Consider the following 142,493-nt stretch of genomic DNA (forward strand, 5'->3'; position numbering starts at 1 on the left):
AGCTTTAGGAAGGTGAGTTTGGGGATTGGGTGACAAGCTACCGCACTGGCTGGTGTCCTCGGGGCATCGTGAGTCCTCGGTACACACTGGTGAGGGGTGAGCGATGAGCGATGGGGCAGGTGGTGGAGACGATGAATTCGATTTAGGAATCAGGAGGCTTCCACAGGCGACCTGAGGTTACACACATCTCCTGATCCGAAGGACCTCAAGTTAAGGGAAACTTTCGAGAGGAACCGTCTCCAGAAGCAGGAAGGACCAGGGAGCCGTCGGGAGTGGCACCTGGCCAGGGCCTCTGACCAAGAAGGCAGGTGCGCTTGCCCTGAGGCCCCGCGGGAGGCCAGGCGGGTGGAGGGGCAGAGGGCCTGAGGGAGACGGCCTCTGGGGCCACAGAGACCCAGGCGTTCACCCCAAAACTCCCAAGGGACCCGTTCTGTGACGCGTGTGCAAAGGTAGCTGTCGATGCAGACGTGGTAGGGGGCAGACCGTGCTTAAGTTTCACTGGTTTCACTGAGTCGCTGTGGCAGACAGACCCTAGGGTGGCCCCTGTGATCTCTGTCCCCCCACCCCCCGTCCCATATAAACCCCTCCCTTGAACGTGGGGTGACCTATGACATCCTTGCAGCCAGCCCACTGATGCTGCAAAGCGAAGGGGTTTTGCAGCTGTGATTAAGGTGCCAAATCAGTTGGTTCTGAATTCAGTGAATAAGGATTATCCTGGGTGAGCTTCGTGTAATTCGGTCGAAGCCCTTTGAGGAGGGACTTGGCTCTTTCTGAGGTCAGAAACGCCCTCTCCCTCTGGCCTTGCAGAAGCAAACAGCCAGGCTGCGATTGGCCTCTGGGCACCATGGGCAGCCTTTAGCTCCGAGGGCGGCCAACAGCTCGATGGGCCTGGCGGTGGGTTTGTCCCACCTTCACCTCCAGGTGAGAACACTGCCAGGCCCCTAAGGGCAGCCTTGTGAGACCCTGAGCAGAGGGCCAGCTAGGCCGGCCCGTTCTCTTGACCCATGGAGGCCGGGAGATAATGAAAGGGCGTGTGTTCAGCTGCTCAGTCTGTGGCCATCTGCTGTGTCGCACAGAGAACGATACAGCGGGCGATTGCTAACGTGCAGGTCTGCTGTTTTTCCCCCGGTTCCCAAGTGATATTTCGTACGTGTTTCTGTGTTAAGTAGAAACTGGTAAATGCACAGACCAAGGGACAAAGCCAGTGGCCCCAGAAAAAGCAGGAAGTGTCCCCACGGGTGGTCCCTCGTGAGAACCAGAAGGGGTCTGCCCCACTGCTCACACACAGAAGCCAGGCAAAGAGCAGGCTCCACCCAGGGTTCCCCGGTCAGGCACCCCCTAAATGTCCTGAAGAGAAGGCACAGCCATGAAGATCCAACCCTTTGTTTCTGGTCCATGGAATTTTCTAGATGGCTTTGCTAATTTTAATGCAACACCAATAAGACAAACTTTTGTGTGTGATGCTAACCCATCACTAATTCACGATGACAGGCCCAGGTGAGTCAATCACACAAGCCCAAAGAGGGATCATGGCACATCGCCACGTGAGACTTTGCAACTGCATCATTTGAGGGAAGACACAAGCTGACAAGGAACTAAAACCTATGCCAAGGGTTTGAACTTTCAGTGATTTGAGATGCAGGAAATGGCATTTACTTATAAACAGCAGCCTTAATCCAAGGGCCTTGGGAAGAGCAGTCTGGATCCAGCCCCATCCAGGAATCAATCCATTTACACCCAAAGTTCCTTAATCAGCTGAGTAGGATGGCAGTCTTCTTTGGGGCCTTCGGTCCTGGAAAACTATTAAAATCAAGAGAGTTGTAACCTGCAAAACGTACTTTTAAAATTATTTTTTTATTTTTGTCTTTTGAGGGCTGCACCTGCGGCATTTGGAGGTTCCCAGGCGAGGGGTCGAATCGGAGTTACAGCTGCCGGCCTCCACCACAGCCACAGCCATGCGGGATCCAAGCCACATCTGCGACCTACACCACAGCTCACAGCAAAGCCAGATCCTTAACCCACTGGGCGAGGCCAAAGGCCATCCTCCTGGATACTAGTCAGATTTGTTTCTGCTGCGCCACACTGGGAACTCTAAGAATTGGTTTTATAATCGTTACACGAATGCATGCTTTATCTGCTGTCTGAGGGGTTTGCAGTATCCAAAAAAAAAAAAAAAAAAAAAAAAAAAACAACCATGCAGTATTTATAACTGCAGGTTACACTGTTTAGGAGAATTATTTTAATGTATTTGTAATTATCGTTTGGATGTGCAAAGAAAGAAAGAGAGGAGTTCCCGTCGTGGCGCAGTGGTTAACGAATCCGACTAGGACCCATGAGGTTTCAGGTTCGATCCCAGGCCTTGCTCAGTGGGTTAAGGATCGGGCGTTGCCATGAGCTGTGGTGTAGGTCGCAGACGCGGCTCGGATCCCGCGTGGCTGTGTCTGTGGCGTAGGCCGGTGGCTACAGCTCCGATTAGACCCCTAGCCTGGGAACCTCCATATGCTGCGGAAGCGGCCCAAGAAATGGCAAAAAGACAAAAAGAAAAAGAAAGAAAGAGATATAAAATCTGGCTCACTGGACATTAAACAGAGCACAGGGAACCTGCCTCATCAGCAAGGGAGCAGGATCTGTAGCTGGAATCAGGGGAAGGGGGGAGGGGACCTGGCCTGGCAAGGAGCAGGGGCACCGTATTGATGTGGCAGAGGGCAGAGGTCACGGGTGTCTCCAGGGAGGAGCAAAGATCTCCACGTGGAAAAAGCAAATCTCACAACAAAATAGACGGTGATCCTACGAGGGGGAAAAGTCAGCCCTAGTCAGACCCGCGCACAGGTGAGAAGCAGAAGGGGAGAGGAGGTGTGCTCTGAGTCCCGGGCCGGGATTGCTGGGCTCGGGGGGCAGGGGGGCAGGGGCCGGGCAGTGCCTGATGTTCAGGTGCCTCGCCTCCCGCAGGGGCCCTGACCTCGCCCGCAGACCCGACGAGGCAGGGGCTGTTACCTTGGTTTACAGATGGGAAACTGAGGCACAGGTGAGCTCCTCCGCAGCAGGTCAAGGAGACGGAGGCGTGGACCCCAGACCAGGTGACCTCCCGACACGTGTGTGCTGAGCCCAGGGCTCTTGGCGGTGATTTTCCCCAGAGTTGGCGCGAGGGGTGCCCCCCAGAGGGACCGCAGCCATGAGATGGCAGAGAAGGCTGTGTGGCCTTTAAAAGGAAGGCCACACACGATCCCACCTCATCAGGCTCCCACAGGTAGGAGAACAGCGGGGAGACCTACAGGGCGCCCCTCATAAATGAAAGAGGGGGCAAGGTCATTTTGGGGTAGAGCCAGAGACCGCAGTGCCGGGACCGCAGGGGACAGCTCAGACCCAACACCGGATTCCTTGCCCCAGGCGGCACGTGGCCAGCGGCCGGGAGCGCTCCCGCGTGGCGCACCTGTTCCCATCGTCCACCTGCGGCAGCGGAAGCTCTCCACGCCTCCCCTGGCTGGCCCCACCACTCAGAGGTCAAAGTGGGCATCCAGGGCTGCCAGGGTGAATCCGCTTGGTGGCATCTCGAGCCTCTTCGGGGTGACAGGACTCCAGGCTCAGAACCTGAGAATCTTGGTGGCTGGGCTGGATTGTGAGGCTGCATTCTGTGCCCAGAGAGGCCTGGCCCTTCCTGCCCCAGGATGGCCCTGCCCCCGTGGGCTTCTCTCCCGGCCCTTCATGTCGGCTGCGGCCCATCTCCTGCTGGAGCGTAAGGGGGCTCTTCCCGGCCCCGTCCTCAGGCTCCCTCCGGCCACCCAGGGGCAGCTCTCTGACGCCAGCCATGACCACCGTGCAGGCAGCAGGTGGGAGCCACTGCGGGGGGTGGGGGGGGCTTGGCCAGAGGAGGGCAGGGGGAGGGGGTGGAGAGGGGGACCCCCATGAGAGGCAGGGCCCATGACAACACGGTTGCTCCTGCTTCCCTTGGCGGCCTGCACGAGAACTGGGTTGTGGGTGATTCTGGCAAAGCAGAATAACAACCGAGACCCTCCAGGCCCCTTAAAAATCAGATCTGGGGGTGCTTTCCTGGCCTAAGGAAGTGACCTGGCCTCTCTCCTCGGGACTGGTCATCTGCGCCCCCCCCAGAGGAGATGCCTGCTTCTCACCAAGTCCAGAGCTCTGGCACATGGTGACAAGTTCACCTGGGGGCAGATTTGGAGGGGGAGGCACCTTCTATCCGCCTGAGTAACTCTCCCGGCTGGCGGGGGGCGGAGGGTTTGAGAGGCCCGTCATCCCGCCCCCCCCCCCCCATGCTCTGTAATCACCGAAAAGCACCGCGTGAAGCCCAAAGGCCATTAATCACCTCAGTGAGTGTCTCCCCTGCCGTCTGGTAGTCTTGATTTTATGAAACTGGGAATGGCTTTCTGGAATGATCCAGAAATGATCCAGGCTTTGTCTAGACTGAGGTGAGGGCGGGGGACCCCCTCCTCCCTCCCACAGTCTTTGGACCAGAGCTGTTCTGGAGGCAGAAGGACCTAGGCTTGAACCCTCACCAGCCGGCCGATCCTGGGCAGAGTTCCGTTAAACATGCCCGGGGCACCTGCTATGTTCCTGGCACTGGGGATGCAGAGATGGGACACAAGGGGGTTGGTTCGTGGACTGGCCTCAGCGGGGGACCGATGCGCCTCACCTCCAAGCTGGGGGGTCACCTGGGCATCGCGGCCCCGAGGAAGTGTGAATCCCTGCAGTGTCCGCCACACACTCGGAGCGGGACAGACGTTGGTCTCTCCCTGGAATGTCCGTTCAGAAAGGGCGACTCTTGTTCTGGAAGGTGAGGAGGTAACACCGCCCCCTCCGAAGAGCTGTGGTTACAACTCGGCAAGGATGCCGGGCGTCTCCGTGTAAGAAAGCCCGGCTCCGAAGTGGTTTATTCAAGCCACAGGGAGAGTCTGCAGAGCAGTCTGGGTGGGGGCGATGTGGTGCTCCCCCAGCAGCCCACTTCCTCTCGCCCCCCTCAACATCCAAACGGGGCTGAGATTTTCTTGTCGCCCCCCCCCACCCCCATCAAGAAATCCTGGAGAGGAGTTCCCATCATGGCTCAGTGGTTAACAAACCTGACTAGCATCCATGAGGACGCAGGTTCGATCCCTGGCCTTGCTCAGTGGGTGAAGGATCCAGTGTTGCTGTGAGCTGTGCTGTAGGTCGCAGGTGCGGCTCGGATCCCGCGTTGCTGTGGCTGTGGCGTAGGCTGGCAGCTGTAGCTCCGATTGGACCCCTAGCCTGGGAACCCCCATATGCCACAGGTGTGGCCCTCAAAAGACAAAAAGACAAAAAAAGTCCTGCAGAAGCAGCCTGATCTGTTACTCTGAGTATGGCAGAGATGAAAGTTAATTTTGCATGTTGTTGCCATAAACGTGTTGACGTCCATGTTTTAGCCCGTAATCCGTCTCGATAAATCAGTTACAGCTCTCATTACTGCAGAGCTTTTCAGAGGTTTTGAGCACAGCTTCCCGGTAACTTATTTAAGGTAGAAATTTGCGGTCCCGAATTCACTCTGCTCTTGGGAGCATGGCTGGGAGATGACGACTTCAAGGGATGCTGTCTGTGTTTCAGAGCGTGAGTTAAGTGTGTGCTGCGGGGCAGAATTACGCGGTGGCGGGCACCTCTTAGAGAGTGAAGGGCATGGGTATGGATTTAAACATAGTACTAGGAGTTCCTCTTGTGGCTCAGCAGGTTAAAAACCCGGTTAGTATCCATGAGGATGCAGGTTCGATCCCTGGCCTCGCTCAGTGGGTTAAGGATCTGGTGTTGCCGCAGGCTATGGCATAGGTTGCAGTGTGACTCAGATCTGGTGTTGCTGTGGCTGTGGTGGAGGCTGGCGGCTGTAGCTCTGCTTTGACCCCTAGCCTGAGAACCTCCATATGCCTCAGGTGTGGCCCTCAAAAGCAAAAATCCGAAAACCAAAAAAACTTGGCGAGTTGTCTGGTGGCCCAGCAGGTTAAGGATCCGGTGTTATCACCACAGTGGCTTGGGTCACTGCTGTGGCATGATTCAGTCTCTGGCCTGGGAACTTCTGCATGCCATGGGTGCAGCCAAAAAAAAAAAAAAAAAAAAAAAAAAAAACCACAAAAACCCAAAACTTATTCAATTTTATTTTATTGATATTTTATCAATATTTTATTGATAAAAAATGATAACTATTAGCTGAGGTTTCACTGAGTTGTGGCAGTAACCATAGCCAAAATAATACTGAAAAGCCTTAAAATATTGGAACAGTTACCAAAACACAGAGTGAGCAAATGCTGTTTGGAAAGATGCCACGGGCTTTCAATTTGTAAAAAATGTGTCATCTGTAAAGTGCAAACGAGGCCTGCCTGTGTATTACCTGTGATAAGACTGACCGTGTGACTTGCGTGAAATTGCGTGACTTGCGTGAAATTGTGTGACCTGCGTGAAATGGTTTTCTGCGTTGTGTACAAACCTGTGTGCTTCATTTATAAAACATTTAGAAAGATTTGCCTCGTGGAACTGTGAGGCTTACCCCCGGCTTACGACGAAACTTAAAACTCAGTGTTTATCTAAGATAAATGTTTAGCAAATATTTGGGGAAGCCTTTCCCGGGGCCAGGCACTTGTAATCAGTTACAGCCTTGGATTTTGAAATGATATTTGCTTCCTTTTTTTTTGTTTTTGTCACAATCCCAACCATGTGAGGTACTGGCTTCTCGAATGTGCAAGCAGTTCACGTGCTGGGTTCTCAGCCCTTCTCAGAGCCTGGTCCTGGCTTGGGTTTCCTTAGGCTACATGTGAGGAGAGTCTTTGGTGACAGTCAAGGCCTGGAGGACAGTGGCACCTTCCCCAGTCCCCCTCCAGCCAGCAGCTGTCACATCCACTGCCCGACCAGGTTCCCTGTTGAGTGCTCGCAGCGAAAACATGTACAGAGCAGTTCAAATCCCATGCGGATGGACGTGGCAATGCCAAAAACCTTTTTTTGTTAATGTACACATGATATAAAAGTGGATTAGTGGAGTTCTCGCTGTGGCTCAGTGGGTTAAGAACCCAGCAAGTATCCATGAGGATGTGGGTTCGATCCCTGGCCTTGTTCAGTGGGTTAAGGATCTGGCGTTGCCGTGAGCTGTGGTGTAGGTTGCAGATGCGGCTTGGATCCCGTGTGGCTGTGGCTGTGGTGTAGGCCAGTGTCTACAGCTCCGATTCAACCCCCAGCCTGGAAACCTCCATATGCCACCGTGTGGCCCTAAAAAGAAAACAATGACAAAATCAAACATGGATAAAGAGTCGAATTTCAGGCATCTGAAAAACTGGCAGAGCAAGGTACGTTCTGAGTTTTCTTCAAGAAGAACGTGTTTCTGTTAAAATCAGCTGGCTGACTTTTCTCTTGCTCTTGGCCTGGCCATGGGCGCTGGATCTGGGATCCAAAGATCCACCTTCGGAGGCTGGGAGACTGTGGAAAAGTCACGGAGACGCTCTGTGCCTTGGTTTTCTCATCAAGCTATTGAGGGAGGAGTTCCCGTCGTGGCTCAGTGGTTAACGAATCCAACTAAGAACCACGAGGTTGCGAGTTCGATCCCTGGCCTTGCTCAGTGGGTTAAGGATCCGGCGTTGCTGTGAGCTGTGGTGTAGGCCAGTGGCTACAGCTCTGATTTGACCCCTAGCCTGGGAACCTCCATATGCCGCGGGAGCAGCTCAAGAAAAAAGGCAAAAAGACAAAAAAAAAAGCTATTGAGGGATGTGGAGGCCCTCCCTCCCGGGGGGGCCCTGAGGATGCACTCAGACAGGAAGCTGCCTGGAGGTGAGGTGACTCAAGAGGCTCACCTTGCTTCCCGTTTCATCAAGGCAACAGGAGCAGTCAGGCGAGAGCGCCCCGTCCATCCGTCCACCTGCCCGGGCTCCCATGAGCTCCACTTTCTCCTGCTTCCGTGGGTGACTCGTTGGGGGTCCCAGCAGGGACCCCACCCCTTTACCTCCTCCTTCCCTTTCTCCACATGCCCCCTCTTCTGCAGCCAATTGTTCCCACTGACGTATCACCGTGCTGTTGCTTCCTCTCCCCTTAAAACGCACACACGCTGGTCCTCCCGGCCTCGTCCTCCCACTTCCGACCCCCTCCCGGACAGTCCCACTCTCAGTCCCAACACAGAGTCGCACAGCCCTGCACCGCCTTGCCCGCCTCATCCCCTGCGCCCTTGCCCCTGCTCATCCTCCCCGCAGCACCTGCCACCTTCTAAGACCAGCCCCGCCCCGTTCAAGTGTCAGCTCCTGGAGGCTGGATGCTGCCCGTTTTGTCTGGGGCACAGCACGTCCCTGTGAAGGGCTGTCAGCCGCTGAGAGAGTCTCATCGTTGGGCACACTTTGCTTGGTTGGGGTCCTGCTGCAGACTGGGCGCTGCTCTCCCCACCCGTCCGTCCCCTCAGGCTCCTGCTGATCCACCACTGGCACCTGAGCGTGCCCCATATTCACCCAGGGGGTCACCAGGTCTGACGGGCTCTTTGTCTCTCCGCACCGCGTCTCTCCCCTCCATCCACTGCCCCTTTCACCCTTCACGCTGTTGGCAACATCATTTTTCTAACAGCAAATCGGAGGCTCCTGCCCCGTGCAGGGCAGCCACAGGCTCTCACAGGACAGGATGCCACCTCCAACATCTGGGTGCTGCCTTTCCCCCCCTCCTCCCAGCGCCCCTCCTCCGCCCCGCCCCAGCCCCCTCACCTGCCAGAGACCCTCCCAGGCTCCAGCGGCAGCTTTGGTGACTTGGAGTCCTGGGAGGCAGTGGGCCACAGCTCACTCTGCCTGGAATGCTCGTCCCTTGGGCCAGTCCGTGTTGGCCTTCCAGGTGGGGCGCTCACGGGCACCCCTAACTCCCACCAGGCCAGCCTTGCTGCAGTGTCACAGAGAGCTGTCCGTCTGTTGGGCTTCCTCCCAGACTGTGCCTTTTTTGTGTCCCCAGGCTTGGCTTGGAGGAGGCTGGGATGGCAGGTGACAATGCAGGAACAAAGGGGAGGGACCTGCTTTGTGGGGAAATCCTGTCAGGACAGGGATTTCCACGCTGGGAGGCACTGCTGGGGAGCAAATCAGTTATTAGAAGAGAAAGGAGCCAGAGGCTATGGACTTGGTTGGAATTTGAGAGCAAACACAGACACTTGAGGAAGAGAAAATTAACTTTGCAATTGAAGGGACATCTGCCAACTTTATTTCGTCTGATAGGAAAGGCTATGCTGCTGTTTGCAAGCCGGCTAGGATGGCTGTCCCATGGGTTAGCGTTAGTGGGCCTGCCCTGAGCCCACTTTTCCTTGCTCCCGAGTGAGGTCAGGGTTGCCCCTCAGTTTTCCCTTGGGTGGGTGGGGGGGTCTCGAGTTCAGCTGCTCTCACCCTTTGGGTGATGGGCTCACAGCTGCCCCCAGGAGCACAAGGCCTCCCCACCACAGCCAGGGCCTCTGCTGGCCAGGAAGTCCTCGGCCACTCTCCGCCAGCCTCTATTCTGGATCTGGCTCTCCTCCCAGGGCCAGCCCGGCTGCTACCTGGCCTGCCGCTGGCTCCTCTCCACAGGATTGCGGGACCACGACCAGGAGATAAAGGACAGATGGGAAGGGCCTCGGAGGAGCTGCACTTGTGATAAAGAAACTCCTCCAAGGTCTCTTCTAAAGTTAAAAATGTGGCGGGGTCTGAGAGCTGTTGCAGAGCTAGATCAGAGCACAGGTCACACGAGAAAGGCGAGGAGAGCCCCCCAAATGCTGCAGAAGGCCCAGGAATGAGCTGAGGAGCCAAGGCAGGTCAGGGGCTGGAGTTGGCCCATCTTTCTGTTTAAAGTTTTATTACAAACCCATTAAGCACGAGAGCATGTGACAGTCAGCGAGCTTCAGCGAGGGCGTGGGACAGGGCGGCCTCTGCGGTCAAGTTTCCGTCACTCCCCTCTTCTGAGCCTGTCTCCAGGCCACAGACGAGGGACCAGTACCTCCTGGGTTGTCGCGAAGATGACCAACCCGAGAAACAACAGTGGACAGCTCCCGCCACGCGTCATTTAGTTTGTCCCCGACAGGGGAGTTCTTTGTAATCAGTGGCCGCAAGTCCTAAAAATGATCACACGTGATTTGTCAAAAAGAAAACCGAGGGGATGAACATAGGCTGAGCGCGAGCGGACACGGTTCACAGGCACCGTTCGCTTTTTCTTGAAGGAATTTGCGCTTCCCCGGACCCTGGCCGCGCCCCGATCGGTACCCCGGACCGCTCAAAATGCGGAGCCCGGGGCCCCTCCGCCCCGGAGCGGTGACCGCGGAGGGGCGGCCTGGGGACGCGCCCCGCCCGACCCCTCCTCCGCGCCGCCCCTACCCTCCTCCTCGGTGGGTGGGCTCGCGCCCCAGGACGCCCAGTGGGCCAGCGTCTGCGTCCTCCGGGATTGTGCGGATCGGACTTGGCGCTGCGGGGGAGTGCTTGATAAACCAAAAGGTCACGACCCGAGTGCGACGTCTCTGGGCCGTCGGTTGGGGGGAGGGTCTCCTCGCGGCGGGAGGTCTGGGGCGGCGGCCGGGGGATGGGGAGGCCGAGAGGGGAGGCGCGCGGAGTCGCCGCCGACAAGCGCCCTCCGGGCTGGCCGAGGGCGGGCGCGGCCCCTTTAAGACGCCGCCGGCCCCGCCCCGCGCCGCCCCCTGCTGGGAGCCGCACCACGTGACCCGGGTCTTGTGACTGGCGGGGGGAGGCGCGGGGGGAAGCCCGCGGCGCCCGCCTCCAGGGGGCCCAGCCCCGCGCCGCCGCCGCCGCCGCCGCCCGCGAGGACGGGGTCCAGCTGCCGGGCGTCCGGGCGTCCCCGCGAGTCCGAGGCGGAGCCGGAGCGGGAGCGCGAGCAGGAGCCGGGCCGGGCGCGGTGGGCGCCGCCCGCCATGGACCACAAGCCCCTGCTGCAGGAGCGGCCGCCCGCCTACAACCTGGAGGCCGGCCAGGGCGACTTCGCGTGCGGCCCGCACGGCTACGGCGCCATCCCCGCCGCCGCCCCGCCGCCGCCCTACCCCTACCTCGTCACAGGTGGGCCGGGGGCCCGGGGCCGGGGGGCGGGGTGGGGGTCGGGCCGGGACCCGGGCGGGCTGGCGGGCGGGGCGCCGGGCTCGGGGCCCCGGGGCCCCGGGAGCAAACTTTGGGCGGAGTTCGGTGGCGACCTTTAACCCCGAAACCAACTTTTCTCGGGGCGCGGCCGAGGGGAGACCCGGGGCGGCGCCCGCGGGAGGGGTCGGAGGGAAGTCTCCGCGCTGGGAAGCTGAGATCGGCCCCCGAGCCTGGGCGCTGCCCGAGGGCCCTCAGCCCACCTGCGGGGTCGCGCGCCCGGCCCGCCCTTCCCGGGAAGCCTCAACACCTGACTGCAGGTTCACTTCGCTGAGATGCCGCCTGCGAGTTAGCCCCTAATAAAGCCGGAGTGGGCGCTTCGTGGACGCAGCTGTTGTCTTGGTTTTGCAAAGGGGGCGTGTTTTTGGTGGGGGAGGGGGGAGGGCAGGAGCAGTTCGCCGCCGATCCCCGGGTTTCCTCCCTGCCCCCTTCTCATGTGCCTTTCTGCCCACAGGGATACCCACCCACCACCCCAGGGTCTACAACATCCACAGTCGAAATGTCACCCGGTACCCTGCCAATTCCATCGTTGTTGTTGGAGGCTGCCCTGTCTGCAGGTATGTCACAAACCTGGAGGTCCCTGGAGGCCTCTGAGGACACACTTATCAGAACTTCATGAAGGGCTGATGGCTGGGGAGACGGTCTTGGGACAAGCTGCTGACCTGGGATGTGGGAGAGAGTGGCTTCAGTGGTCCTTGAGTCCCCACAGGTTTCATGGGGCAGGGGGGCGTGCGGGGTTCCCTTTCCCGGGGAGCTGAGTGCTTTTGGAGCCAGCGAGCCCCAAGTGGTGGGATGCAGAGATTAGCAGTTCTAATGCAGAGATCTCTGGTTCTAGGACCTGCAGGTGGGCTCTGCATTTGATTCTTCAAGATGGTGAAAGGTTTTCTTTTCTGGAGGAGGGACAGTTTGAAGTGCGTGGACAGGGGAGCCGAGTCAGATGGCGAGGGCGTTCAAGGAGCTAAGATCCGGGCGGCCTGGGGAGTGACAGCTTCATCCACGTGAGAGGGTCATTAGCTGCATGAGGACAGAAATGCCGAGCTTCTTTGGGGCGGGAGCGATAGTTCCTACCCTCAAACTGGAGCCTCCAGGTCTTCTGGCACCCGTTTATGGGGCCTGAGATGCAGCGACTAGGTGCTTGGTCTGTGTGGGTCCTGAGGGTTCCAGTTGGGTAAGACTTGGTCTCTGTCCTTGGTGGGTTCCAAGGGGCGGACACTTGAGAAAGTCAGGGCTGGCTTGGCAAGGGCGAGTTTTCAGCCTTGCCGTAGGAGGAAGTTGGAGTTGCTGAGATGGAGTTGAGAAACTCTGGTTTACACCTAAGCAATTTCAGAAGTGTGTGTGGAAGGCCCAGCGTAGAATCAGAGGGAAGTCAGCGATTCAGAGTCGCAGGGGCAGCTGTGTGAGAGACGAGGGTCCAGGAAGAAGGGCGTCTGGAAAGGGGGCAGGAGGCCAGTCAGGTGCCTTAACAAGGGGCTGCGGGCAGGAGGAGCCTGCCAGGGGGCCCCTTCTGCAAATCCAAAACGGGTCTCTCCTGACACTGCTGGCAAGACTCTGGTCTTGGGAGAACATGAAGGGCGAGGGGGGGACGATGGCCGCCTCCAGAAGCTGTTTTCTCCATGAGGCACCTGTGAGCCTCCGAGCTGTCAGGGTGGAAGGCACGTGGGTGGGCTTGGAGGAGGGGGTGTGGACGGGTTATAGGCTGCTGGGCAGGGCAGAGGTCAAGGCCAGGTCCCTTGTGAAGAGGGCCACGGGGAATCCTGGGCACAGGGAGGCAGGGGACAGGAAACCCACTGATTGTGGCTTTGAGGCCGGTCCTGGGTGGTGCCCGGAGCCCTGCCATGTGCATGGCCCTTCGGTCCCCGTAGCCCAGCTGGGAGGTTAAGGGCCGTCTTGGGTGGGCATGGTTTCGCGTGTTCTCCTGAGCTGGGGCTCCGGGGTGGGGGTCAGGCTGGCCGGCCAGGAGGAGCGGGAAGGCACCTGGAGCAGAGCCGTCTGCCTGGGCTTCAGCGTCTCCCCGCGGTGCCCAACCCGCCAGAGCTGGGCTCAGAGCCTGCCCTGCCAGCTGGGCGCATTTCCCCGTCTGGGGGATGGCGTGTCTGATGGGACGCTCTGTGGCCTGTGGGTGTGGAGGAGGGGAGACCAGCGGGGCCTGAGGGGCGAGGTGCCCCAGGGCTGCGGAGCTTCCAGCGGCTGCTGGCCGGGGAGCATGTTTCCTGGTCCCCCCTTCCCTAGGGTGGGAGCTGGGTCACAGCGGAGGCCCCCGTCGTGCAGAATGTGGACTCCGCTCTCTGGGGAGGGTCTTGGGCTCGGGTGGGGCACCTGCCACCTGGGAACTGAGTCTCCCTTTTGTTGGGATGGATAACCTCCCTGCTTCTCTGGGCGGTGGGTGCGGCGCGGGAGGGGTGGGTGCTGTGATGACAAGCCTGGGGCCGGAGTTGGGTCCAAACCCTCTGACGTCTCTCCCAGGTGTGTCTTCCACAGGCCCCTGTCTGGCTTGAGGACAGATGCCAGCAGCAAGGTCCCCGACCCCGGCACTTGGGTTCTCCACCCGGGAGTGCCCTCAGTGGCCCGAGCCGGCTTTCCTCCGCCCTGAGTGGCGGGCAGGGCCCGGGCTGCAGGAAGCTCAGCAGTGGTTTGGGGAGTGGGTGTGTGGTCTGTGCGGCAGGGACCATGGGGAGGTTCCCCTGGGAACAGTCTGGGTGGCCGCTGTCTGGCCGGCGTCCTGGGGTTGGGATACAGGCCACTTCTCATGTGACCACACTTCCTCCCGGTCCAGCCCGCCCGCCGGGCTCTGTCCCTGTCCCTCTCTGGTTGCTTGGCAGGAATTTGCCGAAGTCACACGTCTGTGATCCCCTCTGAGGCCTGGCTAAGAGACCTGTACCAGTTGTCACTCTGCCACCGTCTGAGCCTTCCCTTAAGCAGCCTGATCCCATCGTCCCTGTTGAGTCGCTCATTTTTTTCCACCCTAGTAGCGGGGCGAGCATGCGCCTCGTTTCACTCCTGCCCGCCTGCAGCCCCTGTGGACTGAGCACTGCCTTGGCCGGTGGGGCTTGGGCCAGGCTTGGGCCTTTTGGAAGCTGTTCCCCCCGGGGTTGTGGGCTGTCCGTGGATGCAGGATGAGGTGGCAGCACCTTGGGTCAGGGGGCCCTGGGCTGCAGTGAGAGGGCCTCTGTGGAGGGTGCCCCCGGGGGACACAGGTCCAGGGCTGGAAGGTGCATCACCAGAGCAGCAGGTGTGGGGTCTCTGGGTGTTTGACCTTGGGGGTGAGTGAAGAGGTAGAAGAGAGTCTGGGGACAGGTGGGCTCAGGCAACAGCTGTCAAGGCTGGACGCAGCGTGCAGGCCAGGGCACAGTGAAGCCAGGGCTCCAGCCTTGCCCTGAGGAGAGGCCTCCTGTGGCCTGAGCCGGGACTCGTACCTCAGGCTACACGGGGCAGAGGGTGCAGCGCGGGGCCTCGGTCTAGCTGTTCCTGGCCCGGCTGGGGTGGTCCTGTGGGCCGTGGGTGGGCCTCCCGCCGCAGGCAGGGCCGAACCTGGGCAGTTCTGCTCAGGGGGGCCTGGGGCTTCCCAACTGGCCCTGGTGTGGCCGGTGGCTCTGTGGGCTGGTCCTGAGAACCCCTGACAGGTAGCTCCCTGCCCCCATGGGAGGCCAGTTTGTAGTGGGGACCCTGGGCCGCCGGGGGCCAGGCCAGGGTCCCTCCCCAGGGGTTGAGACAGGACCTGGTCTTCTTGCCCTGCCCTCCCTCCTGAGGGGCTTGTCTGGGGGCTGCCCTGCGCTGGGAGGAGGGAGCTTGGGGGTGTGCCAGGAGGGTACCCGTATTAACTGTCGCGGGGGTGGGGTGGGGAGGCCCTGGGCTGGGATCTGGGTTGTTCGCACCCAGGCCACTTGCTGGCTCCCTGTACCGAGGACATGCTGGGACGTGGCAGGGATGCTGTGAGGAAGCCAGAGGTGCTGAGGATGGGAGTCCTGGGTACCTGCCATGCCTGGGCTGCTCTTGGGCCACGGTGCCCCCGTCACGATCGTCACGGGGGCCCCACGCAGCCTGGCCTCCTGAGCAGGTGGGTGTCAGTGAAGTGGAGCGGCCACTTTCTCTGTAGGGTCCAGTCAGTTAAGTGTTTCCAGAATTAGTTCCCTGATTTCGCCAGCTGTGTCCTCCCGCCCCTCTTGCTCTGGGAGGGGGAGGGGTCTTCTGAGCACAGTTAGAGCTGCTAACTCAGTTTGGATCGAGAGTCACGTAATGAAGAGTTGACGCCGTGGACTGACTGGAGCTTCGCAGGGGCTTGGAGAGGAGAGGCTGGCAGGAGGGGCAGGTGTGCGCTGCAGCCTGGTGAGGTGTCGCTGAATCAGGATTGGCCTAGGGACCGGATTGTGTGTCTCACTTCAGAAAACTGGATTTTTAAAAGCTGTGAGTCACATCAGCACTGCTTTTGAGATCTAGGCAGTACCTATAGTCAAACATTAACGTTTCTGCAGCAAGACACAAATATCCCCATTAAGTGGGTACATTAAGACTATAAATGGCCACACACATGGCTGCCAGGTGCGTCTGTTACTTCTGGAGCTCTTGGCATTTGCAATTGTGGGTAAGAGGTGTGGACTTTTAGGGTGGCAGGTGGACTTGTAGGTGTGGTCCCTGTGGACCTCTGTGCTCAGAGGCTCCTGCTGACCGGCCAGATGCTGTCTCCACTCTTGAGCTGGGAAGCTGTGTGTGTGTGTGTGTTTGGTGGCATGGGGTGGTGTCTGGCCATGGTTCTTGGTAGAAGGGGCCTGGCTCTGGGGCAGACGCACTGGCAGGGACGAGATTGTGCCCATATCGTTTGCTGAACGGAAGGGCAGTGGCCTTGCTCTCCCCAGACACGGCGGAGGAGAGGGCGTAGGTTCTTGTCCTCATCAAACCTGATTCTTGAGGGCATCAGACAGGGAGGCCCAAGCTGCCAGTGCAGCTCTGGCTCCAGTGAATGATGGGTCTGGACAGAACCCACCGCGGGTGAAGCGAGGGTGTGTGTGGGCCTCCCCAGGTCGGTCGGCCTATTGCTGGGCGTCTGCTCAGGTGGGGCCAGCCCACTGGCCTGGCAGGGAGGGCCCTGCTGGCTCTCTCCGGCTTCAGACAACAGTGCAGACCAGGGTCTGGCTGGAGACTTAGGGAAGAGGCAGGTGAGTGCTGGTGCTGTGTGACATTTGACCCCAGAGGACAGGAGCAAGTGGCAGTTGCGGGGACTGGGTTCCTTCACTGTGGGGAGACAGCCCCACTCAGAGGGCTTTGTCCAGCCAGGGGTGCTGGGTGCCCGTTGGCACCACTTCCAGGGCACCCAGGACAGCAGGGCAGGACCCAGCCGCCTCCCAGGCCTCTCCTGGAGCCTTGGGGCAGACGCTCTGGGATCTAGGCTCTGCCTGGGAACAGCTTTGATCTGTGAGCTACACAGAGTGTCTAGTCTGGTGGGCACTGAGGTAGTCACTGTCCTCAGGCCTCACTGGTCCCTGGAGGGGACACTGGGCCAGGCACCCTGGTGACTTTTGAGGGCAGGCTTCTCGGGAAGGTTCTCTGCTGGTGCAGGTGTGAGGCCCGGGGTTCAGGTCTCTGCTCTGCTTCTCACTTGGACATTCTGGGGAGTTCAGTGGGTGTAGATGTGGGGTGGGGGCGGGTGGGGGGAGCAGGGAGGGGCCTGGCTGGGGCCGTGGCTCCTCGAGTGGGAGCTGCTGTGGAAGTGGCCCCAGTAGCCTGAATAGTGGTGGGAGCTGCTGGCCATGACCCTGGACAGAGCGTCATGTACACCTGTGTGGGGACACAGGGGTGGCTCAGGGCCTTTCTGAAGCCCTGCCCCTCCTTGGCAGTGTGGCCTCAGGTGCTTTCTCTGCTGGGTCTTCTGACTCCCCCCCCCCTCCCCCGGCCGGGCGGGCGGGGCCGAGCAGCCTCTGTCGTCTTAGAAAGGGGCCTGTGTGGGGAGTTTGGTACAGTCTCTTGTAAGGACAGTAACTGCTGGGGGATGCAGACCAGCTCTGAGCTTCCCCTTGGAACGGGGGCGGCAGAGCTTGGCAGGGCTTCTCAGCCTCGGCTCACCCTCCTGGAAGGGAGAGGTGGTCCGCGAGGTCAGAGCTCCCCTAGGGAGGTGCTGCGGACGGGGAGGGGAGGGGCATCGAGCCCATGACCCCCCAGGGCCGGGGGCCGGCTCCCCAGGGCTTCGGGAGCTGACCTCCCGCCTCCGCCGGCAGCGCCCTGGCGTTGGCTCCTCACAGCCGCGGCCTCAGGTCGCCAAGTCTTGTCCGGGCCCAGAGGTGGTGGGCAGACACTGTCCCCGCCGGGGTCAGGGCCTCCTCCCCATAGCGCCCCCTGGCGGCCGGGCCTCGGCTGCAGCCGGGCCGCGGGTCTCCCTCTGGTGCCGCTGGGCGGGGGTTTCCTGGAGCCGATTCCGCGGCTCTTGCCCGTCTTGGGGCCTTGTCAATCAGGAGATGCCGGTGGCGACCTCAGGTCTCCCACCTGTGCTCGTTGGCACGTGGTTTGGGGGTGTCCCCTAGCATCTCAGGGATCATATATGGTGCACGTCTGAGGTATATGCCAACTTTTCCAAAGGGGACGCTCTGAGATGAAATTTCTCAAGTGGCACCGTGTGAACACGGCTGATTTTAGTCCTTCATTAAAATCTGCTCCCGCCAGCAATAAACAAATCCCCTGAACTCCAAATTACGGCTATTTTTGGAATTTCCTTTTAGGGAATGGAAAAAAAAAGTCTGAAACCTTTCAGTGTTGGGGGAAAAAATACTCTAAACGTGACTTGGTTTGTTCTTTTCAGAGACGTAAGCGTTTTTATAGAAGCTGGCATTTGCCTCTTGTTCCCCGTTGCAGAAGACGTGTGGCAGATGCTGGGACAGTTGCTCCTGGCTCCGCCCCTGCACAGCGCTGAGGGCGGGGCTCTGGGCGGGGCGCGGGGTCGGGCCTCACGCGCGCGTGCGCCCTCTCTCCGCAGGGTCGGGGTTCTGGAGGACTCCTTCACCTTCCTGGGCATCTTCTTGGCCATCGTCCTGTTCCCCTTTGGGTTCATCTGCTGTTTCGCCTTGAGGAAGCGAAGATGCCCCAACTGTGGCGCCAACTTTACTTAAAGGGAACTCCACACGTGGCTTTCCTACTCCCAGCTCTCTTTTTCTAATGTAAATGTTGTGTACAATAGCTTTATTTGATTAATCTTCAGGACTGTTTTGTAAAGTGGTGGGTGGCTTGGGCGCCGCGAGGAGCCGGTTTCGGGGAGTGTGGACGCGCAGCAGCAGCACTGCTCCCAGGGTTAATGACCGCTCAGTCAAGCACTGCTTTTATTTTTTGCAGTCTTCAATTTGAGAAAGGTGAGAAATACTGTTTTAAATAAATGAGATCCATACCGTTGTTTACCTGGTTTTGCTTATTCAGTGTTTGCGCACTGCTGCTTCCAAGCTTTGTTATGGAGAAAACACAAACACACACACACACACACACACACGAGGGTATAGTGTAAGACACCCATCACCCGACTTAACACTATCTGGTTCACCTTCTTACTCCTCGGTAGGCATTTACAGCTCCAAACTGGGCTTGTGCTCCAGTTTTTATTATCGTAATGAGACAATACCTTGCCATTTCGAGAGCACGCACCTCCATGCCCAGGACCTAAAGGCAAGCCCTCCCACACAGCTCAGTGACCGCTGTGGTCCCTTCCGCCAAGGTGCACATGGGTTGGGTGGGCCCGCAGAGGGCATCTGGCTGCTCCAGGCCCTATGCTCTCCCTGTAACACGGCAGGAGGCCCCCGATGGTGGAGCACTGGGGAACAGGCTGTGGTGATGCCCCCTCCACCCCCTTTGCCCTTATTAACAAGCCTCCAAAGCCCACACCCCTCCTTCGCCAGTGAGGGCCTGGGGGTGGGCTTTCATCCCCATCCTATCCTCCAGCCTCCAAACTGGGTCTCGTCCCTGCAGCCAGAGACGCCCTCTGATTCCCTCCCAAAACCCAGCTTCCCCGTGCACAGTGGCGGGTCCCAGCTGAAGTGCAGCCCCCAGTCAGCTCGGTGAGAGCACCTAGGGTTTCTACACAGACCTTAGGGTGGCACAGCCTGGTGGGTTTTCATTGCTCATTCCGGCTGGTAACGCACAACTCCTAAATTCAGGACCTCTTTGAAATTGGTGGTGTGATACCATGGCGGTGATGAGAGAAAGGTGAATTCTCGGTGCTCTAGAGCTGTGTCTACAGCAGTCCTGGGGAGTGGGGGGATTCTCTATCTTGCTTGGGTGGGGCTACATTTGATTAAGCAAAAATTTAAACGTTTTTAAGTTCAAACATTAGATTTTATACAATATTCTCATACTTTATATTGCTTAAGATGATTTGCATGCCGGGACGCAAATTTACATAGTATTTTCCTTGAATATCATAATGCTCTGTCAGCACATCATGCTTTATAAAATAAAACCGATCTCATTTGCTTTTCCGGGGCAGAAAGCCAGTCATGAAAGCATCAACAATCCCTTATTCTGACTTTTAAAAAAATAATCAGGTGTTGCTGCTGTGGCGCGACGGGATCAGCGGTGTCTCTGCAGCACGGGGACACAGATTTGATCCCTGGCCCGGGACTGCAGGTGACTCGGGTGGCCAAAAAAAGAAAAAAATTACCAAAAAATGATACAGTAAGGATTGGAACCAAATTTACTGTTTTTGAGCAGAATGGGAAGAAGATGTTTTAAGTGGTTGAGTTGATCATTATCACCGATTAAAAAAAAACACGTAAACCCAGCTGATTGAAAGAAAAATGTGTAAACCTGACTATGTTCAATTAGAAAATGCGCTGATTTGCTCGAGGAGAGTACACTGAAGTTCAGGCACCCTCTGGTGAAGCTTTGCACCAGTACAGCACTTATCAAACGTATACACTTATCGTTTTGCAGGTGAGAACTGAACAGGTGCCGGAGATCCCACGGCCGGCTTTTCATCAAATGATGGGTGCTGACCGGTCATTCGTCACTGTCGGCCGGAGTTTCACAGTAGCAAAGGGGTTTTCTCCACTGTGGGGGAGGGAAAAAAAAATGTTGGCAGAAATACTACAAGACGGGTTGGATCTGAAAAGAGCAAATAACTATTGCTTTTGCTTTGTAAAATTGTATGGCTTATATAAATTCCAGACATTCTCTGAACATGAGCGTTTTGCCACGCTGCCCATTACAGAACTATCCAGAGTTTTAAGCTTTTATTTTATTTTTTGGCTGTGCCCATGGCACATGGAAATTGCCAGGCCAGGAATCGAACCTGTGCTACAGCAGCAACCCAAACCACCGTGGTGACGCCACCAGGCCCTTAACCTGCTGCGCCACCAGGGGAAGTCCAGAGTTTTAAACATTTTTGAGAGGCGAGCCTGCCTCTGGATGGGGTGGGGTGGGGTGGGAGAGCCATCTAGGAATGGGACTGGATTATTAGGTTCCAAGTGTGCTGTGTGACAAGGGGACCTCCATTCTGGGTCAGGGCAGATGCTGGGCAGGTCCTGCTCCCCAGAGGACCCCACCGGCTGGAGGCCTCTCTCAGGATCAGGCCTCCTGGGCTGCATGAGCAGGAAGGCCCTTGAGGAAGTTAACCTACCTGAGAAAAGGTGGCTTTGCAATCCCATTTGTGTCACTCTGTGGGAAAGAGAAAGAAAGATGAAGTTTATGAAAAGCTCATGAAATTGGAACATTGTTGTTATTATTGTTTCGTCTTTTTAGGGCCGCACCCGTGGCATACGGAAGTGCCCAGGCTAGGGGTTGAATCAGAGCTGTAGCCACTGGCCTATGCCACAGCCACACCAGATACAAGCTGCGTCTGCGACCTACACCACAGCTCATGGCAACGCCAGAGCCTTAACCCACTGAGCGAGGCCAGGGATCGAACCCGTGTCCTCATGGATGCCAGACAGATTCGTTTCCGCTGAGCCACAACAGGAACTCCCAAAATTGGGACATTTTAAATGAGACCCCAAGGTAAAGACACCTAAAGCATTAAGGGATTGTTCAAAGCTACACATGTTTCCAAGTGCCCTGGCGTCTCCATTCATTTGAGATGAGCCATGTAAATTCACTCAGGAGATGAAAGGCAAGGACAGAATGCAGTCCACAACTTGGGAGGGTCTCCACTAATGCAGAATGTCTTAGAAAACTCAGGGTCTGCTGCTCCTTGCCTGTGGTCATTCACGTGCAGAGCTGTCGTGATTAAGGTTGGCTTTGGGGAGCCCAGCTCTGAACGATGCAGGAGGCACAGTAAGACAACCTTGGTGGCTTTTGGTGCCTGTAGACTGGTGCCAACTGCTCACCAGAGATCTTGTAGGAAGTTCCATGAAGTGCGGGACAGAGAAGATAGACTCGTGGGGGCACTGCCTTTGCTTTCGGGCATTGCCAGAGCCCGCGTGGAGCCCCAGCTTCCAGCTCCCAGGGACGGGGGTCTCTGAGGGTGGCCAGGGACCCGGTGTGCGCGTCCTCTTTCCCTCATTCCACAAAGACTGGGCTTCAACTTGTTCTGGCTGTTGTGGGAAGTCACTGGCCCCAGCTGGCGCGCTTGCGCAGATGGCCGTCCAGGAGAGGGCAGTGTAACGCTGTCTGACCAGCCGGCCGCCAGGGGACTGCCCGGGTCCTCCCCTTCCTGGTCTAGCCTCCAGCCCAGCCACACCCGGAGGGTGAAGCCAGGGCCTCTCTAGTGCTGCTGGACTCAGAGACTCAAGGCAGAAGGGGGGCACTGGGAATACTTCAGACCTGCACCTGCTGTCTCCAGGGCTCTGGGGACCTCATACCTTGACCTTGAACCCTGGGGCCAGTGAGGTCATCCCGAGGGGGAACCCCAGCCCCCAGAGACAGGCAGCCCAGCACCCAGTTCAGTGTCTGCTTCTCATCCCTGAGGCACAGAGCAGCCCCGCTCTTAGCACGTGCTCACAGGACCTCACGTGGCTGCAAAGAGGCGCCCCCCGCCCAGGGCGCGCTGGCCTTCCCGTCATTTCGGGTACAGCATTCATGCTGTCGGTGACTACAGGCCAATGCATGATTTATTTTAAAAACACCCCAGGATGCCTGCCATGCAGTCTCACCTGTGCCCAGAGGGCTGGCCTCCGCCTACCACCCAGGCCGTGACGGGCGGGTCCGGAGGGCGGCTGCGACCTCTGGTCTGAAAAGCGCCCTTCCCGCTGAGCCGGACTCCCAGCAGCCCCTGCGGGCTCCGGCAGCGAAACCACCCTGCGACCCAACACTGCCCCTCCCCTGAGGTTCCCGAACTGGGAGCGGGAGACCCCCCGCGGCAGCACCCCAGCCACCTCGAGGCAGAAACCACGGAGACCGACTAGAAACGGCGGATTCACGAACTGCGTCATCTGGGTGACAGGACATTTCGAGCAACAAGGGCAGAGGCGGGAGGGCACAGCAGCTCTTCAGTCGGCACCGGGGGCCACCTGGGGATGCTCTGTCCGCAGAGCCCCAACATCCATCAACGGGAGCGACATCAAGCAAAATACACGGACACAATCGAACCAGTGTTTCCTGAGGTCCGTCTCAGAAATGGAAATAAAAGCAAAAATAAACAAACGGGACCTAACCAAACGAAGGAGCTTTTGCACAGCAGAGGAAAACCATGAACGAAACCCAAAGATGACCTGCAGGATGGAAGAAAATATTTGCAAACGATGCAACCAAAAAGGCTTAATTTCCAAACTATACAGACAGCTCATACAACAAAATGAACAACCCAATCCAAAAATGGGCAGAAGACTTAGACATTTATGCAAAGAAGACACACGGCCGAGAGACACATGAAAAAATGCTCAACATCGCTAGTTACTAGAGAAATGCAATCAAAACTACAATGAGGTACCACCTCACACGAATCAGGCCATCATTAAAAAGCCTACAAATAACCGAGTTTCCCATCGTGGCGCAGCAGAAATGAATCCAATTAGGAACCATGAGGTTGGGGTTCCATCCCTGGCCTCCCTAAGTGGGTGAAGGATCTGGCGTGGCTGTGGCGTAGGTCAGCAGCTACAGCTCCAATGGAACCCCTAGCCTGGGAACCTCCATATGCCTCGGGTGCAGCCCTAAAAAGCAAAACAAACAACAAACAAAAAGCCTACAAATAACAAATGCTGGAGAGGGTGTGGAGAAAAGGGATCCTTCCTGCCACTGTTGGTGGGAATGTAAATTGGTGCAGCCACTGTGAAGAACAGTACGGAGGTTCCTTAAAAAAACTAAAACCAGATTTACCATATGATCCAGCAATCCCACTCCTGCGCATACATCTGGACAAAATTATGATTTGAAAAGATACATGCACCCCAGTGTTCATAGCAGTACTATTCACAATAGCCAAGACATGGAAACAACTAAATGTCCACTGACAGATGAATGGATAAAGAAGATGTGGTTACAACAGACTACTCCTCAGCCATGAAAACAAACAAAATACTGCCATTTGCAGCAACGTGGATGGACCTAGAGATGATCAAACTGAGTCAGAGAAAGACAAATGTGATATCACTTAAATGTTTATATATGTGTATCTATATATCTCTCAATCACTCAGCTGCACACCTGAAACCAACTTTGCAAATCCCTGTATTTCAGTGACAGAAAAGGAGGGACAACGGCCTCTAAGGGAGCAGCAGCAGAACCACAGGAGGACTCAATTCTGTCACGCAAGGCGAGACCAGATAGGTCTGGACATGCAAGGCCGTGTCCAGAGGGGGCAGTCTGGACTGTGAGATGGGACAGCAGCGGGAACTCCGGGGGAGGGGGGGGCTGGTAACGTTCCAGTTTTTGACTGGGTGTTGGTTATATGGAGTTGCTTTGTCTAAAGCACTTTCTGTGTGATGCTCTCCAGTGGTCACTTGAAATAAGGGACATTTTCCACAAAGGCTTCCTCTTCAACTTCTTCCGCCGAGCGGACTGCCCTCCTCGCCCCTGCCCCCTCTACAGAGGCGCCTTCTTCAACCAGAGAGCAGCTCCCGTCCCCAGGAAGTGTCCTGGGCATCTCCCCCCAGCCCCCAATATGCTGCCCCCCTCCCTGGCCCAGCGGGAGCCCACCCCTCCACTGCCTCTCAGACTGCGCCGGGGCTTGGGGTCGCCTTGGTCCCGTGTGTCCCTGGTCCTGATCCGGGGCCGTCTCCTCTGCCCCCTCAGTCCACACAGCATGTGCCTGGAACACGGCTGGAGCGGGGCTGCTGGCCCCACCACCCACTGGGGACGTGGATCCTCACGTGTGTCGGGGACTCAGACCATACAAGGCACGGCTCGGAACCAGTCCCTTACAGACGCAGCCTGCTGCGGGTTCTTCGTACCCTCAGCAGCCAGCACAGTGCCAGCCCACATGCACTCAGGGTGGGCCACCCTGGAAGGGGCGGGACTGGACGCAAAGAAAACCCATGGCTGGCGACTGGCCGCGAGGGAAGTGTCTTTCCCTACCAAAAGCCCCAAGTCCACCTGGAGGACACACTTGCTGACTGTCACCTGGGGTCCGTCCCCTGCTTCCCTGGCTGTCCAGGTTTCTGCTTGGGGCCACCCATGTGCCTTGAAGGGGACTCAGGCCCAGCTCATGGGTGGCCCTGGTCAGCCTGGAACCAGGACCATCCTGCATGGCCCGAGTCCTGGACGCTGGCAGATGCGCAGGGACCCTCTGCCTCCCTTTGGGAAGGAGCCCGCACTTCAGGAAAGGGCCCTGGAGCATCCTCGGTGCCACCATCTCTGGAGGCTGCTAGGTTCTGTGATGCCAGCGCCAACACGCAGCACTAACAGCTCAGTCCTCAGCTCCCAGTTCACTACCTCTGACCCAGGTCAACCCCTTTATTCCTGAAATGGGGAAGGGCAGCCCAGATGGGGGCAAGCCCACTGCCCAGGGCCACGGAGCTCTTTTCTGAACCCCAGGGGCCCGCCGGGTGGAGGCGTGGACAAAGTCCCAGGCAGGGCGGCAGAGCAGCTCTGACAAGTCGGAAAGGTGCTTTGAAATTCAAGTGTGTGTTTGAGGGCTTAGTTTCTCAATAGCTTTTTAAGGCCCAGTTATCCGATTACTTCAAACCCGCTGTGACTAAGGCAGAGGACATGCGACCAGCCCCGGCCCGAGGGAGGAGATGGATCTGATCTCGAGTTGCAGCGTCACAGCGCAGCTGGGGGGGGACCGCCCAGGCCAGTGGCTTCAGGAACTTCTCTGGTGGGCGGCTCCCAGGGTCAGTGCCCAGCAAACTCAACACCCTGGGGGTCCCGATGGTGAAACACAATTCTGTGTAATGGACAGAAGGTGACGGCTGTTGTGCGTCAGGGCTGTAGAAAGTGTAAGGTGTTCTGCCAGTGCCCACGTGCCCCAGCGTCTGGCGGAGACAGGAAATACTCTCCTCCGAGGGCTCAGCTGGTTTCAGCAGTTTAGTCTAGGACGGGAAATGACCCATCCTGCAGGGCTGTGTCCCCAGCCCGCGGGCCTCCTTGGCGGCCTCTGTGGTGGTGCCTGCTTCTCAACCACCCCGTTCTGGATCAGGCGTCTGGAATCTGGTTCTTTTCCATGTGGTCCCTGTCTGGCTGGCTGACACGGGGGTCACTAGTGGTACGACTAGATTCAACGTAAATGCACCCTTAAAAGGAACAAGTCAGCTCCTCAGTGCGCTTTGCAGGAACTCGGTGGTCCCTGTGCCCTCGTTTCTGTCTGATCCCCAAACTCTCCGGGTTTGTCTGGGACGCTCTCCTTGGCCTGCCCAGATGCACAGGTCACTCGATCCCGTGCTGCCAAGACTCGACGGCCTCTTCCCCTGCTCTTGCGGGCGCAGAGCCAGCTCTCCTGCCCTCCCCGCAGCGGGCCGGCTTCTCTGCGGCTGTGCTCTAGGAACCCGGATCAGACGCGGCGGAGAGGACGTGCAGGGGCGCGGGCGCCAGACGGAGGCGGTCGGCAGAGGCGGCCCGGAGGGGGAACACGGGCGACGGACCGGCCTTTGCAGGGGATCCCGAACCACGAACTCCCGAGGATGAGGGGATGGCGACGGACGGTGAGTGGGTCCTCCCACCTCGCCGGCGTCGGTGAAGCTCCCTGGCTCCCTTTCCGGTTACTGCCCCCTTCGTTTCACGACGAGGCGAGTGAACGTCCTCCAGAGGGTGAGTGGGTCAGAGCCCCTGAAATCCTGGCCAGGCTGCCGCCTTCAGCGAGGTGCTCAAACCTTGTGGCTTTGCTGATTTTTAAAAGCCACTGACTACTGTCCATGGACGGTACTGACGGGTGTCTTCCATTATTCTCCAGATCAGACAGCCGGCAAGCAGCCTGTCGGTCCCCAGAGGCAGCACGCCGGTGACCAGTGCTGGTCTCGTGGGCTCGGGTGGAGGGCGGTATCAGCTGCGGGTGCCCGTCTCCAGCTGCTCCGGGGTTTCAGGAGACCGCTGCCGTCTTCCCCTGCTTCCCCCTTCTCCATCTCACAAGCCCCCACAATCCCTCCACCTCCTGGTTAGGCGGATGCCCAGGAGGCACCGTGAGGATGAGGGCCCGGAGGATTCTGGGCTGGGGCTGGTTTGGCACTGAAAATCCTTGTGGAGTTCCCTTGTGGCCTAGCCGTTAAGGGTCTGGCATCCCTGCTGTGACTCGGGTTGCCACTGCGGAGCCCACGCAGGGCCTCGGGGGAAAGTTACGTGCTTAAAGCTCTGCCGCTCACGGAAGGGGGAAGAGTGGGGGTGGCGGGGGCTGTGGGCCTGGTCACGGGCCGGTCTCCCTGCTTTTCAGGGCCACCTCCTCCCACGGACAGTCTGTGATGCTCCCGCCACCAGACAGGGTCACAGACAGACTCACTGATGCTGCAGAGGCGTCATCCTGAGCATCGTTACCGACTCGGGGAGCGAAAACCAGCATTTTCCCGTCTCCCCAGTCGGAGTGGGAAAAGCTCAGCATCATGCTTTAAGACTGACCCACCTGGTAAAAAGCGTGCTGTTTTCTAAAATCAGCGCTGGTAGCTAAATGTGTTTCCACTTACAGGTCCAGTGCTAGCTATGAATTTGGGGTGAGATGCTTTTACCTTAAAAGGCATTAACCAGGCAGACCTCGCTGTATGGCACTTTGCTTGATTTTCCCTCACAGATAGCACTGATACTGGGTTTTTTTCTTACAAATGGAAGGTTTTTTGGCAGGTCTGCCAACATCATTTTCCCGGCAGTGTGGATGGGCTCACGCCGCGTCACTGTGTCATGTTTTGGTAACTCCTGCAGCATCTCCAGCCTGCCGTTACTACCGTCATAGTGAGCCGCCGTCTCTGATGCCACCACGACAGCTCCCTGAAAGCTCAGACGATGATTCGTGTTTTTGAGCAATCAAATATTTTAAAATTAAGCTATGGACATGGTTTAGACATCATGCTATTACAGAGCTAACAGACCATGGTGTAGACGCAAGTTTTACATGTACTGGGAAACCTGAAAGTTCCTGTGCCTTACTTTATTGCAATATTTGCTTTACTGAGATAGCCTGGAACCAAACTCCTCGTTTGGCTCCTGGTCGGATTCCTAATCGGAGTCGTTTCCGCGGTGCCTCGACGGGACCTCCTCGCCTGTACGGCTCGGCTACAGGAGGGGAGCCAGGCAGCTGGCATCCACCCCGCTGGTGTCACAGAAGGAAACAGCCAGGTGTGTGTGTGACCGCAGACGGACGAGCCACGCCGCCGATGAAACGCTCTGGCACAACCCGCCAACCACACAACATCACAGACTCTGGTCAAGGCCAGAGAGACAGGAGAAAGAGGAACTCGGGGAAGGACACTGTGTGGACGCAGCCAGCTCCACTCCAGGACGCCCTCTGGGACTCGCTCTGAAGCTTGACCCCCGGTTACAATGGAGGGAGCTGGGAGCTCTCCCATCCTGGCTCAGGGGAAACAAATCTGACCAGTAACCTTGAGGACGCAGGTTCGATCCCTGACCTCGCTCAGTGGGTTAAGGATCGGGCGTTGCTGTGAGCTGGGGTGTAGGTTGCAGATGCAGCTCAGATCCTGTGTTTGGCTGGGCTGTGGTGTAGGCCGGCAGCTACAGCTCTGATTAGACCCCTAGCCTGGGAACCTCCATATACCACGGGAGCAGCCCCAGAAAAGACAAAAAAAAAAAAAAAAAAAGAAAAAAGAAAAAGCTGAACATCAAAACCAGGAGAAGACGCTATAGCCCAAGCGGTCAGCCTGAACAATGTGCTGTGTGGGCCTGGGTCCTGAGTTTTGTGATGCAAGTTGTAGGTTGTGGGGTTTTTCCCCCCAGCAGAAGGAATTTTTCTGCTTTCAGAAATGCCTTAAGATCATTTCCAAGTAGTGTGATTATTGTTGTAACACAGGGACCTAACACAACAGCGCTTCAGACCTGCCCTTCCAAGCCATCACTCCAGTTCTGACATCCACCGCCAACAAAATGTTTCCAGAAGTGCCATTTTCTCCTGAAAACGGTTTTCGGAGTTAGCTATTCGGAGTCACTTGCAATGGTAATGGTGCAGGGCGCTGAACTAAGAAGAGACCCCAGACATTTTTGAATGAGATTTCGAAACCCTGCATTTCTTGGACCAAAACATGCACTGCAGCCTGTGAGCAGGCAGGCGAGGCCCCGAACACCTTCTGCCCCCACCAAACACAGGGCGCAGTTCTGGGAGTGCTCCCTTTCCTGTGACGGACCCAGGGCTGAACAAAGGCCACCAGGAGCGGTGCCCACGGGTGTTTCCGGGGGGCAGGGGGAGCGGCACAGGCTTGGGTGCCACCGCCGTTCTGCACCCTCCCCGCCCTAGTCCAGCCCCCTCGGCCCCCCAGTCCTCCCAGGCTCCCTCCCCACCCCATCCGCACCCCCTTCTCACCCTGCACCCCCCCCCCGCAGCTCCTCCCAGCACCTCCGGGAGCAGGTCTCTCCTCTCCAACTTGCTCAGCACCCGTGTGGGTGCCCGCCCGCCCGTCCCGGGCTTTCCTTCACCACCAAGAGTACAGCCGGCCCCACACAGGAGCCCCCAGGACGCCCCCCGGGCTGCCCCGCGCCCTCCCCTGCCCAGCGGACCCCACGCCGCCAGCCCCTCCTGCCCTCTCAGTCACCCCCCTTGCTCCATCCTTTTCTCCTCCACCCCGGATAATCTACACCGAAGAAAACAAAAATGGACACGAACTCCCAGGAGCCTCGGCCGCCCTGGAATCCCTGCCTCTCCTCCCAGGTCACCTACGGGGCTGCTGGCTTTCTGCTCTTCTGCTGGGAAGTTCCTCCCTGGGTGTCTCAGCTGAGCCGGCACCTGGCACCCCTGCAGACATCCTCCCCTGCAGACGACCTCTGCCACATGTGCCCAGGTCCCCTTCAGGCCGGGGGCTGGGGGGGCCCCCGCGGGGAGTGCTGTGGGCGGGAATCGCCTGGCTGAGGGCTCGGCCCCTCCTTCCCTCTGCTCCCACCCGCGTGGCCCGAGATGCTCCCTCCTGAGCTCCCGGCGCCTGACCTCAGGTCAGCTTCCCAGAAAACCCAACCTGTCACCCGCCCCAAGGCGGCCCCTCCTCCCGCCGTGGCCCCGCCTGGCTGTAACTCTCCACACAGCTCTCGGCTCTGACATTTCTGGGTATTTCTCCCTGTCTGCGTCTCATCACTGGAACCTCCGTTCCAGTAGAGTCAGGAGCCCGCCTGGCTCATCCCCGCGTCTCCAGAGCCCACACCGCCGGGCACTCGGAAGACGCTGTCAAAGGAACGTGACAGGTGACACCTCTGTCCTTCCAGGCTGCTGAGGGCTACAGGGGCCGTGTGTGCCGTGCTGGCTCGGCACGCCTTCCGAAGGGCTAAGGATCAAATCACCACTTTCAACCTCAAGTCTTCCTCCAGAAAACAGCACGAACACTGACGATACCGAGAAGGGTGATTACGGGCACAGGGGACTGCAGCTCGCACCCAAAGCAGACAAGGCGAGTTTCAAACCCGGTACCACCTGGCAAACGACGGACCTACTGTGTCAACTCACAGCCACAACCAAAGCAGGAGGAGACTGAGGCTGAGGAAGTGGTACGAGTGTGTGGCAGAATCTGGAGGCGTCGGGAGGAAGCCCGAGGGTCACCAGCCTCCCGCGGGGACAGCAGGCGCCCCCAGCGCCAGGACTGGGGTCCACGGGCCTTACGCCACGGCTCTACTCACAGGAGGTGTGGGTCCCGGTTTGGACACCGGTGCCTTAAAGGCAGCCGTGTTTGAGGAAGCATCCACTTTCTTATCTGCAGCCGCTCGCGTCGACAGACACTCCAAGTAGTCGGGTGGGGGGATGACGACGCTGCTCTTCTCCGATAAGTTCATCGTGCTCACGCTCCGTACCGGCGCTGAGCTAGCAACCAAAACGTCGAGGACACACGTTAGACGAGCCCTTGGCCCCTGCATCCCAAACATCCTAGATCCCAGGGCCAGGCCCACGATGGGTGAGGGAGGAGTTCCCGCTGCCGCTCAGTGGGTTAAGAACCCAACTAGTGTCCATGAGGATGTGGCTTTGATCCCCGGCTCACTCAGTGGGGTTAAGGATCCAGTGTTGCCGTGAGCTGTGGTGTAGGCTACAGACTCAAATCGGATCCTGCATGGCTGTGGCTGTCATGTAGGCCTGCAGCTGCAGCTCCGGCTGGACCCCTAGCCTGGGCACCTTCACATGCTGTGGGTGCGGCCCTAAAAATAGACCAAAAAAAACCCAAAGCAAAATGGTGAGGGACACTAGCTACAGCGCCACAGGGCTTCTGCTGGTTTGTAAATGTACACTCAAAACAAGTTCTTTAAAAGACATGGCAAGACGAAGAGGGGAACGTGAGCTCAGGGGCTGACTCAGTTAGTTTGAGGAGTTCAGTGAGAACACACAGCAGAAGCCTCCGCACAACACTGGAGCACTTCAGGTGAAAAAATTCAGAAGTTTAGAGTTCCCTGGTGGCTCAGCAGGTTAAGGAGACGGTGTCGTCACTGCTGTGGCTTGGATTCGATCCCTGGCCCAGGCACTTTGGTATGCTGCAGGCGCAGCCCCAAACAAAACAAACAAAAATCCTCAGCATTTTAACATACAAAAAATACTTAAATTTTATTTCCCTGCCGAGTGGCAGCTGAGCTGTTCTGCAAGGAATACAGGCACATGGGCGGCTCTGGGCAAAAATAGTGGAGGGCTCGGGGGCTCACGCGCGGTGTTCACGGTTGGCCGGGGACAGCGGGAGGGGCCGAGGGCTGCTTTGACACGGGAAATGCTGTGGCCGAGGCGGTCTGTGGTCAAGACGGTGACGTGTTCCGTTTGGACACGTTGTTTTTGGGGACTCATGGGACAGCCACCCGACACACTTATAAATATTAACGTCATGGCCCAGGAGACACCTGCTGGGTCCTAGTCTTGCCTCCACCTCTTCTAGCTCTTTGAGAAAGTTATTAAACCTTTCTATACCAGTTTCTTTAGGCTTTTTTTTGTGTGCATCTTAGGGCCTCCCTTGCAGCATGTGGAGGTTCCTAGGCTAGGGGTCACATTAGAGCTGCAGCTGCCAGTCTACACCACAGCTCATGGCAACACTGGATCTTTAACCCACTAAGTGAAACCAGGGGTTGAACCTGCGTCCTCGTGGACACTAGTCAGGTTCATTCCCGCTGAGCCACAACAGAAACTCCCACAATTTCTTCCATTTTAAAGTGGGGACCAATCTCATCAGGTTGTTAGGAGAATTAGACGCCCTGGTCAATGTCAGGCACCCCGGACAGCCTCTCAGGCACGCTGACGGCCATCGTCTGGACGGGAATCCAGATGTGGGGTGAGCGGCACAGAGGAGCTGCGTGAAGCCCCAGGTGTACTTCAGGCCATGGGAGTAGACGTGAAGGCCCAGAAAAGGGACAAGGACGGAGGGCAGACCCCAGAGACATCTACGATGAAGCCGAGGGCAGAGGCGAGGCCTGAAGACAGAGGGCTGGTGAGGTGAGGAAATGAAGAGTGCAAGGGCAAGAAGCCAAGGGAGAGAACATTCCAGAAAAAGTGCTCACCGGCATCAAAGGCTGCTGAGTAAGACCAAGAGGGAAGGCGTGGGCCTTGGGTTTCGCCCGCAGTGGGGGGCAGGAGGGGGTGGGTGGTGCTGAGGCTGCCGGGAGGCGGCAGGGTGGGGTCTGGGGCAGGTCTCCTCACACCCACAGGAAAGCAGGCCCACAGAGATCAGGAAGCAAGCAGCCACGGAGCCGCAATCCCCCCGGCCCCCGCCTCCAGGCCACACCGCACTCATCCAGACCCCATTCCCACTCGCCCGAGACACAGGTCAGGGGCGTTTTCTGCCTCCGGGCGGTCGGCACCGCAGGCAGGTCCTACCTGGGCGCGGGCACGCTTGTGGTCTCCGAATCGTCTTCCAGCAGCTTTGTGTACGACGACGGGAACCAGCCCCTCCTACAGGTCGAGAGAGGGGGGAACAAAGACTCTGCTGTGGCGGGAGCAGCCGACAAGCAAACAATAAGCACAGCAAGGCAGGCTCGCTGGCAGCTCAGGGGCAGGCCAGGCCATGTCAGCACATCCTGTCACATGCAGCTTACATACAGCATTAGTTTTATTGCGGTTCCCTTTTTGTTTTATGGTTTCCATATTGGTTTTATTTCCTACTAGAATAATCTACTTCACAGTAAGGCTTGTGCACATACGGCTGAAACGGTGACACGGGCATGTAAACCATTCATGTGCTAAATCTTACCCAAGCAGATCTTAAGAGATCTGAAGTCACATTAAAAAAAAGGGCTATTTTGGAGCTCCCGTTGTGGCACAGTGAAAATGAATCTGACTAGGAATCACGAGGCTGCAGGTTCGATCCCTGGCCTCCATCAGTGGGTTAAGGATCCCGCGTTGCTGTGAGCTGTGGTGTAGGTCAAAGACGCGGCTCGGATCCCGCGTTGCTGTGGCTGTGGTGTAGGCCAGCAGCTGTAGCTCTGATTAGATCCCTAGCCTGGGAACCTCCATATGCCGAGGTGTGGCCCTAAAAAGCAAAATAAATATGAATAAAACAGGATATTTAAACCCATTTTCAGAGGTGACTTGATAGGATCTAGTAACCTATTGATGCATCGAATTTATCTGTATACACACACATAGAGAAAAGAGCCTGGGAGTACCTGGGAACAGAATAACTGCAGTTACCTAAACCACAACCAAAACTCAACTATGAATGTAACTGTGCTGAGGCTCCCCTGCCCACAGGACAACAGCAGCCCTTCCGGTGCCAGCCACTGAGCCCCGTCCTGCCCGCTGACCCCCGTCTGGCCGTGCCGACCCCCGTCTGGCCACGCCGACCCCGTCCTGCCCGCTGGCCTCGCCTGGCCACGTCGACCCCGTCCTGCCCGCTGGCCTCCGTCTGGCCACGCCGACCCCGTCCTACCCACTGGCCTCCGTCTGGCCACGCCGACCCCGTCCTGGGACTTACACCCTGGTGCCGTCGTGCTCGCCGTAGAGCCAGCCGTCCTTCTCCTCCGGGACGAGCAGCGTGATGATGTCTCCCTGCGCGAAGCTCAGCAAGGTCTGGTTGGCGCCGGCCGTGTGCGGGAAGATGGTTTTCACCTTCTGCTTTTTCACCATGTTCAGTCCGGTGGCAACAGAAACCGATCGCTGCAGACTGGCATCGTCTGAAGAATCTGTCCGCAAAGCAAGAGCAGCGATGGCGCCTCCAAGGACGACGATGAGGCGAGTTCAAAGGAGCAAACCCCAGACACCCGCCCAGCCCGTCACCAGCACAGCCCTTCGGCCGAAAAGCCAGTTATCCGTCCACACCGCCTTCCCCTCCGCCTGGACGGACAGCGGCAGGGCCACCGCCCGGGGCCTCTTGGAGGACCCCTGGGGCTAAGGGCTCTTTTCCAGACCCACAGGGTAGCGCAGGGCGCGCCAAGCTCCGTGCACACCGACGCTTAAAGAGGCCAACCAGCCCACCGCCGGCGGCCTGTGCCCCCCCTCACCCCCGAGCCCATCTCCAACGCGCTGTGAGGCACCCTCACCAGCCTGCCCAAGGCCTGTGCCAACTGGACATGAGGACGTGCTCCCTGTGTGGCTGCTCGCCGCGAGCGGGCAGGGGCAGGACACAGTGGGGGACGAGTCACCTGGGAGGTATGGAGCCCTCCCAGGTGCCGAGCCCAGAACCAGAGGACCCAGATTCGGGAGAGAGGTCTGGCTCCAGGGCCTCATGCTGAGCTGGGCTGTGTCTCAACTAACACAACCTGGTATTTCCCACCCTGGCCCCTGCCCCAAGCAAAAACTGGAATGGAGATTTTTTTCCCTCCTCAAATTTTGCTAGCTTACTGTTGACTTTATTTTTTGTTTTTCTGCCTTTTCTAGGGCCGCCCCATCGGCATGTGGAGGTTCCCAGGCTAGGGGTCGAATCAGAGCTGTAGCCGCCGGTCTACGCCAGAGCCATAGCAACGCAGGATCCAAGCCGCGTCTGTGATCTACACCACAGCTCACAGCAACGCTGGATCCTTAACCCACTGAGCAAGGGCAGGGATTGAACCTGCAACCTCATGGTTCCTAGTCGGATTCGTTAACCACTGCGCCACGACGGGAACTCCTACTGTTGACTTTAAAACAATGCAAAATCCCTTTCTGCATGACTCTTGCACATTCTTAATTAGGATATCAACTTTGCATCTCCTCAATACGCTGCATACTGGAATTACCTGAGTGACTTTTCTGCAGCTTTTATGAATAAGAACCAAGGAATCGTCTGAGTGGTGGGGCTGCACACAGCTCTGTGTGTCTCTTTTATGGCCACGCCCCAGCACGTGTTAGTTCCCGGGGAGCGCTGCCTGCTTTAGCTTTATGCCACATAGCAGCTTATAGTCTTTCAAAGGCAAATGACCGCAGGTGACCAACCTCGCAGCTGACACTCTGAGAGTCTCGTCTGCTCCCCGGCAGCCACCGTGCTCTGGACCTCGGGGCTCTGGCTGGCAGCACACTGCACCACCTTCATACCCAGGGGCCCGTGCCACCAACTCCCCGCCCCCGCCCCACCCCTCCAAGACACAGGGGTCAGGCGCCCCCACAGCCTCAAGGTCCCGGGGGCCACAGACTCTGTGCAGGCACAGGGGAGCCCGACCAAAGCCACCTGGAATGTCTGCCCACAAGAACTGCTCCCGATTTATCGAAATAGAGTAATCTGGATTAAGAAATTGTAGCTGTTAGAACTTAAGTCTCCAGAAAGAATGACGTGCTTGGTTAGAGATGACGAAAAACCCCGAATATCATTCAAACGAAGAGGAAGAACTGTCATCTTGCCACGTGAACTTCTATTGTTCGGTTCAGTGAAAACAAGAAATTTTATCACAGTTGCCACCAAATAATGAAGAGAGCCTGAGGCTCTAAGCTAGAGCCCATTCCTTTAAAACATACCATCTTTCGCTAGTACGTTTGTCTCTGCAAACCTCAATCAGTGTGTAGACCCGGTGCGGGTCAGAACAAATGCGTCCCCCAGAAACCGTCCTGTGGTTTCACAACGAGCCTGGACCTCTGCCGAGAGGCGAGCCCCTCCACACGGGTGGGGGGGGGGTGTTTTATACACGTGTGCCCTTACCTCTCGGCATGCTTGTCCCAAATGTTTAAACATTTAAAAATGTACTTTTAAGAGACATCAACCTGCTAAGTCTCTTACCTGTGGAATTCTGTATTTTCTCAGAATTCTGGGCCACCGCGGCTGGGTTATTAAACATATCGACCAAAGGGCTGGTCGTCGCTCTGGCGGAAGGAGCCGAGGGGATCTTCGGCGAGTATTTAGAAAGGGTGTCATAGTCTCGCCCGACCTGTGAAAAACTTCTCATGAGTTTACAAGGAGTGTAACACGGAATTAGAGTCCCAGGGCGATTCTGCATTACATGCTTTAAATTCCATTTTCTTCCCCCAATTCTCTTGTTTGTAGGGTGACGGCCCATTTTGCATTATTTTAGGATTACTATCTTCTTGGAGTCCCCTGGTGGCTCAGCAGGTTAAGAACCTGACTAGTATCCGTGAGGATGTGGGGGTTCGATCCCTGGCTTTGCTCAGTGGGGTAAGGATCTGACTTCCATATGCCATGTGTGTGGCCCTGAAAAGACAAAAAAAAGAAAAGGATCTGGTGTCGTTCCTGCTGTGGCTCCAGTTCAGTCCCTGACTCAGGAACTTCTGCCTGCCATAGATGCAACCAGAAAGAACGAACGAACGAAAAAGAATACCACATTATTTTCTCCATTTTTTTTTTTAAATAGCTACTTCCTATTTCCCTGCCCCTTGAAAGGCACGCATCTACTGTCTATGGATTTTTAGGCTCCCTTTTAAATGCTGCTTGGCTGTGGGCCTCTACATTTAAAATTGTTTTTCGACAGAATTGTGACGGCCCGGCTCCAACTTTCTAACATCTTGTTTTCCTCACAAGAAATCTGCTATCGGCAGGATTCTCTTTTCTTTGTACGTGACCCATTTCTTTCCCTCCCAGGAAGTTTTCGGGATCCTCTCTATTTTGCTAAGATGCTGCAAGCTATGGAGGGCCTGGCCTTTTCCACGCACCCGGGATCACTCTGCCTGCTGTGTGAACGGCCAGGTTAGGGCGGTCACCTCTGCAGGGACCACAGGCGGAGGGAACCAGGAGGGTACGTCCCCGGACGGGCTGGGGGCTGACTTCGGGTGTCTGAGGTGCTGGAAGGATGACGCTTGCATCTGCTGGATGGGAAAGGCCGTGGAAGCAGGTTGCGGGGGAAAAGCACCGGGATGCAGCTTTGGACCCGAGATCCAGGAGACGATGACGCCACGCAGGCAGCCGGACGTGCCTCCCGTGTCTGAAAATTCTAACGTGTTCATCCCCTTGGACTTTTTTTTTTTTTAATCCTCTGTTTTTGCACTGCATTTGGGGAGAGTTCTTTGTCTTAACTTCCCAAGCAGTGGAGCCCACCTATTGTTTCGGGGTGTTTTTTGAGGGGAGGAGGGGAAATGAGAAACAAAACTTTTAACGCGAGACCAGTTGCCAACAGGTACAAAAGTAGAGGAAGTGGCACAACCAGTCTCCATGAACCCAACTGACAGCCCATACCCGCCTTCCCCATGACTGGATTATCAGGAAGCCAATCTCAGACATATTTTATTTTTATTTTTTAAAGGGTTCTTCTTATTTATTTATTTATTTATTTTTGGTCTTCTCTCTCTCTTTTTTTTTTTTTGCCATTTCTTGGGCCGCTCCTGCAGCATATGGAGGTTCCCAGGCTAGGGGTCTAATCAGAGCTGTAGCCACAGGCCTACGCCAGAGCCACAGCAACAAAGGATCCGAGCTGCATCTGCAACCTACACCACAGCTCACGGCAATGCCGGATCCTTGACCCACTGAGCAAGGGCAGGGATGGAACCCGAAACCTCATGGTTCCTAGTCAGATTCGTTAACCACTGAGCCACGACGGGAACTCCCCAGACCTATCATTTTAACTATAAACCATAATCCAATTAAAAATTTCCAAGACACCCGACTCTTCTCTGTGGAGCTAATATCCTTTCATCTCTCTCCTCTGCCCTGCTGGCTCCGTGGCCTCCGTTACTGGTCATGGTGGTTTTTATTTTGGAGCAGCTTTTTTTTTTCCCCCTTTTCTTTTTAGGGCCGCACCCACAGCATATGGAAGTTCCTGGGCTAGGGGCTGAATCAGTGCCGCAGCTGCCAGTCTACACGACAGCCACAGCAACGCGGGATCCTTAACCCACTGAGGAGGGCCGGGTCGAACCTGCAACCTCATGAGCACAATGTCGGGTTCTTAACCTGCTGAGCCCTAATGAGAGCTCCCATTTCGTCGCGTCTTTTTTATGAGACTGGATTTTGCCACTTGTTCAGTGACTGCGGGCTGCCTGGCCGTCGTAGAGTCGGACGGCAGTCGCTGTTCTCCCTACTGCCGCTGACAGTGACCGTCTGCACGTGGCCTCTTGTCATGATCGCCGACTACCCGCGGTGAGGCGGGGGGAGAGGTGAGGCCGGCGTCCAGGAACGGGCGGCACCCCTTCCGTGCAAACACACTGCTGCTTTGGTTCACAGACGCAAGCCCCTGCTCCCTGCTGTTCAGCGCGGGTGGGACGGGGCCGGGGGAGCGACAGGCCCGGATGATCTGAACCAGCTCCCCACCCCACGGCATCGGGACGCTCAGGCTCCTTCCCGCTTCCACTGGCTCGGAGGGCCCTGCCCTGCCCGCCGCATCCTCCACACGCTGGGGTCTGGCGCTTCTCAGCCCGGAGACGCTTCTCGTCCCGTCTCTCACCTTCTCGTGCTTCCGCACGCCTGTCCGGGCCTGCGAGGCAGGGGGCTTACCGTCTTTGCCGTCACTTCGGAGGGCGCTGTGTGCAGAGGGAAGGCGACTGACGCGTGTCAAACTACCTGTTGCACTCTAGTCGCCACGTGTGCTAAGCGTGCACGACAACGCCCCCACTCATTCCCCGGAGTATTTGCGGCCTGTTTCTCCCCAGGGGGCCGATACCGTGACCAACGGCCCCCGAGGGGCTCCCTGGGTCCCTAAGACACGTGACGCTGCCTCACTGGGAAGCCGTTTAGAAGCTGGAATCATTCCCAGCGAAAGGACCGACAGGAAAAGCTCTACAGCCGAGACGCCAGTGCTGAAGAGCGTGGGAAAGAGAAACATGCGCAACCCCTGTCCCCACATCGAAGGCGACGGATAAAAGGGAGACACGGTCGGTCCTAGAAGCCACGCAGGCCCTGTGGCTTCCACGGACGACGAAGGCCCTGGTCTGATGGGCACAGTTTGCCAGGTCCTCTTAGACTGACACCTTGGGGACAAGCGGTTCTTACCACGCTGCTTCTCTCGACCACGGGGGACGGCAGCGGCGTTCCAGACAGGGGGGTGGTCGCCGGGGTCCTGATTTCTTCGATCATATGCATGACTTTCTCTGGCACCTTCGTGGCGTCGCCGCAGGTCTCCTGCCACCTCGGCAGTTTGGAGTTGATCAGCTCTGCAGACTAGGAATTCAAAAGAAAGGACACCAAAGACAAACGTGTGTGGTGAGAAGGGCAATAATTACAGAAACGACACGAAGCCAGACGACTACCGTATCCCAGGCTTATCGCCAGAGTGTGGGAGCTGTGAGGTCAATTCAGTGAGGGGCTGAAGCATCTTAGGGCATCCGCTGCTCCCGTTCAATAGAAATTTTCCATCTGCTGCTGTGTGAACACAGAGTTTAAGCCTAGGGAGTTCCTGGCATGACTCAGCAGGTTATGAACCCGACTAGTATCCATGAGGACGTGGGTTCGATCCCTGGCCTCCATCAGTGGGTAGGGAATCTGGTGTTGCCGTGAGAGGTGGTGTAGGTCGCAGACGTGGCTCAGATCTGGTGTGGCTGTGGCTGTGGTGGAGGCCGGCAGCTGTAGCTCGGATTCCACTGCCAGCTGGGAACTTTCATATGCTGAAGGTGCAGCCCTAAAAAGCAAACAAACTAACCAAACAAAAAACCCAGAGTTTAAGACGAAGAAAAGAATTGTAAATAATTCAGAATAAGTTCAAAAACTAAAAGGGGGCATTCTTGCCGCATTACAGTGGGTTAAGGATCCGAGCTGACTCTGCAGCGGCAGCACAGGTTCAATCCCCAGTCTGGTGCAGTGGGGCTACGGATCCCCCGTGCCTGCGGCTGCGGCTTGGATTCGATCCCTGGCCTGGGAACGTCCATGTGCCGCAGGTGCGGCCAAAACAGAAACCTAAAAGGGAAAGGTGGGACACTCTGTATCAAGCGGCTGTTGTCCCAGGGCCCCCGAAGTCCCCACTGTCTTCCTCCCACTCCTCTGACCTTGCTGCAGGACCAGGGGGGACGAGACCCCAGGGAAACCGACTGATGTGCTCGTGAGGGAAATGATTGGATCTGCCCTGAGAAGGTCCCCTCTGGGACAGAGGGACAGCGGCAGAGTGTGGGGGCTCCTCAAAGCCAGGCCAGTGCTGAGGGGATGCCCTGGCTACAGGCAGCTGGGGTGCAGAGCGGACGGAGGAAGAATGACAGCTCTGAGAGCCCAAGCCCGAGGCGACTGTCCCTGGCTCTTCTTACAGCTGGACCCAGATTCCCCAGAGCCTTTCGGAGAGCAGTCTAGTTGGAAAGGGAAGAGGTGACCTTTCCTGAAATTCTTTCTTTTTTCTTTTTGTCTTTTTCTAGGGCTGCACCCGTGGCATATGGAGGTTCCCAGGCTAGGGGTCGAATCGGAGCTGTAGCTGCTGGCCTACACCACAGCTACAGCAACGTAGGATCTGAGCCGCATCTGTGACCCACACCACAGCTCATGAAAACGCCGGATCCTTAACCCACTGAGCAAGGCCAGGGATCGAACCTGAAACCTCAGGGTTCCTAGTTGGGTTCGTTAACCACTGAGCCACGACGGGAACTCCCTTTCTTTCTTTTTAGGCCTGCACGTGTGGCACATGGAAGTTCCCAGGCTAGGGGTCCAGTTGCAACTGTAGCTCCACAGCAACACCTGATCTGAGCTGGGTCTTCGACCTACACCACAGCTCATGGCAATGCCAGAACCTTAACTCACTGAGCGAGGCCAGGGATTGAACCTGTATCCTCATGGATCCTAGTCGGGTGGGTTTGTTAAGCACTGAGCCACGGCAGGAACTCCCACAAAGCTTCTCATTTTCACAGAGCATGCTCTAAATAACTTTATGATGAATAAAAATGAATATTTGGCTTCAATCAATGCTTTTTTTTTTTTTTCTTTAAACAGTCTCTTTTCGTTGTTGTTGTTTTTGTCTTTTTAGGGCCATACTCATGGCATATGGAGGTTCCCAGGCTAAGGTTCGAACTGGAGCTGCAGTTGCCGGCCCACACCACAGCCAACACCAGATCGGAGCCATATCTGTGACCTACACCACAGCTCACGGCAATGCCGGATCCTTAACCCACTGAGCAAGGCCAGGGATCGAACCTGTGTCCTCGTAGATACTAGTCAGGTTCATTATGTGCGGAGCCACGACGGGAACTCCTCAATGCTTGTTTCGGATGCTTATGTAAGTGCAATAGAATTCATGATAATAATAAAATTAAAAAAAAGGAAATTTTGGAATGATTTCTGGGGGTTAAACCTCACAGCTGCACACGCCGAGGAGGGCGATAAAGCCTCCTTGCAGCTGATGAATAAACATAGCCCTTAAAGAGGAGTGAAAAGGTCACTGCCACCAATTGGCCTGATGTGGTGAATGAAGCCTGGGGCCGAATCTCCAGGGACACCGTCTACACGGACTCCCCAAGGCGAGCATCTCAGACCACGCAGTGGAGGCGGCGACTGGGGGGCGGCGGGGGGGGGGGGGGTGTTGGGAGTCCTGGGGCCGGCTTGGACTCTCCCGGTGGCTCTGGTGAGGACACTGATGCGGAAGGTGCATCAGAGAATCTGAGAAAAGGCTGACTCATGGGTGAGAAAAGGAAGAAAGGCCCGCTTCTCAGCTATTGATTAAATATGGATGTGCTACTAAATTAAACATTATAGGCAGGCATTTGACAATTCATCTACATCTCTTGCCCCCTCCCTCTCTTTCTTTTTCGGCCACCCTGCAGCATATGAAATCGCCCGGCCCAGAGATCAGATCGGAGCCAGAGTCACGGCCTGTGCCGCAGCACCACCAGATCCTTAACCCGCTGTGCCGGGCTGGGGATGGCACCTGTGTCCCAGGGCTCCAGAGACGCTGCTGATGCCATCGCGCCACAGCAGGAGTTCCATCTACCTCGCTGGAAGTTAACCCACACCCATTTCCCTGGAGTCTTCACTGGCAAATTAGGCCCATCGCTTTCTACTGGGGCAGGTAGGGAAGGTGCAGTATTTTAAGGACCTGAAAATACGAGTAATGTTAGTTCGTGCCACACGATCTGCCATCACACCCACCTGCACGTGGTAATTCTGTATGTGACTCGCAAAGCTGCAGTGTTTGTCCACCAGAAAGCAGAAGCGCCTCTTCTCTTCCAGCAGGGCTTCTTTGCAGCCGTCTGCAATAAATTTCTGGATTTCATTCTGGCGAGAGGTAATGGTTTCTACATACTAGGAAGATAAATAATAATTATGCAAGTGTGACATGAGGAATCAAAGAGCTACTACCCCCAGCCTGAGCTTTGGCCACCTTTACACTTGCATTATCCTGATAACGGAGTACATGCTAAGTGCAGATAAACATTAGACCGACTAACCAAGCTGTCACCTGACCTGAGCCACCAAGATCCCTGACTCCCGCCGTGTGGAGAGAGGCTGCCAAAAGCCTTACATTCCACCGGGCAATCTGCACAAAATATGACTCTGTACTCCAGGGACACGATGGGGTTCGACTGGAAAATCATGGGCTCTGGAACCAGAGAGTTCAAGGTCACATTCCTGTTCCAAGTGCCAATCACGTGGCTTAACCTAAGCCTCCCTTTCCCCATCTGTAAAGTGGGGATGTAACGCTTACGGTACCCGCCCTGAGACGGGAGAAAACGCCAGTGCTCTTGACTCATGATTCTTAACCCTGGGGAGCTCTGCAGCCTTCAGCTCACACCGAGTCCAAGGGCTTATTTTCAGCTTTCGACAGCCGCACGCCCTCCGACAGCCGCACTCCGGGGATGGATACAGGAGCGGCTGATGGAGCCCCGCCCCCCGAGCCCCACGAAAACGGTGCTGCGAAGTTCACCTCCATCTCCTTGTGTTCGTATTTCAGTGCATTTCGTCCTCCTTGACTTTTCCTTCTGATCTTCTTCAACTCCGCTTGAGATTTCTCCAAAGAATCCAGTTTATTCCGGTGTTCGGCTTGGTATCTTTTCAGAGTCGCCTGTAAGTTAAAGGTCGCACTGGGTGTCCTGCAGCGCCAGGCCAGCTCTCAGGCCGGTCCTCCTGCTGCTGCTTCCGCTGGGCGAGGCCCCACACCTCACACAGCCCTGGCCTGGCGACAGGCACCCCCACGTCACACCACCCCCTCCCTTCAAGGCCACGTCTCTTCTTCCTTTTTGCCGCTAAGGTTTTTGGACCCTGGGTGGTCAGAAAGGGCTTTAGTGAATAAGCAGTATTAAGTCACAGGCTCCTGGCTGCGGTTATGACTTAACAATTTCCAGAAACAGAATGACCAAAGCCATCGCTTCTGGCGATTCTGGGTGCTGTGAGGCAGGCTGCTTTGGAGCCTTGCAGAGCTGGGGCAGACTTCTGGCTTCTTCCCTCATTTCCTGTGTGATCTCAGCCGTGACTTTGTTGGTGGTGTTTCTTTTTTAGGGCCGAACCCGCAGCATATGGAGGTTCCCAGGCTATCGGTGGAATCACAGCTGCAGCTGCCGGCCCACACGGCAGCCACAGCAACACCAGGTCTGAGCTGCACCTCTGACCTAGGCAGCAGCTTGTAGCAGTGCCGGATCCTTAGGCTACTGAGCGAGGCCAGGGATCAAACACACATCCTCCTGGAGACAATGTCGGGTCTTTAACCTGCTGGGTCACAAGGGGAACTCCCAACGCCTTGGTTTTTTTAAAACATTCATGTTGGAGTTCCCTGGTGGCCTAGTGGTTTAGGATCTGGCACTGTCACTGCTGTGGCTCAAGTTCAGTCCCTGGCCGGGGAACTTCTGCCTGCCAGGCATGCAGCTAAAAAAAAAAAAAAAAAAAGTTCACGTTTATCCTCTCGTGCATACAGCGAGGACAGAGGAGTGCCTCGTGACAGAGACAGCGTTTCCATGGGGGCAAAAATCAGCTAACAGGTGGACAGCGCCTGGCATTACATCCCCCTCGGGGGCTGTGGGGCTCCCTCTGGGGCACACAGAGCACGCAGGACAGCAGGGGGGGTTCAGGGACATCTGCATCCCCGACTGCCACATGGGCGTCTTAGTGAGAAGAGGGGACTCTGGGTGGCAAAGAAAGCAGCTGCTCTTGAGCAGGCAGGGGACACGGAAAGAGCTGAGGGAAGGAGAACGCTGCTGGGGGCAGGGCTCTGAGGACGGGCCCGGGTGCCCCGGGCACCCTTGCACCCAGCTCATGTCCTCAGGAGCTGGTCTGTGAAAGCAACAGCTGCCCGAACCCAGCTGCAGGTGCCACCCACATATGGCTGTTCTCTGAAAGCCGTGTTTCCGGGGATGCGTGAGTCCCTGCAGCATGTCTTCCCACGCTTTTTAGCAGCGAGCCCAAGTGTTGGGGAGAACAAGCCCGCTCAGCCCAAAGGGACCGCGTCGATTCCGCAGCCGAGGACACACAACGGCTCCATCCACACTGGCGGCTGAGTCAGCTCGGGGGGTGGGTTCTCCTCAGGCTCGACGGCCGCCCCGAAACCCCACGGAGGCGCAGCAGAAGCAGGTACTCACGTTCATGTATTTCACGTCGAGGTCTGTCTTCTTCTCCAGCTCGTGTATAATCTCTTTGTGGAATTTTTTGAACTGTTCACACAAGGAAAGGAAAGAATTCATACCAGGTTGGAGGCTTGCATAAAAATAAAATAAGGACACGTGGTAACTACAAAAAGAGCTCACGTACATTTTCATCAAGGCTCTCGTTGAGTTTCTTGTGGATGCTCGAAATCTCTATGAGAACCTGGCCTGTGAACAAAACCAGATGTGTTGGGGGGAAAGGCCATTGTGTGGTTTTTGTCAAGAGACTCAGAGAAGTAAAGCAGTGGGGTGAGGCCTGGTCCCATGGCCCCCAGGCGGGGTGGGCACCAGAGGGACACAGCCCAGAGCGAAGTGGCTCTCCCCGCTCGCTCACCGAAAGCGGCCCACGCTGTCTGCGGTCACACTGGGTGCTATCTACCCACGCCCGGAGCCGAATCCTATCTACCTGGTTTAATTTCTGAATTCTCCTACAAGAGATTCTCTTGGTTATTGTACTGACTCCAGGAGCAAATGACTTCTCTTTATCGAATCCCGCAAGGAATCTGATGATCTGCCTGGCATAAAGGATAAAGATAATTTTCATTTTCTCCCAGCAGCTCCTGAATCATTCTGGGCAGCAGGGACAGCCGTCCTCTCCGGGGACCGTACCAGTCTCCCAAACAGCTACACGGGAGAGAATGCTCCAGGACAAAAGAGCCTTGCTCCGAAAAGCAGCGAGAGGACCGTGGGACCTGCAAGGCCGGCGGCCTCCTGGGCTGTGCGGCAGGGCTTCTCCAGGTCACCAAGGAACTTGACCCGCCAGCTGGGCCTGATACCCAAGAACGGGGAGAGAGGGAATCATTCGGAACCACCACGAGATCACACCAAACAAGACGACGTGCTGGGCGGAGGGGAAGAGGCGTGCTGTGGGCCCGTCGAGAGGCTGTGGAGGAGGAAGGCTGGAATGACAACTCAGGGAGCTCCTGCCGTGGCTCGGCGGTGAACAAACCCGACTAGGATCCATGAGGATGCGGGTTGGAGCCCTGGCCTCGCTCAGGGGTTGGGGACCTGCCGTGGCTGTGAGCTGTGGTGCAGGTTGCAAAGTGGCTTGGACCCCGTGGCTGTGGTGTAGGCTGCAGCTCTGATTCAACCCCTAGCCTGGGAACCTCCATGTGCTGCGGGTGCGGCCCTAAAAAGCAGGAAAAGGAAATGACAACTTAGGCAGATGTGGGGAAAGAGGAGGACTACGGCCCAGACTGTGGCTTCAGCTAGTGCCTCTAATGCGAACCAAGCGACCACGCTGGTTCTGGAAACATCTTAAGATATGGGGTTCTAAGGGGGCCCAGCCCGGCCTCTTCCCTCGCCTTCAGACTCGGAAACGCAACGCGCCCGGAACACGTCCGCCTGGCTGTCCCATCGGGCACCTCAGACCAGTGTCACTACAGGGTGAACTCACCCGTGTTCTCCGACCCCAGCCAGTGACGAGGGTCGAACACCTCACCTCTGCGTCACACCCGATGACAAAGACTCGCTCCCTTGCGCCATCACCCGGGCCACCTCTAGGGTGGAGCCACGCCTCTTACTCATCCTGGTTCCTTGGGCAACCTATGCCAGCTCTCCACTGCCAGGAGAGAAGGCACTGGGCATGACAGCAAAGTCTATGTTCACCAGGTAACCTGTTCTATCAGAGGAGCGGGCGGGGTCTCCCCAGCCCCCTTCCCCCACACTGACACCTGCCAGTTGGGCCTCTCAGGAGCCGCCCTCCTCTCTCAAGCTCTTATTTCTCATGACCCCCAGCTGGCCCTCTTCTGGATCTTCACCTCACAGGTGCCAGGGAACTTTCCAAATCCCAGTGTACAACGTCCTTCCCGCCCTCGGTGTCCCAGATAAAAAACCAGCTCCCCAGCCCTGAGCCCACCGTGAACACTGCTGCTTAAAATAAGCATGGTGGGGTGGGGCGGGGACAGAGCACCTGCCGTAAGGATGTAACCATGAGGTCACAGGCACCTATAAATCCCTAAGCACCACGGGAGTCTAAGAACCTCTGATCTACCCCGTGACGCAGTTCTCCTGAATCTCAGCATGAAACGAACCAGAGCTCCCCCCGAGCAAAGTCTTTACAGGACCAAGAGCATTCCCACATCAGTGACATTTCCGGTACTGAGATCACCTGGGTTCCCTTCACATCTAGTTCAAACCTACACGTAACTGGAGCTTAGAGATGAAAAACAAACAACAACAAAAACTACGTCAATGACTTGACAACCAGCACTCTCTTGCAGGCAAATCACACGTACTGAAAAACACAAAGTCAAAAAATCATTCTGCTGAAATCATTCGGAGCGATTCAGGTCAGAAGCAAAGTGCTCATTTTTTTTTTGGATGTTGCAATGAACTTTCTTTCTGCAACCTTCTCTAACAGGGATGCCGGAGACATGCGTTGCAAAACCAAGTATGCGCTTGTGCGGTGACCCGGCGAAGGCCCGCCCCGCCCCCCCTGCCCCGTGGGGGGCAGACCGGTGAAGCGGCCCATTCACTCTGCGGGCGGCGGCGGCGGGCAGGCGTGGGGGACCTGCTACTCCCTCCCTCCCGGTTGGAATTTACATGCCAACCTCAGAGCAGCAGCCACTGAGTCCTCAGTCATAGGAGGATTAAAACCCATCTCTGCTGTGATGATGCCAGCTGCCAAAAGTACATCCCGAGGCAGAAAATGAAAACAGCCTTTATGTTCAACCTACAGAGGTTTGTTCTTAAATACAGCAAGTGCCCCTATGCGCCTGAGATGTGGTCTCGCACACGTGGGACGCTCAGCCCTGCAACCCACTTTTCCGTGAGTTACCTTTGGGAAGAAAAGATTTCTTGAAAGAAGAGGGTGGAGTTGAGAAAGCACAGCCCAGATTCCAATGGAGCAGAACTAAATAAATGCCCCAACAGGAACCAGCGCGTGGACCCCAGAAATCACAGCATCGTGTGGACTGGATCAGTCATTTCCTTTTCTCCCTTTTAGGGTTTGGGTTAATATTTTGGGAAAAAACTCACAGTAAATACAGTAATGCGATGCAGTCTGAATAAATTATATTCTTCAATAGCAGTAGGAAAGGAATTCAAATATATATTTTTCTTTTTCGAAAGAATTAAAATTCTTTTTCCATTACAGTTGATTTACCGTGTTCTGTCAATATCTACTGTACAGCAAAGTGACCCAGTCGTACATATATTTATATTCTTTTTCTCCCATTATCCTGCATCGTGTTCCATCACAAGTGACTGGATACAGTTCCCTGTGCAGTGCAGCAAAAATACACACACATTTTTCAAAATCATGAACTCGAGTCAACTAAAAATCAACGTCTACCATTAATTTTCCCCTAGAATTCATACAGATAATAGCTACCAGCAGTACCGCTCTAATTTGAGAAACTGTGAACACACCCGGCCAACATTTTGGACAAGACTGTATGAAGACGCACATCCGGCCAATAGGCAGTATGGACTTTAAAAATTCAACCACGAAAGTTCAAGAGTCTTACTCGGGTGAACACAGAAAGTTTCCATCTGAAATACAGATCCGTCAGTGGCCTATTAATCTATTTTCAACTAGATAATTCTCCATCGATGCGCAGTATACACTGAGAGGAACCCGGCTGAACCTACTAGCGGCCTCGAGTGGCACAGAGCAGGTAGGCATCAACACTCTTCTGCGTTTACACTTGATCGTGGATCTTGGGGACATTTATTATTTCCAGAGGGTGCAGAGCAGTGACGGAGCCTCACACTGTCTCCTCCGTGGGGTTTCGAGGGGACTCAGACCCCAAAACGACTAGGTGGAAGCCAACCCACCCCTGAGCTAAAGCTACACCGTATGGATGGAAGTAAAGCTGATTAAAAGGGTCACTGGAAAAAGGACCCCGTGTCGCACATGCCCCATGTGAGGCGGAGAACATGTAAGAGCAACCTACACCCAGACAGGATACCACGTATGTCCTCTGCCTGGAGTCACCAACACTGAATTAGCACAGGGTCAGGCCAGTGACCAACATGTGACCCAACTTGACGGGCTTTGCCGGCACCTAAGAATAGCTCTCAATGGTTGTCCCTCCAAGTCCCTGGATGCAGCTAGTCAATACTGAAACTGTTGAAGCAAGCGACGTGCGCAGAGGCACAATGCCAAGTGAGTGATAGGGTGAGCACTGCATCCAATGTTCCTTCGAAAGTCTCGCTTGTGACTTAACCAACCACAGCGCTACAAGTTCTGATTAATGTCTTACACGAGGCTGTAATTATTCTACCTTTGATTATGATCCATCCCGTCGGATGAAAACAAGTGAGACAAACAGAAGTTATACTACAGAATTATACAGTGGTTCCAAAGTTCTTGGATTACCACAGATGCAAGTAAAGTGCCAATAACTGACTCTAATAAAAAAAAGTGCTTGTTGAAATCTCTGGGGTAGCCACTGAGAAAATAAAGTGCATGTAACTATCAAGCTAATAATGAGTCAGAAAGAGGACTTGAGAAGAAATTACTATAGGAGAGTAGAAAGCAGAAAGTAATTACACTGAATGTAACCAGACTATATAGTTCAATTAAAAGATCAAGATGCTTAGGTTTAAAAGAACAATGCTTACAAGAAACACACCTTAGTACAGAAAGGTTGAGAGGAAAACGATGAAATAAGACAGATGGTAAACACTAATCAAAAGGAAGCTGATGTAGGTACATTAAAATTTAACAATCAAGACAAAATACAGAGGTCAAGCGGCACTATTAGAGACAAGGCAGTCATTTTTTAATGCAAAAGGTTCAGTTCATCTGGAAGACAGAAAAATCTACACATGCACACAAGTGGTCTTAACATATTTAGACCAAAACCAAATTAGGAGATTTTAATATACCACTCTTAGGCAACTGAAAGAACAAGCAAAAGAATCAGTACAGATACAGACGACCTGAATAATATGATAAACTTGATCTAGTGAACATACAAAGAATGCTACCTAACACAAATAAAGCACATATTATCTACATATATACACTATATATACCATATATATAAAGCATATCCAATAACTTCATTTTAAAGCACAAACACAAAATATTAAAAAGGGACCAAAAGAAAGCCTCCCTATATATCTAAAAATTGAAATTATACATAAGATGCTCTTTAACACACAATTAAGCTAGAAATCATGAACAAAAAAGTAACTAGAAAATGCCCACATACTGGAAATGAAAGAGACCTCTAAATAACATATGTCAAAGAAGAAATCACAATGGAAGTTAAAATGATTCTGAAATGAAATGATAAAGAAAACAGAACATATAAAACATGTAAGATGCAGCTAAAGCTGTGGTTAGAGGAAGTTTTATAGCCTCAAAATTCATATATTAGAAAAGAGTGTGAAAAATCAGTATTTTAAATACCCATTTCAAAAATTTAACAAAATACTACCTGATGAAAAGAAATGAACTAGACATAGAAACACTGATGAGGAGTTCCTGCTGTGGTGCAGCAGGCAGTGGCATCTTGGAAGTGCTGGGACACAGGTTTGATTCCTGGCCTGATGCAGTGGGTTAAGGATCCAGCATTGCTGCAGCTGTGGCTTAGGTTGCAACTGTAGCTCTATCTGATCCCTGGCCCAGGAACTACAAATGCCAGAGGGTGGCCAAAAAAAGAGGAAGAATTTCAAATACATTATGCTCAATGAAAGCTACATATTGTATGATTCCATTTATAAAACATTCCAGAAAAGGCCAAACTGATAGTATCTGATAAATCTGATTACCCTATGACCCAGCAATTCTTCCTAGATATTCTTTCAAGAGAAATAAGTCCATTTGTTCACCAACAGACATGCACAAGAATGTTCACACTAATTTTATTCATGGTGTCTCCACACTAAAACCAACCCAATCTTCCATCAACATAAGAATGGGTACTGTGGAATACTCACGCCAGGAAGCAGACCCTAAATCTGTATACTAATTTCCTTCAAATTGTTGGCTAACACCTCAATTGCACACGCCCAGGGTGAGACTAGGAAATGGCAGGAGAAGCAACAGATGGAAAGCTGGATAACTTAGTAGATATTCTCACAGGATACAGTGTTGGGGATACAGAGTTTGGAATTCAATTCCCACCAAGTTACAAAAGCTTGACAGCCATCACCGGCTTCCCGCTGAAATTTAGGAATAAGGACTAAGTCACAGGATTAAGGGCAAAACCAAAATAGATCCACCAGAAAAAAAGGCTAACACTAAGCCTCCACAAAATCAGGGTGATTCATCAGGAATTTAACTGCCTGCTAGAATGCCACATCTTAAGAGGATAACAGAACCCAGAATCTCTACGTTTTTCCGCAATGTACAGAATAGGGAAAAAAAAAAAAAATCAGGAGATGAGATGAATGGTAAAACTACAAACTCTAAACTCTTTTTAGTGTGGTCATTTTTTCTGTGTGTTTAAAAATATATTTCATAATTCTAACAATAATATTTAACTTTACTTACAATAATACATTAATGTATAATGTAAATGTATAATATAAAGTTATACATTTATAAAATTTCTAATAATTCCAAAGCTATGTTAGATGCATTACAGGACGGAGAAAGTGTGATGTATATAGTTGACGTTACTGGGAGCCAGGGGTCTCACACACTCCCAAAACATGCAAATGTAACTGCATTTGCTCATTTGTGTATGCGTCTTTGTACATACACACATGCCTATGTGTGTGTGTACACACTATAAGCAATACACATGTATCTATCTCCCAACCCTAGGCTGAAAGGACTCAGATAACACCTCGAGGGCAACGAGCACACTTCGCACCCAGATCTCGGTTTCTAACACCCACTAGAGGGAAGGAATTCTCCTCAGAAAAATGGCTGTTGATTCCACAACTGAGGCATCGAGGTGCAAGATGAGCCTGGGACATACAGTCAGCCGAGAGAGTAAGGAAGTGCACAGGAGTGAATGACTAAATGAGCTCAAAGGAGCTCCCACTGACCAACACGGGACGATTCAAGCATCAAAATAAGGTCAGCCATCAATTATAAACTGCCGAAAAAATCTTGGAATCCATGAGTCCATAGCAATAACAAATTTAAAAAGAAAGCCAGAAGGGAAAGGGAGGTCTCTTGGATGCCAAGTGCCAACTGGTCAACATGGAGGGACTGTGAGAGCTGGAAGATCATCATGGCAGAGTTTGCAACCAGCACAGGAAAGGCAGAGATCCCGAGCACATGCGACGTCCAGGGTACATATGTGGGTGAGGAAACACGATCTTTACCCAGTTTTAAAGCAGCAACAGAGAAAAACGAGCAGTGCACAGGGGAAATCAGACCCCACCTTTACAGGAACATCAAAATTAATACTGCCAACGAGAGGCAGATGCCAATGTGCGCCAAGATCTGACGCTCTGGGCACCAGATGACTAAGACAGCATCCTCGCCAAGGAGGCAGGCATACCTTGAACCTCATCGTGAAGACCCAGCGTTGCGGAGTCATGTCTTGCGTTCCTTACTACTCATCCCCCTTTTAGGGTTTCTGACACAGGGCTATCGCATACCAGTTCTTCACTGCAGCATTGCATTTATCTACTTGTTTATGTATTTATTCTGCTTTTTAGGGCCATACCCGGGGCATATGGAAGTTCCCAGGCAGCTACAGCTGCTGACCTCCGCCACAGTCACGGCAACGGCGGTTTATTCACCTGCTGAGCAAGGCCAGGGATTGAACCCGCATCCTCATGGTTACTAGTCGGATTCGTTTCCCTGAGCCATGACGGGAACTCCTACCTACTTACTCACTATTGGCGAAGAATAAAATGATTTCATCCTTCTGATGGGTCATCCAGCGCTAGCTGACAGGGGCAAGGGAGAGAAGAAGTAGCCTGTTGACAGGAGAAATCCTATCACTGCTCTATGTATTGAACAGTAAGATCTCTGGCCACCTCAATTTTAGGCAACAGTGTGAGTAGACAAAGGCCTGAAAGCGAGAAGCCCTCTGAGCTGCACAAAAGCTGTAACCACAGATTTCTACACCACCCTAGCCCGGCCCCACCAGAGGAGTGGAGTCCCTTTTAGACACAGAACAGACACAATTTACTCTTACACAACGTCTAGAACAGGTTGCCAAAGGACACTGGTTTTCACACCGCCCATCTCCTAGTGACAGAACACAGATCTTTCGGCAGAGCCCGTGAAGAAGATGAAAGGCTGGAAGAGGAGGCTGGGGCATCTCCACAAAGCAGGGTGCTCTGTATTGGGATCGCCCAGATGACTCAAGGGACACGAACGAACGGGGCAAAGGTCAAAGAATCTGCAAGGAGCTGCAATGGTGCCACACAGGCCTCTTAGCTACGCACACCTGCGAAGGTACGTCCCCTCTCTGCAGGTAATCGCACCTGTGTGGGGTTAACGGGGACACCTACTCCATAGGCTTGGGTGAGTATAATACTCTCCTGTGCTCCAAAGAGAACACTGGCTGGCAAGGTGTGTGTGTCCAGGCACAGGTGGCACATCAGTTAAATAATGTATGATACGTGCCAACAGAATGGAACCCCAGACTCCTCAGCATGACAGGTTCTGGGTACTTGTTTTCTAGAAATAAAACCCACACACTAGGGAGTTCCCGTCGTGGCTCAGTGGTAGCGACCCCAACTAGTGTCCATGAGGACGAGGGTTTGATCCCTGGCCTCGCTCAGTGGGTTAGGGATCCGGCGTTGCCGAGAGCGGTTATGTAGGTCACTGGCACAGCTCAGATCCCATGTGGCTGTGGCTGGCATGTGTGGCACCAACCTGACCCCTAAACTGGGGAACTTCCATATACCTCAGATATGGCCCTAAAAAGCCAAAAACAAACAAACCAACCAAAAAAACATCAAAACCCCCCACATACTAACCAGGTTGTCAACTTGTAACTTTTTACCATGTTCTATTATTTTTTTTCTTTATACATCTATTATATTCTTTCGTCTATAGTCTGTAATAAAGCCTCTATCTGTGCTTTAAGAATGCTTCAAATGCTTCAGAATAACTCTTACAATTTACAGAATGAGCGAAGTCGACACCACCCTCTCCCAAACTCATCTCCTCTCTTCCCGCCCATTCTCAGGGTCCCAGGAGGAAAAACCGTCACTCCTACCACCAAAGCGAGCATCTGTTCAGAGGCCACTCTGCTCTCCTCCAGCCCACGGCCTCTCGCCGCAACATAAACTGCATCGATCAGGGCTGACCTGCTACAAAAACAGACATCTGGCCCCTGCTGGTTAGACACCAACTGCAAAGGCACTTCTGGTTTCTGCTCCAACACAGAAAGGCTTGGATATCCCCACTCCCTCATCCGAAACCAGAAGCAAGCTAAATGGGGCGTTCCCGTCGTGGCTCAGGAGTAACAAACCCGACTCGTATCCATGAGGACTCAGGTTCGACCCCTGGCCTCGCTTGGCAGGTTAAGGATCAGACGTTGCCATGAGCAGTGGCGCAGGTTGCAGCCTCGGCTCGGATCCCGCGTGGCTGTGGCTGTGGTCTGCAGCTATAGCTCCAATTCGACCCCTAGCCTAGGAACCTCCATGTGCTGTGGGTGTGGTCGTAAAAAAAAAAAAAAAAAAAAAGAAAAGAAATAAGAAACAAGGGAAACAAACTAAAAAAACAACTCTTTTCAGATTCATCAGAGTCAGGATCACAGGCGGATGTGGAAAATCGGAGCAAGAACGGGTGTGGCAGCCTTGGCCAGGAGAGCTAAGGACGGCAGGGGAGGCACCCTCGCCACCAGGTTTTGAGGGTGAGGCAAGCAGAAAACTCCGCTGGGGCTTCTGGCGGGAGGCGGGGAAAGTCACCTTTCTGAACTCCGCTCCTGTTCTGTTCTGGGAAAGGCAGGCCGGCCCCCAGGGAAACACGTCACCAAAGCCTCGCCCGATCCGGGAAGGACCGTGAGCTGCCCGCCGCCCTTCTCGTCGGGCGGGGGAGGTGGGGGAGACCTAAGGGATCTCCCAAACAAAAGCACCCCACCAAACCAAGAGTGGCGCTTTAAACCAAAGGCTGGAGAATGCTCCCTCTCCAGTCCTTAAACAGCACCCCACCCGTCCACAGGCTCCAGGACAATAACCAACAATGCACGTAGAAGGATGTTCGACAGAAACCCGAAGGCAACAGGGGAGACAAAAGCAGTGGAGAGGGGACGGCGCTTTCCACCAAGGGGGCCGTGAAGCCTGGCCCTCGCCATCAGCCCCCGCAGGGATCGGCTCGGGAGCTGCCGCAGCTCCCGGCCCGCAGCCCCCAGCCGAGCTCTGGGTGGAGAGCAGGAGGGAAGCTCTGTGCGCCCTGGGAAAACGGGAAGAACAGGTCCTCAGGTAGCTATTTCTAGGAGAAGCTCTCATGTGCCCTAATTCTCGCCTCTCCTCCCATCTAGAAAAACCCGAAAATCCTTCATGGTGACGTCTGCTCCTTCGGGAGACCAGCCACAGATTCTCTACAACGCGTGCCCGGCTGCGTGCCCCTCGCCCGCCACCGTGAGCACATCCTGAGGTTCTCCCTTTCCTCTTTGGGGCGGTGTTTCAGAGCATCTGGGGCATCAGTTAAAGATAAAACCGAGAAGGTCACGGTCACCTCCAAGGGGAGACCCCGAGTCCCGCAGGCTGCGAAAACTCAGGATGCAGGCCCTGATAACAGAGGTGCTTATCGAAGGAGTGACTTGAGTGAGCTCAGTTCTCCTTCGTTCCTGCGACCTGCCCTCTGTGGCAAAAACTCCTATATACCCTGGCCTCCCTGCTCCTTGGGGCGGTTTCTCAGGACTACCTGAGATGCTGCCTCCCGGGCTTAAAATGTTGCCCCCAGGAGTTCCCATCGTGGCGCCGTGGTTAACGAATCCGACTAGGAACCATGAGGTTGCGGCTTCAGTCCCTGCCCTTGCTCAGTGGGTTAAGGATCCGGCCTTACCGTGAGCTGTGGTGTAGGTTGCAGACGCGGCTCGGATCCCACGTTGCTGTGGCTCTGGCGTAGGCCAGTGGCTACAGCTCCGATTCGACCCCTCGCCTGGGAACCTCCATATGCTGCGGGGGTGGCCCAAAGAAATAGCAAAAAGACAAAAAAAAAAAAAAAAAAAGATGTTGCCCCCAATAAAACTTAACTCTCAACTTTAAGGCTGTGCATTTTTTTTTTTTTTTTGAAGTCGACAATGCTTAGGAACTAGATGGCCACTTGCAGAAAAGCTTTCTAGTTTTCACAAAAAAAGCACCTCAAAATGGAGCATACCCCTAAATATAAAATGCAAAACCATAAAACTTGCAGACGATAACACCAGGAAGAAGTCCCGCTGTGGCACAGAGGGGGTTAAGGATCCCGCACTGCTGCAGCTGAGGCTAGGTTGCAGCTAAAGCTGGGATTCACTCCCTGGCCCGGTGTGGAAAGTAACATGATGTCTTTTCTATCAAAGGAAACCTTGGCAGCTCCATTTTGCCCGGGTTCTGCTGAACTGCCTTCCTGCAACCACCCCCCCCTTCTCCCGTAACAATTTGTTTCAAATGAGCCAACCTGGAAGAACGTGCGCCCTGACCTGACCCACGAGAAGGAGACAGGTACACCACCTGCATTAGGGAAAAAGTAGGGGAAGGTCCTTTGCTCGGAGAGCGTGCTTTTTGGAGCCCCCGAGCCCTTCTGCAGCAGGAAAGAGCCTTGTCGAGATCTCCCCGTGTTCATGTGTCTCATTTTTCGACACTGATGATCTGAGCCATGTCCCCAACACTGGCAAGGGGGTGGCCGGGAAAAAAAAAAAAAAAAAAAAAGTAATACCGAGAAAATCCACATGCCTTTGGTGTAGCAATGAGTTTTTAGATATAATGCCAAAATCATGATCCATGAAAGAAAAAAATTAAGTTAGATTTCATTAAAACTACAAACTTCTGGTCTGCAAAAAAACATTTAATAGAAATGAAAAGGCAAGCCACAAGACTGGAGAAAGTATTTGCATCTGATAAAGGACCAAAATATATAAATATAACCAAAATATATAAACCAAATATATAACCAAGAGATATAAAATATATAACCAAAAGATATAAACTGACAGCACCAAATGCTGATGTGAAGCAAGAGGAAGCCTCACTCGCTGTGGGTGGGAACGCAAGATGGGGCAGCCACTTCTCAGGATAGTCTGTCAGTTCAGAAACTTATCTGCTCTAGCAGTTGGCTCCTAGGTGTTTCGCCAAATGACTAGAAACATTATGCCCGTGAAAAAATCTGTACACGAATGTCGAGAGAAGCTTTATCGATGCTGCCAAAAGCTGGAAACGACCCAGCTACGTGGATGGGCAAACTGTGGTATAGCTGCACAACTAAGTATTATTCAGGAGTGAACCCAAACCGGCTATTAAACCACAAAAAGACACGGGGGAGATTTAAATGTGTATTGCTTGGTGAAAGAAGCCAGGCTGAAAAGTATACAGAGTACTCAATTCTATCCAAGTGATGTTCTGGAAAAGGCGAAATTACAGGAACGGTTAAAAACAACAACTGTAGAAACAGTTAAAAAAACCTCCAAACAACCCAAAAACCCAGGGGTTGGTGGGGTGGCTATTTATACATTTGTCAAATTCATGGAAGAGAGGGTGAGCCCCAAGGTAAACTATGACCTTTAGTTACTAACAATGTACCAATATTAGCTCATCATTTATAACAAATGCAGCACACCAGTGCAAGACCTTAAAAATAGGGGAAACAGTGTGTGTGGGGGGGTGCGAGAATCCTGGGAGATCTATTCAGTTCTGTATAAACCTAAAGCTGCTCTAAAAAATAAGGTCTGGGGAGTTCCCGTCGTGGCGCAGTGGTTAACGAATCCGACTGGGAACCATGAGGTTGCAGGTTCGGTCCCTGCCCTTGCTCAGTGGGTTAAGGATCCAGCGTTGCCGTGAGCTGTGGGGTAGGTTGCAGACGCGGCTCGGATCCTGCGTTGCTGTGGCTCTGATGTAGGCCGGTGGCAACAGCTCCGATTAGGCCCCTAGCCTGGGAACCTCCATATGCCGTGAGAGCGGCCCAAGAAATGGCAAAAAGACAAAAAAAAAAAAAAAAAGTCTGGGAGTTTCCCTTGTGGCGCATTGGAAAGGATCCGGCTAGTATCCACGAGGATGCAGGTTCATTGCCTCACTCAGTGGGTTGGGGATCCAGCGTTGCTGTGGCTGTTGTGTAGACTGGTAGCTACAGCTCCGATTCGACCCCTAGACTAGGAACCCCGATGTGCCCCGGGTGCAGCCCTAAAAAGCAAGTGAATCAATAAAGTCTACTGAAACATCCGCGGCAGTCAGCCGCAACCACCAGAGATCAGCCATCCGCGCCCTGCTTGGAGGGACACACACGCCGTGTCCGAATACTTCTGGAAGACGCACGAGGAAGAGAACTTGATTCTGCGACCTGTGTGCCCCCAGCGCCTGTCGGGGACACACGGGCCTTAAAAGTCTGGTCAATAAATGAACATACGGAACCAAAGAACGGAAAGCAAGGGTGACTGCAGTGAGGCAGAAGGAAACCAGCCAAAGCCTGACCCATCAGAAGGCGGCCTCCACCGGGTTTAATGTCAGTGCTATACGCATATGATAACAGAAATGTGACCGGAAAAATGACTTCTGTCTGGTCCCTCGGGTGAGCGCCTGGCGTCCATCCGCAGCCCAGCAGAGCCCGCCCTCTCGGGCCAGGCTGTTTCCATGCTCGGAGCCTCCAGGAACAAATTCCTGGCATCTCTTGTTTCCTATTGCCAGGGTTTAGTAACCCAGAGGTCCAGCTACAGAGGCTCCTGAGCCACAAACAGGATAATTAAAAAAAAAAAAAAACAGGAGACATTTTTGTTTACAAAACTTTCTTTTCGCCAAGCAAGAAGCTACAATCCCAGAACTGTGGGCTCAGGGCTGGACACCTGACAACCCAAGCTGTACGGATTAAGTGTCCTCACCAGGGACAGGTGCCAAGTGCCAGACACACACACTGGACACTCAGGGTGTGATTCCTCCAGCTTCCTGATTTCTGGTTAAGACTCGGGAAGGGAAGGCAGGGATGAGGGGGAAGGGCGGGAGCTGCTGTAAACGCTGCATTTGGGAAGTCTGGCAATAAAAGAAGAGTGAATTAAGAAGGCAGCTAGAAGCAGCAGCATCAAGACATTTTTTTTCTAGAAGTATTTTGCTTTTTGAAATAAGGTTTGAAGAAAGAATAAATGGAAATCAGCAAACCCCATACAACTGACATACTGAATTAATTTTAAGCTTATGTGTAAGGAATGCTTTTAAAAACAAACTATCACAGGACTTAAATCTCAATGAGAACTATCACTAGAAAACATTCTGGATATTTTAGAATCAAGTCTTTTCAGTAAGGTACAGAGCAAATGAGATCCCACAGTATCAGAGGTCTCATCTTTCAGGATTTTGGGAGTCCCCAGGGGACATATCACGGAAAATTACAGCCAAGTGCTCTGTCAAGGAGGATGAAGAGTTCCCGTCGTGGCGCAGTGGTTAACGAATCCGACTAGGAACCATGAGGTTGCAGGTTCGGTCCCTGGCCTTGCTCCGTGGGTTAAGGATCCGGAGTTGCCGTGAGCTGTGGTGTAGGTTGCAGACGCGGCTCAGATCACGTGTTGCTGTGGCTCTGGTGTAGGTCAGTGGCTACAGCTCCGATTCGACCCCTAGCCTGGGAACCTCCATATGCCGCGGGAGCGCCCCCCCCCCAAAAAAAAATAGCAAAAAGGAGGATGAGAGTCAAGGCTTAGGGGACACTTCTGTCATAAGATTGACTCGGGAAGCAAACTCGATGTTTCTTATCCACCTCATTCTTGATAAGCAATTAAACAAATTTGCCTGCCTGTTAAAGCACTGTCAAGTTAAACCAAGTACAGGATTTTTTTTTTTTTTCTTCTTCTTGTCTTGTTTTTTTTTTAGGTCTGCACCCATGGCACATCTAAGTTCCCAGGCTAGGGGTTGAATTGGAGCTGTAGCCACCGGCCTACACCACAGCCACAGAAACTCAGGATGGAGCTGCACCTGCGACCTACACCACAGCTCACGGCAACGCCGGATCCTTAACCCGCTCAGCAAGGCCAGGAATTGAACCCGCGTGTCCTCATGGATGCTAAGTCAGGTTTGTTCACCAGTGAGCCGAGACTGGGAACTCCCAGGGTTTTTATGAAGAGAAAATATTTCCCGAGTTGGATTTTAACGTACTGCTCTTATCTTAGCTAAAAGAACAATGTTCATTTATTCAAGTTACCAGTTATATATCACACAAATAATTTAGCAGTTTTGCATCCATATAAAGATTACAAACAATCGTCTTCCTCACATCTGAATGTAAAACGCAGCATTCAAAGATGAAAAGTTTTCTACAAGTTATTACACCAAGTGAGGCGAGGTAACATTAATTATTCATTTTCCTTCTTCATTGATTAGTAGATTAAGACTAAAATACAACCATTTTGACGCTAACAAAAATGAGAGCAGGTGCATCATCAATAATGAATGAAGCTCGCAACCAATTATTCTTATGGATTCACGAATTAACTGCAGGCATTTTTTTCATTTAGGCTTAAAGAAACGCTACATCTGAAAATTTTTCACGTTCTTAAAAAACAGTAAAACGGGACTTCAAAACACAAAGATGAGGATAAAACACAAGTCAGTGAGGCCGAAGAGAGTCTCAGCTCTGAGTAAAGCCATCTTAAAAAAATTCTTTTTTCTGTGGCCTTGCCCAAGGCCTGGGAAAGTTCCTGGGCCAGGGATGGAACCTTCGCGACAGCAGTGACCACACTGGATCTTCAACCCACTGAGCCACATGAGCACTCCAAAACCACCTTAAAAGTTTTAAGTGAAGCATTTTTTTCTCCCAAAGACTAGGGGGTTTTGTTGTTTTTATTCCAAAGCAACCAGTTCTAATTTATTTTTTTTTTTTTTGCTTTTTATGGCCACACATGTGGCACATGGACGTTCCCAGGCTAGGGGTCGAATTGGAGCTGTGGCTGCTAGCCTACACCACAGCCGCGGCAACACAGGATCCTTAACCCCCTGAGCCAGGCCAGGGATCGAACCCGCATTCTCATGAATACTAGTTGGGCTCATTACCCCTGAGCCACAATGGGAACTTCCAACCAGTTCTAATTAAACAAGTTTAAAAACACAAAATAGGGAGTTCTCATTATAGCGCGGTGGAAACGAATCAGACTAGTAACCATGCGGATTCGGGTCTGATCCCCGGCCTCGCTCAGTGGGTTAACGATCCGGCATTGCCGTGAGCTGTGGTGTAGGTCCCAGACACGGCTCGGATCTTGAGTGGCTGTGGCTCTGGCATAGGCTGGCGGCTACAGCTCCGATTCGACCCCTAGCCTGGGAACCTCCATATGCCACGGGTGCGGACTAAAAAGACAAAAAATAAAAACACAAAATAGAACAGGGCTACCGCTCCCAAATACTGGATGAGAAGCCATTTACTCCTTTAATCTAAAACCCCACCCTCCACGTAGACGGTGGCTAGTCTTCTCAAGATGTGAATTTAAGCGAGAGTCCCCGGGATCTGTAATCTACTTTCTCTCTTATCCCATCGGGCAATTGAAAGACAGAAGCAGCAGCAACAGGATAACGTGGTGCTTTCACAGTTCACAAGTAGCTCTCACCTTCTTCAGCCTTACGGGGGAGATGACAACTCTTAAGATCCCAGAGCCAGCAAGAGCCGACAGGTTCAAGTGTACGCAAGCTGCTTTACAGACGTGGCCCCGCTCAGTCCTCAACTAACCGGAAGGACCTCTTTTACCCCCGCTGCACAGAGGAGGAAGCTGAGGCTCTGAGAGGTTAGATGATTTTCCCCCAGTCACACAAGTACTAAAAGTGGCGGGGCTGGAATTGGAAGTCACGTCTCATCGCGGGTCTGTGCTCTTAACTGCTCTGCAACCTCAAACATGCGAAAGGAACGAGATGGTCCCTCCCAGCGCCCCCAGGACAGAATGGTGCCCAGGGAGTGTGAATTACAGGGAAAGGCCTGTCTTGCCAGCATCTGCCTCTGGGGGGCAGTATCCCAGAGGCAGGCCACACCGGGAAGGGCCAGCCTGGTCCTCTGAAGCCACTGCAGCTCAGGGTTTGGGCTGGGCAGGAAGTAAAACCAAAGTGGCAGGACCGACTGCCCAGGGTGCCCGGGTGAACTGGCCTCCTGGCTCCCGCCCCTGCCACAGCCCAAACCCAGAGGCCCTGACCCCAAGCCACACAGTGGCCACGTTGTTGGCGCACCTGACCTTTTGAAACAAACTAAAAACTGCTTTAGGAGCAACTAGGCAGGCGTCAACACACGGTGACTCATTGCACAAGGCAGAGAATCCCGCTGCCTGCAGGACGGCTTCCCCCGGGGAAGGGCCCTCGGAGAAGGGCTGGGCTGATGCGACGCTCGGTCCTGCAGGTGTGAGGCTCTGTGCGGAGCAGGGGGGCAGTCCCGTGCCCTCTTCCTGCCTCCCGGGCTCACCTGTAAATAGACAGCCCCTGGCAGGACCAGGTGAGACTCAAGGACAGGACAGAGGGGACGCATGGACATCCTGTGATGCTCCTAACGGTTGGTTCCCACCGAGCGAAGTCACAGGGCAGGGAGGGCTGAGGAAGGAAGACGCTGGGCCAGCGAAACGGGGCCCGTCTGGTTCACAGGGACACAGAACTGCACGCCTGTGCGTTCATGCAGCGAAGCCCGGGCCCACATCTCCGGTCGCCATCTCAACACTTCCACTCGGGCTGAAAGGCATCCCAAACCCAGACCATCTAAGAGCAAACCCTGACCCTCAGCCATCACACCCCCTTCCACGGCTGGCAGCCAGTGCAGAGCAAACGCCCCCGTCCCGCCTTTCAACCCCAGTCCAACCCAGTTCTTGCTCCCCCCCACACCCCTCCGCCCCTGGACTGGTGCCACAGCCTCCCAACCTGCCTCCCATTTCCAACCTGCTGCCGTCCACTCTTCCAGCAGAAGCCACGAAAAGCCCTTAAAAATATAAGTCAAACCACGTTCCTCCGAGTTCGAAACCTGCAGAAGCTCCCCACCCCCACTGCAGGTGAAGAGGCAACATTCTTCCCAGGGCCCCGGGGCCGACAGGACCTGGTCCCACCCTCGCCGCCTCCAGCCCTCACCCCTCCCTCCCACCCTTCAGGCAGACGACTGGCTCCCAGACTGTGACCCAAGCTCACAGGCCTCAGGATGCTGGGCTGCAGCCTTCGAGGAATGGTCCCCCCAGACGGCTGCCTGCCACCTCCTCCCTCACGGCTCTGCCCCACCCCCTCCCCTCCATCAACCGCTGGCCCCTTACCTTATCACTACCTGGCAACTGGACCTGTCTATTTACCACCCACTAGAACCCAAGTTCCCAACAGCAGGGACTTTTATGTACTGATTTATCCCTAAGGGACCAGAACAATGCCTACCAGACAGATGCTTATTTGAACCGAGTGCATCGTATTGAAATGAGGGAAAAAAAAAAAAAAAAACTACTGTCATCCTTTGATTACTAAATATTTGGTTTTACATGATTTTTGGAAAACTTTTTTAAGGGATAGTTTTTCACAAGCACAAAACTGTACTCTATCTGATATCACAACACTCACGCTCTGCCCAGCGCAGGGCCTCCACCTGGGAACCAACACAGGAAAATTTACAGGGAGGTGTCGAAGCCGTCAACGCGGTGCGTAAATGAACTACTTATAAATTCAAAGAAATATACGTGGCACGTTCAATTAAAAAAGCACTGACACCCCCCCCCCCCAGTGTTCTTAGCAGCACTATTCACAATAGCCAAGACCTGGAAGTAACTTTTAAGGGTCCATTGATAGAGGAACGGATAAAGATGTGGTGCACGTGTGCACGCGTGTGCGTACACACACACACAGGAATATTACTCAGCCATAAAAAAGAACGAACTAATGCCATTTGCAACAACATGGATGGACCTAGCGATTATTATCCTAAGTGAAGTCAGCAAGAAAAAGACAAATATATATCACTTACATAATCTAAAAAAAAAAATGATACAAATGAACGTATTTACAAAACAGAAACAGGCTACAGACATAGAAAACAAACTTATAGTTATCAAAGGAGAACAGAGAGGGAGCGAGAACGGAGAGGGAGTTTGGGAGTGGAGGATACAAACTACTACACGGAAGATAAACAGGGTCCTACTGGACCGCACAGGGAACAATACTCAGCATCTTGCGATCAACTGTAAAGGAAAGAATCTGAAAAGGAATATATATGAATCACTTTGCTGCACACCAGAAATAATACAACACTGTAAATCAACTATACTTGTTACAAAAAAAAAAAAAAAAGCAGTGCCCGAGATAGTTTATCAGCCAAAACAAAAGGACAAAACAAAAAAAGAGACCTCAGTACATCATGATTTTCGACTGTTATGAGAAGGAAGCGGCTGACTATCAGCCACGGCCTTGAGTTATACACACCTCAGCTGCACACACACACACACACACACACACACACACGCCGGCTTCACCGTACTCAGTAATTACAGCAATAGACCTAATCTGGGCTCTAAGAGTCCAATTTTTAGTTGTAAAGAGTGTGCCTCTTTTTCTATTTTAATTTTGCATCTTAGGGCTGCACCCGAGGCAGAGGGAGGTTCCCAGGCTAGAGGCTGAAGCTACAGCCACAGCCACTCCAGATGCGAGCCCTGTCTGTGACCTACACCACAGCTCCGGGCAACGCCAGACCTTTAACCCGCTGAGCGAGGCCAGGGATCAAACCTGAGTCCTCATAGATACTCGTCAGATTCCTTGTCGCTGAGCCACAACAGGAACTCCCAAGAGTATGTCATTTAATTTGCCTTTAGTCACCTCTTAATTTTAATCTTTGAACCCATGCTCCTCAAACATTAGTCAGCTTTTAATAATGCAAAAACTTTGAGTCCTAATAATACTTTTATTTCAATTTGAAATGTGACTCATACACACACACACACACACACACACAGGACCTGCAGCCTGTCACTCAAAATAATGAGGCTCCAATTCTAATCTATACTATCTCCCACCACCCCCTCCAAGAGCCCTGAGTCTCAGGCAGAGTGAAATATGCCCTGTGCCTTCCACTCGTCGCCTCCACCAGAAACCACGGCCTGGCTCCCCCCAGTGCTGGCCGCCGGATGGCCGCGTCTGCCGACTCAGGCTGCCCCCGCCTCCCCCAGCCCCACGCAGGTGTGACCGTCTCCTCCCGTGAAACTCTCGCTCCTTCTGTTTTTGCACTGCGTCCTGAATGAGAGCCATGCGCGTTTGTATTTGCACCATCTCCCTTACTAAGTTGGAGATGCCTTACAGGCGGGGGCTAAGGTTACTAAGGTTGTAAATGCCAGTCACGGTTTCAAGAAGTCCTGGAGAAACCTGATTCACAGAGTGAGGAGAGACCAACGCTTTAATCTAAGACACTCGTTTAGTCCATCAACACACACTTCCAAGCTCATCCTAGAGTGTATCTACCTCTCACCTCCTTGCCTCACCACAAGTTCCACCGAGTGTGTGTGGCGGGGGGCGGGGGGGGGCAGGGTCTGTTCCCCTTGCTGCCATCTCCCGGCTCTGGAACCTCCTCTTGCAAACAGGCCCTGCTAAGGACTATCAGGCTACCTCCCCCAGCCTCGGAATCCTTCTCGAGACATTGCTGCAAACACAGCTGCTCACAGAGCCTCAGCAGATTTTTACCGAAGGGCTCCTCCCAAGGCCATTTTCTATCCCGGACCAGTCGCTGGAGTTCAGGTTCCACGCACTGGCCACCTGCGTCCTTCAGTCCCACCCTCGGCCTTCCGGATTTTGTGCCCTGTGCGGAAAGCCAACATTTGTGCAGTCCTCTTTAAGGAAGACCATATTACAGATTCAAAATTAAGTACAGGGTCTTAAAAGTTGTCCCCAAACGGAGAGGTCCTAAACCCCGAGTCTGTGGGAAACCCTCTGCTCCCCACAGCATCAACCGACTGGAATTCAAAGGCCAGGTTCACTCTTCACTAGTTGTGTGAATTTAGATCAATGGCCTGACCTTAAGGTTCCATGTACTTGTCCGTAAAATAGCAGTACCACCTCCCGCCTCAGAGGACGGCTGTGAGGATTAGACGAGACTCCTGCGTTTTGTTATTTCCATGAACGCCAACGAAAGATTTTCCGAAAAGATTTTTTTATATCGAGGTATAATTGACTTGCCATACTGTGTTTGTTTCAGGTGTACAAAACGATGATTCACTGTTGGCATAAACTGCAAAGCTGTCACCACAAGACGTCTCGTTCCCATACCAGGCTCCTGCCCCCCCAGCCTCCCATCAATTTTTTTTTTTTTTTTTTGAGATGTTTACTTTTAACTTTTACTCTCTTGGCAACTTTCACATTCAAGCTCCAATATTCTTGACTATTACATCCCAGTGACTTGTTTTAAAACGTGGAGTCTGCACCTTCGCATTTACTGTGCTGGTCATTCCGAGCCAGGTGGGGCCACCTAGAACCCTTCACAAAGTCATACTGAGGTCACGAGGTCGCATTCGGGGGACATGCAGTTTAAACACAGAGCAACTATCTAAGAGTGCTGAGTGACCCAGTTCCTCAGTCAAATGTTCAGATGCCTCCTCCGGCGAAAGGCCAAGGGACTAAGGTCATGGTTCAATGTTAACGACGTAGCTGCTGGGTTGCCTGTCCTGTCCAGGTGCACCTGTAGTCCCTGGAATTATTACAATGTTTATTATACCGTTTTTCATATGAATTAATTGGGATACCCCCCACATTGGGTACTTGTCAGAAGCACCATACTTACGGAGTTTGTGTGCGTGCGCGCGTGTGGGACAATTCACATAACGAATTTACCGATAGTGACGTAGTGACATCGGGTACATTCGCAATGCTGTCTAACCATCAACACCATCCAGTTCAAAAACACTTCACCACCTGAAAACCCTGGACCTGGTAAGCAGTCACTCCCACTGTCCCCTCCCCCAGCCCAACCACCTCCGTCTGCTGTCTCTTTGCTGACTATGCAAATTTATTTATTGATTTATTTATTTGGCCACACACAGGGCATATGGAAATTCCTGGCCGGGGATCGAATCCAAGCCACATCTTTGACCTACGCCACAGATGTGGCAACACCGGATCCTTAACCCACTGCACCACAGCGGGAACTCCCAGAAATTTCTTATGAATGGAATCTTAACAATACGTGGCCTTTTAATCTGGCTTCTGTCACTAAGCACCATGTTCTCAACGGTCATCCACGTTTAGCAGGTATCGGTACTTCATTCTTTCCTACGACTGCATAACATTTCACAGTCTGGATACAGTGTGTTTCGTTTGTATCAGCTGCTGGATATTCACGTTGTCTCCACCTGCACCTGCTGGGAATATTGCTAAGATTCTGCATGGGCGTATATATCATCTCTCCTGAGCAGACATCTAGGGAATGGAAGTGCCAGGTCCTAAGGGAACTCCACATTTATTTTTCGAGGAGCTGGCAGGCTCTTTTCCAAGGCAGAGGCTCACTTAACATTCCCACCAGCCATGCACAAGCATTCTAATTTCTCTACATCCCTCCCAATGCAGGCTACTGTCTCTTTCATGAGAGCTGCTACCGGGTGCAAAGGGCTACCTCGCTATGCTTATGATGCATGGGCCCCCCATGGCGGATGACGCTGCCCCCTTTCCCTGCGCTCGTTGCCATCATTAGCGTTTTTCTGTTTTTACTCGAGGGATAGTTGATTTACGCTGGCAGCCGTACTTTGAATACTTTTAAGTCACCCAGGCCAGGAAAGAGTACCTGAGGAAGCGCCTTTACTTCCAAACAGCTCAAGACCAGGAACGTCCAGACCCGCCCTGGTGCTGACAAGGAAGCTCCCTGACCGCCAAGGCTGTCGCGGCATCACCTGTGCTTGGGCACCTGTGCCGCAGGGTCAGGGCAGGCCTCACTCATGCCATGATTCTAACTACAGCTGTCTCTGGCCTGTCCCTAGTCCCTTTAGTTTTTTCTTCTTAGGGCCACACCCATGGCACGTGGACGTTCCCAGGCTAGGGGGCTGAATCAGAGCTGCAGGCCTACACCACGGCCACAGCAATGCCGGATCTGAGCTGCATCTACAACCGACACCTCAGCTCATGGCAACATGAGATCCTTAACCCACTGAGCAAGGGCACTGCATCCTCAGAGACGATGTTGGGCCCTTAATCCACTGAGCCTCAGTGGGAACGCCTGCCCCTGTCCCTTTAGCTTAGGTGTCCTCCTCCCTCCGCCTGTCACAGGGCCACGCCCCCACGCTGCAGCTGGTGCATCCGACCAGCGCCACTCCTCTTTGGCATGCTCTGAGGTCCCGCCCCTTCCTCTCTTGGGGTTAGATCTTCGTGTTTTGCTTCTGATTCATGATTTCAGGCCTAGCCCAGTGCCCGAATAGTCAAAGACACCTGAGGGCATCCGTAGAAGGATGAGGCGGCAGTCATGAGGCAGAGCCCCTGGGGTCCTCTGAGCCATGCCCTACGGAGACCTGCACACATGCTGAGGCCCCCCCCGACCCGCTGCTCTTTGGCTGTTCTGGCTGAAAGCCTGAGAATGCCATCCTTCAAGGAGAAGACGACCAATTTAAATAACTGGGTTTCAATAAGATAATTTTCTCTTCATACACGTCAATATTCAAGGATTTAAAAGAACAGGCAATATGGTGCACTGACAAATAAGCAATAGTGTTTCAGATCTACGTTCAGGCTGTATTATGATCTTATGATCCGGAATTGTTAAGTGTTACACTGACTATTCTTTTTTTTTTTTTTCCTTCTTTTTAAGGCCGAACCTGTGGCATCTGGAAGTTCGCGGGCTAGGGATGGAATCGGAACTGCAGCTGTCAGCCTACACCACAGCCACACCGGATCTGGGCCTTGTCTGCGACCTACACCACAGCTCACGGCAACACCGGATCCTTAACCCACTGAGTGAGGCCAGGGATTGAACCTGCATCCTCATGGATACTAGTTGGGTCCTTAACCTGCTGAGCCACAATGGGAACTCCTAAAGAGTTACAATTTATTTATTTTTGTCTTTTCTAGGGCCGCACTTGCGGCATATGGAGGTTCCCAGGCTAGGGGTCTAATTGGAGCTGTAGCCACCGGCCTAGGTCAAAGCCACGGCAACTCGAGATCCGAGCCGCGTCTGCAACCTACACCACAGCTCACAGCAACACCGGATCCCTAACCCACTGAGCGTGGCCAGGGATCAAACCAGATTCGTTAACCACTGCGCCATGATGGGAACTCCAAGAGTTACAATTTAATATACAGAATATCCTCTTAAAGTTTTAGAAATATATACATATTTATGTAAATTTATAATATTTATATATATATACATTTCTAAAACACATACATACCACCAATATGCCTAAATATGGGCTTGTGTGGTGTTTATATAGATGTTATAAATTCTACATTCACAAACTGTAAGCCTATCTTTCTTTACAGTTAGATCTTTCTTGCTCCAAAAGAGATGTTAAAACAAGCAACTGCCACCTGAAAATTGAAAGGACGGAAGTCATCTGCCAAGTTGGAACAAACGGTCATGTAATAAATGTTGCTAAAATACAACATCTTGATTCCACCTGATGAAAACGAAAACACAGACTCATCGTCACATGCGGAATCCCTTTCAGACTCTGTGATGGCTGACTCTCTACACAACCTTCTCTCTGCTCAACTCTAATGGACAAGATAATCTGACTGCCACAAAATACATCAAGTCAGAAAAAGCCATTCTTTTTGACACATGGGAAATTAAATCTGTATGATAGGTCCCAGAGCTGGCAGACTGCCTGGGATCAAATTCACCAGCCATTAACCAGCTGGGTGACTTTGAAAAGTTATTTAACTCTCTCGGAACCCCACTTACTCATGTGTAAAACAAAGCAACCGTAACAGTACCCACTTCAGGGGCTGTCATGACAACTACAGGGCTTCACGTGCACATGGCAGGTACCGCGTTAAGCAAGTAAAATAAATTCCCTATCGATTGTTCCCTATTTTTGTGGAAAGGATTAATTCTCTGTAACGCGAGCCTAACCTCTAACTGAAAGATCAATGGTTTCGGTAAGAACTGCTTTGGCTCAGCTTACCTCTCTTACTGACTCTGGTACGAAGTTTTTCATTTTATCTAGACCTTAGGAATATATTTATGATATTTTTCTGAATGAAGAACATGTCTTTGAAAATATTTCAGGTATCTTTTTTTTCTGTTATTATTTTTAAGACCCAAGACGGTCAATGTGGATTTTGAGTACGAACAAGACAAAACTGTAATAGGTGTATTTTTTTCAAAGTGCGCTCTGAAAAACATTCTTTCAATAACAAAAGAAAACCTGTGATTTTCTAGGTTCCCCGAGGGTGAGGAGATAACATCTGTTTTGTGCCCAATTTAAGAAACTGGCCCTGAAGTTCCCACTGTGGTGCCATGGGATGGGCAGCGTCTCTGCAGCGCCAGGACGCAGGTTCAAACCCGGCCTGGCCCACTGGGTTAAAGGATCTGGTGTAGCCGCTGCTGTGGCGTAGGTCAGACCTGAGGCTCAGCTCTCAGGCCCCTGGCCCAGGAACTCCATACGCCAATGGGGCGGCCCAAAAAGAAAAGGGAAAAAAAAGAAAGAAATTTGCCTAAACAATGTAATCGATGATTCAAAATAATGTACAAGCTGGGTGAGTTGGAACAAAATGACATAGTCTACATTTATGTGATGGTGAGGTGTAAGGGCCTCAAAGGAAATTTATCAACTCCTCAAAGAAAGTTCTCTGCTGTGCCTCGAGAAATAAATGAGAACAAGCTTTTATTTTTCTATGGTTTAAAGGCGAAAAAACTGGTTCAAAGTCTCTTTTCAATATTTTACTAAAATATTTTCCCCATTTCTGCCTTCTTTTTCCACCTTTTCCGTATTTCCTAAGTTTTCAAAAATAAACGCCACTTGATTTAGAGACAAAACTGGAAGTTTCAGACAAATGTCAGTTTCCTCTCTTAAACGAGTGTTGTTCCTTGAGTCGCACTGTGTACCTGCGATAAAGATTTATGTGCGTGGCTACAGGTCCACACCCCAACGGCCAGGGTCACATGAATTATTACTCATGTGACTTACTGAACAATCACAGTGGATTAAAATATCTTACCTGCCAAATCCTGACTACAGAGCGCTGGTCGTTGGCTTCGAGTTTGTTTGTTCCTTCCTTCCTCCCTACAAGGCAGGGTGGTTTCGTTCCAAGCTGTGGCTGTTAGGATGGAGCTGGCATGCGTGTTAAACCCAAGCAGGTGGTGAGCAACTGCGGCGTCTCTGGAGAAAGGGCTATCCGACTCTGCATGCTGTCACGCTGTCCTCTGAGAGACCGAGGCCACTGTCCCCCACTGTCCGGGTAAAGGCGGCACGGGGCTGGGTCATCCGCAGTTCGGGTCTCATGGGCCAGACAGACTTCTTTTTGCAACTACTCAGCCCTGCCGCTGGAGCCTGACCGTGGCCACAGCCAATACAGCAATGAGACGCCACAGGGGTGTCTGTGTTCCCCCTGCACCCCAAATCGTATTTACAAATAAGGCCTGCCCAGCCCCTTGGCTCTAGTTTGCTTCGTTACGGCCAACTGGTCAACGGTGATACCTTGGCAAAATGAGTTTGAAATCAACTTCAAAGTATATGCTAATTCTTACTCTAAGCTTCAAGCGGTTGAAAGCATTTAGCATAAAAATGACTAAGAATTTGGCATTTTTCTTGAATCATTCAGACTTTTCTATCACTCGCAATTACAGTTGTGAGAAAGCAATGCCATTTTCTGAATAGTCTCTATAATAGGAGAATAGACTCTATTCATAAAGGACCTTTTATTTTCAGAAGGAAACCACCAGGAATGACTTTTTTCTTGGGGGAAGGATGTTTATCTGGCCTATTTTTAGAAAATTAAAACCTGCCTTTTCTTACGTTTTAGGTAGGAGAACTTAATTTCGGAGATTTACATTAAAGTATTTTCCACAAAGTCTGAGCCACTCCTCCTGCAAAACTGGCAGAATACCTTTGTTGATATGGATACAACAGAAAATAAAAGAGCCTTTCCATTGCTTTGCAACTTCTAAATGTTTTACCACAATTTCATCAAAGGGCAATTCATATTCCATCAACAGTTTTTTATTTTCTAAGTAAATGATATGATTTAAATCAGAGAAGCTCTACCATTGCTTGGCTTTTCTACGACTTTTCATTTCTTGGTGACTTCCAAGGGCCTAAGTTCTACAGCTCCATAGGTGACCCTGACATGGAAGAGAAGAGAATGACAATGAAACCCTTACCGAAAGAATCCTTCATGGAGGAGATTCAAGAGGCCCAATAAGGCATCACCAGAATTAGACTGTTGAGAACTTCCAGCTTTGTAGATATAACTCAATGATAACGAGACAACCCAACTAAAAATGGGCAAGGGATCTGAAGAGACATTTCCCCAAAGCAGATGCGCAATGGCCAGTAAGAATGGGAAGAGAGCCTCTAGGGAAACGGCGACCAAAACCCCAATGAGGTAGTCCTTCCCAGCCTCTAGGACGGCCGATCAAAACCACAGCAGCAGGCGTGGGCAAGAATGGAGAGATCCCGGAACCCTCACACACTGCTGGTGGGGATGTAAACGGGTGCGTTCAATCTGAAAAACTCTCTGTGAGTTCCCGAAAGGGTTAAATTTGGAGTTTACCAGACGAGCCAGCAGTTCCACTCCTAAATATACACCCAAGACACAGAAAAACTACGTACAGACAAAATTTGTACATGAATGTTCACGGGAGCATTATTTTTAACAGCTTAAAAGGTCGAAACAACCCAAATGTCCATCAACCCATAAAATGGGTCAACAGGAGTTCCCACTGTGGCTCAGTGGTTAATAATGAATCCGGCTAGCAACCATGAGGGTGCAGGTTCGATCCCTGGCTGTGCTCAGTGGGTTAAGGATCTGGCGTCGCCATGAGCTATGGTGTAGGTCGCAGACGCGGCTCGGATCCCGTGTGGTTGTGTCTGTGGCGTAGGCTGGCGGCTATAGCTCCGATTAGACCCCTAGCCTGGGAACCTCCATCTGCCTGCGGTGTGGCCCTAGAAAAAGCAAAAAGACAAAAAAATTAAAAAAATTAAAAAATAAAATGGATCAACAAAACATGGTCTGTCTACACAAATGGAGTATTACGCATCCCACACACACAAAAGGAAGTCCTGATACATGTTACAATGTGAATGAACCTTTAAATCACTGTACTAAGTGCAAGAAACCAAGACAAAAGATATATTGTATGATTCCATTTATACGAAATGTCCAGCAAAACCAAATCTAGAGACAAAATATGTTAATTAAAATATATTAAAACTGCTGGAGTTGGGGGGGCTAATAGGAAATGACTACTAAGGGTATGGGATTTCTTTTTGGAGTAACTTAAAGGGAAACGAGGAGGCAACACACAACTTTGATAACTTAAAGGTGATAATTTAAAATGCCGAATATACTATACACTTCATTTATTTTTTAGGCTGTACCCGTGGCATGCCGAAGTTCCCGGGCCAGGGATAGAACCCACACCACAGCTGCAGCAACAACAGATAGATCCTTAACCTGCTGCACCACATGGGAACATCCCGAGCTATGCACTTTAAAGAGGTGAACTGTACTGCGTGTGTATTAGATCTCAATAAAGCTAGTATAAAAATGTGATAAAAATTCAAAGATTTCCAAAAAACTTAGGAGAACTGATGGTAATGAACAGTAGTCACTGAGGGAGTTCCCGTCATGGTGCAGGGGAAACAAATCCAACTAGGACCCATGAGGTTGTGGGTTTGAGCCCTGGCCTTGTTCAGGGGGTTAAGGCTCTGGTGTTGCTATGCACTGCGGTGTAGGTTGCAGATGTGGCTCAGATCCTGTGTTGCTGTGGCTGTGGTGTAAGCCGGCAGATGTAGCTCTAATTCAACCCCTAGCCTGGGAACCTCCATATGCCATGGGTGTGGCCCTAAAAGCCAAAAAAAAAAAAAAAAAAAAAAAGTCACTGAAATTGAAAACTCAGCAGAATCAAACAACTAGGAAGTAAATTAAATGCTGTTTTCAATGGGACAAAAACACCATAAACATCTAAAATTGTGTGTATAAAAATGTGCAAGAGGAGTTCCCCACTGGGTTAAGGATCTGGCATTGTCACTGCTGTGGCTGTTAGATCCCTGGCGTGGGAACTGCTCCATGGTGTGGGTACAGCAAAAACAATCAGAAACGTGCAAGACTTCTAAAATGAAGAAATACAAAACAGTGCTAACAGAAAGTAAAGAACTCCCAAGTAATTAAAAGGGTATACCACCTTCATGGACTGGAAGATTGAGTCAGTTCTCCCTAAATCCATCTACAGATTTAACCTATAGTTAAAAATCCTAGATTTTTTTTTTTAAGTGGGCATTGACAAACGGATTCTAAAATACATGTAAACGCAAAAGTCCTACAACAGCTAAGACAAGCTTGAATAAGAAGATCTACTTTCTCTACTTGTCACCTACTTGTAACATTTATCATTATGTTACAGTCATTAGGACAGAGTGATGCTGTTGCAAGGATTGCCGATAGAGCACACACACTGCAAAGGTGTGTTGCCTCCTTTCCCAGTGAGAAACCTAAGTGAAGTGTTACAAATACGGATAACTGAAAAAACAAGTGCAGCAAAGAAACAACGAGTGGCAGCAATGAATGTCAATGCAGTTACAGAAGAAACAGCTGCCAGTGGAAGTGTCAACACTGGTGCTGAGAGAGCCTGGCTGTACAGCCCTAAGGATGCAGTGAAGCCCAGATGTCACAAGGTAACTGGGGAAAGTGGTTGTGATGAAAAGGATGAAGGTGTTTCAGAGAAAGTGATGCCAGCAAAAAAACTTGACATTAAAGGAACTTCTCAAGGCTGTCTCACAACATTGAAATCACCGGGATAAAATGTTGGAAGCTGATCCAAACTTAGAAAGTAGCATGACAAGTTGCAAAAGCATACTGTATCAAGTTATATAAGGGGGCGACAAGGGCTGTTGAAACAATTTGAGGTTTTTGTTTGTTTTTTTTACAAAATACATATTCTTGAATTATCAGTGTTTATACTGCTTTAGTGTACACAAAAAAAGGTTTTTTTTAATTTCATTTCCTTATAACTGATAGTAAAAGAGTTTTTAATATTTCTGACAACTTTTTTTTTTTTTTTTTAGGGCCACATTTGCCACATATGGAGTTTCCCAGGCTAGGGGCTGAATTGGAGCTATAGCAGCCGGCCTATATCACAGGCACAGCAACGCTGGATCCAAGCCTTATCTGCAACCTACACCACAGCTCATGGCAATGCCAGATCCTTAATCCACTGAGTGAGGCCAGGGATGGAACCCAAAACCTCATGGATCCTAGTTGGATTTGTTTCTGCTGAGCCGCAATGGGAACTCCTCTGACAACTATTTTTAAAGGTCACGGGACAATCACAGTTTTTCCAGTGATGATTAAGACAGACTTGCGTGTCTTTTACTTACACAGTAGTATTTGTGGTTCTGCACATTAAAACGAAGACTGCTTATATTTATAATTAATGAGTTAAATGCATCATTTCAGAAATTAGAAAAAGATCAGCAGAGAATCCTAAAGATGGTATGAGGAAGAAAATACGAGCAAGATGAGAGGTTAAAGAAAAACGAAGATACAATGGAGAGAACTGAAAAGATTCGCTCATGAATCAAGAAACATCAAAGAAAAATGTACACTCTTACAAATTTAATGTCATCTACTTTATGGAGGAGAGCAGTGTCAATGAAACAATCGGTGCTATTTTTTGACTTCTCAAAAACGTGTGGACATAAGAAGTGGAGAAGAGAAAGGCATCTTTTTTTTTTTTTTTTTTTTTTTTTTTGTCTTGTTGCCATTTCTTGGGCTGCACTTGCGGCATATGGAGGTTCCCAGGCTAGGGGTCGAATCGGAGCCGTAGCCACCAGCCTATGCCAGAGCCACAGCAACTCGGGATCTGAGCTGCGTCTGCAACCCACACCACAGCTCACGGCAACGCTGGATCATTAACTCGCTGAGCAAGAGCAGGGATCGGACCCGCAACCTCAGGGTTCCTAGTCGGATTCATTAACCACTGCGCCACCACGGGAACTCCTCCCCCCCCCCCCCCGAAAGGCATCTTTCTGGTCTTGGAAACTTTAGAAAATATGAGGCACATTATCTCAGTTCATCTGCCCACAACCCCGAATGTGCTGCCTTAGTCCTACCAACCTCTCAGAGAGTGAAGTGCCTGCCCAGGTCACACGAGTTCACAGTGGCAACCTGAACACACAGATTCACTGAGCATCTCTTGAGTGTCGGGCAGTTTCGGAGGAAAATAAAATCGGGCCTGGCCTCCCTGGCCCGGGTCACAGGATCCTTCCCAAGCAGCACCAATGCCATCTACCACGCTCTCTGAGGTCACAACCTCCACAGCCCTTGCTCTGTCCTCCTTGGCTGCAGAGCCCATGGCTAAGGACGCAGGGCCCAGTGTGGCTGCCTGTGGAGGACATCTCACCACCATGCAGAAGGACGGAACCGCCAAGCGTGTCCTTATGGTCTAAAAGCCTCCCCAAGGAAAACTGGGTTAGTGCCCCCCCCCCCCCCCCCGACCATGGAGGAAGCATCTGTCCCTGGGGCTCCCGAGGACAGGATACGGGAATGCACCAAGCACCTGGTGCACCACAGGCTCTCAGGAGACCTGAGTTTCTATACAAAGCACAGCAGTACAGGAGTCAAGCAATACTTGTAAGAAGATACTTATGAAAAAAAGATACATACATATATATACACCCATACACACATATATAATCTACATATAAACTTCCCTGCTACCTCCACCTTCCTTAACCTGTAACACCTGGCATTTAGGGTGAAACCACCAGGGACCTCGGCATCGCACGTGCCAGCCCGTCCCCTGTCTTCGGATGCTCTGACTCCAGCGACCCCTTCTCCTCTCCTCCTCGCAAAGGTCCCCATCATGGGGTCCCCATTTTCTTCCTCAGCGACCCCTACTTGGCCGCCCCTCCCCTTTCCCTTCCCCCCCATGGAGGGCAGTGACGTGCAGAGGTGAAGAGCTCAGATTCTCAGGTGGGACCACCTGCCCACCGTGTGGCCCAGGCCCACACTCCACCTCTGGTCTCGCAGGGAAAGCTCGGCAGGGAGAGCGCCTGCGCCCCACTGCGTGCGGGACCGCTAGGAGGACCCAGCGCCTGGCAGAGAGCAAGCGCTCTGTGCTGGCTGCTGGGCACATACTCACTGAGAAAGGACTGGAAAGGAACAGCGGTGATGAGGCGTGAGACGGTGCAGATACATCGGCGGAGAGGAGAGGAGAGGAGGAAAGAAAGGAGAGAGGCAGAGGCAAGCAGGAAGCACCCAGAGGTCATGGTTACAAGGTACCCAAGGCTTGAACAGAAAGGCAAACAGGGCAGAAAAACACAAAGTAATTCCGATCCCTCACTCATTCTTCCTCGGTGCTGGAGTCCCCCCTCCCAAGAAGGAACAGACTGGGAAGGACGGCTTAACGATCTTAACGTGTGATGTATACACACGAGGGTAAAACCACACAACCACACAGGAGGAAAATACCACTCTTATCAGAGACACAGGCAGGACGCAGAAGTGGAGTGCCCGTCGTGGCTCAGCAATAACCAACCCGACTAGCATCTGTGAAGATGTGGTTTCTATCCTTGGCCTCACACAGTGGGTTAAGGATCCGGCGTGGCTGTGGCTGTGGCGCAGGTCGGTGGCTGTGGCGCAGGTCGGCAGCTGCAGGTCCGATTGGACCCCTAGCCTGGGAACCTCCGTAAGCCACAGGTGAGGCCCTAGAAAGACCAAAAAATAAAAAGCAAACAAACAAAAACCCACCGAAGCACTCTGCCGTCCCAGGCACAGCTGAAGCAAGAACATCTTTTCAGTCCAAGTTGTTGAGACAAGACCTGTGATAACCGCGGCTGCCTGAGTGGTGTCCTCACTGGGTACCTCCTAACAGTTAGGTTCTCGCTCCTCCGATGCATTCCTTGGCTAACTGTGCTGGGGAAACCTCTCTGACTGCTGGGCCACTGGCATCCACATCAGGCCGGGGGGCACATGAGGATGTGTACTGGGCTCCTGGGTAAAGGTTTCCTCCTCTGTCCAAGGCACACCTTCCTGCTTTGGGACACAAAGGGAGGAAGGTGGGTGTGATGCCTGAGACTAGCAATGGCAGCCGCCTTGGCACCATGAGGAGCTGGGCTTGAGACTAAGACAGACAGAAGGAACCAGACTCCTCAGTAATGCTTAACTAACCAAGAATCTGCTACTCCTGGCCTTTTTATCTGGGAGAATAAACATCCTTATCATTTAAACCACCATTAGTTGGACATTTTGTTATTTTGGGGCAAAAGCATCATAAATGATTCACACTGTATTGAGTGAGCGGATGGCAAAAGAGGGAGGTCAAAATGAAAGCACCCATACCTAAAAATCAAAATGGTACTACTGCAGTGTCCTGTAACAGATGCCAATCCAGCGAAGGGCTAATCAATAACCGCCCTCTTTTCTCCCTCTAAAGTAAGAAGAGACGGAGATGCTTAGCTCTGCCGCCCTGATTAGCACTCATGATGTATTTGGCCAAGTTTTCCAAGTTGAATCCTCAACTACACACTTCTATCAATTGAGTAACTATTTCACCCACAGGGTAGTTTCCTCGCTCCCCTTCCCAAGTATCAAAGTATCAAAATAAATATAACAGAAATTTCAAGTCGACTTAGGTGCAGCAGGTTAAGGAGCCAGCCTTGTCAATGCTGTGGCTCAAGTTTGATCCCTGGCCAGGGAATTTCCATGTGCTTTGGGCATGGCCCAAAAAAAAAAAAGTGTATGAAATGAAAAAGATTATGTGTACTATAGCAACAGTTAAAAAAAAAAAAGCAAAAAAAAAATTTATTCAAACACTGAAATGAAAACTACTCTTGTAATCAAAGTTTTAGAAACAATAAAAATTCTTCAGCATCCCTTTCTCTTCCCTCCAGAGCAAAATTATTAAACTAAAAAATTTAAAACTACAGGATCTTTGTTGTTGCTGTTTTTGTTTCTCTTTTTATGGCTGTACCTGAGGCATATGGAAGTTCCCCAGCCAGGGGTTGAGTCAGAGCTGCAGCTGCCAGCCTACGCCATAGCCACATGGGATCCGAGCTACATCTGTGACCTACACTGCAGCTGTCCACAATGCCAGATCTTTAACCCACTGAGCGAGGCCAAGGATCAAACCTGCATCCTCACAGAGACAACGTCTGGTTCTCAACCCAGAGGCACAAGGGGAACTCCCAGGATTTTTTTTTGGCGGGGATGGGGGGGGCGGGGCGGTAGGAAAACAAAGGGTTTTCAGAGATAATCTCTTAAGGAATAAAAATTTTGAAATGATTTTCAATCATCACATATGTCATATCCTTTAAGTTTTAACAGATGGAATTTATAACGTTAAGTTTCATAAAGTTATGAGCACCAACACCAAAAAGCCAGCAGAAAATAAGATCTTTTCAAAAAATGAGGAAAACACTCTGCCTTAGGTCTTTCTCTTTCTTCTACGAATTACCCACGGCTCTTCCCTACAGGAATTTAAACAGGTATCGGGTAGTATTTTAGCCTAAACTTTAACAACAAAATGAAAAACTAAGCAAGTCAAAAGAAGTAAATAGGCTTCCAAAAGCAACTCCTATGAGGACAGCACTTGATCATGGAGCGGCTGTAAATGGGCGGAAAATTATATATATAACATAGTGGATAGAAGCAAAAGGACACGGCAAGTTACTTCTGTTCCCTGAATGACATACACACACATGAAAGAAACGTCAGCATTCCCACCTATTTTCCTTATTGAAACTCCAGGTTTAAGCCTGTTTCTAACAACACTGGTTGCTGTGGAAATAGCTGATTCAACATGATGAACTCACAGCTGAATCAAGGAAGGTGTGGAACAGAAGTCTTATTTAAACAGAATCGAGAGCCATAAAACACTCAACAGGCGCACTGAATGATGGGGAGCCCGAGCGCCCCGTGTCTTCACGCAAGGGTCACACCTACCGGCCCCCCCCTCCCGACACTCCCGGGGTGCTGTCTTTAATCTGGGTGGCCCCAACCATCCCTCAAATGTCCTGTACTTGACTACCTGCTTCTGACTGCATCACAGAGTGTGTATTGTACTAAAGTGATCCTACTTCCGACAGTGACCCCGGTTTTGACCTTTGCCGGAACACACAATTTACGGCACCGGCAGGATACAAGTCAGGGTTTGACGATCTCTCCATGTGGAGCTGCGGTCGTGGCTCAGCGGTTATCGACCCCGACTAGCATCCACGAGGACGCGGGCTCGATCCCTGGCCTCCATCAGGGGGTTAGGGAGCTGGCGTTGCTCTGAGCTGTGGTGGAGGTCGACGAGGCGGCTCGGATCCACAGTGGCTGTGGCTGTGGCCAGCGGCTGCAGCTCCGATTGGACCCCTAGCCTAGGAACCTCCACATGCTGCAGGTATGGCCCTAGAAAGAAAAACAAACAAACAAAAGCAGAAAGAAAGAAAATCCTCTACATGTCGTCAACTCTACCAAATACTGACTTACTCCTCACCCACCATCACGTCAGGCTTAGGTTCTGTCTACGAGTTTCAAGATTTTTTTTTTAATGGCCACACCCACAGCATATGGAAGTTGCTTGGCCAGGAACTGAATCCGAGCCACAGCTGAGGCGGCAATGCCGGATTCTTGAACCCACTGAGTGGGGATCGAACCCACGCCTCCACAGCAACAGGTGCCACAGTGGGAACAGCCTCAAGACTATGAACTCTTCAGGCACAAGAGGCGTCCGCGGACGTAAACAAGCCCAGGTCCACTGCGGATCCAGCCGCCTCGCCCCAGCCTCGTCATCACCCAGGAACTTGTTTCTTGGCTTTTATGGGTTAAGAGGGTTCCAAGCCATCCTGAAAACCCTTAAGACGCCTAACAGAGAGACGGCGCCAACCACCTGAACCTCGGACACCCGCGCCCCTCCCCACGCTCCCCCCGCCCCGCCACTGTTTAAACACAGACACACGTTTCCTTCCACACACACACTTCACGGGTCTTTTCTTCTGAACCCTTCCGACACGCATCCTGAAGTCTGCAGTGTAACCCTCTATCAGGCAGAACGTATTCAGCAAGTTTTACAACTGCTGGCTGTGTGTGGGGCTATTAAAAAAAAAAAATCCACCTTTCCCCCCTGGAGATGGTACCGTGACCTGGCTCTGGAAACAGAAACGCCAGCGCTGCCGAGGCGGGGCTGCCTTGCCCTCCGCGTGTGCACAGGAGAGCAATTCATACCAGCCAGACCGGAAAAGTCGCCACGGAGAGCAAGTGCGGAAGCGGGGGCAGCGAGAGGGCCGTCAAGGAGCCCGACGCCCCGCGCGGTGAGTCACAGGAAACGCGCCTGCCAGGCCGGGGGGCCCAGCACACGTCTCCTCCAGCGAAGAATGTAGGTCAAGTCTCCCTGGGCGTCACGCTTCAGGGATCGGGGGAACCAGGGCCCGGACCTCAGGGGCAGCAGCCAGCCCCCAGGGTGCAGGGAGGCCGGCCAGCCACCGACCTCCGTCTGCCCTTGACGTTGCCGCTGCCGCCGCCGCCACTCCGGACCGAGCCCAGAGAGGTCAGTCGCTCCAGAAGTGAACAAACGGGGGTGCTGGGCTGGCTCTCTGCTCTGGTCTGGATTCGGGCCACTGCGTATGTTCTCAGCAGGGCCCGAGTTGGGGGTACCCGGAAGGGACGGTCAGCTCACCCAGCTCCGTCGACACGGGGGACCCGGCGGCGCTCTCTCCGATCTTGGCCACTCCGTCGTAGTAGGCTTTTCCCGCCAGGATCATAGCTAGACGGGGTGGGGACACACCAACCAAGGCGTCAGTCACTCAGATGATAAGGAAGGTTCTCTCCCAAACCCGAGTCCCTTCCGACGGAGGCCAGGCTGGCTCTCGGAAGGCAGGGCTTGTGCCCGAGCGCTGTGCCCGGGCAGAGGTCCCACTGCTGCCCTGCGGGAGGACCCCACCCACTGGGGAGCCCCCTGGGATCCTTGCTTCGGACCCGCCCCGGGAAAACCCGCAGCAGCAGAGAGGCTGGAAGCCCAGAGAAGGTCCTGCCTGCTCCCAAGGCCAGTTCCAGAGTGGACGTGCTCCTGACACGGCATCAGGGCCGGCACCCGTCCACTCCAGCCAGAGTCCTTCCCAAGCTGGCTGTTCTACAGCCACACAGGTCTGCATCAGGTTCGCTGGAGGGGCTTGCATGGGGCGGCCTAGGAACCTGGGCCATCAGTGGCATTCTCACTTTTTCTGCTGAAAAAGACACGCTCAGACATAAGCAACTGCCAGAGCCGTTCCCAGAAGGAAAATCTATAAACTCTTAAGTATATTATCATTGCAAAAAAAACAATGCAATTATCGGAAAAATGACTGAATGTTCTTTTTCCTTTTTGACAGAGTCAGGACAAGTCTCATTGCTATACAAGCTGGATTCTAATTATCTGAAAAATCCCATCTCTCCCTTCGAACTGTTTCTGAAGACTACATTACAATGTACAGAAATCTGATTTTGACTTTTCTCTTCCTTTCCTTTTTTCCCCCCTCCGGATGCGGGAGGCCAGGAGCAAGGCAAACCTGGGCTTGAAATCCAGCGTCACTTCCAACAGCATGACCCCCTCGGGCACGTTAGTGCTCTTTTCTGGAACAAGGGATTTTAATCTATAAAAATCCCTAGTAGCATGCATACGGCACAAACAAACGGAAGCTAATACTGATTTATTCTTTTGCTTTTTAAGAAGCTAAGTCTGAGGACACAGAAGGGCTACCACAAGCAAGCCTTTCTGTATGGCCGAGCCTGTTTCGTGTGCCTTGAGAGAAAATAACTGATCTTATTTAAAGGCTGGCTTCACGTGAAGACGGCTGTGTTCCCAGGAGCTTTGGAGCCCACAGGATTTTGGAGATAAGAGGGGCCAGCCCTAAGGAATCTCTCTCAGATTCCTTTCCTTTCACTGAGAAGAAAACGTGGGGCCGCGCCAGTCTCTCTGCACCAGTCTCTCTGCCCCCATTTCTAACGGATATTGTTTTCAAAGGATGGATTTTCAAAGGTGTCGCAAGGGACAGAGGGGAGGGGAGGAGGTCACAGAATGAGCGAATGCCCGAGTCCAGCTGAGGATACTGCAGGCCAAGAAAGTAGTATTTTCATGGCACGTGAACCTATTTTTGCATGTCTCGTAGCATTAAAAAATTACAAAAGGTACAGCTTTTACTACATATGTGTGTGTGTAACTATACATGCATTCACACACACACACACACACACGTTTAGGAAAGATAATGACCTACGACACTTATTTCACAAGACGGAGGGTGATGATAAAGCATCATTTCAAAAAACAGCATGAACAAGTAGCATGCACGCAGTTTCCAAAGCGTTACTTCAGTTAATCAATCTCCCTAACTACATTAAGACCCAGGTTGGGGGTGGTGTCATCAGCCCGTTTCATGTAGGGGCGCAGAGACGAGACATTCTGGGACATGCCCGAGGTCAAGGGTGCATCGGGGGCAGAGCACATCACTCTGGCTAAGGTTATTTCACATCCTTGGGTCTAGATCGTGGCGCTTTTTGACTCTTTGGTCTCCGCTAAAACGGACAGAGAGAGGACTCCACCTAAAAACATGGTGTGTGGCCAGGGAACTGTCCAGTAAACATACCTGACATTTTAGTGGGAAGATTTTCCAACTGCAAGGTACTGAGTAGCGGGAGAATGGTAATACGGGGTTACACAACACTTAACATGTTTGGTTTGCACCCACACATTAACTTGAAAGTTTTTTCGTTACCTGTTGACTGAGGTTTAAAGCTATTGAACCTTCCAGTCTAGTAAAAATATCCTGCTTTTATGACAAAGTTGTATGAACTTAAACATTATATAACTTACCTAGGAAAAAAAATAAACAACTCTTATCTTCCTAATTCTGCCCTTTGTGAATACCTTATTATCTACCACATAGTGTTTTAAAGAATAAAGCATGTTAGTTCTATTTTAGTGGTTGACCAACTACTTCATCTAAACTACATCCTTCTACCAGAAAAATTTTCCTTAAAATACGACTTCCACTAGGTGATGGTTCTGCTCCAACACCTTCAATGGCCTCCCACTGTCCACAGGCTAAGCTGGCCACACTCCCGAGTTCATGGGTAGATTCTGACAGCCATGCCTTCCGTGAATCACACCTCCAGAATTCCCAGCCCTGCAGTCCTCCAGCAAGGTGATGGGTGGTTTGGTCAGGTGACTTGCTCTGGCCAGTGGGGTACCAGCAGGCATAACTTGCAGGGGGCTTGCACTCTCGGGACAGCCAGCTCCGCCTGAGGGAGGAAGCCCTGGCCCCAGCTGACTACAGCTGCAACAGTGGACCCCAGGCGTAGGGACCACCGCACTGCCTTTATGGGACCGTCGGAAATAATGAACGCTGTTGTCTTAGGCCCCCGAGCTCAGGACCAGTTCGTTACACAGCAAGTGGGTAACTGATGCTGCATCCAAGCGCCTTAATAATCGGTCCTGTTTCACCTTGTTTTACTGGTCCCCAACAGCTTCTCACCTGCACTAGTGTGGACCTGAGGTCTTGGCTTAGATGCTATCTTTTCGGCTGAAGAGCTAGTAAGCTGCGTCTGCCAGCAGGCTCAGCTCCTATACAGCCCTCTGCCCACTCCATTTATCCACTGACCTCTGGCTCAAATTCCTGTGACACTGCTGTCCCACGCTCTTCACCAGCTGTGCCTGCTGCCCTGCGTTATAATCTAACTACTGACTGCACATCTGGCATCTTCAACCCTACTATAGATCCGTCCCAGGACCGCACAGATTTTACTGAAGTCTCTCAAGGGCCTGCAGAAATTCTGGAAACACCTTATAAAGTGCAGAGTAGGCCCCGGGAGGTGTGAAAGTGATAAGACTCTCTGGGGAGAAGCCTGGTTAGCAGGAGGCTCAGCTGTGGGCTGCCCAGAGGGTCACCTTATAAAACGCTGCCTCGGAGAGGCCGCTCATGGGAGAAAGAGAAATGACCACTGCAGGCCAGAGTGACTTCCTTTGCAGGGACTATGAAGCCATGACTTTGTGGCCTTGTGACCAAGCCGTCATCTGGGGAGAGACAGCTGTGCAAGGCCTTTCAAAACAAAGCTCCGGCTCTTTGAAGGAGGGCGCGGGGCACCCCCAGAAACCACCGATACCACTGGAGGACGAGGGAGCAAAATCCTGGGCCTGCTGAGCTTCCTGACACTGAAAATGGCTGGCTGGGCGCACAGAGACCCAGAGGCACGGAAACAAGCCGCTGACTCTGGCAGGGACCGCAGCAGCAGTGTGCCCACTGGAGTCCAAAGTCCGGCCAGCACACCCCCTCCCTGGGGCAGGCTCCTGCAGAGGGTGTGAGGGCACAGGTTTCTTTCTAAAACCTCACTGGGGGGTTTGGCGGAAGAGAGAAACAGGAGGGAAAGAGAAGACACGAAGCTTGATCTGAAGCCGTCTTCGCGGCTCAAACTCTCAGCAGCTGCATTTTCTCCCTAAGCTGCTGATGCTGAAAGTGGGATCTGCATATCTGGGGGCGGGGGTGACACTGGCTACTACCTTTGAATCTGGTCATTGTTAGCACCTGGGGTTCCCCTTTCGGGAGGGCAACGAAGGTTTTAGATGCAGGTCCGCTTCCTCTAAGGAAACAATGAACCAGCAAACAAGCCCGGGGCAGAGAGAGACAGACGCCCCCTCTGCTGAAACCCTTAGATGTCTTTCCATTCAGGCCCGAGGCTGTATCTCTCACAGTGCTGTCGAAAGTGCTAAAGCTGCAGGTGAATTCTGCCGTATAAACCAAAAGGAGAATAATTCCTCTGCTTCAGGATACTTTACCTTTTATAGATGTTCTTAATTTACGAAGAATTTGGTTTCAAAACTAGAGAACATGTACAGCAATGATATAAAATGATAGAAAAGATTAAGGCGTATCAAAGGTATAATCTGATATTTAAGAGGTATCTCTCAGAGTGGCCTATTAATTTACTCATTTCAAATACCCAATAGTCTGTCACTGCAAAAGTCTGCAGGTTACACTAATTGCAAACGCTTTCTACCAATCTGACGATATTTTAAATATTCACTATCACAGCATTTTGAATAATTTGAAATAATGAAGCAAAATAGTTCATGAAGGCTTTTAGAGGCACTTTATAAATTTAGGAGACAGACTTACCGTTAACAGCTTTTTCATAGTTTTTCCCTAGGTTTATTAAATTTCGTAGCCCAGGATTGAACTGTTCCATAACATTCTGACAAACAAACAAACAAAAACAAACACATTAATAAAACAAGCAAACAGCAGACCACGTCATCTTTAGATTTTGTCACCACAAAGCCTAGTCTCCCCACACGTGCCTGCCGGTACAGTCCACAAAGTCATGAATGTTGATTTGAAAGCAACGAAGGATGGAGGAGTTCCCCGTCATGGCTCAGCGGGTAACCTGACTAGCATCCATGAGGACGAGGGTTCGATCCCTGGCCTCGCTCGGTGAGTTAAGGATCCAGTGCTGCCGTGAGCTGTGGTCTAAGTTGCAGATGCAGCTCAGATCCAGCGTTGCTGTGGCTGTGGTGGAGGCTGGCGGCTACAGCTCCGATTGCACCCCTAGCCTGGGTACTTCCATATGCCGTGGGCGCAGTCCTAGAAAAGACAGAAAAAAAAAAAAAAATGTAATGAAGGGCATTTATTTCCCGTCGAGGGCATGCAAGGCGTGTGTGACTCTGGCCATCCCCCACCCGCCCAGGAGCTGCCTAGGAGCAGACACTCTGTCTCTACCAAGACCACCACCAGGGCCGGCAGTCCGGAAGCTGACGATGCGCCCTTTTGGGCTTAAGGACACTCATGGTTGTCACGCTAGGGGCTCATGATCACATCGTTACGTGGGCAATGTGTTGGCTGCCAACATAACAAACTTCCAAGAGATTTTGTTTTCGCTGTGCCTAATTACTGGGGGGAGGGGGTGGGATGGGTTCTCTAGGACAGAGGTCAGTCTGGAACCTTCTTTCTAGGTGGTCACTGGCATTTTTCCCCTAGCCACCAGTGCATTCATTAAGGACTTATGGAGTGTGTGCTCGGTCCTGTGCACACAGCAGTAGGCGGATGACAGGGAGACACAGTTTTCCATCACGGATTTCAGGATCCTCTGTCTCTGCGCATGTCATGGTTTTTTTTTTTTTTTTTTTTTTTTTGCCACCTTGCAACTATGGAGTTCCTGGGACAGGGATCAGATGCAAGCTGCAGTTGCAACCCATGCCGCAGCTGTGGCAATGCTGGTTCCCCCCCAAACCACTGCGCCAGGCCAGGACTGACCCATGTCCCGGCACTTTAGAGATGCCACCAAACCCGTGGTGCCCCAGCGGGAACTTCATGGTTTTCATTATATCGCTAGAAAGTCCTAACACAGACGCAGGTGCTATGCCAAGTCTAAGACAGACAACTATTTAGAACATTAGGCTGAATTTAAAATGCTGCCCTAAACCTGAAGTACAGATAAGAAATCATCCTTACAGGGCTCTGGCTTCTTGGCTCAGGACACGTGGTGGCTGAATGTTTGCTCCATCTATGAATGCGACGCGTCCCAATTTTAATCATTCCGGAGAGACTGGTCAAATCCCTGCTCCCCTCCCAATATGTGTACCTCGTGTGTAGACAAGCAGGCAATAAAAAGAAACACCACCCAACGTTCAAAGGGATGGGTGCTTGACACACGCATTCTTGGGGATAAAAAGTTGTCCACGGCAAGGTGGTGGAGAGAGAATATACAACTTTTATCTTATCAAACACTGATAAAAGCTTATCGTAAAAAAAGAACCCCTGACTCAAACGTCCCTCGCCCGTGGCCTGCTGGGTTCAAAGTGCGCTTCTGTATTTCCTGCCGTAGTTTTGATTAATATTCTTCATTTCTCAATCTTGGACACTAACCACTGGCTTTCTGCTCCAGGGACCACCCCATTTCCCTTCCTCAATTTCTCCCACATAACTGACAGTTTCCTGGTAAATTAATCATCAGAGTCTATTATGACTTTGGAAATACTTGTCACCACCTTGCAAGGAATGAATCAGGCATTTCGCTTAATTTCTGGATACACGCTTTTGGTCTCCCCTGTTGCTCTGACAACCCTGGCACCCCCTTCCTCCCCCTCTCAGTTTCTCTGTCTGTCTGCCCCCCACGTTTCCACACGTCCCCCGGAGCGAGGAGAAGCCTTTCCATATTCTTCAAGTGTACGAAGCTGTCCGCTCATCTTTCAACCCCTGTTTTTCCCCAGAACTTCCTCCGAGGCCTCTCTGCCCGCTTACCAGTCTGGCCTGACTGTTCCTGCCACACTGTGGCTTTGCACGTCCCTTGCTGGTCCCCGCGTTAAAGTCGCAATAGCTGTTCCCCGCGTCTTCCTCTCCCCTCACTCACGCCTATTCGCTGGAGGTCATTCGCCAAGAATGACCTAATAAATGAGGCACGAGGGGAACGCGAGACCCCACGTGTCTGCAATGATCTCTACCTTGACATCTGATGGATATTCTGCTGGGCAGAGGATTACAGACAGAAAGTCACTTTCCCTTAGGATTTTTTTTTTTTTTTTTTTAACGGCCACACACTCAGCATATGCAAGTTCCTGGGCTAGGGGTCAAATTGGAGCCATAGATGCCAGCCTACTCCATAGCGACAGCAACGCCAGATCAGAGCGGCATCTGCGACCTACACCACAGCTCGCAGCAACACTGGATCCTTAACCCACTGAGCGGGGGGCCAGGGATCAAACCCATGTCCTCATGGACGCTAGTTGGGTTCATTTCCGCGGAGCCACAACGGGAACGCCTACCCTTAGGATTTTAAAAACATTATTCCACTGCCTTTAATATCCAGTTCTGCTATTGGAAAGTCAGCTCTCACCGGTAGACTTTTTGCAGAGGTGAGGGTGGGGAGTGGGGGGCGGCTTATTAATCTCCAGAAGCCTTCTCTTTAGGCCTGTTCTGAAACTATGCAATGGTCTGTCTCAGTTCAGGTAATTTTTTTCATTTATTTTACTGGGCACTCAACAGACCTATTCACGGAGAAAATTATGTCCTTCAGGTCTGAAAACGGTTTTAATTCTTGCATTTCATTCTCTGGAACTCCAAGGAGGAGCTTACATTCTGGATTTCTTCTCTAACCACCTTAGCCCTTCTGATTATCCACTTTGTGTTCTCCATCTCTTGACAGATAACCTCACCTTTACACTCCAACCTTTCTAATATGTTTTAAGAATGTTTAATACAATATTTTTAATTTGGGCTCCTTCAATTTTTTTGATTATTATTATTTTTAATTCAAAAAAAATTTTTGTTTGTTTTTTTTTGCCTTTTCTAGGGCCACTCCTGCAGCATATGGAGGTTCCCAGGCTAGGGGTCTAATCAGAGCTGTAGCCGCCGGCCTGCACCACAGCCACAGCAACGCGGGATCCGAGCCACATCTGCGACCTACACCACAGTTCACGGAAACATCGGATCCTTAACCCACGGAGTGGGCCAGGGATCGAACCTGCAACCTCCTGGTTCCTAGTCGGATTCGTTAACCACTGCGCCACAACGGCAACTCCTGATTATTATTTTTTTTTTTTTAAGGGCTGCACCCACGGCATATGGAAGTTCCCAGCCTAGGGGTCAAATTGAAGCTGCAGCTACTGGCCAACGCCATGGCCACAGCAATGTGGAATCCCAGCTGTGTCTACGACCTACACCACAGCTCATGGCAACGCCGGATCCTTAACCCACTGAGGGATGCCGGGGATCAAACCCACATCCTTATGGATACCAGTCAGATTGGTTTCTGCTGTGCCACAACCAGAACTCCGACCGTTCTTTTTTAAAAGCATCCTGTTCTTGTTTCATAGATGCAGTGTCATCTCTTATCTAAACAAACTACAGGGGTTTTCTGGTATTTTCTTTCAGCTCCCATATCATCTGGTTATTTTTTCTCATTGTTTGGTGCCCATCCAGCTTTTGTGTCAAAGGCTTTCCTCAAATGTCCTTGATCCTTGACTGTCAGCTGGTATTTAGGAGTCAAGCCCTAAACTGTTGACTGGGCGTGTGTGAGTGTGCCTATGGCATTGTTACTGACTAGGAGGCTTCATTCCAAGTGCCTGACAGCAAGTCGGCTGAAAAGAAACTGGCCAGGTGACAGTACCAGGGGCCACTAGGTCTCTCCAGAGAAGTTCATCACTTCCTATGACTGGGCAGGGGAGGGGGCCATCACCAGGTGGTGGGCTTTCCTAGGTCTGGAAGGGCGTTGGGACCCCACAGTCCACTGCACTGATTCCTCCGGAACTGCAGTCCCCGGGTGCCTCCGATTCAACACGTCCTGCGACTGACTCTCCAGGCTGCCAGGCAGAGGGAGCAGCTGTGGTTCGTGGTGGTCAGGGCAGGATCAGGCACTGGGCAGTTTAACCACCTGTGTGACTCCCACCCTAGCTCCACCTGGCCCTCCGTCCCTACTGCTGTGGGGCCGTCTCCCCAGCCTTTGGGGTTCGCTGGGGTGGAGGCCCCAGCTCTCACCCATGCTCCTCTCTGCAGGCTCCTTCTGTTCTCCTAGGACACTTCCCACTCCCCTGTCCATTTTCTGTCACCCTGATTTCTGTAGGCCTGTTGTCAACTTTTTCAGGTCTCTACACTATGGATTCACTGGGGCTTCCTTTAAGCCCCTTCGCCGTCATTTGCATGTAGCCTCAGAAGGAAGAGCGGTCCATCTGCCACGGTTAAAGCGCAAGCCCACCCATCTCGTATTCCTGGAGCCAGACACTGTTTAAGCCACACTCACAACCAGTGGCCCTGAGGCCCCAAAGCCAGTGCTGACCCCCACTCAGTCGCTCTGCCAGAGGGTCAGCCTCAGGACCAGATCACGGGACCTGCCACTACAGATGCTATTTCTATCGCCTTTCTTCAGTTCCTTTAAGCTTCTGCTTTTGAAATGGTAAGAGTCACACCAAGTTATAAAAACTGTACAGAGTATCCATGAGTACTCCTTGCAGCAATAACGTATACAGCCGAGGACATTATCAGAACCAGGAAACTGGCACAACACTGTTAACTCAACCACAGACCTTACTTGCATTTGCCTTTTTTTTTTCCTTTTATGGCTGCACCTGCCCCATAAGGAAGTTCCTGGGCCACAGCCACAGCACAATACACGATCTGAGGCACATGTGCAACCTACACCACAGCTTGCAGCAACACTCGATCCTTAACCCACTCACTGACTGAGGCCAGAGATCAAACCCACAACCTCGCAGACACCATCTCAGGTCCTTAACCCACGGAGCCGCAATGGGAACTCCAGGATTTGCCTGTTTTTATGTCACTGATGTGGGGGGTGCGTGTCTTGTTTCTACGACATGTTATCACATGCAGAGGTTTGTATAACCATCCCAATTTTAATACAGAACTGTTCCACTAACACAAAGAACTTCCTCATGCTGCCTCTCCCCCACAACCACACCCTCTCCATCAACCCTAACCCCTGGCAACTCAATCACTGTAATTTTGTTATTGTGAGGACATTACCTAAGTAGAGTCATAGAGTATATGACCTTTTGAGGTTGACTTTTTCACTCAGCACAATGCCCTTAAAAACCATCCAAGCTGTTGAGCGTATCAACAGTTTGTTCCTTTTTTTTTTTTTTGGCTACTAGTATTCCATGGTATGGGTGTATCATAGCTTATCCATTTAACTATTGACCATTTGGGCTTGTTTCCAGTTTGGGGCAAATAAACCTGATATAGACAATCGTGTACAGGTTTCTGTGTGAACATAAGTGTTCCTATCTCTAGAACAAACACCTGGGAGTTCAGCGGCTGAGTCATATGGCAGGTGTATGTTTAACTCCATAAGGAGCTGCCCAACTATTTTCCAGAGGGGGCTGTACCATTTTACATTCCCATCAGCAGTGTATGAGATTTCAGTGATACTAAAAATCTAACAACTTCTTTAGAAAAATGGTTGCTTTCTAATAAAAAGATACAACTATCTTGCAACTATATCATTTAAAATCCTTAATTATAAGGATTTTAAGATTTATAAGATTATTCAATCTCATGAGATCAATTCTGGATTATAAAAATACAAGTTCTAATATAAAGATAAAACTACTCTTAAATCATTTAAAATGCTTGTTAATAGGCATTCCCTCACGGCTATGTGGGTTAAGGATCCAGCATTGTCACTGCTATGGTTCTGGTTACAGCTGTGGCACGGCCCAGAAATTACTGCATGCTGAGAGTGCAGCAAAAAAAAAAAAAAAAAGAAGAAAAATTCTCATAATAATCTTAGGTGGCTGCATCTAGATGCTAAGAATACATATAAGGAAACCAATACAAAGGGAACACAAAAAGAAGCTAAGGTATGTGTTTTTTAAAATAAACTCAAAATGGATTAAAGACTTAAACATAAGATATGACAACATAAAACTAGAAAAGAACATAGGCCAAATATTCTTGGATATACGGCCAATAGGTACATGAAAAGCTACTCAAGACCTCTAATTATTAGAGGTAGACAAATCAAAACCACAGTGAGGTACAACTTCACACCGCTCAGAATGGTCATCAAGTCTATACCCGAAAAAGAAAAATGGAGCCGGAGGAATCATGCTCCCTGACTTCAGACTACGCTACAAAGCTACAGTTATCAAAACAGTATGTTACTGACACAAAACAGAAATACAGATCAGTGGAAGAGGATAGAAGGTCCAGAATTAAACCCATGCACCTATGGTCAACTAATCTATGACAATGGAGCAAGAATATATGCAAAGGGGAAAAGACAGTCCCTCCAACAAGTGGTGCTGGGAAAACTGGACAGCTACACTTAAAAGAAGGAAATCAGAACATTCTCTAACACCGTACACAAAAATAAATTCAAAATGGATTAAAGACCTAAATATAAGACTGGCTACTATAAAACTCTTAGAAGAAAACATAGGCCCAACACTCTCTGACATGAACCACAGCAGTATCTTCTCAGATTCACCTCCTAGAGTAATGACAAGAAAAACAAAAGTAAACAAATGGGACCTAGTTAAATTTAAAAGTTTTTGTACAGCATATGAAACCCTAAACAAAATGAAAAGACAACTCACAGAATGGGAGAAAATATTTGCAAATGAAACAACTGACAAGGGATTAATCTCCAAAATATAAAACACCTCCTACAACAAAAACAAAAACCAATCCCATAAAAAAATGGGCAGAAGTTCTAAACAGACATTTCTCCAAAGACATGGCCAAAAAACACATGAAAAGATGTTCAACATCACTAATTATCAGAGAAATGCAAATCAAACTACTAAGAGGTACCACCTTACACCAGCCAGACTGGCCATCATCAAAAAGTCTACAAACAATACATGCTGGAAAGGGTTTGGAGAAATGGGAACCCTCTTACACTGTTGATGGGAATGTCAACTGGTGTAACCACTGTGGGCAACTGTATGGAGATTCCTTAAAAAATGGAAAATATAATTACCATATGATCTAGCAATCTCACTCCAGGGCATCTATGTGGAGAAAACCATGACTTAAAAAGATACGTGTACCCTAATGTTCACTGCAGCGTTACATACAATAGCCAAGACATGGAAACAACCTAGATGTCCATTGACAGGACAGTGGATAAAGAAGATGTTGTACATATACACAATGGAATATTACTCGGCCATAAAAAGGGAAGAAGTAACGGCATTTGCAGCAACCTGGATGGACCCAGAAATTATTATGCAAAGTGAAGTGTGTCAGACAGTGAGACACAAACATCATATCACTTATCTGTGGAATCTTAAAAAAAAAAAAAGGATATGAATGAACTTATTTGTGGAACAGAAACAGACTCGCAAATTTTGAAAAACTTATGGTACCAAAGGGAACAGTTTAGGGGGGAGGGATGGCCTGAGGTTTTTGGATGGAAGTGTTCTAAAATTAGGTTGTGAAGATGGCTGTACAACCATAAATACACTAAAATTCATTGAGTTAAAAAATAAGTCTACAAATACTGAATGCTAAAGAGGGTATGGAGAAAAGGGAACCCTCCTACATTATTGATGGGAATGTTAGTTGGAGCAGCCACTATGGAAAAACCATATGGAAGTTCTTCAGAAAACTAAATATAGGAGTTCCGGTCATGGCACAGTGGAAACAAATCTGACTAGGAACCATTAGGTTGTGGGTTCGATCCCTGGTCCTCGCTCAGTGGGTTAAGGATCCGGTGTTTCCATGAGCTGTGGTGTAGGTCACAGACACGGCTCGGATCTGGTGTTGCTGTGACTGTGGCGTAGGCCGGCATCTACAGCTCTGATTCAACCCCAAGCCTGGGAAGCTCCATATGCCTCGGGTGCAGCCCTCAAAAAGACAAAAGACAAAAAAACAACAAAAACTAAATATAGACCTACCATATGATCCAGCAATCTTACTCCTGGGCATCTATCTGGACAAAACTACAATTCAAAAAGACGCATGCACCTGTATGTTCATAGCAGCACTATTCACAACAGCCAAGACATGGAAATAACCTAAATGACCATCAACAGATGGACAGATTAAGAAGATGTGGTACATAAACACCATGGAATACGGCTCAGCCGTAACAAGAACGAAATAAGGCCATTTGCAGCAATATGGATGCAACTAGAGATTCTCATACGAAGTGACGTCAGTCAGAAAGAGGGAAAGGCAAATACCATGTACCATCACTTATATAAGTCATATCACTTTTATCACTTATACGTGGGATATAAAATAGGGCACAAATGAACCTGTCTACAGAACAGAAACAGACTCACAGACATAGAGACTTGTGGTTGCGAAGGGGGTGAGGAGAAGGGGATGGATTGGGAGTTTGAGATTAGTGGATGCAAACCATTGCATGTGGAATGGATGAACGATGAGGTCCTGCTGTATACACTACCCCCAACCTTTGGGGATAGACCACGATGGAAGATAAGGTGGATACACGTGTGCATAACTGGGTCACTGGGCCGTACAGCAGAAGTTGGCACAACTTGCAAATCAAGCATACTTTAATAAAAAAAAGTTTAAAAAAAGATGTGATTTTTCTTAAGCTTGTTCAAAGAAAGGGAAACTATAATGTGATTTCTTGATGTAATTCCTGAAACATTTACACGTAACTCCTACCTTCAAATATCAAAAACAAACGGTTTATAAGAACTTCCAAAGTTAACACCAAGCATAAACCACTGTCCAAATGACTGAACTGGAAATAAGGGTCAACTAAGATTTGAGCCCACAATTAGCTTCAGGGAAAACAACGGAAGAATTTCTAAGCCTGCAAGTTCAACATCTACTTCAATTCTTTGTTTTAGGTTTAGCTACAGAAATGTTTCCCCTGGTGATTTTGGCCTCTTTGAACAGGGGAAAATCACTCTTGCACTGGCTCTTGGCCATTAATCTAGTTATTTTAGCTGAAGTACATGTATTTTTAAACCCGGGAACAAAAAAACGCAGTGCGGCCTTTGTATTCCACAATCTGTACAAACTTTTTCCAGTAGCAGTGGATGCCCTTGTGAACGGGACGGGTCCAACATTTGGGCGGAAGGCAGCAGGTGGGTCCAAGGTCACGCTGCCCCAAGGCTTGTGAAACCTGAATCCTTTACAGAGTCTAAAATTCAGAGAGAATCATCAGGAGTCACGAGCAAATCCACTCTAATAACTCTGGCACTAAGAAGAAAAGATTGACTATTCTAAGTATAAAGACCAAATAAATTATAAAAAGGCATGAACGGGTCAAGACCCTACTGTGCATCAATAACGACAGCTTAGCGCGATTTCCCGTGGCTACTGCCCGGCAAGGAGGGTAACGTGTCAAACCAGCTGGAAGCAGGATGAGTTCTGTCGTCACTCAAGGAAGAATACAGATTATCCAGGCTCTCACAGGGTGCATGGCACCATCACTGTTGTTCCTGGGCTGTGTCGCCTAGTGAAAAGGGGCTGGTCCCCTCACAAGAGCTCAGCAGGACGGCAGGTTATGCTCAGCTGTCCCCCAGGTGCCGAGGGACAGGCCACTTTCCACCATAAATCTCAGGCCTCTTTCCTCTGTCTCCTGCTCAGTGACAGACTGTAATTTTGAAACGAATCATACCATTTTAGGAGGGTTTTAATTTCGTCATCATTTAGACTTTTCTCTCATTTTTGCAAAATTATTGCCTTTAGCAGTATGGAACTATGGACTATGAAATAAATATAATTATGACTAGCCAGAGGGTTAAAATGGGCTGACTTTAAATTCCTAAGAATCGCTTTCTCTTTCCATTTCTTTTTCTAGTTCTCTCCAAGACCAAGGACAAATTATTTGATATTTCAGTTTTATGTTTCTTGCCTGAAAAATGTGGATTATATTCACACTGGAATATGCTTTAAAAGTGATTTAAGCATCGCTAATGGATTGTTTTTCTATACCTTGATTCAGGGGCTATGCGTGTATCTTTGAAACGTTCGGTATTTTATTCTAAACCATCTCGTATGAATTAATCTACCAATGTCACAATACTTCAACTGGTCAGGTCATGTTTCAATTTCATGTGACATGCACCTGTGAGTAAGGGCTAACTGAGGATGCTTCCAGTTCGAAGTCACATGTAGACACTCTCGCTGCTGCCTTCCCGCGTCCCCGGAAGCTGCTGTTCCAGGCTAACCAAGACGGGGTGAGGTACCCCGCCTTCAGGAAAAGTAAATTTGGCAAAAAGGCAGATGTTTGAGGGCTAGAGATGGACACGAGAGTCACGTTTCCTCACACCCAGCCTGAATGGGAGGCGGAAGCCAAGTGATGGGAAATCAGGCAACGAGACAACCAAGCTATTTTTTGTTTGAAATACTGAGTCGGAGCAGAAATACTTATATTCGAATATATAAATACACAAAAATGCTTCCTGTTAGTCCAGTGGGAACAATGCCTTGGCTCCCCTCCATCTGTATTATCTACCTAGGCTACTAACTGTCACCTTGCCTTATGTATCAATTCATATCACCTATAATTGTGCAACGCTGCCTTCCCAGCAGCAGTGAACCTGAGGGGCGGGGGCACGGGGCAGCACAGTTACAGCGGCCTTGAATTCTTGGGGAAATCACACTTCTCCTTGCGGAGGCTCAGTCTCCTCCTCCACAAAATGGCAAGAACGGAGTTCCTGTTGTGGCTCAGGGGAAATGAATCCGACTAGCATCCACGAAGACGTGGGTTCGACCCTGGCCTCACTCAGCAGGCTAAGGAACCTGTGCTGCCGTGAGCTGTGGTGTAGGTCACAGATGCCCCTCAGATCTGGCATTGTTTTGGCTGTGGTGTATGCCAGTGGCCACAGCTCCCATTCGACCCCTAGCCTGGGAACTTCTATATGCCGTTGGTGCGGCTCTAAAAAAAAAAAAAAAAAGGACAAATACATAAAAACAAAGAGGAAAAACTAAAGTTTCCACCCTGTAAGGGGTATGAGGATTCATGGAAATGATGCTATTTATGGAGCACTTATCACGTGCTCCTCAAGGCACCTGACACTGAACCAACTACGGTAATTCCCACTGCAGGTAATTCCCACTGCAGGTAATTCCCACTGCAGGTAATTCCCACTGCAGGTAATTCCCACTGCAGGACAAACGCGCAAAAACACCAGTCCCTCTTTCAGGGGATGAGCAGTCCTATTTTTTTTTTTTTTTTTTTTTTTTTTGTCTTTTTGCCATTTCTTGGGCCGCTCCCGCGGCATATGGAGGTTCCCAGGCTAGGGGTTGAATCGGAGCTGTAGCCACCGGCCTACGCCAGAGCCACAGCAATGCAGGATCCGAGCCGCGTCTGCAACCTACACCACAGCTCACGGCAACGCCGGATCCTTAACCCACTGAGCAAGGGGCAGGGACCGAACCCGCAACCTCATGGTTCCTAGTCGGATTCGTTAACCACTGCGCCATGACGGGAACTCCTGAGCAGTCCTATTTACACAGATGGCTCCAGGCACCACCACTTCTCGGCAACTTGAAAATAAATGATCCTGGCTCTCCCACCTCGAAGTGTCAGGATGAGAGGGACCGTCAACACAGAAACCTCCAGAAGCAGGCGGGACAAAGGAGATGGGAGGTGTTGCCATTACCCGACTTACTCCGTTGAAACCTCTGTTCTCTCTGATACATTTCGACGCTGGGGAGCCTGGGCCCCAGGCTCCATGCTTCGCCCCTTGTGTGTGTTCCTTCCTCAGACCCTAAGGATGCGGCAATCACTACATCCTCCTCTGACGGACGGGACGAAGCCCTGCCATGTTAAACTGAAAAACCTGGAAGGGCCCCAGGGCTGCAAGAGGCAGCAGCGTCAGGCCCGGACACAAAACCTCTGCACTCCCTGCTCAGGCTTCGTACAGGTTCCTTGAAGTGAACTGGGCCATGAAGTGAGATGAAGACGCTTTTAGGGGAGGGAACACTACTTGAGGATGAGAAATTACAGGAGTCTCTGCAATATTTTCTTTTTCCTTTTGAAAGCTTTCTTGTCATCTTACTTCTGATTTTTTTGTCTTTTTAGGGCCGCACCCATGGCATATGGAGGTTCCCAGGCGAGGGGTCTAACCGGAGCTGCAGCCACCAGCCTACACCACAGCCACAGCAACACAGGATCCGAGCCGCATCTGCGACCTACACCACAGCTCACGGCAACGCTGGATCCTTAACCCACTGAGCGAGGCCAGGGATCAAACTCGCAACCTCATGGTTCCTAGTCGGACTCATGAACCACTGAGCCACAAAGGGAACTCCTCACTTGTGATTTTTGATGAACGCAATTAACATAACGGCATCACAATATTGACCAATTCTACCTGGGCAAATACTGCCGACCTCCTCCTCTTTCCCTTAAAAAAAGGGGGGCAGGGTTGGGGGAGAAAAAGAAGACTCCACAGCCACCTGCAGCCCTCCCGAGAATAATGGTCTACACTGCCATATCAATTACCTTTGCCAAAAAAGAATTAAAACATTCCAGAACTACACGACACAACCACAAGGTGCTTTAACCGCCTCATCCAAGTCTCATTTCCCCGGTCTTTCCTCTCCAGAGGGAACTGCGAATTAAGACTGCTTTCAACCTTCTAACTCACACACACATCTGTTCAGCAGGATCGTCAGTTTTGCTTTGTGCATTTAGCAAAATCAGTGGCCTCAGACACGACGTTTTACCTGCACCTCTTACTTTTAAATTCTATACTGCCCTTCCGAGCTCTGTCCACCTGAGTTGATTTCTACCTGACTTCTGCAAGCTCTCTGCTGTCACGGCTAAGCTGTGTGTCCATGGTTTGGCTACCGTACCAGTGAGACAAGGACTCATTTCAGTGTCGCTGTGAAGGAATTTTGGGGCTGTGCTTAACGACCAGCAGACTTTCAGAGATTATCCGCCACAGCCGGGGTTGGCTCCATGTCATCAGTTGAGAGGCTTTAAGAGTAAAGCAGAGGTTTCCTGGAAGAACACATTCTGCTCATAGACCCCCCTGCCCCCACTCCATCTCAGGCTTTCCAGTCTCCCGGGACCGCATAAGCCGTTTTCTTGACTTCTCCAGAGCGACTTTTAGACGGCTTACACGTCTGGCTAATACCAACCACGTGTACGTGTCTCCTTGGGCCCACGGCTAAGGATCTCCCTAGAAACAGCACTGCTGGGGTGTAGGGGATGTGACAGATTTTGGGGGTTTGTTAGGTGGCACCAAATACTTGGGAGAAAACGGCTGCAGCCCTTTGCACTCCTAAAACCACTGCATGACAGCATGCTGCACCCCCGTCACCAACACTTGGTGTTCTCATACTTTTTGCCCACTGGGTGCAAAGCAGTATCTATATAAGCACCATAAACTGTGTCCCTTGCCAGCGTTCAGCAAGTACGCAGGACAGGAGCTATCTAAGCAGGGGAAGAGAAACCAGGAGACGTGGTTTTATCCTCAGCTCTCACACAGATTACAGAGTCATCAGGGACGTTTGTCCCTTTTTTTGGCCGCACCTGAGGTATACAGAAGTTCCCGGGCCAGGGATTGAACCCATGCCATAGAGCCACTGCAATGACAACGCCAGATCCTCAACCCACTGAGCCACCAGGGAACTCTGTGACTTTTGTCCTTTCTCTACAGGGTGGGAGGAGGTGCGGAAAGCATGCTTACCTCCCGCCATCAAGCTAGTCTGGGCTGAGGCCCACCCCTCTCTCTACCCCTATCTCTCTGCTCCAGGCAAGCAGCCCCTGGGCTGTTCTCTGAACAGGCCAAGCCAATTCCACTGGCAGGGCTTCTGTACTTCTGCCTGGAGGCGCTTCTCCTGGCCGCCTGTCCCCCTGGGTCTCAGGGGCAAACCTCTCAGGGACAAGAACCAACCACAACATCCTCGACCCGCCTTCTCCCTGGCTTGGCCACACTCCCTGCTAGCTCTGTTTGTTTGTTGTCTTTTTGCCTTTTTCTAGGGCCGATCCTGCGGCACATGGAGACTCTCAGGCTAGGCATACCAGCCTACACCACAGCCACAGCAATGCAGGATCCGAGCCGCATCAGCGACCTACACTACAGCTCATGGCAATGCCAGATCCTTAACCCACTGAGCAAGGGCAGGGATCGAACCCGCCAACTCACAGTTCCTAGTCGGATTCGTTACCACTGAGCCACGATGGGAACTCCCTAGCTCTGTTTCTTGCTTCTCTTTCTTCATAAGGCTTACCCCTACCTTCCAGCATAGGACCTACCTGTTTCCTGTCTCCTTAGCAGAAGGCACACGTACCTTAAGGCCAGGGACCTGCACCTGCAGCACAGAATCTGGACCACCTCATGCCCACAGTGCACTCACAGCAGCAGTCTTTGAATCTCTTAAAAAAACCTAAGAAATGTAGGTGTTCAGGGATGAATCAGCTCCCTGGCACGCTTCGGCTCATCGGCACACACAGAGGCAATGACCCAGTGGGCTCATTAGCCACAGCCACGGCTTCGGGAGTGAGGTAATGTGTTGCTTGCAGCCTCATTAGCTCTGAGTAGCAACTCCAGCAGAGGTCACCAAAGCTGCAAGAGGAGTTCCTGTCGTGGCACAACGGAAACGAATCTGACTAGTATCTACGAGGCTGTGGGTTCGATTCCTGGCCTCGCTCAAGGGGTTAAGGATCTGGTGTTGCTGTGAGTTGTGGCGTAGGTCGCAGACCCATCTTGGATTGTGTTGCTGTGGCTGTGGTGTAGGCCGGTGGCTACAGCTCTGATTGGACCCCTATGGGAACCTCCATAAGCCATGGGTACAGCCCCAAAAAGACAGGAGGAAAAAAAAAAAAAAAAAGCTCCAAGACTCTACCCCCCTACCTACAGGTCCTAACAGGCTTATAAAATCTCAAAGTGCCAGGGTTTTCCTTGTGAATTTTGCTTCCCAATCCTATGTTTTTCCAAGTTGACATTTAAATTACTTTCTAAGTAGTGGACAGTCACATGGACCTTAACAAAATATCTTGATGGAAACAACCCAAATGTCTATTAACTGGTGAATAGATGAAGAAACATGATACATCCATAAATGAAATAGTATTCAGCCATAAAAAGGAATAAAGTGCCAAATACACCTTACCACAGGAGCAAACTCCATTACACTAAAGAGAAAGAAGCCAGTCACCCAAGAATGCTTACTATATGATCCCACTTCTATCAAATTCCCAGGCAAGACATATCTAACAGACTGAAAACAGGAGTGACTGCCTGGGGCTGGAGAATGAGAAATGACAGCAAACAGGCACAAAGGACCTTTTTTTTTCCTTTTATCAGTTTTCATTTTTCATATGCGGGACAGCAGCATAGGGAGTTCCTGGGCCAGGGATCAGTTCCGAGCCTCAGGTGCGACCTATGCCAAAGCTGCAGCGATGCCAGATCCTTTAACCACTGTGCCAGACCAGGGATTGAACCTGCTGCATCCTGGAGCTGCAGGGACATGACTGACCCGGTTGTGCCTCCCTGGGAACTTCGACAAAGGACCTTTTTAGGATGATGAAAACGTGAAACTGGATCGTGGTAATGGTTGCACAATTCCGTACTTTTACAAAAATCACTGTACTCTTAAAATAGGGTGAATTTTATAGTTTACATCTCAATATTATGCTATTAAAAAAAAAATCCAGAAACAACAAAATCCCTGACTGCTCTTCTCAATTCTCTAGGCTGCTAGGGATCCGGGCTCTAGACCCGCGATGCTACGGAACCACAAAGCTGGGCGCCTTTGCCACTCCTCAGTGGTTTCTGACGTGCCTGTCCACAGAAGATGAGGTGCGGGCCGCCCACTGTCCTTGGGCAGCACTGGCCCAAGGCCAGACGGACCAGGCTCCTGGTCTGCACAGCATCTACGCCCAGGCAGCTGTGAATGGCAACAGCCACTGCGGAACCAATTAGATTCATGAGCACAAAAAGATAACCCAGCTATTTTGAGACCCATCGCCTGCTGGATGAGCGGCTGTCTTTCCAGCTATGACTGCGGAAGCAGTTTGGCAGATGTTTCTCCAGCAGAAAGTTCTTACTGGGTCCCCCTGGAAGGACAGTTTCCTAAGAAATCTTCAGCCCACAGAGAGAACCCCCTCCAGGAAGGTGATTTCACCATGACTTAAAGCTTGTTCTGCCTTCATCCTTCCTTTCCTGTCTTTACCCATAACCAGGCTTTGGTTCATCGATCATTATTTCTGCAAAAGTGGTCCTTCATTCAGAGGGCAAAGGGCACGCTGGACGTGAAGCCACGAGGCGTCCAGGGTTCCATGGCTCCGGCCCCCACAAGCTGACCGCTGCACAAGCAGCCACCGGGCCAGTGGTCAGTAAAGCACAGGGCCACCTCTTCGGGCTCAGCCTCTCCTAGAAGCACATGCTGAGAGCGCCGAGAGCACTGAGCAGACCCCAAGTTCCTTAAGAACCAAGCTGGGGCTGAGACCCAGTGGGATCAGAACCAGAAAAGGATGTGCTGCCACCTCTTAAGAGGCATTACTGGAAGCAAGCACATCTCCGCCACCTTTTATTTCATCGTTTCAGGAGACTGACTGATGAAACCTCCCCTCCTCGGTGGGCAGCAAGACCTGGTCTGAAGCCAAAGCACAATGAAGCCAAACAAAAAGGTCCCAAAATACTGGGGTGAGAAAGAAGTGTGCTCTCTAACCCTTCCAACCTTTTGGATGAAATTATCAAGCCTGTGAAGAAAATGCAGTCGCAGAGCCACCCCACCCAGGAAACTAGTGTACCAGCCTTCAACTGCTGGTTTTTAAGCAAATTGTGGAGGGAGAACCATGTCATGGGCCATGGAGGGTTGTGACCATCTGATAAAATAACCTGGAAAAAAAAATATGGCCTGAACCCACTCAACACTAGAAACTTACATTTTTCCTTTTTTTTTTCTTTCTTTTTGGGGCTGCACCTATGGCACATGGAAGTTCCCAGGCTAGCTGCGGCTGCCGGCCTACACCACAGGCACAGCAGCTCGGGATCAGAGCTGCATCTGCGACCTACACCATAGCAACGCCGGATCCCTAACCCACTGAGCGAGGCCAGGGATCAAACCCACATCCTCGTGGATACTAGCTGGGTTCACTACCACGGAGCCAAAATGGGAACTCCTCATTTTATTTTAAATACTATACGCAAGTTTCACATTTGTCTGTGAGGGGAATCATTTGAAACCACTTTTGCCGGTAGTTTGAAAGGTAGAGGATTATACTGGCCCCAAAGCCCAGCCCCCAGCAGGTGCTGTAACTCCATATAGCTGCATATATTTCCTGGCAGGGCCCAGAAAGCCTTCCGGGCTGAAGGCAGGCACTCCTCGTCTACTGACCGCCAGTGCTTTCGGCCACAGTGTGAACCTGCTGGCCTCCTTCAGACGGGGCGGGGAGGGGGCGCGGGTTGAGGACCCTGCCCCAGAATTCAAGCACCTTGGGACCTTGAACTTCAGAGGAAGTAGCATGATGGGAGACTGAAATAAAAATCACTTCTTAAAATTCCAGCTATGATAATACTGGTATCCACTCGTGCTTGGTTCCTAGAGGTCCATGAAGGTCATTTGAAAAAATGGAAATAATCCTTCCTAGAGCCAGAGCACCCAGAAAACTATTACATGACTTTCAATCAAAAGCTGGAAATAGGCTTCTTTTCTGGTATTTTCATGTGTGTCAGAGAGAGAGAGATTGAGAGATTATGACAAGTACTAGACAATGTGTACTTATAATCACTCCGCTGACTCTCTTGAGTCCTCATGTCTGGGCCTTTGAGACAACCACCCATTTGTTCAATTCTTACTACCTACACACAGCGAGCACAGCCCTATGCTGGACGCACAGAACCCAGAGATGCACGAGGAGAGCGCTCCATCCCTTGAAAATGCAAGCTCTCAGGGAGACAGGCATGAAAAAACGCCAAGGCCATCTAGACCGACGCGGTGAGGACAAGAAATGCAAACATCTTTGACGGAACTCGAGCACCACTTAGAAAGGCACGACTGCCCCCCACACAGAGGGCATGCGCTAAGGAGACAGTAGTTGGCCAGCTCCTGGGTTTGAAATAACTGTCAGCAGACACACACTTTGAAGGCTATAAAACACTCTGGATCACCTGGTGAAGTGTTCTCGCCTGGCTAGTGTTAAAGGGTGTGTCATGGAATAAAAAGTGAGCAAGGACTTTACAGGAAAGAGTGGCTCACGTGCTGGGGTGATGAGAAAAGTCCCCAAGGACTGACCAGGAACTTCGCCAGATCCAAGTACCAGCTGACCCCCGAGTGACGCAAAGGTTAGGGGCACCGCCCCCCACTCAGCACAGTCCGCCCTCCACGAACTCGCTTTCCCTGTATCCACAGACTCAATCCACCTGGACGGTGCCTTGTTTACTGTTTTGACTGCTGTATTTACTGTTGGGAAAAATCCAAGTGGCGCTGCACAAATTAAACCCCATGCTGTTCAAGGGTCACCTGTAAATGGCTGATTTCCTACAGCAAGCGACATTCTCGTTTGGTGGAATGAATCTAGTAAACTTGACTCCCTCAGGCCCAGGGAGAATGATCATTCTGCTTTGCCTGAGTATCACAGCCCTGGCAATTTGAGAAATGGTGTTCAAAACCCCAGAATAATGTAAAAATAATTCGAGTTGGCTAAATACCCTTCTGATACCAGTGAGGTAGTTTTTTTTGTCTTATTGCCTTTTTTAGGGCCGCTCCCGCAACACATGGAGGTTCCCAGGAGAGAGGTTCAATCAGAGCTGCAGCCGCCGGCCTACGCCAGAGCCAGAGCCATGCCAGATCTGAGCCACGTCTGCGACCTACACCACAGCTCATGGCAACACGGGATCCTTAACCCACTGAGCAAGGCCAGGGATCGAACCTGTAACCTCATGGTTCCTAGTCGGATGTGTTAACCACTGAGCCACGATGGCAACTCCAAGGTATTGTAACTTCTAAAATTTTTTGTTGGGTTTTGTTTCTCATCTTTCTCTCATACAGTCAACTTTCCGAAGACTTCTTGCAAACTGCCTACAACGCTCTTGAACTTAACCTGCTTCTCCATTACGCTTTCCCCCCCTTCTTCTGACACTGGGACAAATCAAAGTCCAAAGAACTGAACCAGTAAAGGCGGGATGTCTCTGGTGCCGAGGGTGGGGAGAAGCAAGGAAACATGACCGATGATACTGGGCAGGCCGAGGCAGAGGCAAAGGCTGGGCACACTAAAGCCTTGGCACTGATGTTTGGTCATCAACTCTAGAAAAGCACAGACTCAGTTTTTTCTTGTGTGGTTCCCAGTGGGGACCACAGTGCTTGCTTGGCACAGCCAGGGTGCATAGGAGGGCTGCCCAAAGGACCAACGCAGGTGGTAAGTTGGCACATCCGTAACATAGGCTGCACACATGGTGGCTGTTCTGTTCGTGCTACCTCAGTCCCGCGGGCCACGAGGCCTTAATTATAACTGTGTGATAAGCATACATCTGTATTTATTCAACAAAGATGTCTGAGTTCTTACTATGCATCAGCACGATGAGGGATTTTTAAAAATCCTCAAGGAGGCGTCGCTGCTGTGTTGCAGAGGGTTAAGGATCTGACGGCCGCGGCTTGGGTTGCTGTGGAGGCTCAGGTTCGATCCCTGGCCTTGCAAAGTGGGTTAAAAGGATCAAGGCATTGCTGCAGCTGTGGTGCAGATGCAATTCCTGCCATGAGTGTGACCGTAAAAAAGAAAAAAACCTCGAGGCGTGTGTAGCTCATTGACGGAAAAATTTGTGCGATACCATCAATACTTATTCTTCTATCTGCCTGTGTGTCAGTCACTCTGCTGGATGCTAAGCAGTGAACAAAGCAGATGAAAATCCATGCACACATGGTGGTTATTTCTAGCAAACACAAGCTACGACTGCCAGCGGCCAACACGACGTCCTAAGAGCTTTCTTGCGGGACTAGGTTTCACCATCACAACCGCGGCAAGAGGCGGCGCTATGGGCGCCGTATCGACAGAGGCGAGAGCTGGGGCACAGCGGCCCGGGGAGGGGGGAAGAAATACCACGTTGCCGGGCACACGAGGAAACCTGGGGGCCGGCAAGGGACGCCTCGGGCGGTGATGACGACACCTTTCTCAGGGCACAGCAACGGGGCCGAACACCACCTCGCAGGCTCAAAGCGCTTCCACACACATGGTCACCATCAGACACAGTCGTATCCCCGCTGAAGCGGCTCCAACTAACTGTAAGAGGAAGTCGGGGACCAAACATACCATTTGGTCGATGAAAACCATTTAAGTCTCATTTAAAAAAAAAAAAAAAATGGCAGCACTTCAATATACGAAACCATCACTGTGATTTTATTTTTATTTTTCATTTTACGGCCGCACGCGGCACGTGGAAGGTCCCGGGCCGGGGATCAAACTGGCGCCTCCGCAGAGACAAGCTGGGCCATTAACCCCCTGCGCCACAGCAGGGGCTCCTCGCTGTGACTGTCTTGATTTTCTCCTGTCACTTCTGTTTTAGGGGCCAGAAAGGGACCCGGCTGTTAGCTCAGGTCTCAGGCGTCTGAATCCCAGAGGCGACCAGGGTTGTCTCTGGGCCTCTTCTCCCTCCTGCCAACCCAGGAGCGGCTGCTCGGTCAGGAAGCCCAAGGCAATCGCCTGGGGTGGCGGGAAGCCGAGCTCGTCACCCGAGGTTCGGGCCAGCCCCGTACCCGGTCCTTCCCGTGTTTACGACAGGCAGCCTGGCCTCATCATCCCTAACGTGCATCCCCACACGCGACTTTGGCAGGTGAATACCGCTTTCGTCCCTTCTCCTGTCCTCGCAGTTACTGCCTTTGTCCTGGGCAAGGATCCGGCTGCTTGCAACCCCGGGAACAGGACTCTGAAAGGAGAGCCCCAAGAACCAGAACTCGGTTCTCTTTGGTTTCGCTGAATTGTTCTTCCGTCGCGTTCCTCTCTCAGGTTAGTCAAAGGTAAAAACACACTCCCCGTAAGCAAAAATCAGAGGCTACGGTCAGCTTTGAAATTAGGTTTGTCCTTGGAAGGTTAGTTTTATAAAACAAAGATAGAAGGTGGCACGTTTTAGCTTCCTTTTTACAATGTTTGACCCATTAAAATGGAATAGATTTATCAAGGTCTGCTTTTTTACCTTAAATATTACAAAAGTAAGCCACTCCCATAAAACGTGGCCCCCGCAGAAGGTCGAGTGTGAGACGTCAAAGTCCCCTCCCTGCCCCTTCGGGTTAAGCATCGCTCTCCTTTAATATTCTGAGCGACAGAACTGCTGCCATTGAGGGACTCAACCTCCAGAGTACCATGTAAGTACCACATAAGTAATACAAGTACCATGTAAGCAGCAAGCGGTTTAAGCAGCCAACCTGAGGGCAGCTCCGGGCGGTCCTCTCTGCAGGCTCAGCTCCAGAAGCCCCTGAGCCATCAGCTACATTTCTGAGGGGTGCGTATTTCTCTTGCTCCCCGGACTGGGAACCCATTCTGGAAATATTTTTTCACGTGTTTTTGAATGAGCGAGAAACCAGCAACATTTTAGCTCACGTCCACAGGTCTCACCTCTATCCACAAAGATGTGCGTGACAACCAGAACACAGCCCTTCAAGCAAGGACACACCAGACAGACGGACCCGGGGTCTCGAAAATGGAAAGAGAAGCATAAACCCACGGGGGAGGAAAATCGAAACAAAACTACACAGGCCTGAGGGAGGACAGGGCTGTAATTCCTCCGGACACGTCTGCAAGTACAAAGTTTATGAGGGAAGTCCTGGCCCTGGTGGGAGATAAGAAACCCCAGGGGTCCTCCCGGCCAACATTCCCGAGCTGGAGCTGCGCTGTTAGAGGCGGACGTGTTTTACTCCTTTGTTGCAGTTGTTAAGCCTCCGTGGGTTATTAAAAAAAAAAAAAAAAAAAAAAAAAAAAAGTGGTTTTTAAAAGAGCGACTTAATTGGCTGGGGTTCAGGAAAGGTCCACTCTCCCACCATCAGATTGCGGCCTACCTTGGGGCGTGTTTTCTGGAGGGCACTGTGCAAAGTGTAGCAAATATGCTTTAAAATGACACTACCCTTTGATGCACAACCCCTCCTGGGGATTTAGCCTAAGGAAAAGATCCAGATTTGGGCAAAGCTTGACCAGCAGTGATGTTCCCTGCAGTACTCCAATACTGCAGTACTCCAATACTGCAGTACTCCAATACTGCAGTACTCCAATACTAGCGCATTGACATCGACCTTCTGTCCCAGCAAAGGGGAGTGGATCGATCCACTGCGGAGAACCGAGCACTGCGCAGTCATCCCGCCGATGGCGCACGGGGGACTGACCGGCCTGGAAAGACGGACTGAAAATATCGGGATGAGTGACAATCAGAGTCAATCGTGTGAGATTCTGGGTGACTTTTACCTTCCGTGTAAATATTCATAGAAATGTTGGAAATGCTGCTCTCCGAGAAAAAAAAATAATTGCGAAAAGCCTCCAAGATGAAAACCAACACACGCATCAACAAAGTATGAACGACTTTGGGAAATGCTGCGAAGTCTAATTTGGGGGAAACGCGTTCCCAAGCACCGACAATCTAAGTGGGGAGAAGACCCAAAATAAAAATAACATTTCCTTTAGGAAGTCCTAGTCCTGAAACTTCTTGATGCAACTCTAACTCACTGAAATGTCTTAAAAATGAGTCTACAGTGCCTGTGACAGCGAAGCAGGTACATTTTCGAGAAAAGTCACACAAAAAGAAAGGGAAAGATACCTTCATTAATATTCAATTAATAAGAAAATTCAATTAATGAGAGCCCTACATCCACCCCGCCCTCCCCCCAGCATTCTCGTTTAATTATGGCTCATCCAGGCTCCCCAAACCTCTCACACAATAGACCCTTTGATGTGTCCAGCTATGATAGCTGTCGCGTCTAATAAATGTATGTTGTACTGCACTGGACGGCACAACTGATGCCTCTCTTGGCCCCCTGTGCCCTAGGTCCTTATTCCGTCTCCCGACATCCAAATGCCCCAAGGAGACAGGGCTCCAGCTGATGGTGCACATGTCCAACTCGCAAGCCTGGGGCGAGCTGTTTTGAATTTTAAAAATTTATTTTGCATACACCCAGCAGAAGGGCCAAAATGAAAAGGAAGGAAAATAGCCCCTGGTGGCGAGGGCCACAGAGCAACCAACCAGAAACCTCACCCTCTTCCGGTGGGTCTGTACACCGCTGCAATCACTCTGGAAAAGGGCTTGGCAGCGCCTGCCAGAGCTACACAGTCAAATGCCTCATACCCAGGAAATCCACTCCTCCGGACACACCCAAGAGAGACGAGGACCTCGGCCCCCCAGACACGTCCTATTCGTAACACTCGGCAGTGGTCTGAAAACAAGCCAAAAGCCCCTCAAAGAGGAGGAGAGTGACGGTGCTGTATTCACACAACGGGATGCCGCACAGGGCAGCTTCACGAACCTCCGCTGCCACAATATGAATCAATCTGACAAACACACGGGGGAAAAGCAGACAAAATCAGCCAAACTCCTCCTCCTCCTCCTCCCAGCAGTTAGGAGGATTTCCCGTTGTGGCTCAGCACTAATGAACCCGACCGGTATCCCTAAGGACATCGGTTCGATCCCCGGCCTTGCTCAGTGGGTTAAGGATCCAGCATTGCTGTGGCTGTCGTGTACGCCAGCAGCTGTAGCTCGGGATTTGACCCCTGGTAGCGGAGGTGGCCATAAAAAGACAAAAAAAAAAAAAAAAAAGAAGAAGTTAGGAGCGCAGTTATCTTGGAGAGGGCAGAGTGACTGGAAGGGGGCCTGAGAGGGACTTGGGGGCCTGGTGGTGGTTTGCATCTTGATCTGGGCGCTGGTTACAACGTGTGTGTTCAGCGTGGGACACTTAAGTGAGCTACACACACCTGAGTGAACCTTTCAGTATGTGTGGTCACGTTCAAGAAGAAGTTTTAGGAATAAATGAAAAACGTATTTGCAAATGTCAACAGATACGTTAAATCAGTGCATGGGCTGCTTTTCGAATCACTTTTACTTCTGAGCTGCAGACCCGAGAGCTGTGTGGCAAAGCTGAGGGGAAAGAGCCCACGGCTTCCAAGGGCACACCCGCGAGGTCTCCCCTGCAGGTCCGTCTGTGGCTTGATGTGCTGGAAGCGCGAGGCAAGAATGAGTGCCCTGCATTGGAATCATGTCACAAACATGAAATCAAAAGCAACCTGAGACGTGCGAATTGGCGCCAGCGGTCCAAGCGGTCCCAGCCTTCGTCATCTAGGATGCGGCTCTGTCTGCCCTGCGATAACGTTATCATTGCTCTGAAACCTCCTTCCAATCGAAAAAAATGCTCCGACAGGAAAAGACACTCCTCTTTTGGCTTCGTATTTTCATCTCACCAGACAAAAAGCTACCGTACCAGGCTGTTCGGTTTAACATCTCATACCTGGCCACCCTTTCTGCTGCGACGTGGCACTTGATTCGTACAAACCCCTTGTCTAGCCGTCCCAGAGCCAAGAGCACGCGGGGCTTCTGCAAATCCCATCTTCTCTTCAGCACACCTGAAGCAAGCGGTGTCCCGGGAGCAGAGGCAGACATCCGACAGCACACGGAGCGACAGCGATAGACAAATGGCAACTGGAAGCTTCAAACGCTAGTCCTGTGTGCCAGAGTCCACATGGAGGCCAACCAGGCAGGGACCCCCACTCACACCTCGCCAGTTAAACCCAAGGCCAGAAAGCAAGACACCAACACACCCAGGCCCAGACTGCTTGCTTTACCCAGTGCAAGAACAAGAACACTCCGTTTTCTTAAAAAACCTTTGCTCCAAACATGCCAAGGATGATGAATTAAGAGAAACTTTCAGTGACATCTTGGGTCACCATGTAGGAAAACGTACTGAGTCTGTGCACTTATTAGCCATGAGAAACTCAGTTCCTATAACAGAAAGGAACGGAGGCAGGCGGGAATTGGCTAGTGGGCCCTGATTGCTCACAGACTCTGGGCCTTTCTCAATGATAAACAAGAGCCATGTCTACCTAGAGGGCTGCTGTATGTGTATGAAACAAAGGCTCTAGGAAAAGTGTTGAGGGAGGAAGGGCGGAGCCTGGCATAAGACAGGTACTTATTACATTAAATATTCACTCCTTCAACAAATACATATACCTACTAGGTGCCAGGAACTGTTTTAAGTGCTTGGAACACGACAAAACAAAGCTACTTTCCTTTGGGAGCTCACATTCCAGTTGGAGTAGGAATAAACACATATACATATATACACACACAGGGAGTTCCTGTTGTGGTGCAGTGGGAATGAATCCAACTAGGAACTATGAGGTTGCGGGTTCCATCCCTGGCCTCGCTCCATGGGTTAAGGATCTGGTGTTGCCGTGAGCTGGGGTGTAGGTCGCAGACTCGGCTTGGATCTGGCGTTGCTATGGCTGTGGTGTCGGCTGGCAGCTGCAGCTCTGATTTGACCCCTAGCCTGGGAACCTCCATATACCGTGTGTGCAGCCCTAAAAAGACATATATATATATATATGTATATAAAATATCCTAAAGCAGTAAGAACTAGGGGGAAAAGATAAAACTGCAGGTGTTAGGTGGGGTTGAGAGATGGATGACGGCATTGTCTGCAGTTTTATATACTTTTTTTTTTTTTTTTTTTTTTTGCTTTTTTAGGGCTGCATCTGCAGCATATGGAGGTTCCCAGGCTAGGGGTCAAATTGGAACTGCAGCTGCCGGCCTACGCCACAGCCACACCAGATCCAAGCCGCGTCTGCGACCTATACCACAGCTTATGGCAATACCGGATCCGTAACCCAATGAGCGAGGCCAGGGATTGAATCCACCTCACGGTTCCTAGACGGATTCATTAACCACTGAGCCACAATGGGAACTCCAAAAAAAAAAAAGATTATTAAAGCTGTCTAAGGGGACTCTGAGAAGGTGACATTTAAGCAAAGGGTTGTGGCCCTGGGCCCGTCACTGCTGCTTTGGCAGGATGAATGCAGGAATGACCTCCCCGGATGACGTCATAGCCTTGCTTCCTTAACTTCCTAAGACCAACAGTTCTAACTTCTAGGAAGGCTGTGGTTACCTTTCTGTGTGTGTATGTGGTTACTTTTAATTAAGGGGTTTTTCATTTTGAACTTTCCTTCTTCCTCGTACCACTAAAGCATGTGCTTAGCACAAAGCCGTGCAAAATCACTAGCACGCTGCCGAGGGGAAATTACGGACACACCACAGGCTCAGGTGTGGAGCAGGAGAGGGCTCTCTGGCTTAATTCTAATTAGCAACAGTGACACTGCCTGACATTTTGGGGCTTATCACCATGCCATTTGTTTTAAGCAGTAAAACACACACCCTCCTGGGATTTAGCAGAGCTTGCCAGTAATCGTTTGTCTAAGTATACATTTTAGAAAACTCAGCAAAGGCGTAAATAAATATTTAAAGACATTTGATACTGCATAGAGAGGATCACGCTACTTTATATTCCCATTTTCCTCTCAAGAACGTGTTCCTTTATTTCAAAATTGGAGAAATCTGAGTATTCAAAAAAATCTAAAACCTATAAAATCTCACTTGCAGGCGGCTTTTGTAAAGGCACCTGGTTAGGCTGTGTTTCTATTAGTAAACCATTGGAGATTGCTAGGTAACATATTGGCAATCTCTTTACAAGAACTAGATTCTCAACTGCTGGGAGATGTTTACCCAATCAAGCTTAAACTGTTTTCAGCTTTGGTCGTGGGCGGTCGGGGGTGGGGGAGGAAGAACCCAAAGAAGAGGTGGTGGTGAAAAGATTTGGGGCTTTTCCATCACATCTGTAAATGTAAAATTTCACTGTGCGTTTCCATCATAGTCCAAGCATGAGCTAGCAGTATCCACTTCAACGATGATACACAAACTTGTTGTCTGGAGCTGTCAATTCTTATCCCACCATCCCAATATAACCATGACCCCAAACACTCATGAGGCAACAGTGGTTCAAGTCAGTCAAACATGGGAGCGCTTTTAGTATGTTTTAAGACACCTGGGCATGGAAAGCAATAAAGCACTGGTCTCCGCTCTTCCGTGTATTAGTGTTTCAAAACAGAAAAATGATTTACAGTTCTCGTTATTAATACACATAACCAAAACTATGAAATCCACACGTGTTCCCTCTCGGCTGGGTTCTTTGGGTAATGGGACACTGGCATTTGTGGCACTGTCATTCATTTGAGGACAGACCCCTCCACGGAGCTACCGCTAAAAGTGCAAGTCAGGAGGAACTGAAAGAAGCAGCAAGGAGAAGGTCGACTGCAGGACTGCATGCCTGAGCTGATATCTCATTCTCAGATTGGAAAGATACAGGCGCCGGCATCTTAGCGGCAGGGGGGAAGCAGCTCCACGGAGCCTCAAATGTGCAGTGATCGGCATTCTTCACGGTTTCACTGTCCTTAACTGAAAGTCATCAAAGCAGCCACGACCCCAAGTCCAAGAGGGCAAATGCTTTTTGACACACTTTCTCACCACACCCCACTTCCTGCCCCACCATCTACAGGATCATTTAAATATTTGCCGTCCCAACACAAAGGTAAAACTTTAACAGGCAATTTTCTGGGATTTCTAAAAACTGACCTCTGTTAAGGAAACACGTCTAAAGACACAGATTTTGGTCACAGATACTGAGCCCAGAAATGCCGTGACAATTGTGTCTATGTGTATACTGTATGTGCAGTATTATCCACATGTTCCAGCTATTTGTGTATTCAGCTAAAGGGACCAATGGGTGGAACTTCAAAGGATGGATTACGCACATATTTTCGTACTTTTTTATCTAACAAAAGTCAGTAAACGCCTCTGATTTCAGGAATTCACTCAGATCCTTCAAATCTAGAAATTAAAAATACATATCCCAACTGTGGGTCTTAAAAATGGCTACAAACGAATTTAGAGAACTTGGGTTCCCCGAGCCTAAGCCGAATTAAAACAAAAGTTGTTTTGTATTCTATTAATAGCAGATGATTAAACACGTATCTTATTTCAACTGGAATTCATTTATAAGTACTTAAATTTACTAAACCTGCCACTAATCCTAAGTCTGTGTCTGTTGCTGGACACATGCCCTCCTAATAAGTGCCAGTTAAGTGAAGGACCATCAACGCGGTCTCCAAGGTGAAGTCAATTGTATTCAAACCTCAGGTGTCCTCCGACTCCCACAACCTCACAAAATAACCGAGGTCTCAAAGCCAAGTTGAACTTAAAAGGGTGTGAGCCAATGTCTCCGAGGGGGCGAGTTTCAAGGAGGGCAGAGTCCCCGCCGCCCTAGTGAAGTCCTCAGGCGGGGGGCGCCCCCCGGAGGGCCCGGCTCCCCGGGCGCTGGGTAATTACCTGGGAGTTTCTCCCCTGCGTTCCCGTGCGCAGCCTTTTCTCGGGGAAACTCGAGCTTGGCTTTGCTCTCTTTGCTTAAGCGCGGCAGCGGCGCCGGCGCGGTCACTGACCCCGGGGAGGTGGGGAGACGACGCGCCCCAGGGAAGGCGCGGACCCCCCACCCTCGCCCCCAACGCTTCCACTGACTTTGGGCGGTGAAATGGGTCATCTGTTTAGCGCCTCCAGCGCCGGGAGGGGGAGAAGGGGCGGAGGAGGGGGAAAGGGGGGGAGGGGAGGACAGTCCCGCGCTAGGTCCCCTCCTCGCCCCGAAGGGGCAAAATCCCGACCTTCCCCCGCGAAGGCTGCGAGCCGCCCGCGGGGCCGCCCCGCCTCCCCGGCCTGGAGCCCCGAACCCCGGCGCCCGCAGGGTTCCGGACCTCTCCCCGCTCCCCCCGCCTCCAAGCCGGCGCCCCCAGAGTCCCGGTCTCTGCGCCCTCGAACCCCGGGGTCCCCACAGTCCCCGGGCCTCCGGCGCTCGAACCCCCGGAGTCTCTGGCCGCCCCGGGCCCGCTTACCCGGTAGGTGCTCTCCGTGAGCCGGTTCACCTCCTCCGGCCCCCGCGACATGGCTGCAGCCGCCGGGCGGGCGAGCGCGGAGGGACGCGGCCGGGCCTCGTGGCCGCCCGAGCCTGGGCGGCGGGGCGCGTCCGAGGGGCCCTCGAGGGTCGGCCGCCTCCACAGCCGTCGGCCGCGAAGCGCCGGCGCGCGGGTCCGCGACAAAAATGTCCAAACTTGCAGCGCTGCGGCCGCCGCCGCCGCCGCCAGCGAGGAGCGGAGGAGACGCGACCCGACGCGGCCGGAGCCAGCAGGGCGGGCCCCGCGGCCCCACCTGAGGCGGGCGGGGTGGGCGGGGCGTCCGGGGGGCGGGGCGCCCCACCTGAGGCGGCGGGGGCGGCGGGAAGGGGGCGGGCCGAGCCGCGGTGGGCGGGGCAGCGCGGCCCGTGTGGGCGGGGCGGGGACGGCGGGGCGGAGCGGGCGGAGCGTCCCCACCCCAGGCGCGCCCGGCCGCGAGTTTTGCTGCCGGTGGAGAACACCTGGGACGACCGGACCCCGACCGTGCGAGGCGTCCGTAGCTCGCCATGCAGTTCTGCTTAGAGCCCGCCCCGAAGGCAGTCAGGCCTCCGCGGTCCGAGAGCGCTGTGGTGCCCGGTGCGGTGCTGGCGACTGAGCTTTCAACACCCATGCTCTTTGCAGGAGCTACTTTCTAGCTGCCTTCTGGGGACCCTGCAAGAGGGTCCCACGCCCCCAATTGTATTGATTTCCCTGCCTGAGCCCTTCCCACGCTACCCCTTCCCTGACCCCAAAGACCTGAGGGACCCTGGGGCATAGGCTCTTCCAGGTGGAGGAAGGGGGCGACCACTTACAGTTTTGGAAGTTCCTGATCTGTAAAAAGGAAATAATAATAATAAATGCCACAATCTGGTTACAGAAACGGCAGTACTCTTTTTCAGCTTTGCATTAAGAAGGTCAATGCAATAACCGTGCTATTCACAAGATCTTTACAAGATTTAGAAAGGTGGGGTGTTGAGGAGGTGACTCTTCCTTTGGGCACTCAAAGCCTTAGCAGGTGTGTGGCTTCCGCAGCTCCCTGTTCTGTCTCCACCCCAGTCACAGCCCAGACCCAGAGGACCCAGGACAGACTTGTCCTAGCAGGAAACATCACTAAGCATCTGACAAGGGCAGGGGGTCTTATTCTGAATTTTTACAAATTGCTATTTGGGTGCAGTGTCCTCTTTTACAGGCTGTTAGGATATAAGGCTTCTAAACTACTCCTGTTAAAAAATTCACGGAGACGCGTACACAAAGAAAGCACTGTGTGGCCTAGATGGGGACACCAAGAGCGTGCGATGTGGCTGGACTTAGAACAGAATCAACCACTTGGACTCGGGGACAACGTTATCAGGTTTTGCAAGCTATAAAGCATATCAGGCTTAGGAACCAAAAGGTCGGATGTGCTTGGGTGCTGGGGGCGATGACACACTGGCTCTAGGTTTCAGGCAGTGGAAGCGGCTCCCTCTTTCCTTAACAGAGTTCTAGCATTTGACCCCTAAGATTGGCCAGGCAGGTTTTGTTTGCCATTTTGAGTGAATTGATGACCTCATTGTCACCATTAGGTATTGGGCTCTTTAGGGATTATCTGTCGGCTTTCATTTAAACTTGGAAATCGCTGCCTTAACTTCGCAGCTGGGTCACCTTTGGTTTTAGAATTTCCCTCTGTGCCTTCTGATGAATGGGGTCACCTCACCCTCTGCTTCAAGGCAGTCAAGCGAGGAGCTGGAAAGAGAGCCAAGGCTTAACCTCCAACACCCCCACAGCTCAGCGGTGCGGTTCAGGGCCAGATAACATAGCAATTAACAGACCGCCACAAAACCAACACGTATCTCAGACGGCCCAGTTTGACTGCCAAGGCTGGAATCTGATCAAAGGACCAGCTTCACAATTGTATGCAAATCTTCAGACAGATACTCCAGCAGCGGCTGAATTGAACTCTCCTTTATGGAAATTAGGAGAGTAATTAGGTCCTGGTCGTTTAGGACCATCCTGCTCCTTTAGAGTCTTAGAGAATGGTTGGCTTTTGGTCTGTACTGACATTAGGGGTGGTCCCGTTCAACCCCAAAGAACAAGTGAGTATCGATTATCTGCACTGTGCCAGGCGCTCTGCTGTGACCGGAGCCCTTAACACATTTGCGGGGGTAGGGGGTAGAATTTAAGCTGTGGCAGAGGTACGAAGATGGGAGCGCTCTCAAAAGGCCATTTGTGTTAGGCCCTTCCAGGGGGTTGTTGGTTTCAGGGGAACTTGAAAACCCGCAGTCTTAGTTGTTCTGAGACTTCACGATGCTCAGTGCGGAGCCAGTGAATCAATAGAAGGGAATGACTCAGAAGAAGAGGAGAGACAGGCTCCTCCATCTGCCGAGAAAGCACTGCAGCCGCTCTCCACCTGCCCAGAACCCAGGCCTGAAGCTCCACACCTCCCCAGGGGCAGGCAGCCTCCTCTCCCAGCTCCTGCTTGAGTTTCAATGATCAAAAATCCTGTTTAACAAAAGTTGCAAGACACACTTGTAGGTGACAAGCCACACTCCAAAGAGATTCTGTGTGTGTGTGTCTGTGTGTGTGTGTGTGTGTGTGTGTGTGTGTGTGTGTGTTAGGGCTGCACCTGCACCATGTGAAAGTTCCCAGGCTAGAGGCTGAATTGGAGCTGCAGCTGGCAGCCTACACCACCGCCACAGCAACGCAGGGTCCAAGCTGCATCTGCAACCTACACCACAGCTCACGGCAACGCTGGATCCTTAACCCACTGAGTGAGGCCAGGGACTGAATGTGAGTCCTCATGGATACGAGTCGGATTCACCACTGCTGAGCACAACGGGAACTCCTGGGAGGCACTTATTTTGAGGTTTATGCCTTCTTCTCCTTCTCCTTTTTCTCTTTCTCCTTCTCCCACGGCATGCAGAAGTTCCTGGGCCGGAGACAGAACCCAAGCCACAACTGTAACCAGAGCCACAGCAGTGACAATGCCAGATCCTTAACCCACTGAGCCATGAGGGAACTCCTATGCCCTCTTCTGAACTTACCGTGGGGCCTGCCAATGGGCTCTCTGCCTTGAAGAGGGCTCTGGGATGTCCAGCAGAGTTCCATTCTGTTCTGTGACAAAAGAGATCCCTGCCATGAACCAGCAGTTTGGGGGCAAATTCCCGTTTAAAGACCAAGAGAGGGGATGGGGCTTTAAGGGTTCTTATTCTGAAAAAGCAAATGTGAATTGAAAACTCAGCTTACCCTTCTGTGACTTCCTTCCAATCCAAGCAGCATTCACTTCTCCAGCATGCCAAATTCATTTCTGCTGGACAGGTTTTCACTGGCTACGTCCTCTGCCTAGAATGTTCTCCCCACTGTTCCTATACTGTTTCTCTGCAATGTGGATCTCAGTCTAAAGAGATCCTCCTTGACCTTGAAGTACTGTTTTAGGCTCTCTCTAATGTAGCATTTTTTTTTTGTCTTCTTGGGGCCACACTTGCAGCATATGGAGGTTCCCAGGCTAGGGGTCGAATCAGAGCTACAGCTGCCAGCCTATACCACCTTCACAGCCACGCCGGATCCAAGCCGCGTCTGCAACCTACACCACAGCTCATGGCAACGCCAGATCCTTAACCCACTGAGCGAGGCCAGGGATCGAACCTGCAACCTCATGGTCCCTAGTTGGATTTGTTTCCTCCGAGCCACGACGGGAACTCCCTAATGTAGCATTCTATTTGAATTCTCATAGTGCTTATCATGAGCTATGATAGGCTGAATAAAGTTTCCCCAGGATGTTCAAGTCCTAATCCTCCAAACCTCTGCATGTCACCTTACATGAGGAAACGTGATCCTGGTAAGGATTTTTTTGGGAGGAGGGGGCTGTTTTGGATTATCTGGGTGGGCCAGATGTCATCACAAAGGTCCCTATAAGAAGGACAGAAGAGAAGCCAAAGGAGGAGGCAGTGTGACGGCAGAAAGAGAGACTGAAGCGATGTATTTGAAGATGAAGGAAGAGGCCACCAGCCAAGGAATACAGGTGGCCACTAGAAGCTGGAAAAGGCAAGTATTCGGATTCTCCTCTCAGGGCGTCCAGAAGGAACTAGCCCTGCTCTTATCTTGGTTTTAGTCCTACAAGACTCTTTTCAGACGCTGCCCCAGAATGGCAAAAGAATAAATATATATTGTTTTAAGCCATGAGGTATGTAGCTATGGTAGCAACAGAAAATGAATATACTATCTTATCTTTTTCTTGCTCATTTTCTTCGTTGACTGTCTCCTCCCACCCACATCCCACCATAAGAATGCAAATGTCACCAGGGCAAGGATGATTTTTGACTTGTTCACTGCAGGCTGCTTAGCCCCCGGCACATAGTAGGTGCTCAAGGACTGTTAAGAGGATGAATTTATGAGGTAGTCAAGGAGCTCTTCATTTCATAAGAAATAACTCTGTCAGGGAGTTGCTCTTCTGTTTTGGAAAAGCAATAAAATAGACCACTGCAAAAGAGGTTCTGGGTCCGAAGTCTAGAAAAGAATATACAGGTTCTAGATCCAACAACTACCCAATGGTACCAAAGCCATGGCATAAACAGAATTTGATAAAAAGCTGTGAACTTGGCTGTGGCACAAGGGTTCAGGATTTGACGGCAGCATCTCTCATTGAAGAGATGTGGGTTTGGTCCCTGGCCCAGCACAGTGGGTTAAGAATCCACTGTGGCCGTGTTATGGCCCAGGTCCCAGATGCAGCTCAGATTCGAACTCAGAACCTTGCAGATGTACAGAAAAAAAAAATCTGTCAAATTTGTAGCATAGCACGTTGCAGAGTAAACACCCAGTCACTGTTATATTAATACACTAAAAATGTTACTGCTCAAACAAGGTTAATATTTATCCAACTTATAAAAACACTAAATGATGGGTCTAAAGTGTAGTAGCTTCTTAAATTCTGGCATAAACTCTTCTAGGAATAAGAGTTAAATGCAACATGTATTAATATACCATAAATGCTATGTGACCATGAAGCTTTCAACAGATTCCATAAGATAGACAAGAAAATCCATTTTGTCACATCAGTGGTACTTGAACCCTTTCTGCTTTTCGACTTTGTGCTGTTCAGAAAGTTCAAATCCTAATCCATCCTCTCTGTTGCTAATGAATTATCAACAAGTACTCTGAAAAAGGTTAGTTTATTTCTAGAACTGGCATCTTATCCAGCATCACTTTAATAATTGTGTTCTGTGTCAATGAACACTTAAGTTTCTCATGATGAAATCAGAGCTGGAGATGTTGAAAGGGTTCTTGAAACTGACAGATAGTTTAGCTGGGTATAGAAATGATACCTCTCTTTAACATTTTTCGCATCTTTATCTTTCTGTGCTGGATTCTGGATAATTTCTTCAGAACCATTCTCTATATTACTCATTCCTTATTTGGCTGTGTTAAATTTCTATTTAACCTGCCCTTTGAGTTTTAAATTTCAAAATGATTTTTCATTTCTACGTATTCTATTTTATTCCTGTTCAACGTTCAGTTCCATAAAAAAAAAAAACAAACAGATTTCACACACCATATAAGGTACTCATTAAAGTGTACAATTTAATGGTTGGTAGTTTACTCATAAAGTTGTGCAACCATAACTACGATCAATTTAGAATATTTTCTTCTTCCTGAAAAGCAATCCTGTAACAATTAGCAGTTACTTCCCATTTCTGCCTAACCTTTCCCTCAGTCCTACACAAACACTACATCTATTTTCTTTTTTTCTTTCTTCTTTTCCTTTTTATAGTCACACCTGTGGCACAGGGATGTTCCCAGGGATAGGGGTTGAATTGGAGCTGTAGCTGCTGGCCCACACCACAGACACAGAAACACCAGATCTGAGCTGCATCTGCAATCTATGCCACAGCTTGTGGCAACACTGGATCCTTAACCCACGGAGCAAGGCCAGGGATTGAACTCACATACTCACAGACCTATTTTGGGTTCTTAACCCACTGAACCATCAGAGAACTACTGTATTTTACTGAAATACTGTAAATTGAATTGTTTTTTCTTTTTTTTTTGTCTTTTTGCTATTTCTTGGGCTGCTCCCACGGCATATGGAGGTTCCCAGGCTAGGGGCTGAATCGGAGCTGTAGCCACCGGCCTACGCCAGAGCCACAGCAACTCGGGATCGGAGCTGTGTCTGCAACCTACACCACAGCTCACGGCAACACCGGATCCTTAACCCACTGAGCAAGGGCAGGGACCGAACCCACAACCTCATGGTTCCTAGTCGGATTCATTAACCACTGCACCACGACCACAACGGGAACTACTTTTTTTTTTTTGCTTTTTTTTTTTTTGCTTTTTTTTAAAGGCCATACCCACAGCATATGGAAGTTCCCAGGCCAGGGGTCAAAGCGGAGCTACAGCGGTGAGCCTACACCACAGCCATAGTAACACAGGATCTGAACCACGTCTGTGACCTACACCACAGCTCACCGCAACGCCGGATCCCTGAACCACTGAGCGAGGCCAGGGATTGAATCTGCATCTTCATGGATACTAGTTGGATTTGTTTCTGCTGTGCCACAACGGGAACTCCTGAATTGTTTTCTTATTTTTACTTTCAGACCATTCACTGCAAGTGTACAGAAACATAATCGATTAATGGCTCTCATGACCTGCAATATCGCTGTACTTGTTCATTAGTCCTGATAGTTACCAGGCTGAAGAAACTCCTTTCTATTCCTAGGTTGTTGAGAATTAGTATCATGAAAGGGTGCTGGATTTTGTCAAATGCTTTATCTGGGTCTGTTGGGATGGTCACACATTTTTTTGACCTTTACTCTGTGGCTTTGCTGTCTTAACAATGATTTATTTTCATGTGTTGAATCCATCTTGCATTCCTGGTATAAATTCCACTTAGTCATGGTATATAATTTTTTTCTTTTTCTTTTTTTTTAGAGCCATATCTGCAGCACATGGAGGTTCCTAGGCTAGGGGTTGAATTGGAGCTGCAGCCGCTGGCCTCTGCCTCAACCACAGCAACACAGGATCTGAGTTTCATCTTCGACCCCACACCACAGCTCACAGCAATGCCGGATGGTTAACCCAGTGAGCAAGGCCAGGGATTGAACCTGCATTCTCATGGATACTAGTTGGATTCATTTCCACTGAGACACAATGGGACCTCCCCTGTTCTTTCTATTGTCACTGGATTCGGTTTGCAAGTATTTTGTTGATGACTCATGTCTATATTCATAGGCGACTTTGGTGCATTGTTTTCTTGTGACTGGTCTTTGACCAGTTTTGACATTAGGGTAATCTGGCCCTATAGAAGAAGCTGGGGAGTGTTCCTTCATTGTCTACTTTTTGGAAGCATTTATGAAGAATTGGTATTTATTTTTCTTTAAATGTTTAGTAGAATTCAGCGGAGAAACCATCTATGTCTGAACTTTGCTTTGGGGAAAGTTTCAGAATTATTATTCTAATCTCTCGCTGTAGAGCTTTCTGTTTCTTTTTCAGAGCTACTTCCTTAGGTTTCTATTTCTTCATGTCTTTAATCATTTATGATATTACTTTATAGTCTCTATCAGATAGTTTTGTGTTTTATTGTTTTTTGTTCTTGTCTTTTTAGGGCCACACCCATGGAATATGGAAGTTCCTAGGCTTGGGGTTGAATCAGAGCTGCAGCTGCCAGCCTGCACCCCAGCCACAGCAATGTGGGATCCAAGCTGTGTCTGCCACCTACACCACAGCTCACAGTAACCCTGGATCCTCAACCCACGGAGCAAGGCCAGGGATCGAACCTACATCTTCATAGATACTAGTCGGGTGCTTAACCTGCCGAGCCACAACGGGAACTCCTGAGATCATCTTCAGTAGCGATGTATTTTGTCATTAAGAACCCTATGTGGAGTTCCCGTCGTGGCTCAGCCGTTAAGCACCAATGAGGATGCAGGTTTGATCCCTGGCCTCGCTTAGTGGGTTAAGGATTCGGCATTGCCGTGCGCTGTGGTGTAGGTCACAGACGCAGCTCAGATTGTGCGTAGCTGTGGCTGTGGTGTAGGCCGGTGGCTATGGCTCTGATTGGACCTCTAGCCTGGGAACCTCCATATGCCGTGAGTGTGGCCCTAAAGAGACAAAAAGACCAAAAAAAAAAAAAAAAAGAAAAAAGAAGAACCCTATGTGGTCTGAGTTGTAAAACATTCCTCCAGAAAAAGTTTTGTGTTTGTTGCTGCCAGGCACTCCAAGGAACTTACTGTGGAAGAGTGTTGGATTCAGACACTGATTCTGCCCCATGTCTCAGACATGGGCTGTTAATTTCTCTTAGGATATTTTTCTCCTTAAGACCCCAGTAAGCCAAACTCCTCCGTCCTCCCCTGGGTCAATAAGCATTTTCAAGTGGTCCCTCTTACTGACACGTGGACTTCTGAGGGTCCCACTGTGTGAATGGGGTTTTAGTGTCAGCTCTCCTTTTTTTTTTTTTTCCGGCTGCATCCAGGGCACATGGAAGTTCCCAGGCCAGGGATCAAACCCAGCCATAGCAGTGACCCGAGCCACAGCAGTGACAATGCCAGATCCTTGATCCACTGAGCCATCAGGAAACTCCAGTCAGCTCTCCTTTTGACACCGTCCTTACACAGGCGAAACCCCTGACATTCGAAACCCCTGAACATGTCAGTCCATTTCCAGCTCCAGTACTCCCATCCACACCCCCAAGGGCTATCACGTCCTCAGTTCCAGGGCTTGGTGTTCCTCCCTTTGTGTTTTTGGTATCACGCGTTTCCCTTTTTTTTCTTGTAAACTCAGCTGTGTATTAACATATTTTTTGTTACAGTTCATCTGTCATTTTGGGTATTTGTCGCTGGAGGAATTCTGGGTTGTACCGTCGGCCAGAAGCCTGAAAGGGCCTTTGTAGTGTCCTTGTGGGGCTGCTTATGGAGTGACCAGGGCTGGTCAAGCAGCAAGGACCTTGCACCTCTGCCTCTATCTGAATGCGGGGCCGGACAGGGCATTTTTCACTTCTTGGTCTAAATGTTTTTGTTTGTTTGTTTTTTTTGTTTGTTTGTTTTGTTTTGTTTTGTTTTTGTTTTAATCTCTGCAATAGAATCGTTGATCTTCAAGTTGCTTTTAGTTCTAAATTTTTTTTTTTTCTTTTTCTTTCCTTTTCTTTTTTAACCTCTGTCCACAGCACTGCTTCTGAAGTCTTTTTCTCTAGGTGTGTTATGGCCTCTGGAAAGAGGCTCTTTGCCAGAGGCGGAGATAACCTGCACATTCTTTGCTTCTCCAAGGGCAGAAAGGGAGAGACACGGGTCTGCTGTCCTGAAAACGCCTTAGTGATTTACGGCGAAATGGCTCATCTGGGGAAATGGATCTGCTTGGCTTCTCCTCTTGTGCCTTGTTTTGATTTTTTTTTTTTTCCGTGGGATAGCATCAGCAGAGAAGCTTCCAGACTTCCTTTTCCTAAGCAGATTTGTTTGCCGTATTTAGCAAATTTCACACATCGACCGCATCTGCAAATTTCCTCTTCGGAGGACTTACATCCTTGCCTGGTATGCCCAATATTTTCCCTTAATAAACAAGCACAGTAAGTCTTGGAACAATTTTACCTTCACATGGGGCTTTTTCGGAGAGAGAGGACTTGGAGAAAGATGTGCTGTAGTGTTTTACAGACATCTATTGAGCCAGATACACAATTCTCTTTTCTTTCCCTATAGCTTGCGGTCACAGTATGGAAGCCACAAGGAAAACACGGGGATTGTCAAGCAGTTCCCCCGTTTTAGCAGCAGAGGGCGCTGCAGGGATGGAAGGTAATGGAACAGCCTTTTCCACTGGAATGACTGGTCTTTCAAAGTTTTAATTCTCTTTAGAGAGAGTAAAAGCCTGTTTCTGGTGAGCTTTCTTGTCTACACCCCCACTTACTGCACACCCATGTTTGTATCCACGTGCCTGGAGGTTCCACCTCACTACGTGGGACCCCTTCAACTTTGGGCCCCAGCATTTCCAATGCATTTGTTTCCAGAACAGCTCAGACCTTCTGTAACCTCTCTCTCTGTCTACACTCTGCCTCTGCTCTGACTCTGCATTTCCACGGATCTATGAGTGCGATAATCCATGAGCGAACCTTTTACTCAAAGGGGACGTGTGAGCCCCATGGATCCCGACATTCAGCACAGAATAAAAATTTCCATTAGGCAAATGCCTACCATTATAAATAATTAAGCAAAAACCTGGAGTAGTAATTTATATGTTTCTTTAAAAGTGTCCCCAATCTATTGACATTGACCAGAAAGTACAAGAACGCTCAAGAATCAATGGAAACTCTGCTGAGTCTGAAAGACAGACCTGGCCATGTGTCAGCCGGTTCATGAGGTCCCATTTGCTGTATCCCATTGCGAGAAAACTTTTAGCTAAGAAAACTTCTGGCTAAGACGGCAGGTGGGATCTGGGGCCCAGACGTAGGAGTCACAAATTCCCGGTGGAAAGAGCTTTGCTATTTTAAGCCTCTCAATAGGATGCACTTACCTCTTAAAAGCATGCATTCTAGGCCGTCTCTTGTATTTAGAGACATCACCAGTCTGTAGGTGCTCTAACCTTGGTACGGCAACAAGCAGGCACATGACGGCAAGTTTTCACCACATCGGCTGGGCTTGGGGGTGGCAAAGTAGACACAGTTCTGGCCAAAGAGATAAAGTAAACAAGACCTGCTGAGGCGGGGGGGGGGGGGGAGAGAAGCAGGACAGTGGGGGTTCAGACAGCTGTTTGCGTGGCCCCCCAATAACGTCCTTGAAGGCAGGTGTGGGTGTTAGGGCTGCCACCTTGCAAGCTCGAGTCGGCAAACAAGACGGATGTTGGCAACTTGAGATTGGCGAGGGGAGAGAGAGAAGAGGACCCTGGCAGCTTCAGTGCCCTACGGAGTTTTCTGGTCTCTGCAGCCAAAGGCATTCCGAAGTGACATATATTGTCATTAACACTGGGGAGACTTCGCGATTGCGTTGAGGTCAACATATGCAAATGCGTCTTCATATGGAAAAGCCAAATGGTGAAAAAGGGCTTCTTGAAAGCTGAAACATATTTTTTCCCTTGGGGGCATGACCCTGTTTTGGAGAGAAAACAAAAAAGACCCCTGGACTGTCTGTCAAATAAGAACTTGATTGTGAAGACTGAAGGGGAGCATTTGATTAAAATTGGGACTCTTCCCAGAAAATCCCCGAATTGTTGTGAGTTTATATCCTTAGGCCACGTTCCAAGAGCCCTTCTATTTTACTTACATCGAAGCACACAATTTCACACCCACTTTTCCGAGACTGACGTTTCTGAATCATTTCTCAACGCTGGCAAATAAAAATCTTACAGCGATACGTCACCTGCTTTGCTTTTGAGTCAGTCAGTTGTTCCCACAAAACAACAACGATGACAACAACGTCCCCAGGGGTCCTAGGCAGAAACGCGTCCCTGCGTTATTATTATTGCCTCAAAGAATGACCCATCTCTGGGCCTGTAATTGAGGTCATAATTCTTGGAAGGTTTCTCCTAGAGCAGCAGCTTTCTTCTACACACCAAAGGAGATGAGGTTTTTTGGGCACGAATTGTCACTCAGAGCTCCCGAGGGCGTGAAGCATTTGGAGCTTTGATATTAAGGAGACAAAGTAGTTAGGTGTATTTCCTAGCTTCGGACTGAGCTAGATGTTGGGTTGTCGGGTCGACTCTTGGTTGTAGACTTAACAGATTCTTCCTCTGTGTAGACAGAGCAGCCAGGAAAACGGAAGAGCCTTTGTGCCTTGTAATGGTTCCAAGCCTGACTCAAATCGCCGTAGCCCTAGGCTCCCCGGGCCTGGCCTCAGTTTGACTTGGTGACAGGGATCTCCTGCTGCCACCGATAAGGCACGAGGACAGCGTCCCTGACCTGGCGGGAAGGGTGTGGGAGGGTTGGCCTGGCGGACTTCGTTTCTGTTTAGTGGTAACGGCCCTGGTGACTTGGAGCAAGTCACATCCTGTCCCTGGGCCTCCGAATCCCGATCCGTCGGAATGAAGGTGGACAGTCCCGCAGGTGACCCCGAGGGCAGCGAGGCGCCTCTCCTGCAGCCTTGCTCCAGAGCTGCAGCTCCCCGGCCTGGCTCTCCCGAGGAGCACACGGAGGCCGCCACCGCTGTGTAGGCCTGGTGGTCACCTCGCCCAGGGACGGCTGGCTCCCGAGGCAGAAGCAAGGTCACAGGGTCACATTCTGAGTCTGTAGCCTGTCCCCTCCCCTTCCAGGCTGCCTTTGATCTCAGATCACTTCATGCCACTGTCAAAAGAGATTGCATCGCACGCTGAGATCTGCCGGTCTGCCCTTTTCCCCCTGGCCGTCAGGCCCGGGAGCCTGGCTGATGGAGTCCCATGGAATTTCCACACCCCTCGCAGGTTGTGCAACTACAGAACAGACGCATTTTAAGTTGGATTGTGGTTATTATTACTTGGGGCAGAGGGAACCCTTGTTGATGTCTTAAGATTTCTAGTGGCCCACCCCTCTGAATCCCTGGCCATGAGCAACCGTGATGGGAGAGGAAGGGAGACGCCCTAGATGTGCCAGGCGACCAGGCCGAGAGCACCTGCCCCTCGGTCACCCTTTGATGAAGGCCACTTTGGAAGAAGCCGGGAACATGGGGAATGTGAGCCCACACATGTGAGATCTCAGGTCCCTGATAGATTTGGTCCAAGCTGGTCACCTGCCTCTCCGTAGAGTAACTTTCTCCCTTTTCTGCCTTGGAAATCATTTCTCCTGGCCTGATTTTGCTGCCTCTGCCGCCAGAGCGTAAGCAAGCCCTCCTGTCACCGGCTGCTGTGTGTCTTTGGGCACAACACTTCCCCACTCTGAGCCTTTTTTTCTCGCTCGAGACACGGGAATGAGATGCCGCGAGCTTTATACACAGGGTGTTGATGGGGCCGTCACGAGGCACTGAGTGACGGCTGGGGCTTCTGAGAGCCTCTCCGTTGACGTTTCTTATGTCAGCAGCTGCCTCTCATCCGCAGGCCTTCCCTCCGACTGGGTCTCTCCACGGAGCCGGATTCTTGCCTGTTTGGGTGGATCACAGCATGACTCACCTTGACCAGCAGCTCGCCCTTGAGTCACATCGACCAGGAAGCCCAGGACGGATGTGACATCATCGGTAAACACAGCCAGTCATGGATACGGAGGCAGCTCTGTTTGCCCTGGAGATAAAGCCACCACCGTGGCAGGGCCTCCGTGGGGAGGGGGAAGGGGGTCAGCCAAGGGGCATTCAACTCTGTGTGATGCTGTGTCTGAGAGGGACCCCGACGTCTCAGGCTGGGAGAAATCCTCAGGAGTCATCCTGTCACTTCGTCGCAGTAATCCAGGGGCAGAAGGCTGGGCCGTGCCCGTGGCGGGTTGCCGGGGGGGGAACGCCCTGAGGCCGCCGTTCCTGCAGCCTGCTTCACTGCTCTGAAGCTGAGCTCTGATGTCCCCTGGGTGGCCATTCTTCAAAGTCCAACCAGAGTTGCCCTGATCCTCTGCTCCTGTCTATACTTCTCAGCTCGGAGCCAGGGCCGTCGAGGGCAGGTTGGGCTCCAGCTCCAAGCCTGCCTCCATCACTGTGGAGAGTGTGAGCCAAGCTTCTCCCCCGGGAAACCGGCGCCTCACTGGGACTGGGGTTTGCTGTTTGCTTCAGTCTGCATGCTTGTTGGTGAAGACACGCATCGATCCCCCAGCTGGTGTGGGAGGTGACCTGGGCCAGGCTGCTGAGGCGTAAGATCTGTAACAGGCCCTGTGACCCGTCTTTTTTTTTTTTTTTTAATTAGACTTGATTTACAATGTTCTGTCAACTTCTGCTCTGCAGCAAAGTGACCAAGTTATAATATCTGTGATCCTGTTTTTATTTGAGGATTTGCTATTTTGTTCATCACAGAGCTTTTTTTGGGGGGGGGGGCATTTACCTTGACTTCCCAAAATGCTGCATTATGAATCTGGATCCCCCAGTCATTTGGTGCTCCCTTCAGTTTGGGGCTGTCAGCTGCCGCCCTGGCTGCACCTGCCCAGTCCTACTCTTCCCGAACGAATCAGAAAGTCATGGATGGATCGCCCCAGGCAGCTCGGCCATGGAGTCCCAGCCTCCGCTACAGGGAGGGTCAAAAGCCCTGCCTGGCTCTGTGGTTTGCAGAAACTTGAAGCCTCTTAAACTTTCCTGAGTGCCAGCCGCCTCCTGGGAGCCAGGAGGGCCAGGGATGTGCCGGCTGCCCTGACTGCCTGCTCTGCCCACTAGATGGCGCCCTGGCTGCACAGGTGAGCATGGCGCCCCCTCCCCCGCTCCCCGTCCTGAGCCAGCCCAGCTCCTGGGAAGTGCGTGCCAGTTTGGAGAACACCTGTTCATTGATCCCCGCTGCAGGCCTCAAGCACAGAGGACACTGAGCCACGGAGAGGTGAGCTGACGCACCTGCAGTCCTTTACCATATTGACCATTGGTTATGGGGCAGGCATTTGCACCCCCACCTACCCAAATACCCCTTCTTCCTGGATTGTTTGATCTCTTTTAGAGGCACCTTTACTCACCTGGTGAAAGCCATAGGACTTCCTCCTTGGAAAAAGGGTGAAAATAATTTCGTGGGTTTCCAGAACTGCACAGGCGTAGCTGAACAAGCTCCTTCCTGCATGTCTGCAGTCTCTGCTTTTGATTTGGGGTTTATCGTCAGCTCCTGGCTTTCTGTTCCAGTTAGGAATCTCACCATGTGATCGACCCATTCATTCGAGACGTATTTATTGAGCGCCTCCTATGCGCAAAGCCACTGTGCCAGGTGTTAAGAGATCCCTGCCTTTGTCGATGGGAAGGAAAATGATAAAAATAGGCATCATTGGAGTTCCTGCTGGGGCACAGCGGGTTAAGAGCCTGACTGTGGTGGCTTGGGTGGCAGCGGGTCACTGTGGGGGGTGTGGGTGCAATCCCCAGCCCGGTGCAGTGGGTTAAAAAGATCTGGGGGTATTGCCGTAGCGGTGGCGTATTGTCCACAGCTGAGGCTTGGATTCACTCTCTGGCTCAGGAACTTCCATGTGCCATGGATACGGCCATAAAAATTAAAAAAAAAAAAAAAAAAAGGCAACACTGAGATAGTTCCAATCCTCCTCCTTCCAGGCCCACGGTAGAACTTTACTCTCCGATCTTCACACGTGGCCAGTTCTGGGCAATGAATTGTGAGAAATGACATGTTACTTCCAGGCCAGAACATTCATTTGCTGATGTGAGACCCTTCCAAAGCCGTCCCTCTGCCCCCCTGACTTGAAAACTGGAGGCATTTCAGGTGAAGGCCGTGCATCAGCCTAGGTCCCTGAGACTCGCTCAAGTGAGGAATCAATATGTTTCTTGACTTCACTGAGTTTTTTTTGGTTTGTTTTTTTGTTTGGGGATTTTTGCCTTTTCCGTGGCATATGGAGGTTCCCAGGCTAGGGGTCCAATCGGAGCTACAGCTGCCGGCCTACGCCAGAGCCACAGCAACACCAGATCTGAGCCGTATCTGTGACCTACACCACAGCTCACGGCAACGCCGGATCCTTAACCCACCGAGCAAGGCCAGGGATCAAACCCGCAACTTCATGGTTCCTAGTCGGGTCCGTTAACCACTGCGCCGCGACGGGAACTCCACTGAGATTTTCAGGGTGTTTGTTAGTGCAGCATAACCTGATCTATTCTGAGACAACCAGAACTATGTCAGTGAAGTCGTCTAACTTTAAAGATTGCCAGGAGGAGGTTAGAACCATGGGGGAAAGAAACAGGTGAGCAGGATAAGGGTCCTGGGACGAAGCAGGGGCGGGTGGAGGGGAAGGAAGGGGGACCTTCAGACGGCAGTCAAGGTCGGCTGCACTGAGAAAGCAATTGTGTAACGAACAGGAGCCACCGGTCCCAGGCAGGGAGCAGCCAGGATAAAGGCTGGAGGTGTGTCTGATGGGTGCGGAGAGCAGCAAAGGGTGATGTGAGTGGAGCAAACTGGGGGATGAGGTCCGAGAAGTAACAGGACCTCCTCCTGGGGAGCCTCGTGGCCACGTGGGACTTGGTCATATTCTGGGCGTGCGAAAGGGAGCCAGCGGAGGGGTTTGAGGCCAAACATAACATGATGTAATTGACGTGTCAGACGGTCAGCCTGCGATCTGTGCTGAGACCAAACAGGAATCAGACGGGTGCTGGGGGCAGGATGGAAGGGGGGAGGCCTTTTCAGAGGCTACTGCGTATTTCGGGTGACAGTTCTTGGGGGCTCCTGAGGGGAGGGGAGGGGAGGGCAGAGGAGTAAGAAGTGGTCAGACTCTGACGATAGGTGAAGATGGACCTGTGAGACTTGAGCCTCAGCACGTAGGAGGAAGGGGTGGCCATTGGCTGAGGGCGAGGGAGGCTGCAGATGGAGCCGTTTTTTGGGGAACGATCAGGAGTCTGGGCCGTGTGGAGTTAGAAATGTCTCTTCGACCCCAAGTGGAGATGCGCGGGAGGAATGGGCTGTGGGAGTCTGGAGTCAGGATGTAAATTTGGGAGTCATTGGTGGAAAGACGGTATCCAGAGTTTAACGTCTCGGAGCACTTCGGCCGGCCACGCGGAGACACTTCTCCATGCAGCGTCCTTCCCAGGGCCAGTTTTAAGACTTTAGATGAGAATCAGGAAAAGGACGTGCTTTGCTTCGAAGGTGCCGGGGAGGTTGTTCTGTTCTTGTGCTTTGCAAACGTCAAGGACGTGCTCCATTACATCACGCCAGGCTCCTCCGACCTAACAAATTGCCTCTTTGCTAGGTCCTGGGGAAAAGCTCTGCTTTCCCTGAGGAGCCGACATGCTTCCTCTGCCCCCAGAATAAAAATCACAAAAAAGATGGACTGTCTCTTTTCTCTGCAGCTGCCAGGGAGCTCAAAGCCAAATCTGAACCTCAACTCCACTACATTAAGCATCTGAGCCTATAAAGCCTGCATATTTGTGTTTTTACCTTGCCTCCTCTTGACTTCTTTTTTTTTTAAGGGCCACACCTGCGGCATATGGAGGTTCCCAGGCTAGGGGGTCCAACTGGAGCTGCAGCTGCCAGCCTCGCCACAGCCACACTGGGTCCGAGCTGCATCTGTGGCCTGTGCTGCAGCTTGTGCCAACGCCAGATCCTTAATCCACTGAGCAAGGCCAGGGATTGAACCTCCATCCTTACGGAGACTAGACAGGTTCTTAATCTCCTGAGCCACAATGGGAACTCCTTTGACTTCTTACTTTTAGTTCCCTGTCTTAGTTTAAAAAATTTTTATTTTGTCAGGTGTTCTGCTGCAGTCATCTCAGATCTGCACGGAATGAGGTGGGGTGTAAAAGCAAGGAGTGTAATTGAAAAGGGTTGCTTTTTAATAACAAAGCCACCCATTTACAAATAGAAAAGATATTGAAAATTTGTCTCTAAAGTAATTTCCTATATGTGGTCTTATATTCCAGCTGACTTTCATTCTAAAATTGAAAATGTATTTCCTCAAGGAAAAAGAATGCTAGTCCTGAAATGTTATAAAAAATCACACTTTAAAATTGCAGCAAATATGTAAATCCACATATTTTGAAGAAAGTTATTGCAAGATACTGAGAGTAATATGCAAAGCAAGTCGCAGAATACGAATGCGAAATAACTAGAGTTGTTCTCATGTTTTAGGACAAGGATATAAAGGTTGCAGGAAAGAGAATAGGAGTTTTCCCAACAGGACCAGCTACTCTGTAAGACTCCCGAGCCTGTGGTTTTCCTGGAATTACCGAAGCAGATTTCTCAGATCTCAAGACAGCCTTCTCTTGGCCACATACCTCCAAGCACCTGTTTTATCAGTCTGTCATTGTTGGTTCTTTGAATCAATTCCTTTTTTAAACTTAAACTTATTTAAAGAAGTGGTCTAAATCACCTATAGCAGGTGTGAATTCAGAGGTTTGCTATTTTCTTCATGCACATAAAAATCAATGCGTAAGTATTCAACTGAAAAATGATACGGTGTGTTTCCCTAAAGGCACCTCTTTCACCCCATGGCGTATGTGAGGGGTTGTCTCCTTTGGAAGCTGCCGGTGGGTCTTGAAAACAAGTAGATAGACTAGGCGGGAGGGAGGAGAGGCCCTGGCATCAGTGGAGATACGGCAAAGGATTCAGCAGGGGGGGAAGCGCCCCCCCCCCCCCCAGTTAAAGAGAAAAGGAAGCGAAGGGGGGGATATTTTTGTAGAAAACACGCAATGGAGTCCTAGAGTGTCGTTGCTCAATAGAGCCTTTGAGAAAGAGCTTAAGAGAGCGAGCTGGGATGAAAACACTGATGCAACGTGGTTGCCACCCGCATCCAATCCCCCTCCAGCCTGGGCCAGTTCCCAAGAGCACATCTTACACCTGACTCTTAGAACCGCGCTTCTCAGCTGCGGTCCCCGGGCCACCAGCATCAGCACCACCTGGGCGCTTGTGAGAGATGCAGACCTGGGGCCCCGCTCCAGCCCTGGAGGGATTCCAATGGATGCTAATGTTTGAGAACCACTGTTCTAGAAGCGCTGTTATGCAGGAAACAGGAGGCCATCAGCAAGGAGACCTGAGTTCTCGGCCAGATCTGTAGCCAACTACCTGTGACCTGAGGTCAAATCGTCAAATCGCTCACAGCCTCGGGTGCCTCATCCGCAAAGTGAGGAGATGCCTGGTGCGGAGCGGAGGTTCCCAGCCCAGAGGTACAGTGGAGTCACCTGGGCAGCTTCTGAATAGGATGCCGCTACGCCAGAGAGCCAGAGTCAGCCCTCAACATCCCCCATTCCACAGCTTTGTATTCATCCCACCTCGGATTTACATAGTATTTACAACTATTTACATAACATTTACATTGTATTTACAACTATTTACATAACATTTACATATATTAGGCATTATACGAAATCTAGGGATGATTTCAAGTATAGGGGAGGATGGCTGTACATTTTATGTCAAAAAAAAACCATTTCATATAAGGGACTTGGACATTCTTAGATTTTGGGGTCTTCCATGGTCCTCAGACACTGAGGGGTGACTGTACTTTATAATTCTGTTGGTACTAAGTTCTAGAACAGGCAAAACCTATAATGGGAATACGCAGAACAGTGGCGGTCTGGAAGAGATGGGTGGGCTGACCCGGAAGAGGCAGGAAGGAATTGCTGGGGTGATGGTACTGTTTGGTCTCCATGGGAATGTGGGTTACTCAGGTGTATGCATGTGTCAAAACCTTGCTGACCGGTGTGCTTAAGGCTTGTGCGTTTTATTGCAAACATATTTTACCCCAAAAGCAAAAACAAAGGGGGGTAAACCAATGCTGGACTCGTTTAGAGTATGTGCTGAAGTGTTTAAGGGTGAAAGGCACCGATGTCCCAATTCATTTTGAAATATTTGAACTGTAAGACGGCTTGTTGACTGGATAGAGAGAAGCGGCTCTAGTAGGATAGGTAGGTGACAACGTGCGTAAAAGCAGATGTCAGTTGGAGAATCCAGGGGGTGGGTATGTGGGCCTTCACTGCAAAGTTCTATCACGTTTTCGTTAAGTTCGAACGTCGTTATCCCAACACGTTGGAGGCAACCTCTGATGCCGCTGCTCTACACTCACACCTGTGAAAGCAGGCTCCTTCCTAAGCTAAAACCTCCACCAGCGGAGGCAGCTGCCCTTCTTCCGCCGGAGTAACCGGTTTTAAGCCTTCCATGCACAGACGCTCCAGGGAGGGGGGACACCGGGGGAGGGTGTGGGTTTTTACTGCTGGTGATGGATTTATTGGGCTGGAATCTTCCCACAGGTAACGATGATGGCAAAGGCTTGGGGGGCGGGCACCGGGGCCCCCTTGCTGTTAGACCCCTTCACCCCTCAGCTGTAGGCATTCGGCCATCAGTTCTCTGGGTGCGAGTTCGGGGCTCGGCTCTACACACCTGCTACCTGCCTCTGCCACCAGGGGGAGCTGTCACCCTGGCAGTTGCCTGAAACTCCCCCAATACTCAGCCCACAGCTTGGAATGCTTCTCTGTGCCCGCTCTTCCAGGAGGCCCGCTTCCCCTGTTCATCCATCGCCTCCGTCACAGAGGACAGAGCCTCCTGGCCTTGGGCCGTCCTTGCGGATCTGCGCAGTCTCTGACGCGCACACCGCCCCCGCCCCATCCTTCGCACCCTTGCCGGGGCACCGTGAGGTCCACGGTCAGCGAGCACTCACCTCTCCTGGGCATGGTCTCCTGGCTCTGCCGGACTGCCCACCTCGCCCGGTGCCCTCTCTCCAGGATGTTCTCTCTCTTGTACACCCCGCAGGCTGCAGCATCCTGCAGGGGGCAGCATGCCCTGGGCATCAAAGGCGTTCCTCTTCCTCCCTGCTCAAAACCCAGCCTATCAGCTGCTGGCCGTCCCTGGCCGTCTCATTTCGAGGACTTCCTCCCTCCTCCTGCTTTATTCTCCGGGACCCACGTGACGGACCATCCTACCCCCGGGTTTCTCGGTGGCTTGACCTCCGGGGAACTTCCCAGCACTCTGGCCCAGCCAACCCTTCCTCTGCTCACAGCCAGGACCCTGCCTTCATCGGGAGGAGGGGTCCGGGCCCCCCTGCCCCACTGGCTCTAGCACTTCTGCAGGCCTCACCCAGAGCTCCCATCGTCTCACGGAACCACTCCCTTCCTCCCGCATGTCCTTGGTCTAAGCAGCTCCCTTGTCTCTCTCCTGCCATGTCCCCCACTGAGCACATCGCAGCGTGCTCCACGCACACTGGCTGAAGTCCCCTGCACCCAGGTGGCCCAGCATCCCCCCTGCTTTCCCCATGGGTTGCTCTCCTACCCCGCACCACATCTCTAATTTCTTCAAGAACCGAGAGGCCAGCAGAGTGAGCTCTGTCTCCTTCCTCCACCTTCTGCCCGGCGTTCTCCACACCCGCTGTCACAGAAGAATCGTGCCCTGCACCCCCCAGCTGCCCCAGCGCGCTGGTGCCCAGCCTTTCCTGCTTGCTCAGGCTTGTCACTCATTGGATCCCTGTTTTCTCGTCAACTGGAAGCTTTCACAGGAGGGCGGAGAACTGGCTCTATAGTCCTCACCTGGTTTCCCTAAAGAGGAATTTTTTTTTTTTTCTGTCTTTTTAGGGCTGCACCCGTGGCATATGGAGGTTCCCAGGCTAGGAGTCCAGTCGGAGCTGTAGCCCCCAGCCTACGCCAGAGCCACAGCAACGCTGGATCTGAGCCCTGTCTGCAACCTACACCACAGCTCATGGCAACACCGGGTCCTTAACCCCCTGAGCGAGGCCAGGGATCCTGTGTCCTCACGGATACTAGTCAGATGTGTTTCCGCGGAGCCATGACGGGAACTCCAAGAGGAATTTTTCGAATTGCTGCTTAGCTAGGGACGGGCGCAGGGCGGCAGGGGTGGGGGTGACTAGGTACACAGCGTTTCAGGGGAGCTTGTCTTCAGTCCCTGCATGCCCCTCTCGGGGTGGCTTCCTGGAACCAGGGAGCTCTGACATGGAGCAGCACCCAGAGCCCTCCCGGGCGTGCAGGTTCCCGTCAAGCACCCCCACCCCCACCGTGCCAGCCCTGGCGTTCCCTCCACTGGCAGGCGAGAAAAAGGATGTACCCGAGACGATACAGCCAGAGTGCCCGGTGCTCGGAGGAAGCTTGCTGCCTGGGATGGTCCTGCTCGGGGATTGAGAGGGCACGTCTGAGGATGCCCCTCCAGCATCACTGTGCCCGGGGAGGTGGGGGCACCCTGGAGTCCTCACCCTGGGAGGGGCAGGCTAGGCGGTCAGACACTCTGCAGGGCTGCCCAGCAGCCAGGCGTGATGGGCTACACAGACACACAGCAGCGTCTTTAAAGCCGAGAGCTGCCTGAAAACAGAAACACCAGGAGGCCCGCCGCCCTTGCATTGGTGCCCATTAAAACACTGGCACACAAAACACGGGCATTTCAGAACACACGTGAATGCCAGCATTCCCGTGGGACCCATCAGAATATTATCTGTGGGAGGGGAAGCGGGGATGACAGACAGACGGCCGGGGTGGGGTCTTGCATGCGGTCCCGATGTGGGCGGTGGGCTGGTCTGAGAGTGGGACGCACTTGGCCCTCTCAGTGGAGGCCCCCCCGCAACATCTAACACAGCACGGCGACCTCACCTGTGACCCCACTCCAGTGCTCCCCTGCAAAGGCCCAGCGCGGGTGCAGCTCACAGCCCCTCGGAAACAAGCTTCTGTTGGTAAAAGCGAGAGGCCACTCCTTGCTGGGGCCCCACCTGAGGTCCCAACCACGGAGGAAAAAATAAAAGGTCCCAGCACAGCCCACCTGCTGGTGCAGCTCCCTACTTCCAGGGACTCTTAGGACCTGGGTTCTGGCCCTCGAGTTCCTGGGGGGTGGGTAGCCCAGTCTTGGGGGGCCACGTGTGCCTGCGTGGACAGTGGGGGAGGAGACACCTCTGGGGAAAGGTATGGGCCACCCGTCCTGGTCCCTCCTGTCCCCAGGCCTGTGGTCTCACGCTTGTGAGCTTTGACCCCGCACCATCAAGGTGACGAGGAGCTGGGAAGAGACGCACACGGTCAGGGGCTCGTGGGGGTCTGGTGGGGCCGCCCCACTGCCCAGGACTTGCCAGGAGGTGGCAGGAGGGGAGAGGGCCCTGAGGAGGAGCTGGGAGCCGCCAGGGAGGCTGCACCGCACTGGGGTAGAGGCCGCTCATAAGGCGAATGGAGGTTTTCTCTACTTAGTTCAAAATCTGCCCAGACTGGACAGTCTCATGAGAATGGGTTTCAGCACTCCTGCTTTCAAAAGGATTATTTCAAAAATATTTTCTTTTTTAGATACATTTCTATTTTCTTTTCTTATAAACTGTAACTGGAAATGGTGCTTTGAAATACAGGTAGTAGTATGTTTAAAACACATCATGAAATTAATAAATTAGGAAAGTAACCATCTTTATTACTCTTAAACCTGCTTTAGCTCACCTTCCTGATTTATCAAGTCTAAGGTTTTGCTTAAACTTACAATGGTTTTGGAGTTCCCGCTGTGGCGCAGGGGTTAAGAGTCTGACTGCAGAGGCTTGGGTCTCTGCAGAGGCGTGGGTTTGATCCCCAGCCTGGAGCAGGGGGTTAAAGGGTCCAGCACTGCCACAGCTGCAGCTCATGTTTGACCCCTGGCCGGGGAACTTCCATATGCCTTGGGTGTGGCCATAAAAAAATTACATCGATTTCTGTAAGTTAACTCATTTTTGGTGTGTATTTAACAGTAACAAGTTGCATGTCCACAATGTGCAGACTATCTACCTACCTACCTTCTTATCTACCTCCCTACCTATCCAGCTATCTACTTAACTATCTATCATCTACCTACCTACCTACTTATCTATCATCTATCTATCCACCCACCCATCTATCTTAACTATTTATCATCTATCTACCTACCTACTTATCTACCTACTTAACTATCTACCTACCTACCTACTTATCATCTATCTATCCATCTATCTATCCACCCACCCATCTATCTACCTACTTAACTACCTACCTACCTACCTACTTACCTATCATCTATCTATCTATCCATCTATCTACCTACTTAACTATCCATCTGCCTATCGTCTATCTACCCACCTACCTACTTAACTATCTATCTACTTACTTACTTATCTATCTATAGTTTAAACAGAACTGACTTCGCTTTACAAGGAGAACGTCCACGTTCTGGCCCTGGCGTATGTCAGACCTTTCCACAGAGGGAATCAGGAATTTGGAAATTTGCTCTCATTTTTGCACAAACAAAGCTCAAATGGTTCCCCTTATAGAAACTTGTAGTTAAGAATGAAGGCAAGGTGTTCCCATCATGGCTCAGCAGAAACAAATCCAACTAGTATCCATGAGGATGCAGGTTCTTCTTCAGTGGGTTAGAGATCCAGCGTGGCCCTGAGTTGTGGTGTAGGTTGCAGATGCGGCTCGGGTCCCATGTGGCTGTGGCTGTGGTGCAGGCTGGCAGCTGTAGCTCCGATTGGACCCCTAGCCTGGGAACCTCCATCTGCCACAGGTGTGGCCCTAAAAAGAAAAAAAAGGCGGAAGTCTGATCTCTAAGCAGGAACCTCCTGTTTCTTGCAGGTGAATTAATTTCTTCTCATTCTCTGGTATTTACGGAATAGGGATAACAGGCTGAGGTTATATATATCCTGTGATCCCGCCAAGTTGATACATACAATTAACCATCTGGAAACCATACCTGCTAAGGAAGACAAGCTGCTCCTTGCAAAGGAGCAGACACAGGTGATGAGTGACTGCCATGAACCGAGGCTGGGTAAGGAGCCTCGAGCAGCTGCACAGGAGTACTTCTGGGTGTGGACCAAGGGGGTCCTTCTAGAACCTTCTAGAAACTGCTCCTCCCCAACTTATGGTCTAGCATGCCTAGCAAACTTCATGATTCACTGTGATTCCAGTAGAACCGGAGAGCAGATAGGGTTCGTTTTCTTTAAACTGAAATTGAAGATGTTTTCCGTGGTTCATTTACAAAGCAGTTCATTTAATGATAATTTTTGGCCACCAACGATATTACCGTTTTTCCAAAAAAAAAAAAAAAATCTTTCTAATGGGCTGTGAGTTGCCAGCCGTGTGTTGGCTCATCGTAGAACAGCCAGCCCTGGCCAAGCTGTGGGTCACCCACTGACCCCATGGAAGAAATGGCTTATGAGGCCAGAGCAAAGCTCTCTCCCTCCTCTCCTTCCCTCTTGCGGTCCCACATGTCACAGGTGCCACAGTAGGACCTGGCTGTCCTCTCTGGGCCCAGTGACCCAAGGTGTGCTCTGCAGTCAGGGTTGGGGTGGGAGAGACGGTCAAGTGTCCACTACAGTCCTGCTCGCTCTTCTAGAGAGTACTTTTTATTTTATTTTATTATTATTTTTTGTCTTTTTCTAGGGCCACATCTGTGGCATATGGAGGTTCCCAGGCTAGGGGTTTAATTGGAGCTGAAGCCACTGGCCTACGCCAGAGCCACAGCAATGCCACATCCAAGCCGCGTCTGCAACCTACACCACAGCTCATGGCAACGCCAGATCCTTAACCCACTGAGCAAGGTCAGGGACCGAACCCGCAACCTCATGGTTCCTAGTCGGATTCGTTAACCACTGAACCGTGACAGGAACTCCTATTTTATTTTATTTCTATGGCCACACCTGTGGTATATGGAAGTTCCTGGGCTAGGAGTTGAGTAAGAGCTGCAGCTGAGTCCACACCACAGCCACAGCCACAGCCACAGCCACACTGGATCTGAGCCACCCTGCTGACCTACCCTGCAGCTTGCAGCAATGCCAGATCCTTTACCCACTGAACGAGGCCAGAGATCTAACCTACATCCTCACGGACACTATGCTGGGTTCTTAACCCACTGAGCCACAGTGGGAACTCCCCTTCTAGAGTTTAGAGTTGGGCTGGGGCTGTGGGCTGAATGTCTGTACCCCCCCCCACCCCAAATCCTTATGTTGACTCCCTAACCTCCAGGGTGATGGTATGAGGAGGTGGGGCCTTTGGGTGATGATTAGGTGACGAGGGTGGAGCCCCTATGAATGGGATTGGTGCCCTTATAAGAGACCCCGGGAGCTTCCCTGCCCCTTCTGTCCAGTGAGGACGTGGAGGGAAGAGGTCATCTGAGCTGGGAAGCAGGTGCTCACCAGACACTGACTCTCCTGGCACCTTGGTCCTGGGCTTCCAGCCTTCAGACCCGTGAGAAATGAGTGTCTGTGGTTTACAAGCCACCCGGTCCCTGCTGTTCCTCTTACAGCAGCCTGAGGGGACTAAGACAGGTGGGAAGGGGAGGTCCCGCCTGTCTTCATTTCCCAGCAGCCCCTACCCTTCTGCTTTGGTAGGCTCGTGCATGGCCTATTGTATTTCCCCCCAAAAGGACATCAACACTATTTCTGGTCTTACCTGGAGTTGTCACTGTCCCATCAAGCGGTGACACCTACATCCTTCCCCTTGAACCAGGGGTGGGTCTCTTGTGACAGCCTCAACCCACAGAGCAGGTGGACGTGACGCTGCAGGACTTCCAAGGGAGAACCCAGAAGGTGACGTGGCCTCTGCCTGGGTGTCTTGTGACACCTGTTGTGTGGAGCCTGGGCCACCATGTACGAGCCTGGCTGCCCTGGAGCTGCCATGCTGGAGGGACTACAGGGAGATAAAGCTGCATGTGAGTCCTGGTTGGGTCTTCCTCACCCCACCTCCCAGTGGGAGAGACCCAGAGTGAGGACCACCAACTGAGCCCAGACACTCCCACATCTGTGAGCCAACAAATGATCGGTGATTATCATGATTTGCTTTTTAGGGCCACAGATGTGGCATATGGAGCTTCCCCAGCTAGGGGTCAAATCAGACCTACAGCTACCAGCCGCCACCGCCACCACGGCAACACAAGATCAGAGCCACGTTTGTGACCTACATCACAGCTCACAGCAATGCTGGATCCTTAACCCACTGAGCAAGGCCAGGGATCGAACCCTCGTCCTCCTGGATCCTAGTCCGGTTCATTTCTGTGGAGCCACAATGGGCACTCCTCAGTTGTTGTTTGAAGCCACTGTTTCAGTGTCGCCTGTTACACAAAAATAGGTGGGGAGAACACTGTGGCACCAGTCCTCACCGATGGCACGTGGAGGGAAGTGAGGTGGGTCATTTTGAGCTCAAGACGGTCATGAACTAGGGGCACCGCAAGGCGCAGTGTGCCCAGACGCGTAACACCTACGGTCTTGGTTTTCTTACTAACACACCCCTTTCACTCTCAAAAGTGTCCTGGTTTGCAAGATAGGTCACACAGTCACCCTTTTAGGAACCAGATGCCCCATGACGCTCTTTCCCCTGCCCGTGGGTTGGTGCAGAGAAGCACGGTGACCTTGGAGGAGCCACACGCCGGAAAGGACCTGGGTTACTCGCTGCATCACTACATAGAAGATGAGTCTAGATCCCCACTCAGGACCCTAAGTGAACACGAAATAAACTGCTGAGATGAGTGGGCTTTGTGGAGCCCCGAGTGCAGTTTACTTTTCAGAGCAGCCAGCATGACCCTTAGGTGGGCGACAAGCAAGAATGAAACCTCCATCCTGGTTCAGGAAGCGAGAGTACAGAGTGTCAGCGTCATGAATCTGGGCCTGTTCATTTCACGCCTGCAGATGCCTAAGGCAAGTGGCTCCATAGCCAAGACTGTGCAATGTCTATGCACAAATAAATGCATGTGTAGCTCTTAACCCTTCATCACAAGCGTGAACGTTTCAGCCAGTTTTCTTCCCAATTCTGTCTTTAGCAAGAGATCACACGTGCTGGAGACAGGGGTTCCTCCGATTTTAAAGGAAGAAAAAAACCAAAAAACAAAAAAACCCCTTTGTGTTGGAGAAGAAGGTGGGCTTTGGGAGTCAGATGGGCTTCAAGCAAATTAGTGCAAAGAGGTTCACTGGCTGTGCCACCAGGAAAACATCACTTAACCTGTGTCCCCAGTTCCTTGCCTGAAAACGACCAGGATAATATTGACTTCCTTCTCCTTTTCTCTCTTCTCCACCGCTTCCCCTTTGATAAAATCTTCGCAAGTTCAACCACGCACATATGTGAAGGGAGAGGGCCCGTAACTGAATGGCACGTCTGCCTGGGGGACTTTCAGTTTTCACCTTGAACTTGGAGTTAAGAGGTGCTACGGAGAGAAGACGGGGTCCTGCATCCTGGAGTAGCAGGTGCTCTTGGAGCCTGTCCCACCCCAGGACCCTGTGTCTACCTCTCACGCCATCTACAGCTTGATGGACGGCTGGTGAGCTCAGCCCGTTTGCAGAGGCAGCCCTGCCACGGGGAGGTGCCACC

The 142,493-nt window shown here is 51.4% G+C and overlaps 2 protein-coding genes across 5 annotated transcripts; one reads left to right on the top strand and one right to left on the bottom strand.

The window, feature by feature from the left end:
• Positions 1 to 10,661: 10,661 nt before the first annotated feature.
• Positions 10,662 to 18,431, top strand: BRI3 (brain protein I3). 2 transcript variants are annotated; one of them, XM_085016573.1, is made up of 4 exons: positions 10,717 to 10,988; positions 11,518 to 11,620; positions 13,293 to 13,322; positions 17,960 to 18,430. In XM_085016573.1, the coding sequence occupies exons 1-4, from the start codon at positions 10,847 to 10,849 to the stop codon at positions 18,111 to 18,113; spliced, it is 429 nt and encodes a 142-aa protein (XP_084872699.1). In that variant the 5' UTR covers positions 10,717 to 10,846; the 3' UTR covers positions 18,114 to 18,430. The 2 variants fall into 2 exon arrangements, with proteins under 2 accessions (XP_020941752.1, XP_084872699.1); XM_021086093.2 differs by lacking the exon at positions 13,293 to 13,322 and having other exon boundaries at positions 10,662 to 10,988; positions 18,022 to 18,431.
• A 911-nt stretch (positions 18,432 to 19,342) lies between these two features.
• Positions 19,343 to 115,049, bottom strand: BAIAP2L1 (BAR/IMD domain containing adaptor protein 2 like 1). 3 transcript variants are annotated; one of them, XM_003354447.5, is made up of 14 exons: positions 114,739 to 115,049; positions 85,560 to 85,635; positions 81,089 to 81,175; positions 44,426 to 44,487; positions 44,257 to 44,328; positions 42,612 to 42,749; positions 41,837 to 41,989; positions 38,771 to 38,938; positions 35,618 to 35,765; positions 33,407 to 33,614; positions 32,311 to 32,385; positions 30,150 to 30,330; positions 20,647 to 20,684; positions 19,343 to 20,078 (listed from the first exon to the last, which is right to left on the bottom strand). In XM_003354447.5, exons 1-14 carry the CDS (start codon positions 114,787 to 114,789, stop codon positions 20,006 to 20,008), a joined length of 1,530 nt encoding a protein of 509 aa, XP_003354495.2. In that variant the 5' UTR covers positions 114,790 to 115,049; the 3' UTR covers positions 19,343 to 20,005. The 3 variants fall into 3 exon arrangements, with proteins under 3 accessions (XP_003354495.2, XP_084872677.1, XP_084872676.1); XM_085016551.1 differs by having other exon boundaries at positions 81,089 to 81,330; positions 85,441 to 85,635; positions 114,739 to 114,780; XM_085016550.1 differs by lacking the exon at positions 114,739 to 115,049 and adding an exon at positions 114,185 to 114,578.
• Positions 115,050 to 142,493: the final 27,444 nt, after the last annotated feature.

Source organism: Sus scrofa, chromosome 3 (assembly GCF_054392235.1).
Source record: "Sus scrofa isolate SSC_HxYL_T2T_F1_AM1 chromosome 3, Sscrofa_HxYL_maternal_Yorkshire_Landrace_v2.0, whole genome shotgun sequence".
NCBI classification, from domain to species: domain Eukaryota; kingdom Metazoa; phylum Chordata; class Mammalia; order Artiodactyla; family Suidae; genus Sus; species Sus scrofa.

Bases quoted from the DNA above. Each gene is read 5' to 3' on its own strand.
- BRI3 (XM_085016573.1), top strand. From the start codon at position 10,847: ATGGACCACAAGCCCCTGCTGCAGGAGCGGCCGCCCGCCTACAACCTG. The intron at 10,989-11,517 runs GTGGGCCGGGGG...TTCTGCCCACAG, and splicing joins CTACCCCTACCTCGTCACAG to GGATACCCACCCACCACCCC. The intron at 13,323-17,959 runs GTCGTGCAGAAT...CACAGCGCTGAG, and splicing joins GGGTCACAGCGGAGGCCCCC to GGCGGGGCTCTGGGCGGGGC.
- BAIAP2L1 (XM_003354447.5), bottom strand. From the start codon at position 114,789: ATGTCGCGGGGGCCGGAGGAGGTGAACCGGCTCACGGAGAGCACCTAC. The intron at 81,176-85,559 runs GTAAGTCTGTCT...CACCCCGTCTAG, and splicing joins CTATGAAAAAGCTGTTAACG to CTATGATCCTGGCGGGAAAA. The intron at 30,331-32,310 runs GTAGGACCTGCC...TTTGGTTGCTAG, and splicing joins ACAAGCGTGCCCGCGCCCAG to CTCAGCGCCGGTACGGAGCG.